The sequence below is a fragment of the Festucalex cinctus genome, chromosome 2, assembly GCF_051991245.1.
Source record: "Festucalex cinctus isolate MCC-2025b chromosome 2, RoL_Fcin_1.0, whole genome shotgun sequence".
In the NCBI taxonomy this organism is placed as follows: Eukaryota; Metazoa; Chordata; class Actinopteri; order Syngnathiformes; family Syngnathidae; genus Festucalex; species Festucalex cinctus.
The window spans coordinates 35,226,490-35,333,989 of NC_135412.1; the positions used below are offsets into that span (position 1 = coordinate 35,226,490).

At 39.4% G+C, this 107,500-nt stretch overlaps 4 protein-coding genes and 2 long non-coding RNA genes across 9 annotated transcripts in view; all 6 read right to left on the reverse strand.

Moving 5' to 3' along the window:
- Window positions 1-20,494: 20,494 nt before the first annotated feature.
- dalrd3 (DALR anticodon binding domain containing 3) lies at window positions 20,495-28,461 on the reverse strand. Its single transcript, XM_077514836.1, has 13 exons — window positions 27,758-28,461; window positions 25,422-25,729; window positions 24,833-25,146; window positions 24,327-24,385; window positions 24,135-24,236; window positions 24,002-24,066; window positions 23,739-23,797; window positions 23,568-23,650; window positions 22,456-22,582; window positions 22,067-22,125; window positions 21,858-21,974; window positions 21,720-21,788; window positions 20,495-21,462 (listed from the first exon to the last, which is right to left on the reverse strand). Exons 1-13 carry the CDS (start codon window positions 28,007-28,009, stop codon window positions 21,343-21,345), a joined length of 1,734 nt encoding a protein of 577 aa, XP_077370962.1. The 5' UTR covers window positions 28,010-28,461; the 3' UTR covers window positions 20,495-21,342.
- A 3,094-nt stretch (window positions 28,462-31,555) lies between these two features.
- On the reverse strand, window positions 31,556-32,160 carry LOC144014797 (uncharacterized). Its single transcript, XR_013282571.1, has 3 exons — window positions 32,087-32,160; window positions 31,734-31,885; window positions 31,556-31,657 (listed from the first exon to the last, which is right to left on the reverse strand). It is a non-coding gene; the product is annotated as an uncharacterized LOC144014797 (long non-coding RNA).
- A 2,362-nt stretch (window positions 32,161-34,522) lies between these two features.
- impdh2 (IMP (inosine 5'-monophosphate) dehydrogenase 2) lies at window positions 34,523-50,951 on the reverse strand. Of its 2 annotated transcripts, XM_077514838.1 has the most exons (16): window positions 50,803-50,951; window positions 50,323-50,539; window positions 50,108-50,235; window positions 48,567-48,615; window positions 42,081-42,182; window positions 41,790-41,864; window positions 41,487-41,693; window positions 41,227-41,314; window positions 40,596-40,795; window positions 39,251-39,341; window positions 38,901-38,996; window positions 38,201-38,344; window positions 36,638-36,782; window positions 35,761-35,904; window positions 35,033-35,116; window positions 34,523-34,843 (listed from the first exon to the last, which is right to left on the reverse strand). In XM_077514838.1, exons 3-16 carry the CDS (start codon window positions 50,206-50,208, stop codon window positions 34,822-34,824), a joined length of 1,548 nt encoding a protein of 515 aa, XP_077370964.1. In that variant the 5' UTR covers window positions 50,209-50,235; window positions 50,323-50,539; window positions 50,803-50,951; the 3' UTR covers window positions 34,523-34,821. The 2 variants fall into 2 exon arrangements, with proteins under 2 accessions (XP_077370964.1, XP_077370963.1); XM_077514837.1 differs by having other exon boundaries at window positions 50,108-50,539.
- Window positions 50,952-51,537: 586 nt separating this feature from the next.
- On the reverse strand, window positions 51,538-68,958 carry arih2 (ariadne homolog 2 (Drosophila)). 2 transcript variants are annotated; one of them, XM_077514839.1, is made up of 16 exons: window positions 68,805-68,930; window positions 64,831-64,855; window positions 63,914-64,447; window positions 63,028-63,095; window positions 62,075-62,147; window positions 61,608-61,749; window positions 60,430-60,551; window positions 59,795-59,904; window positions 59,393-59,510; window positions 59,247-59,297; window positions 59,085-59,106; window positions 57,916-58,067; window positions 55,329-55,472; window positions 54,196-54,261; window positions 53,778-53,903; window positions 51,538-53,265 (listed from the first exon to the last, which is right to left on the reverse strand). In XM_077514839.1, the coding sequence occupies exons 3-16, from the start codon at window positions 64,175-64,177 to the stop codon at window positions 53,194-53,196; spliced, it is 1,530 nt and encodes a 509-aa protein (XP_077370965.1). In that variant the 5' UTR covers window positions 64,178-64,447; window positions 64,831-64,855; window positions 68,805-68,930; the 3' UTR covers window positions 51,538-53,193. The 2 variants fall into 2 exon arrangements, with proteins under 2 accessions (XP_077370965.1, XP_077370966.1); XM_077514840.1 differs by lacking the exon at window positions 64,831-64,855 and having other exon boundaries at window positions 68,805-68,958.
- Window positions 68,959-69,662: 704 nt separating this feature from the next.
- xpc (xeroderma pigmentosum, complementation group C) lies at window positions 69,663-86,013 on the reverse strand. Of its 2 annotated transcripts, XM_077514842.1 has the most exons (15): window positions 84,232-86,013; window positions 83,809-84,077; window positions 78,620-78,896; window positions 78,456-78,546; window positions 76,756-76,840; window positions 76,510-76,667; window positions 75,653-75,773; window positions 75,481-75,570; window positions 74,425-75,264; window positions 74,183-74,343; window positions 72,607-72,688; window positions 71,994-72,125; window positions 71,639-71,808; window positions 70,442-70,535; window positions 69,663-70,358 (listed from the first exon to the last, which is right to left on the reverse strand). In XM_077514842.1, exons 3-15 carry the CDS (start codon window positions 78,639-78,641, stop codon window positions 70,017-70,019), a joined length of 2,388 nt encoding a protein of 795 aa, XP_077370968.1. In that variant the 5' UTR covers window positions 78,642-78,896; window positions 83,809-84,077; window positions 84,232-86,013; the 3' UTR covers window positions 69,663-70,016. The 2 variants fall into 2 exon arrangements, with proteins under 2 accessions (XP_077370968.1, XP_077370967.1); XM_077514841.1 differs by lacking the exons at window positions 83,809-84,077; window positions 84,232-86,013 and adding an exon at window positions 79,537-80,156 and having other exon boundaries at window positions 78,456-78,552; window positions 78,621-78,896.
- Window positions 86,014-92,559: 6,546 nt separating this feature from the next.
- Window positions 92,560-107,500, reverse strand: part of LOC144013165 (uncharacterized) — a 28,951-nt gene continuing 14,010 nt past the window's right edge. The window contains exon 3 of the long non-coding RNA XR_013282157.1: window positions 92,560-93,446. This is a non-coding gene — a long non-coding RNA (uncharacterized LOC144013165). The remainder of the gene's footprint in view (window positions 93,447-107,500) is intronic.

Here is a 107,500-nt window from a genome sequence, read left to right on the forward strand (position 1 = left end):
AAGTTCAGTATAATTTCTATGTCACCAGAATTCATTTAAAAGTTTAAAAAAAGAGGCTACTTTCATAGTGGAACAAAATCTGTATGTTCTAACTTCAACAATAATTTTCTATAGGAAATAACGAAACTGGAATTAATCTATTGTGGAGTCATAAAATAATATTTTAACATTCCGAATATATAAAGGAAGTTAACCACTGGAAAAATTACAACATTGACACTTGAATACCATTGGAATTAATAATTAGTTTCAACTGTACAAGAAAAGCACACAAACAGACTAACTTTGTCAATAAAGTGTCCAAACTGTTTTATAAAATATAAACAAATAATTACTCATCCTTCGAACGACTGAGGGAAACGTAATACTGCCATCTAGTGAAGCATTAAAAGTGTTGCTCCAACGCTAATGTAATTAATAATACAGGTGTGCCTTGGCCCTTGAGATGACATATGTACTTAATTGGTTTTGCAACCATGCTCGTATCTCACAACAATCGTGTAATTAAAGTCTTCCACCAACACCAACATTTGATTTTGCATGTTTTTCCCAAGAAAAAAACTGCACTAAAACAGTTGCTCTCCGCATGAGTGAGTTTGTGCTCATTAATTCACCTGAAACCTGTTAAAAATTCCATACCCTTCACCTTAACCGAATACTTCAGAGTCCCGCCAGAGTCGTGAAATTGTCAGGAGACCAGAGGAAGGATCAGAGAAAAGAAAGATGAAACAAAGTTAAATTCAGCACCGACCAGATACCATCTACTACCCACAGTTACAAACCAGAATCTTTCACCAACCCTAGAAACATCTACATTCCAACAAATTAGGGAGAAATCAAGAGACCAGAGGAAAGACTAAAGAAATGAATGATCCACAAATATTTTAAATACATACTAGACAAAACATCCAGAAGGTCTTTAAAAAATATCTTTAAAAAAACAAACAAACATAAGCATTATGTTTCATGGAAACAAATCTGCTCCACATTATATAAATTGAAAAGCTTAATTCAAATTTGCCCTTGAAAGTCTTGACCTTGATTGATTATGGTGAATAATGTTCCATCACCAGGACAACATTTCCTGCTATGAAACCATTTTACTGAAACTGTGGAATATAGAAGGTTAATTAAATAGATTATAAATAGATGAGATCTAATCTAAGATATATTTTTTAAATGTGGAAATGAGAGGGGAGTACACATTCTGCTTGAATAAGATACTAGAGGCCAATAAAAACCAATAAGAGACTATGATCATCTTAACCATGGAAATCTATTTGCTGTATCTACTGTATCTAAAAAGTTAAGCACAAATTAAATAAAAACATTACACTATGGATTGTAAATTGTTTGTGGCCACCCCCTACCAAATGCAAGTTTTAACTAACATGAATAAAATTTACTGACTTTTTGAATATGAGAAAGATCTCAAATTTGGCCTGAGAATAACTATGATGAAGCAATTTCAAGGTGGCCTAAATTTTGGACATTCTTCTTTTTCCCCTCGGAGAGTGAAATCATCTAAAAACGCTTCGCGAGAACAGCATCACTGTACTTCTATCATGACACACAAAATTGTTTATGGCACGTAGTAAATGTTTCACGTCCATATTCATTTCCGCTCTGAGAACCTGGTCAGGATAACAAGTAGGAGAGTCTAATAGGAGGTGCTGAGTGACAGCACTGAGACTATTTTGTGCCACTTAGAGCTATTTATAATGGATCAGAGCAACTCCATTGAGTACAAACACTAAACGAAAGTGACTGACTGACAGTCAGGAGAAGACCCCGAGGGGCAGTCGACATCAGAGAGGGACTCCTTAATTGTAGAAGAGGGCGGAGACAGAGAACAGAAAGTGAGACAAAAGTTAACTTAAAAATGTATGCTTAGTATTCTTTTAGGACTGTAGACAATCTGCTGATGAAAATGTTTTCTAGGTCTACTTTTTAATTTCAATAAAAGAATCAGATGATTGGTGTGGACGTCATAATCAGACTTGCATGGATCTCTGAAGAGAAAATCGTATTCTCAGTCTAGCCGAGGTTCTGTGGTGCAGCTTGATCCTGTCTGCCGCTGATCTGCTCAGCTGCAATCTGCATCACAATCCATTTATCGGTACACTTTTCAAAAGGAGAGATTATTGAACAGACTTGAAGCAGACGGGCTGAAGCTGCACTCGCAGAGGTAGTTACAAAACGTCCTGGTGACAGGGTCCCATGTTGAATGAGGTTCACACAGAAAATCTCAAGGCTCTCGATGATGTGTTGCTGTCATTGTTAACACGTCTGTCTCCTCTACGTTGCGTGGGAGTCAGAGACAGCAAGCATGAATGGCGTTTAAGCGGAACAGGCTCAATTCTGGCTCGGCGAGCTTAGCTCTTGACTTATGGATTTTTTTGTATGGGGTTCTTTATTTCTGTTAGTAGTGTCTCCTCATGCCTACGGTGTGTGTGTTTTATATGGGTGCACCATGTTTCCCTCGCAAGCATGTCGATTTAATGACTGGATGATCTGCTCCAATTATAGAGCAGTGATTCCCAAACACTGCGGTCTGGTACATTATTCCAATTTCACTTAATTGGTCCGAAAAACTACTGTTTACTCAGCACAAATAAGGTATCTTTGTCCGTCTACACTGCTCACAAAAAGATTTGGTGTAATGATGACATTTCGAAATAAATTTCAAAATTTGACTTTAGAGAACAGGAAGTTGCAAAAAGCACAAAAAAAAATAAAATAAAAAATAGAAAAGCTGGACATGTGCATTCACAAGGTCAACATTAAGTTCACCTGTACATTTTAGATTCAGCCTAAAATGTAGAGCGATTATCAAATTAGTCGACAACTATTTTAATAATCAAGTAATTGTTTGGTGTCTTTTAATTTAAAACGGTCCAAATCCTCTGATTTCAGCATATCAACAGTAATTTTTCACCGATTTCTGTAGTCCTCCATGGAGGAAGATTGATTATCTTCTGTGTTTAATCAAAATAAGACATTTGCAAACATCCGTTTTTACTTTGGAAAACAATGACCAAACCAGTAACAACCCCCTTTTTTAATCACTATACAAATACGAGGTTACGAAATAAACACCAATCACTGGTAAATAAATAGTAATATGGGGGGGGGGGGGGGCGGGGGGGGGGGGGGGTTGGGGGGGGGGGCAATTGTGTAAAACACATGTAAAATTAAAATGAATCCGATTAGTCGATTAACCAACTCTAAAAATATTGTGCTGAATGTGCAGAATAACGTTTTTAAGTGTTAAAAAAAAAAATGCAACTTAAATTGCTGACTTGCTACAGCCATCGTAGTTTGGAATCTTTTGAGACGTAGGTTGTGTAGTTTTTGTCACTTGATGTTTTTGTACTTTTAGCAAACTGGCAACGTGTATTGTAGTTTGTACATAAAATATGTTTCATAGTCCTCCTGCATCGGTTTTCATTTTGAATTCAACAATAAAGCTCATTTTTTTCGAGTCTTCTCAAATGTTTCTTTCAAAATTAAGCAATGGTGTTCCAACTGGCAAATTCTCTCACAGCCTGCAAAATCTGTTCAATTAAATCTAGACAATTTTCTGTCATGTAGACAACTATCATACATAATGGGTATCGCTGGAGCCAATATTTTGTTGTTTGATTATAATGTTGCCTTTTACACTAATTAAAAATGACAATTGTGTCACCTAGTGGGCAGTTCGTGTACAAGTCATAATGTGCATTCAGCCTCAGTTTGGTGAGGAAACTGTCATCCGCGCCTGCATATGGTTTTTGTTTGATTTATTGACAACAGTTTGTTTTGATATATAAAAAGTTTTCGTATGACGACCCTGTGCACATAAGCCGACACCTGAACGCAGAAGTCAGCAAAATGAACACAACGGAATGAGACGCGAAGACTTAAATCATCTAAAAATACAGAAATTCATGCAAATCGTTTGTGGGAGCGCGTTGGCATATTGTCCTCTGAAGTTTTAATGGGGCTCTATAGTTGGCCTTATTTTTTCTTGACTAGTAAACTAAGGCAACAATGTGCTGTGGTTGCCCATTTCAGCCATCAAAACAACATACCGATGTTACAATCAGCCGTCAAACAGCATGCTCGTGTTAAAACTAACTATACATATGCTTCTTTGGTAGCTCTAGTGTTTTTAATATGCATCTGTGTTTAGCCTAATTGCAGTGTATTATTATCATTTACGGGATCATCGTAACGTAGGAATGCTATTCTGACTACGTATGCTAGCCCGATAGAGGCAGCTGTCAGATCAGCATACGGGTATGCTGATCCGACAGAACACCGGGCGAACGTGTCGGCTGCGTGACGTCACTCCCGTGGCAATTTGAAAGCACGCACGGATTTTTTTTTTTCACTCACTCACTCACTCACTCACTCACTCACTCACTCACTCACTCACTCACTCACTCACTCACTCACTCACTCACTCACTCACAGAAGCTTACGTGTGTGAATGAGTGAGTGAAGAAAAAAAAATCCAGGCTGGGGGGGTGGGGGTTTAGGACGAAATCACCACCAAAGATTAACATAAACCCAGATGTGTAGACTGAGAGAAAGTTCAAGTGTGTACATCCTGTATTTAAAAAGTGCATTTTCCTGAGTGAATCGGCAGACTGTGCCTTTAATGTAAAATTATGTCCAATAAATGTCAAGGACAGGACTACTTTGTTAAAATTCACAATTGTCTCAGACCAAGTGGCTATGACCTGAGGGTGTCCCACAGAGGTCAATCCTGCATGGGGCCCCTGCAATAGAGGGATCACACCACACCAGAAATACAATGTGGTTTTCAACCTGGTCATGGACCACTGGACCTGCACCATACCTTTTCAAGGGTATTAAAGGCTTCACATGAGTTTTCCCTACTGGTCCACATTCGCTTCGCGGACTCGGAAAAGGCATTCAACCGGGTCAATCCTGGTATTCTGTGGGGGTTGTTCCGAGAGTATGGCTTCTGGCGTTCAGTGCTACCAGCTATTTGATCCCTGAACAATCAGAGTAAGATCTTGGCCTGCTGCTGGTTGACCTTGTCCTCAGTGGACATTGAACTCAGCTACGGCTGCCCTTAATCGTTATGTTAGTTCATTACTTTACTGGGCAGAATTTCTAAGAATTCTTATGTGCCCAATTTTTATGTGGTCTTGATGGCTTCACTAAGCTGTGGCCTTCAGCGTTTGCTAAGGATAAGGAATAGAATAAACAACAAAAAGGAATTGTGTCTAAAGCTGATTTAGAGAGACTAATCCATGTGTTCAGTGGCAAGAGGGTGAATTGCCCCTTTTGGGTTGGAAATGTAATTCTACCTCAGGTGGAGGCGTTCATGACAGGATTCATGCGTGAGGGAAGGACGGGTCGCTAATGTCCCACAACTTGGGCTGCTTTTGTCGGCCTTAGATGTCCCCACTCAAAAGCACTTGCGCTTGTGTAGCCGTGTGTTGCTATGGAGGTTTGATGGAATCGAACCTAAGGGCCCTTCAGTCACAGGCTGCTTTCATTCTCAGTCACTGTGGTCAAAAGGGATGCTGATTGACTGGAGAACAGAGAGCAAAGGACAGCAAGTGGATGTTTTCGCACTCACATGCACGTGTATGTGTATGTGTGTCTCCTCATATGGACTTTCTACACTCCGAAGATCAATAACTGGCTGACTCCTTATACAGGAAGTCTCCTTGTTGTCTTGAGCCTTGCAGGCATGGGCCTGTGTGCGTTCTGTCGGTGTCGGTTTCCATGGTAACAGAGAGGGAGCGCGAGTGTGTGTGTTTTAGGGTACACTGGCACTGGCGGATTATGGCCACTGCTGTGTGCATGTGTGAATGTGTGTTAAGGTTAGAAAGATAAAAGATGAGCACAAAGGTTGTGAGGGAGCTGACAGAGCAAAACGCACACCCCCACCCCCCACACACGCTTATGTCTTCATAGCGTGCCCCCTGTGTATGCAAATCGTAGCCCCCTCTAATTGCCCCTCTGTTGCTCCATCCCACAGGGTGGTGGGTGGGGTTTAGGGGGAGGGCCTGAGTGATGTGATGGAGGGGTGGGAGGGATGTGAAGGGACACGCTGCCACAGGCTGTCTGTAACCCTGATACCCCCCTCCTGACACCCACCACGAAAAGCCTGGGGAGATGGTGAGCGGCAGGCCAGCAGGTGGTCACTGGCTTGCTGCTCATCTGTCCGCTTTCAAAATGATGCATATTCAAACGCAGCGTATGTGTGTGCACACGTGTGTGCATCGCACAGCCCTCCCTTTCCATTCAGAGGAGCAGTCAATGACAGAAGAACCACTTGCTAGGAAAAGCCCCCGCGCACCCCCCCAACCTCGACCTCTCTCGCCATGCAACCGCGGAGTGTGAGGGCGACATATGGCGGCGTCAGCAGCAGGACGGCGCGTTCCGTGATAGTCTAAATTGGAAGCGAGTGAATAAAAAGCCTTTGCTTCATCTCGAAAGAATGATGGAGAGGAAAGAAGTGAGGTCAGAAAGTCTAACATTTCGAACCGAAGAAGTGTTCATTTGACCGATGGAGTCGATTCAGTATGTCAGTCAATCTCCTCTTCAATAATCCAGTAAGAATAGTTCCTTTTAGGTTATTGCATTAGTATGATAGAATGAAGTCTTGTTTGTGGGATTTAGAACGACTCTATGGACTCTAAACTGAATCCTTTCCAGAATACGTGTCAACCTTGTTTAAATTTCCAAACCATTTATTCCCGTTGGAAATAAGGAATACAAATGATCTGCACCAAGATTGTATCGCTAACAACAACACACATACACACACACACACACACCCACACGCACGCACACACACATTGAAATTAAACTCTCATGAGGTACTTTAAATCTTTGTGTACCACACCAATATTTGCTTTCTTGCCGAGTTCTTCTCATTTTTGTCTGTTTCAGCAAAAAGTTAGAAAAATCTATGTCAAGGGAGCATTGAGCCTGAAGTGATAGAACATGAACATGTTTTTGGTATATGTAATACTTTCCTCCCTTTTCCATCCCTCTAAAATATGTCTTTTCATCAACTGTTTTTTTTTAACAGTCACACTCTCTTTGTTCACCATCTCACTCTCTCCTCCCTCCCTCTCGCTCATTACTACTGGCGCCCAATTGGCTGACATTGTAACAGCTTCACCAGAAATGATGTCATTAATTATTTGGGAGATTTGAGATTATGTGATTAAACTTGCCCTGTAGAACATGTCAGTGTGTTTTTCCGTGCTCTTCCTTGTGGCCACTTGATTAGATTTTGATTGGAGAGCATGCCTGCAAAGAGAATTAAACGGACTCATGTCTTGCAAATATCCTTCCAGATACAAAAAGGAATGGGTTTTGATTTGTTTCTTTGTTAGTTAACACCAGGATTAGCCACCATATAAAATATTTCCACTCTTGATATTATTTCTTGCTTGTATCATCATTGCTAGGTATATTAGGATCATGCTGAATGTTTCACTGTATTATGCATGACTAACAAATGAGGACAATGTAAATAAAATCACTTTTCATGTTTATTGAAACTCACATAAATAAGTACGTATGCATGAATGACAGAACTAGCACATTAAAATGATCTATGAAAACATCTCTGGCCCCATCTTGTGCCGCTGATTTGAGAGACCTCCGTGCTCAACCAATCACAGACAGAAGGCGTGTCTATTAGGTGTCAATCATTTGCCACAAAATCACAGACACGGCTGCAGTCTTGATATCCCATTTCAGAGATGTAGCAGTAACTATTCATGTGTAGTTTGGGCAAATTTTACTGTTTAATTCAAAACAAAAGTTAAAACAAAAAAGATGGGGTTAAAAAAGGTTATCTGTAAAGTATTTTTATTATTGGGTGAAATGCTATACCAACATTGCAATTTTTCTTCACCTTATACAGAGATTAGAAACTTGTTTTCCCCCCACCAATCGTCTTCTGTAAAAGGAACAGTTGTTGAGTACTTAAACACGTGGTTGCCAGTATTTTCTGTGACTTATGACTTCAAATTAAATTTGTGAAAAATAAATGCAGGGGGGCAGCACGCTGGATGACTGGTGAGCACGTCCGCCTCCCAGTACTGAGGACTCGGGTTCGAGTCCAGGCTGGCAACCAGTTCAGGGTGTACCGTGCCTACTGCCCATAGCCAGCTGGGATAGGCTCCAGCACCCCCTGCGACACTTGTGAGGAGCAAGCGGTTCAGAAAATGGATGGATGGAAAATTGTGGAATACGTAAACTCCACTCAGAAAGGCCTCATCGGAACCGTATTTCTTTCTTTCTTTCTTTTTTTTCTTTTTTTTTATGTGAGGCAGCCGCAGATGTACGAAACACATGCCCCACCAGGCCACCCACACTCACTGTGGCTTAATCCAATTTACATATCCGCTGGAAGAAATTGTTTCAATAGTCAACCAGCCTCATGGAACCGATTTAACATTTTATGCTCCACTGTTGTACCTCCAAAAATTAATGAGTTAATATAGCTTTCAGTCATGGATATGCAAGTAAATAAATAAATATTAAAAAGTGGAAAACGCAGCAGTCATAAAGATAAGAGGAAGCAGGAGAATAAAGATGGCAGCGCTGGCGGAGACTGGTGGTTGTCGCCAAGCACAGACACACCGTGGTCCAAAGTAAACACACTCAGAATTGACTGCTTCAAATGAGGGGGAAGGGGAGGAGGACGGGGCGCTTTATAGGCCAGATGTGTGTCGTCTTTTACTCAGCCACTGACCTAAATCACTGAATAAAAAGAGCGAGAGGTTGAAAAAGCCTGAGTGTGAAAGAAAGTGGGATGATGGGGTGAGCAGATCAACTCCAGGGTAAGAATAAGAGCAGCCTGGGAGGGAGGGGCAACTTCGAAACTCGACTGAAGAAAGCATAACAAACGACGGCTGGCTATGGGCTGAATGTGCTGGATGATATTAGTGGAGCAGAAATTATGCAGCTATCGAGATATAAATATCGGTGCTTGTTAGCCTCTTTTACATTTTCACTGAAACTTCATCTACATAAACATTATTGTACTATTTCAAAGTATGGGTGGGAATTTCACAGTAGCTATTCAAGTTTGATAGTATGTATTGCAATATTTGATAAACAAGGATTGCACAATACTGTAATTATCCAGTAAGTGATAAATGTAATTAAAGAGAATAATTTATGAAAGTGATCTTGAATATTAAACCAACTAAGTTTTTGTTTCATATTTCTCTTAAAATGTCCATAATAGCAATCTTGAATTAAGGATTTTTTTTTTTTTTTAACCACAAATTATTAACTAAATAATACATTCACCATCAAGTAAAAATGATATACCAGCAGTGTAGCTCCATCCATAACTGTCATACAGTATAGCAGACCAACGCTTCTGAAGAGTGATCGAGAAGATGAGTTTCCTGCATTCCTCTCAGTTTACTTTGTAACAGCACAAAGCAATGATTATTGATTATCAGCTCAATTTCTCACTGTAGGATGAAAATGGTGAAAAACTAAAGTAATGTTTTCATTTCACTGCAAATGTTAAATAATTATTTATATATTTGTGTTTGGGATGGTAATGTATCATTATGGTGGAATAAAGCTACATTACAGCATTTTCGTCTGTTTCATTAATTAATAATGTTCTACCCTGCAAACTTAATTGCAATAAGTCTTATTTCAGTAATACAAAAATACAAGGGTGTTTAAAAGAAAAGAAAAGAAAAGAAAACACAGATCATGACGTTTTAGTGGTTACAGGAGGACGCATCTGATTTTCAAATCAAAACTTCTTTCACAGTCTGATGATCAATTAAATATTTATACATTTTTTTTGTTCCGTCTCTGTGCATCTTTATCAAACCATTCGTACAGACTGAAAAGGAGTTGAGACTGATTCAACAGCACCTCTGCTGGTTAAAGCCAAGTAGTGCACTAAAAGCTTTCAGTGGACCAAGTGATGACATTCTAGACTGGATCCAGTTGAGATGTCTCTCGATCTGGACTCGTGTCAAACTGCATTCATGTTCAAAAAGCACATCTTTGTTTGAAGGGAGCCTCGGCTGTCACACAGTCTGTCTGCTTGGCACCGAGTGAGTCTGATTTCACACTCACAGAAATTGGATCAATATTGAGGCCAGCAGGAGGAAAATGTGCTTCTTATTGCAGTTCAGTATTTCATTTTAAGCACATGAAATGCAATAATGTTCTCCCAAAAACTAATATATATTTTAATCGCTGTGTTCAAGGACAGAAAAAGAAGGGCCAATGTGTCTTTTAACTGTATGACTGTGTTGGATTATAACATCCTTGTCACAGTTAGGCCCCGTGACCTTCAGCTTCTTTCTTGGGAATGAAGCACACGCGATTAATGCAAACTTCAGCCTATTAAGGCACTTCAAGCAGTCAGTTAAAGTGCTGTACAATTCAAGGCAAAGCGCCGGCTTGACAGTGTAATTGGAGTTAATCCCAGTAGTCGCTCTGTGTCGTATGAGACCTCTGAACATAATCGCTAAAATAGTGAACACAGCCTTGAGACGTGCTGCTTAACATTAGGAACGTTTCCATCTTGTATTCTTTATGGATATCTGCAGACAACCACGCGTTGTGCCGCATTTACATTCCCGCATTTGCATTCCAGCCCGACACCACTTATCATAAGTGCAGTCAGCGGGATTGGTGAGTGTCCAAAAAAGATTATCATGTTATCGTAAAAAGCCTTTCAAGGAAGGTGATTATATACCTTGAATGCAGCGAGGAGGAGAAGCCTCAATTATAATCAATTTACCACCTTTCAACGACTAAAGACGTGCTATTTTCCCTCAACCATTTCTATTTGTCAGATAGGTTTATCTAAATTACTTGATACAAGACACTTTCTGCTTTAAATGTTTACTTTGACTTAAAAACACTTCTGCCAGTGGTTATCAGTAGGGTTGCCATTTGCCAACTCCCTGAAAAATAAATAAGGGACACCTCATCAACAAGGACGCCGACCTGATTAGCTTCAACCTTGTTGACGTGATTTTTTTTTTTCTTCGATTTTTTATTTTTATTTTTGCATATTTTTGAATGATATAAACACTTGGAAAAGTTATGATCCAGAAATTTACTTTAATACATCCATTCATCTATCCATTTTCTTGACCGCTTATTCCTCATAAAGGTCGCGGGGGGTGCTGGAGCCTATCTCAGCTGGCTTTGGGCAGTAGGAGGGGTACACCCTGGACTGGTTGCCAGCCAAATCGCAGGACACACAGAGAACATGCAAACTCCACCCAGGAAGGCCGGAGCCTGGACTCGAACCCGAGTTCTCAGTACTGGGAGGCGGACGTGCTAACCAGTCAACCACCGTGCCGCCTTGCTTTAATACAAGCTAACTATATTAAAGGTGTATTCAAGGATCTTTGGTCGCATCTTCCGGGTGGATCATCTTAACGTTTGGTTCTCGATCCCGTCAATCAATCTGCCGTAACGACGTCGTGCGTGCATGCGCACTTTGAGTGTTTGTAGCATGTAGCCGCTAAGCTTCGGATTCAGCCAATCATTGTTGTAGCTCCACCGACCACACTTTGAAAATGGCTGGAAGCCGCAAGAGGACATCCGTCTATGAAGTGAGCCGGCTGCAAAGACTGATGAAGAAGATGATGAAGATAAGCTTGCACTTTCGGCGCACCCCCCCCCCCCATCCTTGAATACACCTTTAACTTCCACCATGGTAACAGTCTTCTGACCATAGTGTGCAAAACTGGGGCTACCGCTAATACTAATGGTAACTGAACAATGTAAGAAGAGCAGGAAACACGGTTAATATGTCTAATAACCCTGAAATTGCGGGCACTCAATCTCATTTAGGCCAGCAGTATGGAAGCATTCAGCTACCCAGATGAGAATTGCCGAGCTCACAAAGCTCAAGACTATTTCCTGTAAGTGGGTGACGCGGTGGGTGACTGGTTAGCACGTCCGCCTCCCAGTTCTGAGGACTCGGGTTCAAGTCCAGCCTCCGACCTTCCTGTGTGGAGTTTACATGTTCTTCCCGTGCCTGCATGGGTACTCCGGTCTCCTCCCACATTCCAAAGACATGCGTGGCAGGTTAATTGGACGCTCCGAATTGTCCCGAGGTGTGATTTTGGTGTGAGTGGTTGTTTGTCTCTGTGTGCCCAGTAATTGGCTGGCAACCAGTTCAAGGTGTACCCCACCTACTGCCCAAAGCCAGCTGAGATAGGCTCCAGCACCCCCCGTGACCCTTGTGAGGAATAAGCGGTCAAGAGAATGCATGGATGGATTTCTTGTGTTAAAAAAAAAAAAAAAAAAATTCACGTCAGACACGTTAATGTACCTTAATATATCCATCCATAGTGTATCACTACAACCCTAATTCACACCTATGGACAATTTAGAGTCGTAATGAACCTAGCATGTTTTTGGAATGTGGAAGGAAGCCAGAATATCCGGAGACAACCCACACAAGCAAGATTTGGCAGTTCAGCTAGACAATTTCCGTGCATTCCCTGACTCATTTTCAGACATCTCCAAAAGTCCCCCAGCGTTGAAATAGTAGTCGTATCTCCTGTAACCCGCCTATAAATAACTGTCATGACAGCCATCCTGACGCCACCAAACTCCACAAACACATCAGACCTTCCTCACAAGCGCAATAAGCCAGCAGGTTGAAGACAACAATTTACTTCATCCCGCCAAAGCAAAACAAAAGAAATGTCATTTTTTAGGAAAGACATGCAACAGTGCACACAGAGGAGTGCTAAGGGGAAACTGTGGGAGAAATTGTTGGAGTATAAATGGTGATCGGGACAAAGACTAGAGTGAGGCTGGATGACAGATGCTGAATAAAATAGATTTTAGACTACAGGAAAGGCTCCGCACGCATATACACCCTTTTTGTAGTTTATTCTACTTCGACAAAAACAGATGCCAAGTTCGCCCACAACCCCAAACAAGATATATTTACTGTCTCCGCAGTGAATCTCTTCACTTCACTAGATTACTTGAACATGAAATCGAGACACCCATTCTCCGAACCACTTGGCCTCGCAAGGGTCTTGGGTGCACAATCCCAGAAGAGTCGACCCAAGCGCTGTGGTGCCCCCTGAACTAAACTGAGGGCCAGCCAATTGTCGGGCACATGTAGGAAAAGAAAAAGATTGGAGAAATCATGATCATTTGCTTCCCATAAATTAATAGCATACATTAATAATACAGCAGTACCAGTAAGATTATTAGAGAATTTAGCAAATGTATTATTTTCTGAAGTGCGTTTTAAACTGCATCAAAACTTCAGCGTTACGAAGGGTATCATGGCAGTGATGCAACCCCCCCACCTCTCCCTTACCCACTGAAGATTCCTGATCTGTCATGGAAGTCGCTATTAGGTCTGCTGTCATTGATTTCCTTCTCAGACCGATTGCAACTTATACGACTTGCGACACATGCTGACTTCAACCAGATTTGACTCATTTCCAAATATCCAGACTCACAGTGTAACACATTTTATGGGCTAAAATGGACGGATGAACCAAAACAGGGAGGAGCACCTGATCCTGTATTTGTTTGTGATCTCACAGCACTGATGCAGTCATGAGTGGTCTGTTTCATTTGGCTGATGAAGCGAGTGTGTGTACAGCAGAACATCTGCTGAAGATTAGGCCGGGGAGGGTTACAAAAACCAAACAGCCTGCCAGACTTCTGCAAGCTGCACTGCATTCGAATATTAGTCACCAAAATTGATTTCATTGAAAAAGAAAAATCTGCTCTTTCATCCTACAGGTCACATTTTATTTAAGTTTTAGTTGGTTTTTTTTTAAGCGAAATACACATGACTGGGTATTCATTGTGCTCATGATGTCTGTAAAACAACTAATAATTGTAGTGCAAATTCCTCCCAAGGGCAGAGAATAGCATCTGTGTCCAAAATGAGCAGTCTGGTCATGAACACGCCACAACATTGCATTGCAATTAGGAATACATGGACTCTTAATTTAAATGACTTCATTTAATTCAATTCTCAATTTATTCCATTAATGGAGAACGCAGGCTTTGCTTCAGCTGCCTAAACTCCCCCACATCACACGATCCTCGGCCCCTCGCCCTCATTTTTTTCTTGTCCCACACATCCTGTCAATCACTGCTGGCTCCGAAGGTAAATGAATCACATTTTAATAGTTGTGGATCATCAGGGCAAGCAGGGCCCTCTCTGCTGGTCCAAATATTATCAAAAGAACTGACGTACTGTACATTTATAAGCTGAATTCTAATAAGTGTTCCAAGAATTGTACTATTTTTTTTTCCACAAGTCTGTTCTCTTCATTTTAAAGCATTTTTCCCGGCTGCACACTTTGATATACACCTCTGACAAAACAAATAATTACATTTAATCCCAAAGCGCAGACGCAAATAAGGTTTTAACTCTTTATTTACACAACTTGACTAAACAAAAAACAAAGAGAATGCATCGAGAATCACAAGACGCCAAACCCCTTGGGCTGTGGAGCTGCACAGAGGAACAGTGGTAACAGAAGCAATAATCCGACGAAAACACACTTCTCAGTTTGGCTTAAATAGAGAGTGAATCGATCTCATTGGTTGTGGCTAGACATGTGGGTAACAGTACTGACATGGAAACATCTGGTTGGCTGTTGACCCAGTAAAGAGATTAAAGATTCTTGACATCACATATTTCCTGACATCACATAACATCACATAGCCTAAAACCAGTTGAAACTAGATGCTGGTTACATCAGTTCAAAACAGACACTTGTTACATCAGTACATAACAGACACTTGACCTCACGGTCATGACCCAAACATAACCCTGGCGTGACCCAGTCATGAGTCAAGACCCAAACATTACCCCTATATATATATATATATATATATATATACAGTGATACCTCGGCTCACGAACGCTTCAGCTCACGAACTTTTCGCCTCACGAACATTAAATTCGCGAGAATTTAGTCTCTGCTGACGAACTACTTTTCGGTGGACGAACCAAACCACGCGGTCGAACAGCACCACGGTGGCGGCCACGAGAAGCTGACGCACGCTCACGGCGTCCCAGTTCGTATGGGACCGAAAAAGACCCCACCACAGGCTAGTGTTAAGCCTAATCCTTACCAGCGAGGGACGGCGATTCGTCGGCGCGTTTGCATTGTAGTCAGTGGAGTTCGCGCCACTAAAAAAAGCGAAAGTGCCATCACGTACCTCAAAAAAGGAGAAAATCGTGCCACGGCAGTTTAGTCCCAGGAAAGAGGTGAAAGTAGTTGGCGGTGCTCACTTTTTGTTGACTGGCTAAAGTGCTCCACTTCCTTGTCACCAAGGGACACCGAAAGTGCGAATGAGCGACAACCGTTCCATAAACACTCTACGCGGTGAAACGCTCGCGAATGAAGTAAGTTTACCATTGCTACTATCCTTAAGAACTACCATCACAAAGTAAAATAAAACAACTTTATTATACAGTACAATTTATTTCTTTAATTACAATACAATAAAAAAAATAATAATAATAATAATAAATATAAGGTATATTTTTGTGTAGTTTTAAGGCTTATTTAGTAGAAAATTATGTTTTATAGGGACCTGGGAACGGATTATTCTCATTTTAATGGTTTCTTATGGGAAATAAATGTTCGGAAGAAGAACTTTTCGGTTTACACACACTCTCTGGGAACCAATTAAGTTCGAAAACCGAGGTATCACTGTATATATATATATATATATATATATATATATATATATATATCCATTTTCTTGACCGCTTATTCCTCACTAAGGTCGCGGGGGGTGCTGGCGCCTATCTCAGCTGGCTCTGGGCAGTAGGCGGGGGACACCCTGGACTGGTTGCCAGCCAATCGTAGGGCACACAGAGACAAACAACCATCCACACTCACACGCACACCTAGGGACAATTCGGAGCGCCCAATTAACCTGCCATGCATGTCTTTGGAATGTGGGAGGAGACCGGAGTACCCGGAGAAGACCCATGCGGCCACGGGGAGAACATGCAAACTCGATATATATATATATATATATATATATATATATATATATATATATATATATATATATATATATATATATATATATATATATATATATATATATATATATATATATATATATAGCGCGATACTACATCGCTCGATTCTCGAATCGATTCAAAAAAAAAAATCGATTTTTTTTTTTTTTTTTTTTTTTTTTAAGAGCTCAGAATTGTTCATTCGGTAGTCTTACCGATTCAACGTCTTATGATTGCCTTTTTTTTTTTTTTTTTTTTTGTGTGTGTGTGTGAATCGATTTTTAAACTTCCATTTTTAATGGAAAAATATTCAACAAAACGTCTGACTTCGGGTTAGGATTCACACCTTGAGCATGGAAGAATGTTATATGAACGGAACATTAAGCCTTAATATTTTATTTTAATGCTGTTCAAACATGAAACAGATTACAACCTCTATAAGACTGAAATTTCAGATAAATAAATAATACATTTTCATATAAATCTTACACTCTACAAGCTTACTGATTAGTATTTTCTAAATTTGAATGGAAAAAAATCGCAACAACCGACTTATAAATTCGTATCGGGATTAATCGGTATCGAATCGAATCGTGACCTGTGAATCGTGATACGAATCGAATCGTCAGGTACTAGGCAATTCACACCCCTATATATATATATATGTTTTATTCCAACAAAATCACAAAGTCCCACCACATGGTGAGATATTTTTAGAACAGGTCGGTGGGCTGCTTTTGTGGTCCTTGGGGGCTACCAGGCCCTACGGGCACCTGGTGACTCCTGATGTAGCACAATTATGTGTCACTTAGGTAATATACTGGTGGTGTCTATCATTGTTTCATGATGGTAGAGGTATTTTGGTAAGCCCCCACTCAAGACCCAAGTAACAAATGCCTGGTTCACCACTTCATTTAAAGCACTCAAGAATCAAGAAAAATTGATGGCTGTATTGTGATTAAATTCTTAGAGATGTTATTTCTTACTGAGAAAGAGGTCGGTCTAAAAAAAAACTTTTCTCAATAGTTAAAACATGAAAAGAGCTACAGGAGTGGGCCAGACAGAACATTAGAAGTTACCTCTCGGCATGATCGTTGTACATCAATATCTCAAAGCTAAACATTGTTACTCGTTCTCACACCTTCTGCCTACTCCTTTCTCCTTCACCACATCTTAACTTCTTTCCTCACCATTTTCCATTTTCATTTTTTCTACAACACCCCCCACCCCACCTTGCTTCTTCTATTCTCAAGGGTGGCCCTGACCTCATTCATTCATCTCTCTTCACGACACTAGATCGGCTATTACTCTACATGCTCCACTCTCTCTCTCTCCTCTTTGTCCCCCCCCCCCCACACACTTTTTATTTCAACCGCTTTCGCGGACCCCCGCCAGCACCACATCGCGCTCTTCATCCTCCTCGTTTTGTACTCCCCTTTCACTTGCTCCCCTCCCCCTTTGTCTCGCTCCAACCTATCGCCTGAGGGGAGTGATTGACAAGCAAGGGGCTTGTAAAAAAAAAAGAAAAAAAAAAAAAGAGGCTTTTTGATTGGTGTTTCAGGCAGTGAGTGATATATACACAATGTATTCTCACACACACACACACACACACACACACACACACACACACACACACATATATATATATATATATATATATATATATGTATATATATATATATATATATATATATATATATATATATATATATATATATATATATATATATATATATATATATATATATATATGTATATGTATATGTATATGTATATGTATATATATGTGGCGCACGTCCGCTTCCCAGTTCTGAGGTCTCCGGTTCGAGTCCAGGCTCGGACCTTCCTGGGTGGAGTTTGCATGTTCTCCCCGTGCCCGCGCGGGTCTTCTCCGGGTACTCCGGTCTCCTCCCACATTCCAAAGACATGCATGGCAGGTTAATTGGGCGCTCCGAATTGTCCCTAGGTGTGCTTGTGAGTGTGGATGGTTGTTCGTCTCTGTGCGCCCTGCAATTGGTTGGCAACCAGTCCAGGGTGTCCCCCGCCTACTGCCCAGAGCCAGCTGAGATAGGCGCCAGCAGCCCCCGCGACCCTTGTGAGGAATAAGCGGTCAAGAAAATGGATGGATGGATGGATATATATATATATACATACAGTCTACTATACATTTTCATTCAACATATGAGACTAGATACAGACATTATTAAGGTGTCCCAAACGTTACTATGTAAACTTCTTATTTTTGTAAGCATACCGTATCATTCCCTTGTCCGAGGATAACTTTTTGACAGTGGAGCAGCATTGCAAAATTGCAACCCGACAAGAGGTATCTCTGTCGCCTACCCGACTTCAGTTCAGCACCAATCTGAGAGGGTTTACGACGAAAAGTTTACAGCCATCACAAGGCTCCATCACGCACTATTTACACTTTCCATCACATTTTCTTGAACAGGATCTGTTCTTGACAAACCACACAGCACAAGGCCTGCTACAGAGGCAGTTAATAAAAAACAACAAACTCCCAGAGTAGGTGTTCACACAAAGCTTGGGAAATGTGGCGGGCAGCACTGGAACTCAGTACAGTATTTATTTTTTTTTAAAGCTTTATTCTTCGGCTGCTGCAGAGAGTGATAAAAGTATACTGCACTGACTTCAAGTTGTGGAGCATCATAATCTTCCGCTTGAAGCCTTTGAACTTTGGAAAGAAATGGTGTCATTTTCATGATTCAAATAAATATGACTTATGCTGTTTCATTCAAAAAGATTAGAAGTGAGACTCCAGCGCAGACAACATCCTTGAGTATACCTTCACGCATGATAATCTTTTGACAGATTACAGTTTTGTGTGTGATTGTTGTGTATGGTTTGGGTGCTGTAGTGAAATTTCAATGGAAGCCTGGAGAGATTTTTGAGAAGGGAGAGTATTCATACTTACCTTCTTTTGAATGTTTTTTTCACCATGCAGGTAATAGCCACCAAGCTGGTCTAACTTCCAAGGCTAGAAAAATTCATTCTTCCCACCATGCTTCACACAGCAGTCATCCAGAGTTCTGTCAAATCAAAAGGACATTCAATATTTGAATACATTTCCTCTGGTTTCTTCTGAAGTTATTGTCACATTCTTACTGACTTCTCCCGCTTCAGAATCTTCAGGATGCTCCCATCAAATCTGCCCAGTGCCGCCCCACCCTATGAGGGGTACCTATTCATCTCTTCCCTAATTCTTGTTTCTTGGTTGCATTTTTACTAGGAATCTTTGACTGTCTCACGATTACGATTTTTGGGTCTATGATTGGATTCAGAATCGATTTTCGATTCAAAATTATTTGATTGACAAATGATTTCTGCTTCAATTTACAGATATGCACAACATTGTCATGATCTACTCCAGTAGAGACATTAAAGTGTCTTTTTTTTATTTTATTTTTTTACATTTATTAATTTTGTATTGTAAGTGCCTTTTTTCCACAAAAACAGCATGTGGGCTAAAACTGCCTTTTACCCTTCTTCTTCATTTCTAATTTAAATAAAATCGATTTTTGGTTATTAAATATCGATTTGATTTGATTAACAAATCTCAATTCTTTTATGAATTGATTTTTTGCCACACCCCTAATTTTTACCCTTCCCCACCCCTAGTACCACTGATCTGTATATAAGTGAAGTGCACATTAAGTTTGCGCATGCGCGAGGGAAAAAACGAGGCTACCAACTACCCTATCAATTTGAATGGCGGAGATTAGAGTGGTGACAATTTTTGCCGAACTGTACACTTTAAAGCTTGCAAGTCAACTTCCCCGATGTCACTAAACCACATGTGCATGTTAATAAAAAAAAACAAAAAAAACAGCAACTTTCCAGCGGTTGAAACGCTTCTTTCAGAGCCAATTCCATTGGATCCAATTCATTTTCAATGACCGTTTGGTAGTTTCGCCTACCCACAATGCACCACACCGCTAACCATAATGCACCTTGAACTGGGCGCGTTTTTTTTTTGTAACTTTTTAAGGCAACTTAGACACAATAACAATGTGGAACACTAAGAACATAATGAAATTGTGGAACCACCACTGAAAAAAAACGCATCGTTACCTTTGTGACATATGCCAGCCATTAAATAATGTTTACAATATGAAATGTTGGACCAAAAAGGTAATAATTTAAATGACCAATACTGGGACATTCATCCATTTTCTATTTCATGTGTCCTGCCCAGGGTCATTCGGGGAGCTGGAAACGAACCCAGCCAGGAAAAGACGGACAACTGTCACCGAGTAACAGAATCCAAACGGGTAGTGCCATACGCTTGAATGAAAACTTGTCGCCCCCTTATGTTGAACCTGGTACACTACAGGACCTCAACAATTTTGTGACGAAAAAAAAAAAAAGAGGGAATGTTTATTAACACAAGAAAGAATCTGTTTTGAAACATTTGGGTGAACTGAAAATGAAACAGAAGCTTCCTCATTTCTCCTGTTTTTAATAATGAGCATAGTTATGGAGGGGAACAGTTACAGTGAATGAATCAGCATATTTTGGTCATTTCCCTCCCTGCCTGCCTCCATCCCCCACCGTCAAGTAAACAGGAAAAGGTCATTTTAAAAAGATGGAGTGAACAAGTAGGAACAATCAACATTTAGTTTCATGCAATGAGAAGTGACATTTAGTTTCAGTGTAGTTTGGACAACCAGCAATGGCACATTTGAGCCAAGGTGAAATGGCAACACAATCACTTGGTAATACTGACAGATCAATAATAAATCACGACATTCCCCTCCCAACATTTATAAATAATTATTTTGAAAAAGAAAAATCTTCACATACAATATGTTCATGCTATTTCGTGCATTATCTTAACGGCCTGACTCGACCAGTAGAAATCATATGATGATGGCTATTAAGATTCATACTCTTATGGTGAATAGTTATTCTGTTTTTTTATATTGTAATAAATATTCATATGGCATTCATAAATAAAAGGTAGATAAATCACATGAATTTGGGAATACGGCTCATTAAAAGCAGAGTTTGGTGTGGTGTTGAGACAATGAAGTATTGTTATACAATATACTTGGCACAGGGGAGATTTGAAAAACAATACATTTTTAGGCCAGAAATTTGGCATCACATTAATAAGAGACTTAAACAACTATAAGGTGTGTTGAGGCACACAACAAAGCGGCATCAGGCTTCAGGAGCCAACTAACTTTCATTTGATCATTAAAAAAGGGTGCAATATTTTGTCCTGGTGGAATATGAGGTGAATGGTGGGCGGGGGCAGGCGGGGCTGAGTGATTGGCACGACACGGAGGCTATAGTTGCCGAATGGGAGGAAGGTTAAGGGTTTCCAGGGCGCTGTGGTAGAGCTCCCGCAAGGCTCTCAAAAGACACAGGCGGCAGAACATCTGGTTGAAGAGATGAGGCAACGGCTCCTGGGAAGAAAGACAGAAAACGGAGTCACACATTACGTTAGAATAATACACACACAGTGGAACCCGCCTATGTCGAAGAACACTCATGTTGTACTAGTCACGTTTTTTTTCTGTGCAGCATAATTGAAGCTATGGCTGAGTAGCAAACATTACATTGGAAATATGAACAAATGAGGGAGTGGCGTGCGTTTGACCTCAGAAATAATTTCATTTAAAAAAAACAAAAAAACAAAAACAAACTACAAACATGACCTCACCCCCAGGACGTGGACTCTGTTGTAGTACGAGCTGAAGTCTTTACTGAGAGACACCAGAAACTTACAAATCTGAGTTGGGGAGAATTAAAAGAGCAGTTAAGTAATTCTTTGCAAAATGTCATCATTGTGTCACCTGACCTGCTCCGTTTTAAGATTGACTCTTGCGCCTCCCCCTTCACAGTCCAACACTTGTCCGGATTGGTCCAGCAGCTCAGAGAAGGGAATAAGGTAATTGAAGAGGAGGAGCCACTCACCCTGCAAATGCAAACACAGATGCAACGTTGCCAAGTCTTTTCATAACGTGAAAGCGGGAAAATTTGACTGAACTTCACTTAATAAAGGGGTACCTCTTCTTTGAGGGCAGAGAAGTCCAGTTCCGAGCCATCTGGGATTTCTGGGTACAGACCTACAAAAAGGAAAGAACATAAATACATTTGGAAGAACAATATTTTTTGCTGTACTTTCATTATAGTTTAGCAAAGGGGCTATACTATAGAAAATATACTTTTTAATGGGTTCGTCATGCTCTTCCTGTCATCATCAAACTCCAATCTCCAATCTTTTGCTTGTGTTTTCTAATGAGACAGAGTGCATTTCAAGTCTACAGCCCAGCTAGTCCAACATGGATAATTCCTCAGGCCCCTTATCTAAATTTGCATGTATTAGTGTTCATTTGGATTCTCTTGTCAGTCACTGGACGTAATCTTCCTGTCAGATTCAAAGTCTGGACTCTCACCTTTTTCTACTCCTCGGTCGTAACTGTCAAACAGCGTGTGCAGTCTGGCACAATTATACATCACAAACACACCGCCTCTCGGCCCTTTGGTGGACACGCCCCCTTCTCTCTGGACATCCAATGTCACCTGAACAGAACCATATGCTTCACTATAATGCAGTGGAATTATGAGATTTCACTGAAATAATCATACGAGTGAAAATCTGACACCGACCCAAAAAGGTTTGTAATTGCGAGTAGATGCCACAAAATGGCAGCAAGGCACTTTTTCCTTTTCTCTTGGATGAGACTATGGCCTGATGAAATGATGCTCCTCTTCTCACGTGTCCACTGTCCATGGACAGAGATGGCACCATTTGACAGTTTTGGCCGGAGCACAAACACAGTGAATAAATGTGTTTTATCCATCCATCTACAGCACTGATTATTATAGTTTCGTGATACGCAGGCTCCCTCTAGTGGTTTGAAAAATACTAAGTACGGTTTGTATTTAATGTTTAAATTCACTGTTCATTTATAAAAATGTATTACACGCCGCTTTATTTAACTTATGTGCAATATATCATGACTGAATCATTAAGTATAGCTTTTTCTTTTAAAAATAAATAAATAAATAATAATAATTATAATAATAATAATAATAATTAAGTCCAGTGTTAATGATGAACCCAGTATAATGTTACAGTGGTTTCCACCAATATTACATATTTTGGAATAAAAAGCCTCGTCTCATTTTTGATGAACACATGGGCCTACTATGCTACCATATTTTAATGTAAGTCTTGTTGGTGTCCCTTGGACAGCCAAGTATCTTTTTTTTAAGTAGTACTTAATGTAAAAAGTTTGAGAACCACTTATCGACTGTATCTATCAATCATACATTTTTTTCCTATCTATTAACCTGTCAATCTTTTACCCAACTACCTACCTAACTTCTTTTGTATAAAGAAGACATTTCATGTTTGATTGCGAGGAGCAGAGCAGATTGGAAGAACACATAAAACTCCTACTAATTATATGAAGTTTTTTTTTTTTTTTAAATAAATCTCATAAAAATAATTACAATCACAGTAGCTTTATGAAACTCTACGTCGTGTTGCAGTCAGACTAACCGGACTGGTGTGTACTGTCGAGAGAAGCTCAAATCTGATTGTAGCAGAGCTCATGACCCTGATGATGTCATCCCATGTTTGACCTACAAGAGGTGAAGGAAAAATGCTATTAATTTACTGCAATTATGTTTAATGATGACAGTTATTAGTCATACGCATGCGCACACTTACCTTCTACTTGATCTCCATACTTCATCTCCGAGGCCTCCTTCATTTGACCTCTTCTAAGCCTGTTGAAAGGACACAACAAGAAAAAAACCCCCCACAAACCTTAATATAGAAGAGTCGCTGAAATATCAGCAAGCATCCCGTAAAAGGAGTTTAACTAACAGCATATGCATATTACTGCAGAAAGAAAAAAATAAGGACAGAATGTGTGATGAGAGGGAGGATGAGCAGGAGAAACTCTGTTTGAAGATGACGGTGTTTCTTACTGCAGGTACTGTGCAGAAGAGAGTTGAGAAGAAGGAGTCTTGACAGGCCCACACACCAGATGTCTCTGCAAACACCCGTGAAGAGCAGGTAAAAATAGGAACACAAGCCAGCACACATGCACGTGTGTATTACCTGCGTGTGCGTTGCCCCACTGGCTCTCCACAGCATCGCTATCTGCTGCTGGCGGAACTCATCCTGGCAGGAAGTCACATGCAAGGCTGTTGCCATGGTGACCTGCAAAACGTTCAAATGGTGCATAGAAATCTATCTTTCATTACATTTAATACGACGCGTGTCTGTGTGATCACGTGTGCGGTGTCTTACGGTGCAGTCAGCTGTGGCGAGGTCCAGTTGTGCCAGATGGGAAATGCTGTCCCTGTGGACTGAACGCACATGCACCAACAATCTGTTAGTCGCAAAAGGACACACTGCTTAATTAATTTAACCAATCTGGAGTTGGGTCAGACACTTTCTTTTGTTCCATCGGATTCAGTACCTCATCATCAAGACATTTTGGACTAGTGTCCATTTCCATAGTATGTTCTCCCCCGTGCTTGCGGGTTTTTTCAGGGTACTCCTCAGGTTTCCGCCCACATTCCCAAAACATAAATTAGCTCCATGAAGATTTGAGATTGTCCATAGGTGTGAATGTGAGTGAGAATACTTGTATGTCCAGATGTGCCCTGTGATTGGCTGGCTACCCATAAAAAATGTATGCATGCACAGGGAGAACATGCAAACTCCATACAGGAGGGCATGTGCTGAGGGTCAAACTATATCATAGCAAGTGTGAGGTGGTTTCTTCTTGAAGTTACTTGGCCGTACCTTACCTGCGCAGGTTCCGAGGCTGGGGTCATATCCTTGCAGCCCCTCATCCTGGAACACTCGCTTTAAGTTTATCCTGATTGCTCCTTCATTCTCGCCCTTATCCGCCTTCTTTCTGCCTGGCCCTCCGTTCATCCTCCTGTCTCTCTCAATTTCCCTCTCTCTGTATGGCGACTTCTCCAGCGCTTCCTGGATCTTCTCCTCCCGCTCCTCATTGGTCCAGTTGGCCGCAAATGTCGGCCAGTCGATGCCCAGAGTGCGGAGGAAGGTAACGATGCTGCTGTCTTCGGGCAGCAGGGGGCACAGGGACACTGTAAATCTGAGACAGGCGGCAAGATGGACAGATTGTTTCCAAAGTCATAGCTACCAAATCTCAAGGAACAGCAATTATTACAATGTCAGGAAAGTGCCACACAGTTAATGTCATTTTGTTTATTTACAGTTGAAGGACTGGAAAAAACAAACAGGAGATACTATGCATTGGACAGTATTGTCAAATGAGAAGTGTTTCTTTAAACATCAAGTTGTAATGTACAAAAAAAAAATATTTCAATCAAAACGGGCTGATGTGAAGAATTGTAAAAAGGAGCTCACCCTTGCCCTCTCAACAGCGCCCCCATGTGGTCGGCCAACAGAATGGTCCTTAGTTGTCCCAGAGTGAGGCTATCAGGGGTCGGGGGTTCGGGTTTCAGGTGCAGGGCCGGACAGTTGAGTACCACGCAGCCCTGCCTCTGAGCAGCGGGTGTCAGGTACTCTGAGGCGCCGCCGTCTAGGACGGCCCTGAACGCGGCGGCTCGGTCCACCCTCACCCTCAGACCTTCATCCATCACCTCCCCGCCTGCCACGGGAAGAACGCCGCGGCCTCGGACAGACAGAATTCTGGACATCACCTCTCGAGGGACCTGAGTGGAAACAAAAACTATTAAAATATTGGATGGTAGTTGGTTTATAAACAAGCCTTGTTGTTGCAAAAGTCATTTAGTAGTTATTATCGACATCTTGGAAAGGTTTGCCTGGGGTACGTGCTTCCAAGCCTCAAATACGTCAGGGGTTCGTCTTGCCCCACCTGTACAACATGACATGAGCGGTGATATGGACCTGCTGAGTCCTGGCGTTTGATGGTTCATTTTATTATGTGAAATTAACATCTTAATTGACTCACGATCATGTTTACCTATATGATTTGACTAAAGGGGCATGTTTCCAATGGAAAGCACTTGTTTACTTATTGTTATTTTATTTTATTTTTTTTCCGCTTCATTTGCTTCTGTAAATTGTAGCTGCTGGGGGAAAACACTGTGAAAAAAGAACAACATTTCACATAGTTTTGCTATTAACAGAAATAAAACAAATCACAGAAGGGGTAAAATAAACAAAAGTGAAAAAATGAAATTGCAAATCTGATTTTTTTCTCCAGCCCTAACACACATCACTTGAGCAATCCCTGCAACAGCAGCACGCCTGTCTCATAGTGGAGAAGTTCTAGGTTTGAATCTCAGCTCAGGTCTTCCTGTGTGGATTTTGCATGTTTTCCCCATGCTCGTGTGGCTTTTCTCTGGATATTCTCATTTTCTCCTACATACAAAAAAACAAACAAAAAAAAAACATACTTACTGTACGTTACTGTAGGTTCATTAAAGACTCTGAATTGTCCATAAGTGTGAATGGTTGTTAGTGAGTCTCAAAATGTGCAACACAGGTTCTATTTAGTGGTGTGCAAGGAATCACTGGATTAAATGTTCGTTCACAATGTGGATACTGCTACAGTAGCTTGAACTTTTAAATGTTTTGTTTTGAGTGTTTTGTTACATATAGTTCAATTATATCCCATTTTTAAGTACATTTGCTTTTAAAACTATTTTCATACGTTTGTTTCATTATAGTATGAAAGTGCAGTGTTAATGTTCAACCTGCACATAATGTTACAGTGTCTTACAATAATAATAAATATACTTTTTAGAGATAAAACCAAAAACATCTCTGCAGCTTTCCCCCCCATGAAATTTTTGAGGCGAACTTGGTGCAAAGCATGTGTGAATGACCGGACTATCCTGTCTGTCAGTGACTCAGTGGTGTCCAAATATCGGTCCTCGAAGGCCAGAGTCCTGCAGGTTTTGGCTGTTTCTCTTCTCCAACACACCTGAAGCTCATCAGTATGCTCTGCATAAGCCTAATAACAATCCTGTTGATTGGAAACAGGTGCGTTGGAGTAGGGGAAAACCTGCAGGACTCTGGCCCTCAGCTGGGATAGGCTCTAACAAACATAACAGTACAGAAACAGTAGTTTGATTTTTGTACACATGCACATGCCCACATTTAAACACAGTTGCAGTTGTGCGTGACTGTCTCTGACCCATATTGTGATCTGCCGCTCATGGGTATGTTGACCGCCTCAAGCACAATGTCTGGTCGATCCTGATCGCCCTTCCTTTAAACATGACCTTGTGTAGCTTTTTTTTGTTTGTTTTGTTTTGTTTTAATATTGTTATTGTTCGCTTAAGTTCTGGCCCTCTGTTCTACTTTTGGAAACCCATATACAGTGTCTTATCTATGCTGTAAATACGTGATTTCACATTGTATTACACTTGAGGGAATTGACCTTTTTTTCAACAATTATCATTTTCTCTAAACAAATCCTCTAAATGACCATATTAGTGTTTTAGAATTTAGGAGTTTAGTTGACAGTAGTTTCTCGAACCAAAAAAAACAAACACAATTTTTTACTCACACATATTCCTTGCAAAGCAACTGGGAATTTTTTAGTCCACAAAAATCTTACTGTACTGAGTACTGTACAATATTATTCTCTACACGAATGGGACGCGGAGTGTTAGTATGAGTTCTTATCAACGTTGAGTCCACTTGTGGACGGTGTTTGGTGGTTAATATTGTGTCAAACAAGAATGTCGTGTAATGAGCCCGTTGCCAACCTGTCCATCCGCATAGAGCGTGTTGAGCATGGTACTCGGCGACAAGAAGTCTCGGGTTCGGAGGTTCTTGGCGCTGCTCTCCTTGAACCACAGCTTCTCCTTCTCCGGCTCCGGGAACATCCTCTCGCTGTCCCTTCGGCCAGAGTCGTGGGCATTACCACGCGTGGCCCGCAGTGCGGAGCTCAGCGCCCGGACCGTGGGAGCGATACGGAGGGGCGTAGACGACTCCTCGATATTCTCCATCGTTATCATAACACAAACAGGTGTGGCACCATCCGCTCTATGCTAATACATACGCGGCCGAGGAGAGTGGCAATCCGGGTCCATTCAAGCGTAGAAGCGACCGACAGCAAACAGGAACAGCCGACTACTAGTCGATGTCTGATATTGACTAAAGTGGAAAGGACGCTGTGCCTTTTTTTCCTCGTTAAACCGGAACATATATCTCCAGTTGGTGTTCCCCATCGGTTATGTTTCCGCGTTGGACTGATTTTGTTTTTTTTATCATAATCATCGACCCATCCATTTTCTTGACCGCCTATTCCTCACAAGGGTCGCCGGAGCCTATCTCAGCTGGCTTTGGGCAGTAAGCGGGGTACACCCTGGACTGGTCGCCAGTCAATCGCAGGGCACACAGAGACGAATAACCATCCACGCTCACACTCACACCTAGGGACAATGGGGAATATGCCACGGAAGAGGCGGGACTGTTTTTGCACATCAGTTTGGTTCCGGTTCGCTTTGCGACGTGTGGGCTGCGTCAAAATACTTGTGCTTCCGACTTTGTGCCCCTCGGTTGCGCGTTCGCAACCCGGACCGGAACCAAACTGATGTGCAAAATCACGTCCCGCCTCTTCCGTGGTATATACCCGGTTCAGTGTTATTAACCTGCCATGTATGTGTTTGGAGACTGGACTCGAACCCGAGTCCTCATAACTGGGAGGCGGACGTGCTAACCTGTCACCCACCGTACCACCCTTTATCATCCATCCATCCATTTTCTTGACCATTTATTCCTCACAAGGGTCGCGGGTGGTGCTGGAGCCTATCTCAGCTGGCTATGAGCAAGTAGGCAGGGGACATCCTGGACCGGTTACCAACCAATCAAGGGGCACACAGAGACGGAAAAACCATCCACACTCACAAACGCAAGCACACCAGCAAAAAAGGGACAATTTGGAGCGCCCAATTAGCCTGCCATGCATGTCTTTGGAATGTGGGAGGAGAGACCCACGCAGGCACGGGGAGAACATGCAAACTCCACCCAGGAAGGCCGGAGCCTGGACTCAAACCCGCGTCCTAAGAACTGGGAGGCGTGAGTGCTAACCAGTCACCCACCGTGCGGCCGCCCATTATCATAATCATTATTATTATTATTATTATTTACGGTGCTGTTTCAGACTTAAAAAAAAAAGTCTTACAATTACATTACATAAAAGTTTGTCAAGATTTGCACATAATGCATTTTTTTCTTGGTAATCACACAAAGTGACTAAAGGTAACAGAATGTGAATGAATGTAATACTCCATCCAACCATCCTCCAAACCGTAATTTTTCAGGAAACCAATTCACTGGCATGTTTGTTGACCCATTAACATTGTATTGTCATGACAGCAAGCTTTTTTGCTAAAAATGAAGCTTCATCGGGATCTACCAGTGACCAATAATACATTTCTGGAAAAAAAATATGCAATTTAAAAAAAAAAAAAAAAAAAAAAAAGAAAGAAAGAAAGAAATATGACCGCATTTGTATATAGGAAGTTTCCATCCAACAGTGACAAAATAAGACCGGGGTCAGGGTGTCAATTTACTTTTTGCTGTGACCCACTTTGTAGTGACAACTCCCCTCAGAGGGCCATTCTTACAGTGAAACCAAATACATTTATCTCATTATATTTGTACATATAGGCCTTCAACAAATTTAAATATATTATTACTAGTTTTGAAATCATAAGTCAAGGATAACAGTTTGTTAAATTAGTGTTCAAGTTACTGATTTTGGATAACAAAAATTCTTGCAAAAAAAAAAAAAAAAAAGAGAGTTTCTTGCTTTCGTGGGCCACATAAAATCATGCAGTGTGCCAGATCTGGCCCCTGGGCCTTGAGTTTGATACCAGTGATATAGCCAAACAAGCATTCACACGCACATTCAGTTTCACACTTCTGCCAACAGGAGGCCTGATGAAAACTACAGTCTTCAATGAATATAACATGCATATTTTTTTATTTTTAAATGTGGGAGGAAGCAGGACTACCAGGAGAATACACACACGAGCACGGTGATTAATAATAATAATAATAATAATAATACACAAAAGTATCATGGAGAGAATAACGTCACATTTATTTGTGATAATTTCTTGTTTATATAAACATCTACACTATAAAACATTTGTAACTTGGTAAATCTAATCTGCCAAAAAAAGAATGACATGATAAAAATATGGCACAGTTATATTACTGTTAACAATGGGACCAATTAATAAAAGTCTTTTTTTGGTGTCATTCTTGGTTGACACGAAATTCCCGGTTGTTTTATATTGGCTAAGCAAGCCGGGAGAAAGCGTGTCATTGAGGAAAAACACCAACCAGGTAGTCTTCTTTTCCAAATATACTTACTGTGCAACAACCCTTTAAAAACAAAAAACAAACAAAAAAACCCTTCATGTTGGTATATGCACTGTTATAAACCATTAAAGGTGTTCACGGTTTAGATGTCTTATGCTTGGTGGGATGGAAACGGAGCCCCTAACCAGCTGAAGGTCACAATCACAGCTGCATTATGGGTTCCGTTACAATCCCACGTGCCAAAAAAAAAAAGGCCTCAGTCCAGTTGGCATCTTGTCCTGACAGCACTCCTGAAAAATAGAAGAGATCCAGAGATTCTACGACTAAAACACGCAATCCATATTACAGTCATTGTAATGTACTGTAATTTGGATCTCCAGTTGATATGTACATACGTTGAAAGAAGACAGGGATGGCGCTACTAAGGGGTGCTTTAGCCCTGTCAGAAATCAATGAAGCCAAGTTAAGGCCATCCAGCATTTTATTTAATATTCTACTTGTGTTTATTCATATCCATCCAATCATTTCCTAGAATGGATGGTTTATTCTGTTCATGGCCACAGTGGAGCAGGAGCCTATCCAAGCTAACTTAAGGCAAATGGAAGGCAGACAACTATAGATTGGTTGCCAATCAGTCACGAGACGGACAAGTACATTCACACTCATGTTGACACTGAGTGACGCTGAGTGCGAATTGAACCCACACTGCAGAAAACTACACTGCTCGGGACATGAAAAGCATTATAATGATACTAAATATTATCCATATAGAGCTGTGCCACATTCACAAAAACACAAATTAAGTGTTTACAACTAAAATAGAAAGTAACACAAATAATATTCATAGCACCCTGATAAATAAAGATGATTTGGTTATAGCAGCAAATAGCATGGATTGCAATTGTTTGTCCCATTTTCAGCTGTGTCAAGGTCATTTTAGCACAGATTGTGCTTGTTTTGATTCTAAATGTAGAGATGTGACTCTGCTGTTACTCAGTGCAGGGGTTGACCTATTATAGTGGGATACAGGCCCACCCCGCAATCCTGAAAAATCTTTGACTTTTTGCTTAATTACCTAGCTATATATCCTAATAAAAATGGCCTACTGTACATAATTGCTTAGCATATATAGTTTAAGTGTGTTAAATAAATAAATCAACGGTGAAGCCTGTGGCCCTTTCATCATTCAAATCTTCTGTATGAGACCCTCGGAAGAAACAGTTTGGACACCTCTGTCTTACTTACCATCTTCAAGACGTTCATTTTTTGGCTCGGTGACTTCCTCTCTCCACAAAACGGCTTAAAACGTACCTGCCCAATCCAGCCAAAACCTGCACACATTACCAACCCACACATCCACACACTCAAGAATGATGAGCCTGAAGGAAGACAATGCTGTCCACTCACCTGTGTCTCTTTTGGGGACATACTAGGAGCGGCCTTGTCTTGACAAACCTGTTGACGCAGAAGGGAAAGTAAAACTCAAGGCGTTACAGGAGGTCCGCCGGATGAGACTTGAATGGAGACGAGCAGTTACAGGAGCTTCTCCTGACTTGAAGCTGGAAGGAGAAAGTCCAGAACACATGAGGGAATCACACATACAGTATTCGCCTTTCTGAGTCAGACGCTGATGAGTAGCAAATAATGATTCAGTCAGCATGAAGTTGGCTCAGACGTCAGAGGAGTCACACACAAATAACTAAGTGACACAGATACACACACACTGATAAGATAGTATTAAAGTTTGTATGTTATCTCACCAGCAGTTTAGTGTCACTCAGCTCTTCCTCGTCCTCCTTCTCACCTCCTCGTGCAGTGGCGTCTTGTCTGCCAACTTCCTCTTTATAAGCCCCGTGCATTCATTTCACTTTCACTTCTAACCACAAGACAAAACTCCTCCTTCCTGATTCAACTCCCAGCTGGAGAGGGACAACAATCAGTCTTTTTTTCTTCTTTTGAATATGCATTTTAAATATACAGCAAACACACAGGAGAAATTCAATTAAAGTACTTTTTGTACATTCTTGAACAATATATTTACAAAATGTATATATTTATGTTCAAATTGCTTTCACTTTTTGTTTGGTAAAGTACTGTGTTCCCCATGTGTTCACTTTGTATAGTTGTATTATTATTATTTCACTTTCAAGGCTTTTTAAAATTTTAGTTTGCAGAGTTTCTTAAATTTTGTATCCATTTAATGCAACAACATTTGTGCATTTTGACGCATTTGTACATACTGCTTTTCTTTAAATTTGTGTATACATAAAATTTACATTTTGTACAGACTATATCTTGCTTGAGCAATTGATTTTAGAAAAAAAAATACATTAGTTATGCTGCACAATTTAATAATGAAATAAACTAAATATGATTGGTAAATGTAGGTTGCATTGACAGATTAACAATCAGCCACAATATTAGGTAAATCAGCAAAATGAGCTCCAACAAGAGCTGTAATTTATTTTAATACGATAGATTGGTTCTGTGCAATTACACAAATTATTTATTTACAAATCAGTTATTACTGTGGTTATATAACAGCCAAGGCCAAAACCTATTCACAGTTACACATATTGCAGGTGTGTCAAGACAATTATAATTCTCTTAGATTCTGAAAAGTGAAAACCAATCAGACTTTTAGCAATGTAGACTTTTATTGAGAGAAAAAAAAGAAACCGCTTATCAAAACCTATAATATTGACTGTGTCAAATATGGTGAAATTGATGTACAGTACAAACGTTTGAACTGTATTTTTTAATAGTGTTTGTGCAGATAGGTTGTAGAATATCAAAGGTTGAAATTTCTAGCTAGATGAGACTGAGATATCGTTGATGGTATACAGGACTGTCTCAGAAAATTTGAATATTGTGATAAAAGTTCTGGATTCATTACAAATCAACTGATTGCAAGCCTTTTATTATCTTTAATATTGCTGATTATGGTTTACAGCTTAAGAAAACTCAAATATCCTATCTCAGAATATTTCCTCAGACCAGGTAAAATAAAATGTCATAATCAGCAATTAAAACAATAAAAGGCTTGCAATATTTCAGTTGATTTGTTATGAATCCTGAATGTATGGCATTTTTGCTTATTTAATTGTATTACAGAAAATAACGGACTATCACAATATTCTAATTTCTGAGACAATCCTGTACTGTAGTTGTAATACAATCCACATACTGTACTGGACTCACCTTCATGCCGTTTAACTGTGAATGTGTCAATGATGAGCAGAGACCAACAGAGTGTGACCACTACAATTCCCACAGGTCTGTCGCATGGCAGGCCTGGAAAGTCCGGTGAATGTGTCGGCGTTACCTGATCCTCCCAGGAAACGAGCTGCAGGTGAGCGGTCATGGCCTGGCCTTCCTTTGCCCGAGGAAAAACTCCATAACCAATGACGAGATGTGAACGTTATGTAATGTGTTTAATTATATATATTAAAGTGTTTATTACTAACAACTACTTGAACTATGAATCCATCCATTTTCTATTGCGCTTGTCCTCATTAGGTACATGAATGAAATGGAATCTACTCAAGCTCATATTTTAAAAGGCATAGTTTATGTAACTTTCATTTCAGATTGCAAAAAACAAAACAAAAAAAAACTTAGTGATATTTTGACCTCAAACCATCATTTTGAAGACAAACTAATATTATTCCTCCATTAATTCACAGAATATTAATTTCTTGGTAAATAATGTCATAACCTAGCTACAAAAAGCATCTTCCTTCATTTTGCATATTATCACCAGTCTAGCAAGTCCAAAAGTTTTCACGCTAGCCTAAGCTTTTGTTAAATCTTTTAGCTGTAAATGACAGATGTCAAAAATAATTTGAAATGTTGCTTTAAGGGACATCAATGTAAAATAATCTATATTTTTTATCTTTGTAAAATAGTTTATGTTCCTGATGTTTTGAAGCATTCCATAAAATCGTAGTTTTCTTTTCACTTATCAAAACATGACATTGAGTATGCATGTAATGGTAAAAATGTTATTTTGTCAAATGTAAAATAAAAGAAAAATAGCCCATACATATTTTACATTAATATCACATCTTTAAGTCTTTTGTCACTTTTCCAGCAAGAAGATACCCATTGAACAAATTAAAACACTTATTTATGAGGCCATTTTAGGCTTTTTTTTTCTTCTTTTTTTTTTAAACAAATGCAAGTGAGCCCTTCAGTGAAAAAAAGCTGAACTTTTATTCTCTGAAAATGAACAGAGCTGTATAGTGGACAAACAACATGGAAGGCATTAGAAGACAGTCAAATGTGCATTGACTGATAAGGCTTTAGTTGTCATTCACACATTATTCGAGGATGCATAGATGATGCTAAATAACTGGAAGACTTGATGAATAGAAATGCTCTGATGTCGTGCACGTGCGTGTTTGTGACAACATTAATAGATAATATGAAAGAAGCCCAAGAGAATTTTGGCATCAGTGTTTCGGAAGGACAGTCTCCAGATGAAGGATCTTCTTCAAAACAGACGTTTCTCATAACTGTCACGAAAAGAAAAGATACAAATCACAGGACTGACTGACCACGGCATTTCCTGTCAAGAAAGACGGCTCCGGTGTTTATTTAAAGAGGAAGCCTGAACAACCACTGAAATGAAGAACCTGTACTGTGCCCAGATGGCAGGACTTCTTGCGAAATCGCTTGAGGTGCGGTCCCGTGCAAGTGCGTACCTGTGCAGACTGTGGACGCCGCCCTCCATTTGAGCCGATGCTGTTCTCTTTTCAAATCTCAGGTCTCCACTGTACATCATGGCTCTGACACAAAAAGACAATTGGTCAGCACATAGTTGCACTGCAATGATATAAGGTGATACTTTGAAAAGATTAAATTGATGTCCACACTACAGTAGTAACGGGGGGAAAAAAAAATAAAAAATCTCTGTCGATTAGGAAGTGTATTTGTAGGTTGACAGATCTACCCTCTGATAACTGGAGAGGTCTGTGTGCTTTTTGTAGCACACCAGAAATATTTTTGGGCCCTGAATCATTCAGTATTTTCACATCAAGTCATCAAGACATCATAACTGAAGTGAAACCAGTAAGACTGTAACCCTGTGCTGCAAGCATACCACTTGTAACCTTAAAACGTCATATACTGTAAATCGCACAAACTTTCTGTACAAGAAGGAACGCTGTGCAGAAAGGAGTGGAGTAATAAGCGGAAGTATACGCTTCCCACACCACAAAGTGCTGTGAGAATGCACTATGCACTATGATGTCACCAGTGTTCATTTTAACAAGAAATTTTATTTACAGTCTTGACATAAATTAAAGTATTGGTCATAATTTAGTCACTTGATCGTATTTTAGTTTTAAAAAAGAAAAAAAAATGATGAAATTATCAGTGTGTCAGAGCACGCACTGTATCCCCCCCCCAAACCCACCCACCCTGTGTGTACCTGAGCTGAGTGAGACTCTTGGTGCCGATATCCTGACAGGAGTGTTGGGTGCCGGCCAGCAAGTAGGGGACAAACTTGTGGATTGAGCCTTTGTCTTGCACAGCTCCTGAAACACCCTGAGCTACTTTGATTTTGTCACTTTCACTGTGGATACAAACACAAACACATGACAGGTCAGTTTTCCTAATAAACAATGATATAATTAAAGGTGTAAGAGACCAAGGGTAAAGACGGGCATTCACCAATCCATAGTATTCATCTTTTCCCACATCATCAGTTATTGTGACATCTTATTAACAATTTAACATGTTGACTATGTTCAAATGTGTGTGTTCACCTGCGAACAAATCAACTCACTCTCTTGGACAATGAGAGGTGTCAAGTAGCTCTGCCACTTCCTCATTTTGCGGGAGACTTAACGCATTATGACGCCTCCAGATTTCAGTCTGGATTTTTTTTTTTTTTAAGTCCATATCCAGTCAAAACAGCGAGGTTACATAGATTTGAGTCTGCTTGCTTTGATAGAAATAATAGTGAAAATATTTTGTTGCAGAAGATAAATTGGCAGACAGATTTTTTTCTGTGGAACCTATCAAGTTATATGCTGAAAAATCAGGTTGAAAGGCCTGAGCTCTATAAACAAATATTTGTTCAAATAAAGTCTGTGTATTGCCTTGAATATTTTCATTAGTATGACAATTTCACCAAAAATCATTTTATTTTGACCTATTGTGACACCTTAGTATTTCTAATCGATCGTATGACTCACAGCAGTACACAGGCTAATTACTGCCATCTTGTGGTCAACTTAATGTGCTCTTCATACTGCACTCAACAACTCCAAGCACATACAAGGTTGAGGAGTATGTTTTCACACCTGAAGTATCTGGTCTGCGACCCCAGGTTTTTGTCCATGGCATCCAGAGAGCCCATTCCACGGTACTTCTTTAGCCTGATGCCATCTGAGAAGAAATATTCACCGGGAGCTTCGTTGGTGGCGGCGAGCAGAGAGCCCATCATCACTGCACAAAGATGCAAGGGACAATTGAATTGTGAGAGAAAAGTGGTTTGGAAACTAACATGCAGCACATAATCCTTTTTATTCAGTTTAGAGTGACAATACAGTAAACAGTTTATAAACGATGCAATAAAAAAAAAAAAACACACACACAATTACAGTAAACACTTTTCGCAAAAAGTTAAGACTGATTGTTGTATTTTATTTACAGTGCTTTTAACGGTTCTACTGTTTGCTATTTTAATATATTGTTTTTTGTTGTGTTTTATGTTGGGCCCATTGTAACACTTTGAGGTTTGATTTCAAAAGTAAAGTGCTTTACAAAGAAAATGTATTATTATTATTACTATTATTACTATTATTATTATTATTATTATGACATTGTGGCGTTTTGTGTGAAATGCCAGGCTGAACCGAAAATGCAGTACAACCATACGTTTGAGTGTTGTTTTCTTGTTCAAACATGACAGAGACAAACTTTTTTTTTTTTCTTTTTACACTTGTATGAAAGTTTGGAAAGTTAAAATATTGAATCATCATCAATCCATTCTTTTATTTTATACTCCTAATTAGGGATGTAACGATTTCCAAACATCACGATACGATATCACAATATAAAGGTCACAATATGATAATTATCACGATATTGCGGGGGCGTTGGCGCTATTTAAAAAAGATCATATTATTTAAAAAAAAAAGCTCATACTAAAAAAAAAAAAGCACAATATTGTACTTTTGTACATAACAGCAATGCATATAAACCACCTACAATCTCTAATAGCAACGGTAGCACACAAGCACACATTGATCGCTTCTCAAGCAAATTAGGTTCCCCTTCATCTTACAATGAGCACAGATATTAAACATAGAAGGACAAAACATCCCTAATGAAAATTAAATTGCACTAATAAAATAGCCACTAGAGGGTGATAGAACTGCACAAATGGAAATCAACCTGACTTTTTTTTTTTTAACAGATGTGTTCCTTTAGTGTTAAATGTTGTGAACATGACGACGACGATATTGTTTTAATATCACGATGTCACGATATTGCCCTTATCATGACATCCCTACTGCTAATACTGATTAGGGTCGCTGGTGAGCTGACGCTGATTTCCAGATGACTGAGCAAGAAATGTGGTACAACTTGGGCAATTTGAAGTCTTTAATGAACCTAAGATTCAGTTTTTTTGGAATGTGGGAAGAAGCCAGAGTACCTGTATAAATCCCACAAAGCACAGAGAGAACATGAAAACTGCAAACAGGAAGGCCAAAGCTCAGATTCAAACTCCGAACTTCAGAACAGTGAGGCCAATGTTCTAAACATTTTCAACTGTGCTGCCTGGACTCATTCAAATTCTAATATTTCATAAGGGAAGCATGGCTAAAACTGAACAATGTGGAGGTCTAGCAGACTTATACCTGTGGATGCGCCGAGCGCCAGGGCTTTGGCGATGTGTCCGACAGTCTGAATGCCGCCATCGGCAATTACGGGCACACCAAAGTATCTGGCGTACTCGGACACCTTATAGACTGCTGTGGCTTGAGGTCTGCCGCAGGCCAGGACTGTTCGGAAGATAAGAGGGGAGGAGCATTTAGCTACAGAGATGTGAACACGTTTACAGCCTTTGACATGTAAAATAACTTGCACAATAAAATGGTATTCATCTTTCAGAGATGAATCTTGAAATTGATATTAAATTACAGTAACGTGTAAAAATGTATTATTTGTAATCAATAAGGCATGGTAGATGTGCTGAAGAGTCATGTTGTGAATGAACTGACCTCTCTGGCAATGAGAAAGATTAAGCTCTTAGCAGACATACATACTGTAGACCCCAAAATTACTGCTTTCAAAAATGTATTGTTTAGATAGTGAGATGTGTGGCGATGTCAGTGTGACATTTGCTTTCAACACAAAGGCGAGTGGTTAGTAAGTCTCAGATATTGAACATTTGGTTTACACAAGGCCAGCATTCCGTCTGTCAGACTACGTGAAAGAGGGTCCACTCGCAGGCCCCCTACAAACCCCCCATCGATTTATTACACACAGGACTGAGAGCCAGTAAAAAGACTGAAAAATGTTGGCTTGATGGACAGTGTGTGGTTTACACAGTATTACCTTCTTGCGTGATGCAAATGGACCCGCTGCCCATGCCGACTCTAAGCCCGTCCACTCCTGCATCGATCAAGTTTTTAGCTTGAGCAGTGGTCACCACTAAACGACAAGACCAAGCAAAAAATGTTGGAAAAATACAGTCTGTGCAGTAAGTATATTCTAACATAATCATAATTACAGAAAATCTAAATTAATGTTCATTAAAGTATTTGGTTCATTGCAATAATAAAACCTATTTTGCTCACACAGCCAGAATTCTGTCTAAAAGCTCATTGTGGTATTTAACCTGAACACAAAGTTAATATCAAACAATATATATTTTTGGGGAAATCCTGAAAAATGTGTACGCTTACCATTGCCACCAATGACCTGCAGGTTTGGGTACTTCTCTTTGATATATTTGATCATGTTGATCTGGAAGATTGAGTTACCCTGAGAAGAATCCTGTAAATGGAGGATATAACATCATTCATTATTTTCATATAAATGATAAGAAAAATGACTAAGAAATCAGAAGCAAATTTGGATGCTTCCTTTCCACTGCACACTATCAGCTCAACTCTACGCCTTGGTTTGGGAGAGCTTTCAAATTACCAAAGCACAAAATTACACCACATTCAATCCATCACTCGGTACCAGACATTAGGGATGTAACAATATCCAAACATCATGATACGATGTCACGATATGAATGTCACAATACGATAATTATCACGATATTGTGGGGATGTTGGCGATACAAAAAAGATCACAATATTGTAAAAAAAAAAAAAAAAAAAAAAAATTAGCTCACACTTAAAAAAAAAACAACAAAAAAAAAAACAACAATATTGTGATTTTTGTATTGTATTTGTACATTACGCAGCAATGCACATTAACCTACAATCTCTAATGAGTCCTCCACATATTGACTCGGTTCACTAGCATATTACGTGCCCCTTCATCTGACCAATAGTATGGATTTTAAACAGACGGGCCAAAACATGCCGTATGAAAATTAGACTACACTAACAAAAAAAAACAAAAACAAAAAAACTAGCCACCAGAGGGTGCTAGAACTGCACAAATGGAAATCAACTTGACTTTTAAAAAAAGATGTGCTGCTTTTAATATTGTGACATAATGATGACGATATATTGTGTCAGTTTTAATATCGCGATATCACGATATTGCTGTTATTGTTACATCCCTACCAGACATGGCAACAAACAGTGGAGAATGACTGTCTCCTATATTTATTGTACTTATTAAAACGGGGCTGCTGGTATAGAGACACATTTTATCAATTAGGAGGCAGCAAGAAAATAAAAAACTGAAGCCATGTGGACACAGTGGAGCAAAATAATGCTACATCCTGCGCTAAAACACACCAATAGGGTAGGCTATGCTAACATTAGCATCTGCTGGGGATGGATTCAGCAACAACAGCGATTAAGTGAAATTAGAGGTTTTCCTATCCTACAAAATATTCAAAAGCAGAACTAACAACACGGTAGAACTTTATATACCGCCCATCTTAGAATCAACTCTGCATACTTGTAACCACTACTGAACAAGAACGCGAAATCGTACCAGTTTTTGCCAATAGAACAGCGTCAATAGCGAGTCGAACCATGTCAAGTTGAGTATCTGCCATTACCGTGGAAAAGGGCAGTCGGTCGCTTAACAAATGTGTGCTTAGAATGTCTTTGTCCTCACCAGTGCAATCACATCCACCCCACTCTGCACAAGCAGGTCCAGGCGGTATTTGTCATCTTCATGTGTGCCGATGGCGGCGCCACATAGCAGCTGCTTGCTGGAGTCTTTGGAGGCCAGAGGGAAGTCTCGGTTCTTCTTCAGGTCAGTTCGGGCAATGATGGACACCAGGCAGCCGTCTTCATTTACAATGGGAAGTTTGCCTGGGAGAGGAGCATGGATTAAAAGACGGTTGTTTTCATGTTTCCATGGAAATGGAGAACATAGGTTCAATTGAGACAACAATGGCTGAGCACAGAACTGTTTGTTTATAATGCTTCTCCGGCAAAGTGGATGTTAACTACATGGCTCCATTGGAGTTGAAAAAAAAAAAAAAAAGAAGAAAAAAAAAAGAAGAAGAAATATTGACACGTGTCAAACTCTTAACACGTGTGCAAAAGGTATTCAAGGATGGGACCCAGAGGACTTGTGCAGGTGAGTCATCTATACGAAGGACAACAACTGGTCAGGCATGCATGCAACAGCTCCATGTCAATTGTCAACACTGATTTTGTCTGTATGCCAAATTTAAGGTGAACAACAACCAACAAAACGACGCAATCACACCAGGAAGGAAACCCAAAATTGTCTTCACCTTTCTTACTCCGCTGTAGAATTTCATTGGCTTCTTTCAGCGTCACACCAGCAGGAGCAATTACCAGATCCTCTCGCTTTGTCATTACCTGTCGAAAAAAGGTCACACACAAATCAACGACTGAAACATTAGAAAATTCCAGTCTCAGTTTCAGTTATTTTAATAGAAGAGTATACCAACAATTTTGCATATGTGTAAACTTTTACCCAACCTCCATCATATAATCCATCTGCAGAATTGCAAAATGAAATGTCAGCCACCTCACTAAGAGGCAGGTTGTGTTCCTCCTCCTTGAGAAAATCGATGTCTCGCGAAGAGATGATGCCAACCAGCTTGCTCCCCATTTTGCCGTCGTCCGTGATGGGAATACCACAGAAGCCGTGGCGGGCCTTGGCCTGAAAGACGTCCCTCACGAGGTGCTGAGGGCTCATCACCACCGGGTCTGTGATGAAGCCTTGCTCGTACCTCTGCAGTGGGGAGGAAAAACGAGGATGGGAAAGCGTTAACAGGCTATATTTCGACTACAACTAGTGACTCCAAACATATCAGTCAACATTCCATACCTTGACTTTACGGACTTCGTTGGCCTGGAACTCTGGAGTACAGTTGTGGTGGATGAAGCCGATACCGCCTGTTAACTTGGAGAAGAGCATACAACTGGTTGGAGATGAGACAATGTGATTTCAAGTGGGCCAGACATATTGTTAAATAATTTATATGTCTCTGGTAGTGTCAACACAAACAGATCATTAATATGTTTCTTAATTATAAGTCTGATATAAGTGTTGAATCTCATGAGATCTTGTCAGACAATCTGAGTGAGTGAGTGTTGGGTGTCATGCTTGCTTGCTTACTGCCATCGCGATGGCCATGGTGGCCTCAGTGACTGTGTCCATGGGGGAAGATACAAAGGGAGTTTTCATTGTGATTTGTTTGGTAAGCGCCGAGGTCAGGTCCTGTTGACAGGAGGATAATTGACAAGTGCACGTACATCACATGTCCATTAGAGGGACAACAATTTATCATTCATCGACAACTAATTGATTGGTGAATCAATTAATGAATTAATCATAAACATTCGTGACAACAGATTAATCATGTTGAGCTCTTGTTTAACTTAAAATTGTCCAAATCCATAGAATTACGGCCTCTCAACAACAGTAGATATTCTCAAATTTTTGTAGTCCTCCATGAAAGATGATGGACTTCCAGTTTTTTCAAAATCAAACGTAAAAGCCGATGTTCACAAATGTCTAATTTAGGGCTGCCACAAACAACTATTTTGCTAGTCAACTAATCACCAACAGTAGTCGCGATTAGTCGAGTAATCGGATCGGATCGTCAGCATCCTTAAGTAATTGCCCAAAGTCTTTTTTAAGACATCGTTGCCACATTTATTATTTAGCCATAACATCGCTGTGTTACAGGCCAAACCTGGCCCTTTAAGTGCTGTAGTGCCGCACTTTGGCGCGGGAGGGCGGTGTTGTTTTGGAAAGAGAAGGAGACCGGAAGAGCTTGTGTGTGTGCACGGTCTCTGGTTTAGGAGTGCTAAAATAAAAGTTTGTGTGAAACAACAAAAACGTACGGAGCCCCTCTAGTGTCAGGGTCTGATTTTTTTTTTTTTTTTTTTTGCTAATCTGTGCCCACAGTTTAGCAATCTGTACCCACAGTTTATTAAACTGTACCCACAGTTTAACAATCTGTACCCACAGTTTGGTAAACTGTACCCACAGTTTAGCAATCTGTACTGTACCCACAGTTTAATATACCCACAGTTTAGCAATCTGTACGGTACCCACAGTTTACTATACCCACAGTTTATCAATCTGTACTGTACCCACAGTTTACTATACCCACAGTTTAGCAATCTGTACGGTACCCACAGTTTACTATACCCACAGTTTAGCAATTTGTACCGTACCCACAGTTTACTAATCTGTACCCACAGTTTACGAAACCATACCCACGGTTTAGCTCTTCTGTGGTGTTATGTAATACGGATGCGCATGCAACGTTGGAGTGGTTGCTTGACAGCAGTATTAGCAGCGAACAGCTGCTTCTTTTCATCTTAAACTGTAGACTTATGTATTCAGTTGATGTGTAATGTTGCGCTTGTGCCACTGTGACGCGCTCGAACACTTTTCTTCTTTCTTTCTTTTACTTCCGCGCCAAGTCTGAAAGCTGTTGAAATGCAGACGTGTTTTGTTGTGCTCCGCAATTAATACGCCATACTTGGCTAAAGAAATTTCATCTTTAAGATTAAAAATAAATAAATATATAAATAAATAAATAAATAAATAAAAAGCAGCCGCTGCTAATACTGCTGTCAAGCAACCACTCGAACGTTGCGTGCGCATGCGTATTACATGACGCCACAGAAGTGCTAAACCATGAGTACGGTTTACTAAACTGTGGGTACAGATTGTTAAACTGTGGGTACAGATTGTTAAACTGTGGGTACAGGTGACTAAACTGTGGGTACAGCTGACTAAACTGTGGGTACAGATTAGCAAAAAAATAAATAAAAATTCAGACTCTGACACCAGAGGGGCTCCGTAAAAACGAGAGTCTGCCTGCTCAGTCTTCATACCATCGGTTAGGAGGTCCCTGGCAGGAGAAGAGGACTTAACAGCTGTAACAACGTTGCACGTTTTATCACACAGTGTGTGCTAAATACTGAAAGCGCCTCCGTTAACGTCCATGTTAGTGATGAAGAAGGTCATTGGCTAATTGCAGTTTTGATGGTAGACAGTCAATTTCTAATTTTAGTCAACATTTATGGCTATAACTCTTCTGCTCGAAACAAACAAATGTTAGAAAGTGTTACTGCAGAGGTGATTGAGCTTAAAGCTCTTCATCCGACGGATTTGATTTTAATGGGAGGTGACTGGAATATGGTTCCTGATGAATGGGATGATCGATGGCCCTCCAGATTTGATAGTCATCATTTTAATCCACTTATGGAAGGCTTTATCAGAGATAATAGAATGATTGATATTTGGAGGAATCAAAATCCTGGGAAGAAACAATTCTCTTGGTACAAACCAAATGGTACTGCAAAATCAAGAATTGACTACTGGCTTGCTGCAGGAGCGCTTGAAGAATTTATTTCTGAAGTATCAATTTCAAAGGCTCCTTTGACTGATCACTGTGTTGTTGAATTGAAATTGAACTCAACTTACAGGGAAAAGGTAAACAAAAGTTATTGGAAATTTAACTCTACTCTATTAAAAAATGAAGAATATTGTTCCAAAATAAGAGACATTATAAAGGAAATTGAAAATGACATTAGCATAACTAGCTTTTGCAATAAGTGGGAATATGTTAAATACAAAGTCAGAGAATTTTCTATTATTACAAGCAAAAAATTGAACAGGGAAAAAAGCAGGGAAGAGAGAAATTTGTTTTGTGAGATTAGTCAGTGTTGTAGTAAAACGGATGTGACTAATGATGATAAGGAAAAATTATTGCTTCTGCAGTCCAAACTTGATGATATCTTTTTGAAGAGAGCGCAGGGTGCTTTTGTAAGATCGAGAGCAAAATGGATGGAAGAGGGGGAAAAAAACTCAACCTACTTCAGCAGGATGGAAAAAAGACGGCAAGAATATAAGGCTATAACGAGCTTGTTAATTGATGGAAAAGAATGTAAAGATAAGCAAAGTATTGAGAAGGAGGTTTTTGCATTTTATAGTAATCTCTATTCATCTGTTCACTCATCTTCTGATGTAACCATTTTTTTTGACCAAATTGCAAATCTCCAGCCAAACATTGATGTTACATTTAAAGATATATGTGATGCAGATTTAAAATTGGAAGAACTTGATGCGGTCAGTTTGAGATTGTCCATCAACAAAAGTCCTGGATCCGATGGGCTCACGGCCAATTTCTACCATTTTTTCTGGAGTGATGTCCGATGTTTATTGTTTAAAGCTATACAGGAATGTATCGAGAAACAAGAACTGATGCCGAGTATGAAGCAAGGACTGATAACACTAATTCCTAAGCACAACAAAGATAAAAGGTTATTGGACAATTTAAGACCTATCACACTTCTCAATACCGATTATAAATTGCTATCTGGATGTTTAGCAGCTAGATTGAAACAAGGTTTGTCAAATCTTATTGATGAAACACAATCTGGTTTTTTGAGTGGACGTTCTATTCATAACAATATACGTTTGGTGTTAGATCTGGTTGATTATAGTCATATATTGTCGAGGGAGGGATTCATTCTCTTCCTTGACTTTTATAAGGCATTCGATTCAGTCGAACACCCCTTCATATTGAATACTCTCAACTATTTTGGTTTTGGTCGGAAATTTATTAATCTGATTGGTATGTTATATAAGGACATTAATAGTTCTGTGGCTTTGGAACATGGTACCTGCCAAAGATTTCAAGTCAATAGGGGTATTAGACAGGGTTGTAACAGCTCGCCTTTGTTATTCATTCTAGTAGCAGAACTTTTAGCGATTAGGATAAAAAATAGTGGTATTGAAGGAATAAACATTTTCGAGAGAAAGATTTTAATTAGTCAATTTGCGGATGACACGACACTATTCTTAAAGAATGAAAGACAAATTCCTGAAGTTTTATCCTTGATTAATCAATTCTCCAGAGCATCAGGCCTAAAACTAAATATTGATAAATGTGTATTGTTTGCCCTTCATGACCAACCAGCACCCTCAATTTGTAACATTGCCGTTAAAACTAAAGTCACTTACTTAGGCATTGTTGTTACCAAAGACAGGGAATTAAGGGAAAAAGAAAATGTATGCAAAAATGTAGATAAATGTAAATCCATTCTAAATTCTTGGCTACAGAGGGACATTTCTATATTTGGTCGGGTCTTGCTTTCTAAAATGGAAAGTCTCTCAAGAATTATTTATCCCGCCTTTTCTCTCGAAATTTCTGAGAAATTGGCTAAACTCATCAATACTATAAACTTCCAATTTATTTGGAAAAAGAAATGTCAATATATAAGAAGAGCTGATGTGGTCAAAAGTATTGAAGAGGGAGGGTTGAATGCAATCGACTTTACAGTTATGAATGGTGCTTTAAAATTGAAATGGCTCAATTCATTTATTTTGCATAAAGATTCTTTTTGGTTTACCATTCCTAATGCGATTTTTCTAAAATTGGGTGGAATTGATTTTCTTTTGCGCTGTGATTATGATGTATGTAAACTGCCTGTGAAGCTGTCTGATTATCACCAACAAGCTCTTCGTTTCTGGAATCTGATATATAAGCATAATTTTACACCCCACAATTCACCCCTGTGGAATAATAACTATATTCTCGCCAATCGGAAGTCATTGTTTTTGGGACACTGGATGGATAAAGGGATTTGGGCTGTTTCACATCTTATGAACAAACATGGTGATTTTTTAAATCATACAGACTTTTGTGTTAAATACAACCTTCAATGTTCATTTAAGGAATTTAATAGAGTTATTAAAGCCATTCCAGCCCAATTTAAAGCAATGACTCAGCAATTGGTGATACATTCTAATGTATCTGAAATGTGTTCACTATATTTGGAAGGAGTTTTCTTTGGGAGCAAACAATTGCCTAATACACTTTTTAGGAGGGTATTAACTGAACGGTACTATCCGTTCTTACTTAAAAGAAAATATATTCTACGGGATTACAGTGATGCTGATGCAAAAAGGATAAGGAAACGTTTCATATCATATCCGATTCCTCATAAAGCGAAAGAAGTTAATTTTAAAATATTAAATGATATTTATCCTTCTTAACCACTTTTTGCATATAAGATTTAATTGGGACAATAATTTGTGTGTATTTTGTGAGAATGACATCGAAACAGTGGAACATATCTTCTTTGATTGTGAACACATTTCAGAATTTTGGTGCGCTGTACAAAGCTGGTTATTATCCAAAAACATTACACTGTGTCCTTTTAATTGGATGTCAGTTAAAGTTGGAATTTTGTTACAGGAAAAGAATTTGGACTTTTTGGTTAACAATTTAATTTCTCTTGCAAAACTTTTATTCATAGATGCAGATACCTCAAGGTGAAGCCCCACATCAATAGTTGGAAGAATGATCTCAAATTGTACAAAAAATCATTACATTTCATGACTAACAGAACTGCCCAGAGACTATTTTCTTTACTGGACCAGTACCTTCTTTTGGACTAAATTCCTCACTTTTTTTTTTTTTCCTCTGTTTTGTTTGTTTGTTTGTTGTTCAACTGCGAAGTGTATAGTTTGTGACAAAGTGTGCCTTAATTGTTTGTAATTTGAATGAATAATAAAAAAAAAAATAAATAAAAAAAATAAAAAAATAAAAAAAAAAAAAAAAAAAAAAAAAACGTCCATGTTAGCACTTAGCTACGCTAACCATCCAAATAACTTACAGTGGCTGAGATGAGCCACTGTCCCTCGCCGTCAAAAGGATTTGACAAAAGGTGCTTCCGTCTCAAATGCTCATGCATTGCCAGTGTGCTGCCGTGAAAGGCAAGGTCTGTCTTGCATATTCTACATTGAACATTATTTGCTTTAGCGTCTTTGTAGAAATGTTCCCAAACTTGCGAAGTCCGATGTCGTTAGCCATGATAGCATACTGTGTACAGCTGGTGCTAACGTCACGTCTGACCCGGATTAATGCTAGTGCGCATGTGCGTACATGATGGCAGTCAAACGAGCGGTTGAGGCAGTTTTGGAATTAAAAACAAATATAGGCCTGATATATATATATATATTAGGTAAAATTGACTAGTCGACTATTTAAATTAGCCGTCAACGCTTTTGGTCGTCGACTAGTTGACTAATCTTGGCAGCCCTAGTCTAATTTGCCAACAATGGCTTTTACAATGATGAACATTTTTTTTGACCAATTTTCTGACATGTTACAAACCAAACCAGGAACTGAAAATAATTTATTTATATTTTTGTGATTTCTGCACTGTCAATTTGACATATTTTTTTTAAATGAATGGATGGAAATTAAAACGTTTATTTCAATCAGATTTATCAATTAATCGATTATAAATAATTGTTTGTTGCAATCCCAATGTCCATACAATGACACATGTAAGACTTAATCATAAATTAAGATAGGCCTCTTGAGATCTGATAGGCACATTGACAATTTCAATTATTGGAAATAAACTGAACAGGATGGGTTATTATACTAAATTAGAAAGTAGTTTTGTGGGATGATACAATTCTCTGCTCTAGTTTATAATAAATAATTCATATTGAGCTTTAGTGAGGGCACATTTGTAATCCACAGTTTAATACCACTACATGTGCGTTAATCAGATTTGCCATGTTGGTCAACATGCGATGACCATCCAATCCATCTCGACTTACCACTTGATCTGCAGTGAAGTCAATGTAGCCCGGCAGAATGAGGAAGTCACTGAAAGTGAGAAGACAAGGTTTATTTAGCTCATCACCAGTCATCTATAGTTGAGCAACCAAATTGGAACCCCATCAAGCATCAAACAAATCTGATGTCACACCAGTTTTAAGTAAATCTCAGGCTTCAGGTCAGCTTGTTTTGCTCCATCTTTTGCATTTTTTATTTGACAGAAAACTTTTCCCAATTCCAGCAATCACTATAAAAAAAAAAACTTCCTGTACTATTGATCTTTAGAAGGTGAGTAGTGTTAGCTACTTCACTTTATTGTTTCATTTAATCTATCTGGCGTCCATTTTGTATAGAATTTAACCTCACTAGGGGTTGCAGGTGAACTGCAGACTAACACCAACCAATGCCGGAAATGGACAGGCCCGAAATTCCCTATGGCCACCACGCTCTTCAGAATGACATCTTTGAGTCTTCTTTCAAAGCATTTGGGCCCATGCGCAAGTAGCATGGATGCATGATGATGGCAAAACTAAAAAAAGAACTAACGATGCCCACAACAGTCTGTTGAAGCATGAGACTTAGAATGCTTTGAAGGTGTGATTCATTTTCATATACTGATCAACTCAGTGAGTTTACTTACTGTATACTAACCTAAGGTATCCAAAAAAGAAGAAACCCCTGCTATTATGCATTAATCATTAGCTTTAAATATGTCAAAGGTGTAAATGTAAACATTTGATTCGATTGCAACCATTGTGTACAAATACTTTGGGAGCGCTAAAGACAAAACGCCTTGCCGAGCCAATTGTACATTTAAGAGTTTGAGGGAACAGAGAGCCTGGTGCATGATATCATGCGAAATGTTGTGGATTATTTGGTGTTTGAAAATATTTTATTTGGATTCAACACAGATATATTTAGACTGCTTTCAAGGAGGTCTACAGAAAGCAGATAGTATTTATTGTGAAAAGGCTAAAATTCCAAGGATTAGGAGCATTTTAAATTAAACAAGGTCTCTCTTAATCAATTATCAAAAGTTGCATCGATTCATTTGACAATAGATTAGTTGTCGATTAATCATTGTACTATACTCGCCAGTGTTTTCATTTTGTATTCAACGTGTGTTTGACGGTCCATTTTAATAATCAGCTGAAAGAGCATCTGAGACTGAACCGGTCACCAGCCAATCACAAGCCACCAAGCCGCCATTCAAACGCACATTTCTTTTTACAGGTTGCGAAGTACAGCCGTAAACGCATCATTGTATGTTCATTATGACTCCACGTGTCTCACTACAACAAATTTCATGTTTCATTCCGGTTTACCCCAATTGTGTTTTTAAGTTGTTTAAGCTAGGGCTCGATCAAGGCGTGTTGTTCCGCACCAAATTCATCAAATCATGCCGATATGAACCTAGCTCTATGAAGTGGGGCAGCTCGGATCTTCCTCAACCTGTTTTTATTAGGTTAGGCATGATGAAAATGAAGATTTAGGGGCTAATCAGGGGTCTACTCACAAGAGCGCAAGGCTGTGAACTTACTTGTACGTGAGTCCATCTCCTCCGTTTACCAACTGTTGTCCGGTCAGTCCGTCCTCTGGGACGTTATCGCCGATCTGTCCACTAAAAAGGTTTCCTGCCATGAGATCCAATGACACCTTCACTGTTCTCTGAAGTAAGAAAATTACTAAGTAAATAATAAAATAAAAAGGCGAGGCTATGTCCAATGTGTACACATAGACCGCGCGGGGAAAGACCTAGATCAGAACTTTCTTCTTGCCCCCTTTTCCTTTGGGCACGGTCCTTAGAGCAAGTGTCAAGCGGTTCGGGGTGGCCGTGAAGAAGCGTGGCGAAGCCCTCTGACGTTCGGACTCGTTCCACCATGTGCTTCCTGTCTGACAGCTCGTAGTGACGTCATGTCCGCTCCGACCCCTGTTATTCGTGGGAGATATGGACCGGACAATTATTAGAGGCCTATTTTTAAAAAGGGAGGTCGCCATTTATTTTCAGTCAATAAAAAACAGGCGGAAACGTTGAGTAATATAACTAATATTATTGCGTGGATTATATATAGCGCTAATGTTACACAATCTTACGTTTGAAAAAACATGTTCTATATACGTAAACTATTTGATACAATAATTATCTAGTAATTGTTAAAACATGTTACTGTACTGTAGCCTACTATACTTCTCCTGTTTACCTACATGGTCATCCACGACCTCGCCCCTCCCTACCTGTCTGATCTCCCACAAGTGTCCATTATCCCCGCTCGCTCAGGTCCTCCTCCTCCATTTATCTCTCCGTTCCGCCAGCTCGCCTCAGCATTATGACTGCGGGCAGAGCCGCTCTGCCCCACAGCTCTGGAAACACTCTGCCACCCGACCTCAGAAACAGTGACTCTCTCTCTCTCTCTCTCTCTTTTTCAAATCAAAACACACCTGTTCCGGACTGCTTACTCCACTTAATGTTTCCTGCCAGTTTTTCCTTTCTACTGTATTGATTTTATGCCCTTTTATTTTTATTTTTTAATTGATGCTCAAAACAAATATTACAGTACTATTGATATGTTAGGTGGCCCGGATCAAGGAAAGGAATACGTCCTAAGATAAAACTTTGCCTGCTTCTGCAATGTTCTTTTCGTGCATCTAAAATTGTTTCAAGCATTCACACGCCAATACTTTGTGAACAAAAGTGCGATGCCCCATTGAGCTATGTTAATGCACGCTTTTCTTTCACATTCACTTTATTGTGGGCTACTGGGCTGAAAGTGGGTCGCACCAACAAAGTGACTGAACAGTTAATTCCGTCTTGGCACCGAAGTACATTAAGCTGTGTAGTAATTTTGGACCTCTGTATTATTAGGTGCCAGTGTGCAAATGTCAAAGGTGAAAAGGCTTCTGACACATTCATTCTGTTGTTTGGATTGTGCATGTGACATGTAGCATTGCAATGAACACACAAGACAAGGGTTCAGTTTTAAAAACTCTCTCAGTAACTCTATTTTCTGTATTAATGTACAACCGTTGAAAATTACAGCACTTTTTTTGGTAGCTTTTTCTTTATACTTTTTTTTTTTTTTTAAACCATCTATCAACAGCCATTTTTTTCCCAGAAGAAGAAATATGAACAATGTCAGCAAGGAAGAGAAGAGGAAAACCAAAGCTCAAAAATGATGAAACGGTGGAAATAAACACAATAGAGAGGGGAGTAAAAATGAGTGAGTAGTGGAGTAAATGCATAACGTGCGTTTGTGTTATGCGGGCTCTGTTGTCATGGACAAAAACTGTCTATGATCTGTCATGAATTGATTAAACTGCAGCAAACATAAAAACTTGCAAACACGGGTGGGGAACCTTTCTTGATTTCAGTGAGAAGTTGAGGTCCTCAGAGAGCCAAGCCATTCTTTTGTGTAGAACGGGCTCTACTGTATTACCGTTTGTTAAATATGTTATGATTGAGCCAATGAATTGTTTTATTCAGTTGAGAACTGAGGCAGGTGAGCTGACCACCAGTACACCATTCACGATACACTGAACATGTTCAACAGGATCAAAATAATGTTTGTAAATGTGCAGGCCAAGGATACCGTGAGTGTCACTCTGCAGAATACGCAAAATAGATTTTAGTGCATTTTGAAAAAGGACTCTTCATATATTTTGAGCATTTGTGGATTTATTTTTTGCGGCTTCTTATTACACTATATCTGAGATATTTTGTTTGCAGGCTTCTGGCAGGCCAGGTATGCGCTCGCTCAGGCAGCACATCGTCTGTTGGTTGCCCACCCGGTTTGAAGTAACATTAAGCAGGTTGTATCGAAGAGCCAATTAGGTTTTCTAAGATCATAACAACTAGCATGCAGCATTTTACTGGCAGTTGTGGTCAAAGCAAGTCAGGTTTGGAAGTAGCAAAAACCAAATCACATGGAAAGTGTTTATTGTGGAGAAAAAAAAAATCCTATACATTCATCTTCAGTATGATCTGTATGTGAACACGTATCATGCACATGGAAATGTTGCATTTTGTCCAAGTCATGTAGGAAGGATGCAGATGCTTTTCAGAACTGCACTTATAAATTAAATTAGCCAACTAAATGAAAACACAAATACATATAATATGTAAATGTGAGCAATGCAACTGCCACAAAGTGTCTACTAGGCTTTATGGTTTTAGCATTAGTAGCAAAATCTTTGTTGAGAAAACTAGAAATTGATTTGATCTTTTTTCTTTTTTCTTTTTTTTTTTAATGTGTCACCAGCATATTGCTGGACAGTAACAAGAGATATTTGAGACACACACATGATCCAAATGGTGTCCTCTGATCAAGCGATCTAACTCAGGTGACTGCGTTAAAGCCAACACACGGTGAAAGAGCATGAGGAAGAGGGGGGAGATACAATCGTGCCATTCCGTGACCCTGCAGCATTTTAGGGGTGAGATAAGGAAGAGAAAAGGATGGAAAGAGAAAAAAGCAAGTGAGCGTTGATAAGGAATTAGGGCACCAGGAGTGAACCCTGGGGATGGTCACTGAAGGAAGCAAGAGTGGGTTGGGGGCAAGTAAGAAAGAGAAGGCAGGAAAAAAAGGAAGGACGAAAGAGATGCTGGTGCTCTGCAGCTTCAGTGGCGTTTCATGTGTCGTGGAAATCCTTCAGCAGCGTGCGTCGCCTCTGCTCGGCAATGTGCATCTGATTCTCCAGCTCCTGTTGGCACAGACAAAAGGAATCTCAACATTTTCTCCAGGACGGGTTTACACAACATGCCTCAAGTGGTACCTCCTTAAAGCCCAGTGCTCAGGAAACTGTTCCAGCAAAAGCTGCTCTGAGCTGCTGATTACATTAGAACAATAAAAACGGGCTGTATTTTAATGCAAGCGGATCGCAGGTCTCCCTCTCGAAAAATACACGCAACAACACTTTGAGGCAGCTGCCAGTTCTATTTATTTATAATAAGCACAGTGATTCCGCCGCCTGTTCAAAGTTTGAAACGTACACTTTTCAGATTTTTAAGGGGATCCTATCATGTTATTCGAAGAAAAACCTGCCATCTCCATGTGTCAGAGGTTTTAAGGATAACACAAGATGAGTTTGACAAATTATGAATTTAGGCAGTTCTAAGCTTTTTGGAGGAGGCATCAATCAATTGCGTTGTTTTTTCCACCACTCGCAATAGAACTGGATCCCTATTACTGTATAAAACAAAGATCTTGTCTTACCCCTCTGTCGCTGGCACTGAGATCAACCTCGCCTCCCACCACTGCTCTCTCGTAGCTGTCCACCCGCTCCACTTTCCACGACAAGTTCTCGATCTCTGCCTCCAGCTGAGCCTGCTGGTACTCAAACTGCAGAAAAACGAAACCAAATCAACACACACTCAAGCCTTTGTCTCTCTTCTTCTCTTCATTTGTCCCCTCTCAAAACACATCTTGGCAGCTCTTATTCCAATCGCTATCTTGTGTTACTGCTTTTTGTTGTTTCTTTTTCTCTTCTCCACTTTGTTCTTCTCTTTTGTCTGTCTTATCTCAAACTAAGCACCATAAGGTGTTCCTATTACTTTGATATTTTTGTTGTCTCCTATCATCTGTCAAAGACACTCAAGTTAGTGGACCAGGCAACAAGAATACAGTTTCTCACCAGTTTTTTGCGTGGGCCGGCCATGTAGTAGGCATAGGGATACGTATACTGCAGTGTGTAGCGACACTGGAAGCAAAAAGACAACAGATAAGGGAAGTCAGTCAAACACTGGATTTTGGAGAGAAATTGGCAATTAAAAAAAAAAAAAAGGTGCCCTGTGACTTACTGGTATAAAAAGACTAACATCTGACTTGGTTGTACAAGCACTTTATACAACTTTAAATAGCAATGATAGCACAGACGCTAGCACTAAGACAACATGAAAGTGTTCTGGTTGGTTCATTAAAGGGGCTGTCTGCCGGATTCACTCAGGAAAATGCACTTTTTAAATACAGGATGTACACACTAACTTTCTCTCAGTCTACACATCTGTGTTTTTATTAATCTTTTGTGGTAATTTCGTCGTAAACCCCCACCTCCCCAGCCTGTATTTTGCCATTTTGTGTTTGTTTTGTAAACAGCGGGACGTTTCTGTGGAAAGACAGTATTTACAACCCTCCAGCCAATCGCAAAGCGGGGGGTGACGTGTCGCAAACGGGGCCGGGCGAACGTGTCAGCTGCGTGACGTCACTCCCGCGGCAATTTGAAAGCACGCACGGATTATTATTTATTCACTCACTCACTCACGTGTGTGAATGATTTGTTTACAAAACAAACACACAATGGCAAAATACAGGCTGGGGAGTTGGGGGGTTAGGACGAAATTACCACAAAAGATTAACAAAAACACAGATGTGTAGACTGAGAGAAAGTTAAAGTGTGTACATCCTGTATTTAAAAAGTGCATTTTCCTGAGTGAATCCGGCAGACAGCCCCTTTAATATTACGAAGGATGAGAAGCTGTCTTGCCATGAGATGCCATATACTCTTTATGATAATACACATCCAAATAATTTGAAGGCGTTAGTTTAAGGTTCTGCAATTGATGGATAAGCAAATTAAGACTATCAATTATTTTAAATACAATTTCGCAGTCAAGTTCACTGGGCTTCAAATTTTGACAGAATATTTAATTATACGTAAAACTTCAAACAATTAAATCTGCTGAATACTGCATTGAACATTAAAAAAAAAAACATACTCTTTGTCCAACTAAAACCAAACCATCTGAAACCTAAACAAACAAAAAATACCTTAGCTAAAAGCTTTGCAGCGTTGTGAAGGTACTGCCAGTCAATCCAGGTTCCCAGGTTGTTCATCACTCTCTCCTGGATCTTCTCCTGTATCCTCTGGTACGTCTGAGCCTCCAGCTGTAGAGACTTGTTATGGTTCTCCCACTGGTGCAGGAAACACATAAAAAAACAACAATTGTATTTGACCACAATGTATCCCACTGGACACCATCAGAATTTTCTCTGCATTCAAATATTGGTAAGTGTAGTTGTTGCACCCAGTGAGGAGGTTGGCAAATTATGGTTTGTAAATCCTTTGATAAAATGTAACAAATGTACTCAAATTAAAGAAGACACTTCCTGCGCTTTGTGAGATCAAGAAAATGTTTGACCAGTATCACTAAGTGCTCTGAGATAAATGTGATCATTTGAACAAACACTCAACTATGCATACTTTCCTGTGAATGTAACGTCATGACCAATACACAGTCTCATATAGAGATAGACCGATAATCGGTCGGGCCGATAATCGGGGCCGATATTTGACATATTGGTACATATCGGTATCGGTCTGTTTTATTAATCTGACGGCCAATATGAGCGATCCATTTAAAACTCCGTCTTTTCGCTTCGAATGCAGCCCAGAGCGTCTCTGTCTGTTATGGAGTCCAACTCCAGCAATGTAACGCCCATAGCAGCATTTGATTGGTTAGCCGTGCAAGAGCCAGAACCAATCAGTAGTGTATGCCTGTATCACAGTAGCCGGTCACACACGCACCCACGGACACAACGCGACAGACACATGCTTCGAAGGTAAGTTAAAAGAGAAGAGACTCCGCCGATCGTTTCACCATGATAAGCTAAACACATTGAATTTTGTTGTGTATTAAATGCACTATATGAATGGAGCTGCATTGCCTTGCATTGAATCCCCGCTAGCTAACAGTGGTGTGTTCAGCTTAGCATGTAGGCTAACACCCAGTAGCTAATTCGCTACTTGAACTACTCGGGGAGGGAATCACACACATTTTCACTTAATTAAGTAAATAATGTTTGTTAGAAAGGTTCCAAATATTAACAGTTGTCATTATTATATTGTCTAGTTCCATGTTAAGAGTAGAGTAATGTCATTATATTTACCTCTCGTGACGCACACATTGCATTCTGGGTCACGTCCACTACTTGTTGCATAGCGGTTATTATGCAGTGAGATGCCACAGTGACACTAAATAGCGTTTAGTTACTTTATATTGTGTTTATTTGTCGCACTGGTTTGCCATTGTGTGCCTTAAGCTTCGACGTCGATTTGATTGACAGCTCGTTGTGCACCTCGTTAAAGTCCGCTCCGTAACTAATTAAGTGTCTCAAACACCGTTTAACTACACGAACGTGTTCTCTTCCGTATGTTTGGCATTAGTAGAGAAGTGCACTAAAGTATAGTGTGCTTATTTGCTTGTTTTGTCTCTCTTTTCACGTCATGTCTGCTGTGAGTTGGGACATTATGCTCTCAATGGATGCCACTAATATGTAACATCTACGGCCGTAGTCGGCTGCAATTAATGTTCAGTGATGTAATTTCGTTACGTGCATCATACTTTGAATAATGAGCTCATGTTTGGTGTGTTGTATAACTTTCTCGTGTGTTAGTAACTATTCATGTGGACAGCTAAGACAGTGCTTGTTAATGTGAATTAGCAATGTTGCACTTATTTAGACAAGTACATCTGTGCCATTAAGTGATACAGTACAGTACAGTAGTGAGAGAATAGTGGGCCCATATACACACACGTGTCTATAAGTGTAAAACACATTAAACAGCAGAAAGTGGCAGCGGTCCACCGCAACAATGTCTGTTTAACCAAGTTATTCTTACTATTATTATAACCAAGTTATTTTACTCTACCTTTTTCTGCGTTGATTGGGGCATCCTAAGTGGCACTAAACTACATGATGAAGTGTCTTTTGACAGTTCTCTTGTAGAGAGGAGTAGCATGATATTGCTGTTCTCGATTTAAGATCCTCAGCTTATCAAAACTGTCTATATGGTAACAATAACAATAATTATAATAAGGTCTACAAGAACTGTATGGTGTTCAGGGATGAATAGTTTTTCTCATGGATTTTTTTTATTTTTTTTTGCTGTAGTAATAAGTAATGCCACAGCTGATGCACATTTTGAATGACAGGGTTCCTCCTATTACTTCAAAATATAAAAATATAACATTTATAGAATAAAACTACAAGTATCCCAAATGCTATAAAAGGTAATGTCACATTGGCCCCCACATTTAACTCCCCCCGCCACCAACGTCTTATTGCAGATAGAAGGATGTAAAATGAAAAGTGCAGTGTGAGAATCCATTGTAAAGAACGGTTAGGGTTTGCATTATTCCAAAATTTGGTGCCAACATTTTAACTTTTAAGGCAAAGGAATATCGGCTTCAAATATCGGTTATCTGCCTCCTTGACTACCGATAATCGGAATCGGTATCGGCCCTGAAAAAAGCATATCGGTCTATCTCTATACAGTACATATATGTCAAATAAATATCTGAAATTTAGCTTTACATTGTTTATATACTCAGTCACTCCTACTCTCAGTGCTCACCCTCTCAAAGTAGAAGAGGTATTTCTTGAGCGCCTCTCTGGCCTGAGCCTGCTGGCTCTGGTTGACTATATCGGGGTTTTCTTTGTAACGACTGCACTCGTAGTATTCACTGCCATGTGTCTTCCAGTCACCGAGACACATCCAGCAGAAGTCTGAAGATTTAAAAAAAAGAAAAAAAAAAAGAAAAAAGAAAAAAGGGTTATTTGGATTTCTTAAACAGGATGACAAATATTCATGCATGCTCAGGCTGGAGTTACATTGCAGGACCAGGTTTGAGAATCAGATTTAACGCCTATGGTATTTGACTTTTTGACTGTCTATTTTCATGTACCGGTACATAGCAAGTGATACATACAGATATGACAGGATTTTCACTGATGCAACATATTACTGCAAGTGCAGCTGAATTAACACCACAAGCATCGGCAATACAGAAATATACAATGAATACAGACATTAAAGGTAACACAGTTTAGTTGGCCATGTCAGACTGCTCCCCCCCAATGATTTAAATTAAGGTGAACTCAGCATTACTCTGCTGGCTGCCGCCCACACTCACTTTGCTTGCTGTAGATAGATACAAGTTACATTTTATTGATTTAGAGTGGGTGTTTATTTTGGCCTGTTTGTGTTATTTGGGCAGACACAACTGTGTACTGTATGCCACCAATCAATGTATTTCAATGACATCATGTTTGCATTGACAGGGTATATCCAAGCTATGCGTTTACACTGCACTTGCAGGTCATATCCGATTTTTACCCCCATGTGAAAGAAACTTGATTCTGTTTGGAGGATATCTGATGCCATGCTTTTTTTTCCCATTATGTTGCCCTAATACACCAAAAAAAAAAAAATAAATGAACACAAATACTGTCACTTGCACCATGCTGTATAAATTCAGATTAAATATAGCTCTTAGAAGATGTCATTGTTATTTAAATCCCAGTATAACCACATTCTTTCCTCATGTGATGAGTTCCCTGAATTACAAACTACATCCATCCTTCAGCATATAAATCACTGGGCACAAGCAACTTGACCAACTATTGTGGTAAAGTGAATATGAATAACACTTATTTCCTGCACAGTTCAAAGTCCTGCAGAAACATTTTAGTCTTATTTCTGCATACATGACATTCCATGTTATAAAGGAGTCAATCACTTACCATGTTTGCACTTGGAGCATTGCTGGAATAAACAAACAAGATACATTTGTTAAAGTAAACTATCAATAACAAATGAACCTGGATATACAAATGCTACACTTTAAAAAGAGAAGAGCTTCAGTGTAAAATTCAAGTGTTGTGGACATTTCGGCTGTGACTTACCATGTGATTGCATCCTCCATTCTTCTCAATGCAGATATTGCACTTAGGACACTGAAATGTGACAGACAGTTACTTCACATTTCAAACTATTTTTTTTTTTTTTTTAAAGTTACAAGTCAAAATAGAAACCACGTGGCAGCTCATACATCTTTAGTGTGTGCGCTGATATAGTTTGCCGTCTCCGAGTCGTCGGCACATTTCGTGAGCCATTTCCGGATGGTTGCGCAGTCTGTGGGTGCGTGGTACATCTGACGGCATTTAAAACTTACAACAAGAGACAAAACAAAAAAGTCAGCATTGAAACTCAATTGCATACAATTTATTGGCAGTTGAAGGCTTGAAGCATTGGAAATATTATTACGAACCTCTTTGATTAAACCACCTCTCATAAATATTTTTAAAAATGCACACAAAGAAAAATGCATAAGCCAATGCAGTTATTTTTTTATATACTTTTCCGATTAGGAATTCAATTTTTATTTTAAATTCCGTTGTTTCATTTGCATTCGCTCTATATGATTCTGTGTGTGAGCGTGTTGTGGACCTACCAAAAGACCTCACTGCAGCGACTACACTGCACCCTGCGCGCCCGTGGCTCCTGCACCTTAATGACGATAGGGCAGTCTGCACCCGGACACAGTTGCAATTGGAAGTGACTCTGCAGTTGGAGACATGAACATCAGGTAAAGCTGAGCAACACGCTTCAGGGCAACCCGATGTGTTTCAAACATTGATCTTCATGAGGATCAGCGGGCCCAAGCCAACAAGACCATAAAGTGATCTTACAAAATTCTTTCGACTGACATAGCGATATATAAAACAATGTTTTATAAAGTATTGTTTCATTTCTTCGAACACAAAGGGACATGCAAATGAACTCCTTTTAAGGCATTCTGCAGCTGCGATGCAATGAAACCGCTGAGCAGTCAATTGTCCCATGACTTTTGGTCCCTTATTTAAAATGTGGAAGGCACAGACAAACTGTTGTCATTTCTACACGTCACCTGAATTGGATGTAAATACCCTCAAATTAAAGTTGAACGTTTCCAGTTAAAGCAAATCTTGCTCAATTCATTTCAAATCAATTGCGGTGGTGTTTCAAGCCAAAATGAAGAGAATTGTGTTGCTGTCTGAATATTTCGGGATCTGATTGTAGATCAAGGAAGGATGAACAAACACACACCTCAACATAGTCTCTGAAGAGGTAGCGTCTGTACTTGTCCTTCAGCTCATCTCCTGGCAGGAGAGGCAGGACAAAATCTTCTGGCATTTGCAGGGAGCAATCCTGAGCCATACAGGAAATGCCTGGAAAGACAAAAGCGCACACACCCCACATTCAAATACATTAATTACTGGAAAATCTGATTTCCCATATCATCCATAATGTGTACTAGCAATTGCACTTAACAATAGAAATACTCTGTTGGATTTCCTTTTTTTCACCAGGAATAAAGTAAAGCAGCAACAGGTTTCAAGTTACTGTTATCTTGCGCTGCATTTATAAACAAGCCCAAACACTCACGTCTAAAAATGAGCACGCAATTGGTATACAGCGAAAACATTCTTTGCACATTCATATTGCACGAGAAGAAGAAAAACTTATCTGATCTAGTTGCACATTTGACAAATGACAAGTGGCAAATGCATTTCTCAATTAATTTTAAGGAACTAAATATTATTTATACAGCCACAAAGTACTTTACATAGTGGGCTACATAACACAAGCACAAAATTGTACATTTAAACATGCACTAACAAAATCGAAATTGAATTAAATAATTTGCCAAGCAGATGCTGCACTGTATTGCATCGCTGAAAGCGCACTTACCAATCTAGTATGAAAATGATGACTCATGTATCATCTAAGCTGGGTAGTTTTACTATGTTACCGTTTTATTAGACAATGCTTACCTTTACACTTGAATGATGGTTAAGAATGCAATTTAAAATAAAATATAGACTACAGAATTAATCGTTTTATAATGGTGTCATTTGGAGTCTGGAATGGCATCATTCACTTTACCGTACTGTGAACCAATGTCAAGAAACGAATTGTGTGATTTTCTACGTTCCACTGTATTACCTTACTTTGGTAAATGTAACACAAGTCAGCAATGCAAGAATACAATACAGTTTCAAAAATGAAAACCGAATACAGTATGCAGGACTGGGCCACTTGGGAGGTATTTCCGTATATCCACATGGCATCTATGTGTAATCATGTATGCAGTCTCTTCAAAAATGCATGTGACAGAGAAAAGAGATTTCTGCTTACATTTACTCCCGCTACCTTGATCATTTTTGTATACAATGACCAGACCTGTTAACACACACACGCACATGCACCCAATCTTGACTTACCCACTCCGATACCATCTTTGACCAGTACAGTACAGTGCTGCTCCCAGCAAGCTTTGCAGAAGGAGTGCTGGCAGGGCAGCGCCAGCAGAGAGTCTCTCCGTACGACCTGGAGACACACACCACACTGAGGGGACTGAGGGCCCTGAAAAACACAAATTCAATTTAAGTTCTAATTTCATTGTCCCAAAGTGAATAAATACATTTTACAAATATAAATTGTGAACTGCAGAAATGCACATTAAACTGGTCTGCTTGCAAGGAGTTCCATTTGCATTCATAACGTTTGTTTTATTTTATTTTATTTTTTTTAAAGCGATAGAAAAAGAAAAATATACATATGAATTTGCAGAAAAAATGCATACAACTACCATTGAAGAAAGTGTACAAGAAAGCACATTCATAAAACAAAGTTTATGAGCTTGCATTGGTCTCCAGCAGTATAACGATATCGTCCATTTGTTACTCACAATGACTGCTCTGCATGTACTGCTAGGTTGAACCAGAGCGTCAGACAACACTAGAGACGAACTGGACTTATTCCTGCATACAACAAGGGGAAAAATAGAGGCTGGAATGAGGACGGAAAAAGTAAAAAATTATTGTGGAGAGAAATTAAGAAACAACATATGAAAACAGGAGGTTCTTGCAACCTTTCCCAGGTCAGATTGCTTGTTATTAAGGTGACAGGGAGCTGGAGCCCATCTCTCCTGTCTTGAGAAAGAACCAGGGTAAATCCTGGACTGGATGAGTCACACTCGCATTCACCCCTAATGACAGTCTTGGTCTTCAATAAACTTAACATGTGCGTTTTGGTGATGTGTGATGAAGCCTGAGTAGCCGGTGAAAACCCAAAGCAGCACAGGGAGAATACCCACACACTCCACAGAAGAAGATTCTAACCTTCCAACTGTGAGGCAGACATGCTAAAAATATGATAAATGCTTGCCCTTATGAGGAACCCCCCTCCGCAAAAAACTTTTTTATTTTTTTTTATGTAATATATAAGTATTTGTGGGCTACATTAATTTCTTTTTAGAACAGCTTATTGGGGTTTTGTTTTCAGAATTGCATGGCAGGTTGGATCAAATGATCCCCACCTCTGCCACATATTTGTTGGCAAATAGCTATTTAATTTATGTTTACTCATGTGTTGCAGTAAATGAAGTGTTCTTCCTCATCCATCTGTAACTTGTATGTCTATTTCAAGGCAAGCAACCTATGCTAAATTTCAAGATTTATTTATTTTTAAAATTATTTTTTGTAACTTTCAAACACCATATTCAACTTCACTGATGAACTAACTGAAACCATTTTTCAGCATTTCAAGCATGCTTGACACTAGAACTATTACAGGAAAAGTTGGGGAAAACAAAGTCTGGACTCTGGAGTAACTGTAAAATTACAAAAATAGGGAAAATACCTGTCCAGTATTTGTGAAACCTGCCAGTGAAAATGCACGAGGATTAGCTTTGCAACAGCCGGTAAAACCTGAACAGAGAAAAGAGAGAGAGCAAGAGAGAGAAATGAAAACTTATTTAATCTTCCTGAATATGAGGTGAGTCAGAAGACACACTGCATGACCACACCATCTTGTATTACAGGCCAAACTAGTAACAGACCTATGATGATAATAATAATACATTGCTAATGTTTGTCCCAGGCATTTATTGACAGTTGATATGCTTCTGATAAAGCAGAAGTGTTGAAGTAAACGACATAGAATGGGTGCCAAATTCTTCATGTGTAGCTATTAGCTCAATATTTTCATCCACAACAAGGCTGTCACCTTTTCCGAACAAAGTGTGAAATTTCCTAATGTACCCTTTCTATTTACTAGAGCACATCTGTAATAGATAAACAACAATCCACACAATTCTTACCCGGTTGGCCACTTACTGTACACACAGACTACAATCACAGAGGAAATCTAAAAATGCACTTCTACTTGTGCTATAAGGCTAGTGTGACACATTTAGGAGGCTATGGAAATTTGAATACAAACGCAGCCTCCAAATGCTTGGTCATTACATCACAACATATCCAACAATGTCCCAGATGGCATTAAGTCGCTAGCTGTTAGCTGCTTGATCAGGAAAAACAAGAATGACAACTTTTGATAAATACGAGGGTTAAAAATGTCCATATTCATACTGTGCCTCTTTCGAGCCAGACTGTAGTGTAAACCTGAACCAAACCATACCATGACTCAAATCTCAGCTTTACTTACTTTTTGTGTAATAGACGTATTTTTATCATTGGTATAAAAAAAGCATGAGTTAAAAGAAAGCAGAGTAGAAGAGGCCCACCTTCAATGCAGCAGCCACAATGGTCACCTCCTCACTGAGAACCCTTTGGCTCTCCTTGTATGTCAGACAAGTGAACTGATACTCCTCTGGATCAAAGGAGTCAGCGCCCTGTTGCTCCACATCGCTGGCCACGCCATCGTAGTAGTTTTCAATGTCACCTTGATCCTCCTCTTCCCCTCCGTCGTCCTCATCCTCCTCTTCAGAGTTTACCCCAAAGTCTTCCTCGTTGCTGTCCGACGCCTGGCTGTTCATGTCCACAGACATCCAGTCGACGGAATAACCCACCCGGACAGGTAGACTGCACGCCTACCTGTCGGATCTCTGTGGTTCTGATTGGCTAGAATGGCTTGTATCGGCGCTGCCTCTCCGTCTTCCGGTTCGTGATCTTGTGTTGCTGTCCACAGACACCCTGGCGTCTGTTGTGTCTGAGCCGCGTGGAGTGCGTGCTCAGCAGCAGCGGAAGAAACAGAAGAAGTCACACTCCCCGTCACTCATTTGGAAGGCCAGTTTGACGATCATCCAAGGAAATAAAGACTGCAGAGAAAGCGAATTAAATATGTTATGTTGAAAAATACAATAAAGTATAGTGAACACCCGACTATTAACAAATATCACATCTTTACATTCACTCTCATTGTTTATGCTTTTTGTGGTCATTCTGCAAGATGGTGCCAAAGCCCTGGCTAAAAGCAAAGTAGTAGATGGCATTAAGAAAGTTTGCTTAAGGGTAACCACACTGCTACTCATTCCAGTTCCAACTATTATCTGATCGTTATCTTGGTGATGTACTAGATTGAAATTGTGTTGAGCTGAACAGACAAGATGAAGGACATGTGTTAAGCCTTAGTGTCTGGGGCCTTAGAGGATTAGTTGGAACATGCTTTAGCTTTAAATGAGATATAAAGGAAGAGACAGACCTGAGTACTCCTTCAGCAAAGATGGCTGGAAACAGAAATAGTAAAGTCTTAACACGAAATCACTCTTTGGTGCCCCTACTTTTGCTACACAGGGTTAGGCTTATGGCTATATGAGATCTGATACAAGAGCTGCATTACAAATGCTTCATATGCTGTAAATGCACATAATACTGTCCAGATTTTGAGATATCAAAACAAAACAAAAAATAGATTAAAGCAGCTCTGAGTAACAATTTGCCCAAATATATTCTTATAATAGCCTTTTTGTTTGACCATTTATGACCGAAACATCTTCTAATTAGGAGATTAACACATGAGCTGTTCACAATGGATACAGCTGTTTTGTTGCTTTCAGACTGGATAAAATATGATAAATTACCCTTATTTCCAAATAAATGAGTGTTTTGATAATAACTTGGGACAAATTGTGGTACACTGCAAAAGCAACGCAGATTAGAAAACAGATTGGGTATTGCTTGTTTGGGTATTGCTGACAGATTAATTGATTACATGACCACTGGTCCTAATTTATTTTCTAATTCTGCTTAAAAATCCATTCATCCATCCTTTTTCTTGACCGCTTATTCCTCACAACTCACAAGGGTCGCGGGGGTGCTGGAACCTATCTCTATCTGGCTATGGGCAGTAGGCGGGGTACACCCTGGACTGGTTGCCAGCCAATCGCAGGGCACACAAAGACGAACAACCATCCACACTCACAAGCACACTTAGGGACAATTCGGAGCGCCCAATTAACCTGCCGTGCATGTCTTTGGAACGTGGGAGGTGACCGGAGTACCCGGAGAAGACGCACACAGGCATGGGGAGAACATGCAAAATCCACCCAGGAAGGTCGGAGCCTGGACTCGATAAAAAACAACACTACAAAAAAATGTAAACTCATGTAAAACTGGATTTTGCTCACATGTACCTACACTGAGACATGCAGAACGTCATGTTGAATGTCAAGAATAGTTTGATCTGGCATGCAGATACCAAATAGTCCTTGGGCTTTCCATTTCACACTTAAAAACATTCCCTTTGAGAGTAATAGAAACAACGACATTCATAGCATGAACAATGCCAAATTAATGCTTGTCCCTGAAAATGTAAACAAAAAACTACATACAATAAGAACTTGCAGTTACATGCCAAGTAGGTTGTCTACTGTTTAGTTTTGATTTTTTTTTTTGCAAGAACACAATGCCAACCCTATGTTAAAAACCCTCTCAAATGGGGCACTCAGGAACAGAGGCATTTTTAGGCTATATTATTTAGCTGTTTGAAGTGTAATATTCCAACATACTAGGGGTGTGAATTGCCTTGTACCTGACGATTCGATTCGTATCACGATTCACAGGTCACGATTCGATTCGATACCGATTAATCCCGATACGAATGGTCACGATTCGATACCGATTAATCCCGATACGAATTTATAAGTCGATTGTTGCGATTTTTTTTCATTCATATTTAGAAAATACTAATCAGTAAGCTTGTAGAGTGTAAGATTTATATGAAAATGTATTATTTATTTATCTGAATTTTCAGTCTTATAGAGGTTGTAATCTGTTTCATGTTTGAACAGCATTAAAATAAAAATCTTAAGGCTTAATGTGCCGTTCATATAACATTCTTCCATGCTCAAGGTGTGAATCCTAAAAAAAAAAAAAAAAAACAAACAAAAAAAAAAAAAAAATCGATTCTGCCGATTATTGAATCGATTCGAGAATCGCGCGATGTAGTATCGCGATATATCGCCGAATCGATTTTTTTTTTTTAACACCCCTACAACATACTGTAATGTACTTCTGGATGGTCTTAGTGTGAAGTCACAGCACTCAGTGTAAGCAGTCGCGTAAAAAGCGATATACTCTGACTTGATGGTAATAAAACCTGGTGAAGTGTGCAATGCATTTAGATAAGCTATATTACAGATTGTATGCAGTTTATCAAAACATTGACATCATCAGCTCATGGCTAAATGTCTACTTTTGTGGCATATAAACTGACACACTGGTGATTGCCTAACGGCTCCTTGTAATAAGTAAATAAATGTGAAAACATTCAGCTCACGTTAAATGTTTCTTAGCGGGACTCGCTTTGGCTTCAACAGACTTTAACATACTTGGGAGCGGACAGCTTGTTTTCGAATTGTTTGATGCTGCAGAGATTTTTGGTAAAGCTCATTACTGTACTGTTTGCTGGAACCTAAATAAGGCCTTCAAAGAAGACACAGCCCCTAAGGTCAATCATGGTGGACATTCACTGATGTTTGCAGGTTGCTTTGCTGCTTCTGGTACCAGATGCCTTGACTGTGCGCATGGCATCATGAAATCTGAATACTACGGAGCGCGATGTAGGGTCCAGTGTCAGAAAGCTGGCACTCCATCAGACCTCATGGGTCTTACAGCAGGACATTGACCCGAAGCACACTTAAATAAGCACCCAACATGGCTAAAGACCAAGCGCTGGAAAGTTCTGAAGTGACCAGCAATGAGTCCAGATCCAATTGCCAAAGAACATGGTAAACAACACCTGTGGGGAGATCTGAAGACAGCAGTTGGGAAGAGGAACCCTACAAATATGGGAAACTTGGAAGAGTTGTCAAAAGACGAGTGAGCCAACATTCCAGCAGAGAAATGTAGAAATCTGTTGATGGCTGCAGGAAGTGCTTGTTGTTGTTGTTGTTGTTGTTGTTGTTGGTGTTGTTTAACAAAGAGTGTACTACCAGATATTAAGTTGAGGGTGGCTATAATTTTGTCTAATCCCCTTTTGGAGTTCTGTGTGGAATGATCAGATTTGGCTTTTTTTTCTCTCTCTCTCGGTGCGTTGTGCCAATGCAAGCACAAAGAATAAACATTTGAACATCTTAAAAAATGTCCTGTACTAATTGCTACTCATTTCTGGTAGAAGTGGTGCATTATTTGACATCACAAGGTGCCCATGTTTTTGGCCATGACTGTAAATGTGCCTTATTGTATACAGCATAAAAATGTATTCTTACCATCTGTAACCTACAAACGTTGTAATAAACTGAGGCCCCTGCAATCTCCGTGATCCACATTTGGGCCAGAGTCCTGACCTACCAGTTGAGAATCACTGATTCTCACAAGTGGCCATGAGCCCATTATATTCGTGCCCAGTGACACTAGCTAGACAGTAGACACTTTGATGACTCAGGGGCTCAAGAGTTAACTCAACTCAACTCAACTCAACTTTATTTATAAAGCGCTTTAAGTGCAGTACTGTACGTGAATTTCAAATGTTAAAATAAATAGATATTAATTACCTTTTAGAATAAATCAAATATCTAGCATCTACCCAGAAAAGGGAGAGACGAGCCAAGACGAACCTGCCAGGTGTTTCTGGTGCCAGCCAGGCAACAGCCAAAGGCTCCTGGTCCGGGCTAAAAATAGGCTCTTTAAACTGGGTGACACACATCTTGCTAAGCTAATGTATCACAACGACTCAGCACAGTTTCATAATAACGTGTTAGAGGGCCCGGGGGGTGTAATGTCGTGGACGAGGTGAAACAAATATGTCATACTTTGAATTTACAGAGGATCGACATATATACGTCCATTGTTTGGCAAATGTGCTTAGGAGCCACAGAGGTCCATCCAGTTATCGAATAGCCAATTTGAGTTAGCCGGATTAGCCCTGAAACATTTACATTGAGTCATACAGCGAGACAAACCTCAAACCAGTAGTTTAACTAGGTTAAAAGATCCTCTCGGGGGAAAAAAAAACAACGAAAAGTAAAACAGGTCAATTTTATACGAGTTGACGATATTAATGTTAACGCAGTTGCTAGCTCCCCATTAGCCTCCGATATCGTTATGATACGCCTCTTACCCACTCCAAACCCGTGGATTGGGATGTAAACAAGGCCGTCAGCAACTCGAGAGTCTACAAATAAAATTCACGAAATATATATCGATTGAGTCTACGTTGCGTCAAGACATATTTACCTCTCAGAGCGACACCGGTCCTGTCCACGGTGACATACAAAAGTGTGTTTTAGACTACAAAGCCGCTACGTGCGTTAGCTGGTAGGCGGACGATATGATGAGTTCTATGTACACCAACGGAGTCGGAATTTCCAATTTCCAAATCGAGGAAAAGGTAAAAAAAGAAAAGGGCGACTAAAACCTAACCTAGGCTCTACGCATTCATGTAACTATATAAGCTATATATAAAAGGTTTACTTTTAGCAAACTTTTAAACGAGTTTAAAACACACAAACACACAACACCTACGGGGGTGTTTAAAATTGTAAAATACGAGTGCTGTGTAACGCTGCACTTGTCAAATAGCTTACACCGAAGCGAACTTCTTTCCAAAAACGACACAATATAAATATGTAGGGTGACAGAAATATTTTGGCCAGGAAATTAACACGCCTTATCAATTTTTTTTTAATTTTTTTTTTATTTTTTTTTTTATAAATGCTGCATTTAATGTGTAGGGCTACCTCACCCCTACTTTAGTTGCGAAACTTGACTTAGGTAGTTGTATTATTGAATTTTACAATTACTATTCGAGAACGGCAGTGTCTGCAATGGACCGGCTAATTTAGTGACACATTTTAAGTTAGTTACATACGTCATGGCTTGTAGTTTAATTCATTCATACTAAAGCTAGTGTGCCTGGCTATATTTCATAAATGCAAAATGTAATTCTATTTTTAATGTAATTACTAAATTACATTATTATAATACAATTCTAATTACATTATTTTAAATATCTTCAGTTTGTAGCTCATTAGAAAAGTAGCTCTGGCACATTAAGAATTTGTGATGCTAGAAAAACATGACCACACATTGAAATAACGTTCAACATTTTTTATTTTAATTGTATTCCAATATTCACTTAGAAAAACAAGTGCCATCATCTGTAAACAAACATTATACACACAATATTGAGAAAAAGAGATGGAGGATAAGTGTGTGTTCCATAATGATAATTGTGTGGTTGTCAAACAATAATAATAATAAAAAAGTCACCTTTCAGCTTCTCTTCAGTCAAAACTCTCCATTTCAAATATATATTTATTAACCCGTTCATAAAACCACCCATGACTGACTGTCTGCATACGCACTAGTGTGTATGTGGAGCAGCATTAAGTGAACAGTGACTTGAAAAGTACAAAAGTGACACACGGGGGTAAAAGTCACGCAGTATCACGCTTTCTCAAAGGGGAATAAATGTTTCTCTTTGCCTCTCCTCTCCCGCTTTGTCTTTGGTGTGCTGAAACCCCCCTCTTTCTCCTCCTCTGCTTGCCTGTTTTGGGGCCAAGACATAGCCAGTGTCTCTAATGCAGTTTTAGGTCTGGAATCTTCCTCCTTCCCGACACCCCCCTCATCTGATGAAAGCCCATCACATTTGTCTCCGTCAGCAGCGGCGGCGGCAGCGAGGCTCCCGGCGGCCTGGCCCTTCTTGCCATAACGCTGCTTTAGACGTTCTCTGATGAGAAGGCCCTTCACAAGCAGAGTCCAATTGGAGATCACCCTCTTTTCTCTTTTCTGAAAAATGAAAGCCCAAAAGGTCATTTACCCAAACAATAACAGCTTTTCAATGACACTCCCACAAGTGAACTTCCACAGACCTCTTTCTCCTTCTTTTTTTGAAGCTCTTGTTCTTCTTCCCAGGCAGCTCTGAGGATCTCCTCATGCTCTTCACACACAATGTAGCCATCAGTTCTGTAGCACAAATTGGAACCAAGTTAATAATAAATATGCTATTCTCCTATACTAATGTTCAAGTCCAAGGGTTGTGGTGTCATTACTTGGGCACAGGGTTATTATAGTTTTGGAATTTCCATTTTTTTTTTTTTTTTTTTTTTTTTTTTTTTTTTTTTTTTTTTAAGTTAGTTAGTTGTAATTAGTTTTCAGTGTGGTTCTGTTAGTTTTTTTTTTTTTTTTATTCATTTTAGTTATTTAAAACACACTTAGTTTTAGTTAGTTTCAGTATTTTTTTTTTATGTGTATTTATTGTGTGCAATATTTAACAAACACCATGGTAAAATGAAAAAAGTAACAAAGTTCTTACCTAGCATTGTATTTTGGCTGAGTTAAATGAAAAAGCAGGCGAGCCAAGCCATTGGAGCGACGTCGTCTGAAGGTGCTTTTCTACTGGCTGCTGCCGTCTTTACTCCAGTTAAATATACTTCAAATTAAATTTTAAAACATCCCCAAAGGCTCATGCATGAAATTAATTATCAAAGACTAAAACAAAGGACATTTTCGCTATAATTTCAGTTAGTTTTAGTTAGTTTTGTAAACATAAAATGTAGTTTCAGTTAGTTTTTGTTTTTTAAAAAGCATTTTCATTTTTATTTTATTTTATTAATGAAATTGTTTTTTTAATTTTAGTTTTAGATCGTTTTTTTTGTTCGTTTTCTAAAATAACCTTGCTTAGGCACAAAAAACTCTGCTGTTAATCATCATTATTCACAGTGAATAATGAGTTAATTTTTGATAACATTAATATCCTGGCTTGCCCAAAAATAACACACTGAGAGTCCACTTGATTTTTTTTTTTTTAATACTTGTGTGTTCTCCGACATGTACTATTGTTGTATAGTAACCTATAAAATGCTAATAGTAATGGAGGTGTTTTTCTGTAAATATAGTATCCATTTATTCATGTACATTTTGAAATTCACATCTGAATATTGCAGTTGCTAAATATCTGCACACTGTTTCTCCTCAGCATTACTCCATAGTGGTGTAATCATGCACCTAAACAGTGTCAAAACATTAAATCTGAAGGTGAATTGAATACAAAAAAGAAATGGTCTTACACTGCATGTGAATATCCCCCATGAAAGTCAAAGCCGGTGACGGCGGGGGCAGCATCCATGTCCAACTTCTTGGCTACGCGGTGCAGGTTGGACAGCCTGAGGTGGACGCAACCCACTGGCAGCATACAGGTCTTAAACAAGTACACGTTGCCATAGTCGTTGCGAGGAACCTGAAGACAACAAATAAGCAGTAAATAACATACAAATACATTACACAATAATCAATTTGGGGTCATTTCAATGCATCTTTTGAAAGATATTTTGCAGGTTTTGGCTTTTCAACATTTCAAACCCAAATAGGTAACTTTTTCATGTCATACAAAATAAAGTTACCTATTCAATTAGCATTGAATACCTTTCCATTCACAGCTAAAGGAGGTTGATACGCCTCTGTCTGCCATTCTCCAAACAGAGCAAGGTCATTTTCATCCTTCTGCTCGGTCATCGTGCGAGCCTTACGGGAACGATTAGAGAAGCCCTTCACCATCTGATATGGACACAAAATGACATTAAACCGTTAGTCATTGAATTGAACACAGTCTGAAGCGGATAAACAATCCATGATGGAACTAATTTAAGGATTATTAGACCACCAGTCATAAAATCGAGGAAAGTCCATCCAGCATCAAGAAGCACTTTAATGCAGACTCAACTTTAGTGAGCTCTCAAGCACAGTGTTTTACCATTTTAAACTCAGGCTTCTCGGAGAAGTCAAAGCTGCTAAACTTTTTTTTTCTGCTGTTGAGCAATGCAAGTAAATATAATGTGACATCTTAATTATAAACATTAAGAGGATTGGCTATATGTTTTTTAACAGTCAAATTCATTATTAATTATTCCTTTCTTTTCTATAAATTAATTCTTAGAATGAATATATTCGGTTAAAGAGCATCTACATAGTTCAGAAATCAATTATCCGAGAAACTGTAAAAGAAACAAAGAAACTAAAAACGGTAAAAACCTCTCACTTTGTAGGGTAGTTCTCCTATTCTGACAGTCCGTGCTTCTTTCAGCCATGTGTCTTTGGAGTGTAGAGTGTGCACACAATCTCTAGCAGAAAGGAAAAATATCACATTTTATTAATATTTGCTTCAAAAATAGGAAACTGTCTTCATTGCCTAACTGAAATAGCAACACTAATACATTAAAAATGTTCTTATACACAATCATCAAAATTACAATCAAGAGACCGATATTGCTGCATTTGAGAACATTATACATACAAACAAACAAACAACGCACTGCACATTACATTAAAATACAAAACAAAATATTGATACAGTTCTGCTCTGCAAGACCTCCTTAGTCGTCAACATTTTCCCATTAACTAGAGCTGTCAAATGATTACATTTTTAAAACAGATTAAACATATCTTAGAATTTTGATTAAACGCTAAACTAAAAAGGTTTTTTATTAATCAACATTTTTTTTGCCCGTCAAATTTGAAAAGCACCTGCTATGTGTTAATTCTTAAATATTAAATGTTATGAGGACGTCGTCAACATTTTTTGATCCACTGTACGCGCTGATCATCCTCTGTTTATTACTTGCATAATTTAAAATGGAAAATAAAAATGTCCCCAATACTTTTAACATGAACAAATATTCTGAATGTCATACACAAACATTTATGAAATGCTTTACTTTAATGCATGTAGTTATGTTTATTGCTCAAACAACCTGTGCTACCATTAATGTAACCATCCGCTGTCAGCTAAATGATCATCTGAGGTCAAAATTAATAGTGTGATAAATCTGTTTTAATACATGATTGATTAGTATTTTCTAAATTTGAATGAAAAAAAATCGCAACAATCGACTTATAAATTCGTATCGGGATTAATCGGTATCGAATCGAATCGTGACCTGTGAATCGTGATACGAATCGAATCGTCAGGTACTAGGCAATTCACACCCCTAATTAATACGGTATTTTTGTGATTAATTAGTTAATGCTTTAACTTTGACAGCACTAATTATTACCTTAAAAAGTATCAGGACTCGCCCTTTAGAGAGCGTGTGAACTGGAAAGACTACCCAGTAATTATCTATGAAGAATGGGAAAAAGTTACAAGGGCCGATAGGGATTTACAGTAATTCAGGATTACCTCTCTACTTAACACACTTCACACAACTAAAGCACTCATATAAATTACTGAATTTCTTTCACTCATACACACGCCTGATATCCTCCTAAACATACTACTAAAATGCTATCATACAGAGACTACTGTACTGATTATTCATTTATTTGGAGATTTATTCTATTTGTGTATAAGAGCGTTTCAGTAGTATGTATGAGAGTGTTTCAGTATTGTGTATAAGGCACAAGTGGTGGCTATCTGTGGAATTGTGGGGGGAGGGAGTGGAATAAGCACTTCAAAGGACTAAAATCCACCATAACTAAATTCAGGGGGAAGAAGCTGAGGCTCGTGTGCATGGGAGAGCGTATCAAGCAGTGTTCTGAGAGCATTTAAATTATGTGTGAGAGGTAATCCTGAATGATGTCCGTGACGGTCCCTCACACCAAAGAGTTTGACTGACCTGGAGTACACCGCCTCTCCTCGGCAGTATCCGAGTACGGCGGCTGTGTCAGGATAGATGGCTTCATACTTGAGTAGGTGTCTCTTTAAAGCGTACAGCGGGTGGTTCTTGTACTCAGTGATGGAGATGGGCAAAGGCTTGTTTAGCAGCTTTTTCTGCATCTGAGTGGCCAGTAAAATAAATCTTGAGCATACAGTGATCCAATTTAGGAAGGCTTTTGAAAAAATGTGTTAATGGTTAACCTCCTTATCCTCTTTTACGTCCCGCTCATCTTCGGGTCTCAGAAACGGCTGCAGTGTCTCCTCCCACCACTCCTCTTCCACCCGCCTCTTCCTTGTCGACGTCATCCAGGTGGGGTCATACTTCCGACCCAGGTCTTTCACAAAGCCGTCTCCGTCCACGCCCACCACGTACGTGACTGGCCGCGTTGCATTTTGTGAGCAGAGGTGAGGTACGCCCACTCCGTGCTCCACATCCACACACACCCACGAGGAAGTCTTGTCCACAAATACTTCCAACCACTCATCAGCTCCGACACTATTGTTCTTGTTCGTGCTCCTTCGCTTTGCTTTACTCACGGCCAGTACTTTTTCTCCATCCTCGCGATTTTCCTCATCTTTCCCTCGACAGCTTCTTTCCTTCTGGGCCGTACTGTTTCTGTCATTTTTATCTTTGCCTTTGCTTCTCTCTTTACCCTTTACTACCTTAGCAGCTTTGGTCTCAATCTCCGAATCGTCGCTGTCCCCCTCACTGGACGCTTGAAAATCATCATCACTAAATTCCTCCTCACCCTCACTGTTGCTTTCTTCCTTGTAGCTGACCTTAGAAGCGATGCTGCGCCGTTTAGTGTTTTTTGGTCTTGGGCCACCTGGCGACATAATCTTCTCTGCCCCCTCTTCTTCCTCTCCCTTTAATGATTTTCTCTTTGCTTTTTTCCCTCCCCTGTCTCCGGCACTCTTTGCTCCACTAGCTGGCCTCTTAGAGCCTGGAGAGACTTTTTGTTCAGATGAGCTGGTCTTTGATGTTTCCTGGCTTTGTTTTGTCTTTACTGGTAAGATAGAGGAGGTTGTGGCCCCCTTGCCCTGTAGACAAGAAAGCGAATTAGAAAATTATGAATAAGTGGTGAACATATATCACACAGGAACACAACAACAGGCAAAGATGCAAAATGATACCACCATGTGTATTTTTGCAAATGCATTTAATATTATAGTACCGGTAATATTACTGTACCTGAAAGAGAAGAATCAGTATTGAATATGGATGGATGCTACATGCCTACAAAATGGTGATGTTACCTTGGCTGGTGGAGGTTTGAGAGGAATGGGCTGAAGAGAAAGAACCAACCGACAAAAGAGCTGCAGAGACCTCAAGACCAGCATGAACAACTACAGATAACACAAAAAGAGCATGATCACGTCAACAGCGTTTCAATCATTCCATTCCACTGGTGGAGGGTGAACTACCGACATGAGTCATCTCCTGGTGGTTCTTTGCTGACAGGCTTGCTAGACGTCTCTCCAGCAGAGTGCGAGGGTTTGGACGCTCTTCATATGGAAGATTGGGGTTGAAGGTAAACGTTGCTTGAAACCTGGAAGATGCAATGACATTTACACTTTACTTGATGCATGTAAACAGTTCAAACTCTGTTCCACTTTTTGTTTTACACACATTAAAGACAATATTAATTAGTGTGTCTTTTTTTTTTTTTTTTTTGGTCTAAAAAGCCCCACAAAAACCGTTCCGGCACATAGATGAATACATTCAAATTAATGATACATACTTAAAATAATACATTTTCCTCCTAAGCAATCTTCTTTCACAGTCGAACTGTCACCATCACAGAACATTTAATAAGAGCACAAGCAAAAGTCATGTGTAAAAAGTAGTTAAAAACTTGATTGTATTACAGCGTCAAAACCAAAAATAATCAACTTTAACAACGGATTACAAAGATGAAATGTGGTGAGTGGAATTGTGTCTTACTAACATTCAAAATAGCTATAAAAGTTTAATGACCATATAAAACATAAAAAATAAAAATAAAAAAAACCCTGAAGTTTCAGAGTAAGTGAACTTGAGGATTTGAATGTGAGTTACATAACTCAGGAGTATATTGTTCTCAACATGGCAGGACTATAAAGCACTTGGGGAAATTACAATGAATGTACAAATTTAGGGGTGTTTGACTTCAGAGGTTTTGCTGAATGCAGAATGAATGTTACTTAAGAAACATTTCACAACTTTTATTGAACAAAGGCTGCCCAGTCGAATCACTGATTTAAAGGGTGTGACAACTACTTATAACATTGTTAATGTACACGCACCATTTTAGCAGCCCAGAGAGGTAGTTCTGGTCTTTACGTTCCTTGGCGACCGCGCTAAAGTGAGCAGGCAGCATCGACAGCGTGATGGCCAGCAGGTCAGGTTCACTGCAAAGGCGGTTGCGGAACATCGCACTGGCTAAGAGACACATGAGGTGCACCTGATAGAGCATAAAAAGAATCTCATAATAACTCACAAAGGCAGCATGGAAGGATACAAACAACAAAATTGCAAGCAAGAGTGTTCACCTTGTGTGTGTCGATCAGCAGGTCCTTCTTGTAACGGTTCATCATCCGTCTCAGGTACATCTCAAACTCTGCCTTTTTCTTCTGTCTGGACAATCACAAATGATGATTACTCACAGCAACAGACAATGTTTGAGCATTATTAAACATAATTTGTTTGTCAGTAAGCAGATTCAAAGGCTAAAACTACTGCCAGTTGTCAAGAAATTAGGTCGGACTTGGGTCCAAACAGAATGAATGATTGGCAGTTTTTCACCTTTCTCAACATTTTCCTTAATTCCTCAAAGAATAAATTATTGAATACAATTAGAGTATATGAAAGAAGTGGGAAAGAGACTGTATGTATATGTGGTATTAATATACTATAGGGTGTTTCAAATATTTGAAATATGAATATCTTAGTTAACATGTACAAGGCACACAAAATTAAATAGCATTTGTTTTGTTTTTCGCATTAAAAAAAAAAGTCTTGGGCCACTGATTTCCCTCAATAAAGTGCAGACCTCTGTGAAGGCAAAGCTATCAACTGAAGTGCAAACAACTAATTACACATTCTTTTATTAAGGGCTGTTTGGCCATTTGTTTGTTCATTAGCAGGCTACCTTGGAGTTCATGGAGAATGACAAGTAGATGAGTGGTTCCATTGGGAAAGTGCTTCCCTAATGCCATTGTAATCAGGACTTCATCCAGTTTTTCACTTAGCGTTAGGGATAGACCGATAATCGGCCGGGCCGATTATCGGTGCCGATATTTGGCATTTTGACAAATATCGGCATCGGCCATTTTTTTTAATCTGAAGGCCGATAAAGCTCACTGAGCAGGGAATACTTGCGAACGTAGCGAATTTGGGGTTTTCATCAGGATTTGTAAGATGTTCGCAGTCAGTTTTTATTTGTCGTAAACACATTTGGAACATATTCACACAATTTTTCACCGCGAAAATCTTTTTGAAACGTTTTTCCGAACCCTAATAAAAACCCCAAATGAGCTACATTCGCATGAATTTGTTACTCTGTGAGAAATTATATATAGTTTAAAAGAATCCTCCCATTTTACTGCAAATGAATATCGGCTTGAAATATCGGTTATCGGCCTACTTGACTACAAATAATCTGTATCGGTATCGGCCTTGGAAAAACCACATCGGTCTATCAGTTAGCGTATCCATAATCATTGATTTGTCCATTAACTGATCGTTAAAAATTCGGAGGACTGTGTGGGACTATTGGTTAACTGTGCCTTCAAGCACTTGAGGCAAAATGGAGTGCACTACTGGAGCTCTAGGTTGAGGATCAACTAGTTTGCAGGCTCCAGAAGAAAAAAAAAAACATTGCTATTTGCTACAAAGAATTACATGTTTGAATTTGAATATGAGCAACTATAACAAATTTTACCTACACCTATGCACAAAACACTATACTATACTATACTATACTATACTATACTATACTATAATTTTCAGTAACAGTTTAGTGTCATAAATAAAGATAAGTTAATCTCTGCAAGTGTCATTTGAAATCCTTGAAAACAATAGAACAGAAGCATAGCATGAGAACAAATTCTTTGTGAAGTGATATTGCCACATATTGCCGTTTGATATGTATTGCTGCACACACAAGCAAACTAGTAGTTACAGAAGATGGCTTCCTCTAATGTAAATTCTTAAAAGAACAAAAAGAACAATGTTTAGCAAGTTCACTTACTTTTTCCTGATTTCTGGAGTCTCAATTTCTATCTCTACGGACTGCGAGGGCAGGACTGGTTCTGGTGTTTCTGCTGGACTCAGAGGCTCAGCCAGTTCTCACAAAACACAAACCCACGTTAATTAAAAAGCAAGTACCGGTACAATGTTATTCTTCTTTACTCACCTTCCACCTCCTCCCAATCATCCTCCTCTTCGTCACTCTCCTCCTCCTCTTCTTCTTCTTCTTTCTTTACATTGTCCGTAACTGGGGCTACTGAGCTCATCTTTTCATTGTTTTCATCATTGCTGTGCATGATCTCCATCTTTACCTGTGACCGGAAGTGTTTGCTGGTGATGATGCTATTCGCTTTCCCAACTCGGTGGTGGCCTGAGGAGGAACGTGGTTTTGGAATGACCATCCTCCTGAGAATCTCCTCTTCTTTTTTTGCACTGTCATCACCTTAGAGACAGCAGGAAACCATTCCCAACATTTAGTGTAGTAATGTTAAGTCATTTAGTTATTTTCCTATCTAAACCTTTTCTATTTTGTATGTTCTGGTCATATGTGGTTGATCGGTATGTCTTTTTACGTCGGAACAATACATTAGACTCCCTTTGTTTTGTTTATAAGTGAGACAGAAGGTTTTCCGAGGAGACAGACAGAGAGTAAAGAGCACAGCAAAACAGAGAACAATAACAGTGCAGTATTAGGGGAACTATAATTTATAACATAGGGGTTGCAAACTTGAGATTGTAAGGCTTGTAGCTGTATGTGTATTGTAGCAAACAGGACAGGACAGGGAAAGGACAGGACGCGGTAGTGAGACAGGCGATGTGTGTAGTCATCTTAAGAGGGAGTGTGCTAGATCGATAAGATATTGAGATGAAAATAAAAGATGAGAATTTGAGTCTAAACATGAGGTCAGTACAGGACGTTAACATAATCGTAAGGGCTATACATGTATAGCAATTAAGGTTTTGTAATATACTGAACTGTTAATTGTACTTTCTGTAGACATTATGTCTCCAAAACAGCACAATTACATAATTAAATACATGTTCCGTTCTCACGCAGTTCTCTGTTGTTTGCTAAATATTACCTGCTTCTTTTCTCTTCGCCCTCTCTTTTGCTCCTCCACCCTTCGCCTTCAGCACCTGCTTCAGCTTCTTTGTATCGACATCTGCCTTCTTACATCCATTCCGCTTTGCCATAATCGTTTTTTTTCGCTAAAATATTTATTCGTGCGTTTGTTTGTTGTTGTTGTTTTTTTAACACGTACGAACTTACACGAGTCTTACAATTCCCTGCGTGAAGTTATTCCTTGGTGGATGTCATAAAAAAGAAGTTACCCAACATTCAAACCCCTATTTGATAACACTAAAGCGAGACTGTTCATGAAGGAGGCGGGCTGTGGCATCACGTCCGGTTAGCTTCTTTTTCTTCTGGCCTTTGTGGCGTACTCGCAACTACTTTTGAGTACATATTGCCATCTAGTGTATAAACAGGCAAGTTGCAGGGTATAGTCAACCACCCACCACCCAGCTAAAACCTTTAAGTAGATCAATGGATTTCGAAGGGTAAAAAGTGGAGGACTTCAAAAGTCACTCGTCTGTTGAAAAGCAAAACAAAATAAAACAAAACAAAATTCCGAAACGGTTTTTCCATAATAAATGAATAAACAAACAAACGAACGAACGAACCATCCATCCATCCATCCATTTTCTTGACCGCTTATTCCTCACAAGGGTCGCGGGGGGTGCTGGCGCCTATCTCAGCTGGCTCTGGGCAGTAGGCGGGGGACACCCTGGACTGGTTGCCAGCCAATCGCAGGGCACGAACGAACCAAGGAATAAATAAATAAATAAATAAATAAATAAATAAATAAATAAATAAATAAATAATCAGTCGGGGAACCGAACCCAGTCTTCCGCATGATTGGCGGCCAATCTTCTGTTGTTCGTAAATTAAGAATAAATAAATAAATAAATAAATAAATAAATACATACATACATACATACATACATACATACATAAATATAAATAAATAAAAGACCATCAGAAACCTCTACTCTTCAATCTCAGATTTATTATTCGGTACATTTTGGACAATCGAAAAAAAAAAAATGAAATACTCGTCAGGCGAGATACTAATGATGATTATCTGCATTATTGTATTAGCAGTACAGAGCAAAAATGCAAGGTTTTTCCAGAGGGTAGCGCCAGAGGATAAGATGTCACTCAAGACTAAATGCCCATTAAAACCAACAATGCTGTAGCCTATATTTTTCCCCCTGTACTTTCATGTTGTATGGAGTCTGAACATATGGGTCGCTTAGTGGCAAAAGTTCATTGTCCAGTTTACATCAGAAAAAAAACAAAACGCTGGATTTGCACATTTTTTTCACGACTATTTTTGTTGACTTTATGTGACAATGTTTTTATTGTTTATACCTTAACATAAATATGAAAGGGAACCCAATATCATAGAAATAGTCCACTTCAACATTGACAGTGACAGCATTATTTTCTAATTTGGTAATCACTTTATTTATACTGACAATAATTCACTAGTTACACCATCAACATGAATATACACCTCGTTTCCCATTAGAAAAAATAAATAAATGGGTAACTTGTTGCTGTAATTACCTCAGTTTACAGATTACCTTAACTAGATTAACTAGTGGCTTGAGCCCATTTGACTCTGTTGTAAACCAAAACAGCAGCCCCTTGCAAGACATGTAAACAGTGTCTTGTATGAATTAAAGTGTGGGGTCTTATCACGTTGCAAACAATCCCTGCATTTGCGTATAGATCTTTTAGCATTTCAGACTCTGACATTGTTTGCGTCCATGTTAATGCTGAGGTAGCTAAAAGACTTTTCACCAACTCCAATTTTTATTTTCATATATTTTATATGAGTATATGTTCAATAAGGGGCGGCACGGGTGAGTGGGTGAGTGGTTCGCACGTCCGCCTCCCAATTCTGAGGACTCCGGTTCGAGTCCAGGCTCCGGTCTTCCTGGGTGGAGTTTGCATGTTCTCCCCGTGCCTGCGTGGGTCTTCTCCGGGTACTCGGGTCTCCTCCCACGTTCCAAAGACATGCATGGCAGGTTAATTGGGTGCTCCAAATTGTCCCAAGGGTGTGCTTGTGCGTGTGGATGGCTGTTCGTCTCTGTGTGCCCTGCGATTGGCTGGCAACCAGTTCAGGGTGCCCCCCGCCTACTGCCCAGAGGCAGCTGAGATAGGCTCCAGTACCCCCTGTGACCCTAGTGAGGAATAAGCGGTCAAGAAAATGGATGGATGGATATGTTCAATAAATCATATCAATCAACTTGTCCACATCACTACCCATAACACCCCATCCATTTTCCCCCCTAAGTTTAAACTCCAGTTTCCGTGAACATAAATTGTATTACAGTAAAAGCCTGACCCCATCTACAGTTGAATAAATAAACAATCTTGGCCACTATTTGACAAAATACTGTTGTTGTCGCAATTACTTGCCAAGTCTCTTCACACTACAGAAACCAAGAATTAGAACTAATAGTAGTCTACCTATATGATTCGTCATTGTGCTACTGTGGCGACAGGTCCCATGAAACGACTTCTGCTTCTCCGGTTCAAATTGATCTGATTCATCAGAGTCCACTTGTCCTCCTTGTTGAGATCAATATCAATTTTGTTCGGTGGCAGATATGTACGTTGACGAAGTGCTGCAGAGGTTCACAAATTCACCATAAATGTGACAGTGTGTCCATATCTCACTTTGTGTGACAACTCTTCTCCTGAATGCATGAATCCATACTCATATGCATACACAATATGGAATTGTATATGTATGTGTGTGTTCCAGTGTGTTGTGTGTGCTTCCAGCGCGGTGCATGGCTTCCATCCCTATATGAACCATCAGTAGAGTCAGATAGGAATAAAAAGCCATACAGCGCACTGGGCATTGGGAAGACTGGGCTGTATGGGCAAGTTGGTACACATTGAAGAGGACTATGAATTAAATGAATAAAAATAAGAAGGTGTGCACGAAGCTGATATGTTCTTTACAGTATTTGTACCGCCGTTGTACTTTGGATTTACTATTACTACAAGGTCGTCTACTTATCCTTTAAGTCTGATGCACTGTATTTCCTTGAGCTGTTGAAAATTATACAATTACACAATAAATCAATCAGTAAAATCAATCAAACTGCTCAGTGTTGCTTAATACACGTCCAAAATAAACCCCCTCAAAAAGCAAATAAAAGACAATTCATATTCTAATTTGAATGATATTGACTTACTACTGTTATAATTATTACACTGGTCAACACGTGAAGAAAGTTTCGACGGTTTAGGGCATCTTGATGTTGCTGAATCCAAAATTGGCATTAACCCCTATCAAACCAACACCCCCACTATCCCCACCACCCCTCCGGAAAATTGGCATGGTTTACATATATATAATTAACACTGAATATCTCCAGAGCCAATTAAAGAAAATAGATCAGTCATTTTCGGGCTCAGCAGTCCAAAATTACCCCAAACCATTAAAATATCACTGGCACTTGAAAAGATTAGAATATATTGGCTGTATTTTTTGTTGGTCATTTCAGAGTCAAACTATAAAATAGCTTTCTCTCAAGGCTAAAATAAAAACATGATGACTTAATGGGTCAGTGCCATAATAAATGTAAAATTTAAATTAAAACTAACAAAATTGTGCCATATTTGATCAAAGTGAGGACTGTCCTTTTTTTGAGTAGGAGGGGCCAGTTCTGTCGAATCAGTGGTTTCCACATGTTGCAAACAAACCAACAAAAGGCTCAATTAAAAGTAATTTAACAAAAAACTTGCATAAACAAGGATTTGATGTCTCCGCTCTGCCACTTGTGGCAACATTCTGACCAGAGGTGAAGGTGAACTTGGAGAAAATTGAGACACATTTGCTTTTCTGGTTAATGTTCTATAAGAACAGTTGCTGAATGCATGATGAAATCAATTTTAGATTCATAATGTCAAGCTATTGTGATTTTGCATTTACAATAATTATATTCATGTCGCCTTCATTGTCAAGAAGCATATCATCGCTGTCCTGTGAAAAAAGACGTCCATTTTTTTTAAATTATGCTTTTGGGATGTCTGCATTCAGTTTCACTGCTGAAAAGTAAAAATGTAAAGCGACAAAAATGGACATAAATAACAGGACAGTGACGATAGGCTATATGAAATGAATCAAACTTCTGTCAAATTATCATAGCTTCAAACCAAACTCAAAACAGACACAGTACTGTTTCTAAAAAAACAAAAAAAAACAAAAAAAATATATAAAATATGTACAGTATAAGCAAAAGTATCAATAAATATAACATGAAACTACCACTTCACCACTGGCTTCTGACTGATGTTTGTGGCACCAAAATGGAAAAAGAAGTGATGAGCGTCCATGCAGGGGAAGCCTGATGGTCCATCCTGGTTCTTGGTTCTGACAAGTCCGGGCGAGTCCACATGTCACTCCATGCTGCTGCATTGAGGGAGAACACTTGCCCTGCTGTCCTCTGGGCCGCTCCAAAGAAAGGGTGCTGCTGCTGCTGCTGCTGCTTCAGCCACCGGTGGATGTGTGGGGAGTTTGACCGCCCCTTTACGCAGCTAGAGCGAGAGAGAGAGAGAGAGAGAGAGAGAGAGAGAGAGAGAGAGAGAGAGAGAGAGAGAGAGAGAGAGAGGGGGGGGGGGGGGGGTTACAAAAGAGTAAGAGGGGGCCAACTAAAGGAGAGATGGGATCATACCTGTGCAGGAAACCTACCTCAATGTGTGTGCGTATGTATGTGAGCCAGACACAAGGGATGTGAGGCGGGGGAGGGGATAGGGAGGAGGGTGCGCTCATGTCGCCTCACCGTGTTAATAAAAGCTGGCTAGAGGGGCTGAATAGGGATCTTTTCTGTCTCATTCAAATAACACTAGAAAGCACTTTCATTCTGCTGATGACAGAGAATGTGTGTTTGGCCACGGTGTGTGCATTTGCATCTCCATGTGTTTGCCCTCCCTTGCCTCCGCCACTGTCTGTTTTAGCTGGCATTTACACTGCTTACAGACAAACAGGCGGCCTGGTTGGACAGCCTGACAGAGGGCCAATAAACCGCACAAAAGTCAAGCAAAAGGGCGCGCACGATAGCAAGGCAGAGTGTGGATGCCCAGAGAGGATGGAGGTGTGATGGGAAAGATAAAAAAGAGGTTAAAGAGAGAGCGAGAGCAGTCAGAGTATCGAGGTGAAACACTTGAGAAGCATGAAGTGGAAATAGTCGACAACCTCCTCCTCTCCCTCCTCCAAATGCTCTCAGGGGCTCCGCTGGAGTTGCATTCCAACGCGTCGCTCTCAATCCCCGTAACTCCCAGCAACAGTTCCTTGATGTGATCCCACGTCATGCCGGGTAGCAGAAGGAGGGGTGGGTGGGGAGCAGAGAGGGGAAGAGGGTGAGAAATGAGGGGAGAAAGGAGATGGAAACGGAAGGATAGACAAGAAAGTAAAGGTGGATGCAAAGAAGGAAGTGGAGCAAAATGTGAAATGAAGGAAGATGAGAGGAACCGACTCACCACCTGCCAGCCATCCTAACTCCTTCTGGTCCTCTTTCTAAACATTAAAGAAACTTATTGAGGCTTATTTTTGCTGGAGAATCAGATGATTTGCTCTGGTCAGTCTGCTTTATGTAATAAAGATGAAAGATTCAACATGAGTCACTGTTTTGATGGACTTTGGTGCAGGCAGCATGGTTCCAGTTCCCACTCAGTGACGGTTGTTTGAAAATTTGAATCGACTGGCGACCAGTCCAGGGTGTCTGCTGCCTGTGACACTCAACAACTTAAAGGTGGGTTCAATGATATTTTTGTCGCTGCGTCATCTTAACGATTGTTACTCGATCCTGTCAATCAATCTGCGTAACGACGTCGTGCGTACTCATTCCTAGCTTCGGATTCGGCCATTCATCGTTGTAGCTCCACCAAGCTGACCGCATACTTTGAAAATAGCCGAGAGCCGCAAGAGGACATCCGTATGAAGTGAGGTCGGCTGCAGAGACTGATGAAGATGACGATGATGATGAAGATGAGCTCGGACGTTAGCATCATTTGAGAGGCGTTTCCCCCAGACGAGCAGGAGATGTTTTAGGATGGTCTTCCTCATGCACAGTTTTTTAAACGTGACAAACAGATGTTTGGCTTCCACTTTTCGAGAACATCATTGAATCCACCTTTAAGTATGGAAAATCAATCACAAAGTCAATCACATGGAATACTGACAAAGACATGACATACTTTTATATGTTGCAAGAGAAATGATTTATGGACATGTGCTTCCAAGTACTGTACACTTGTAACTCTACATGAGAAATGACCCTGAAAAAAAATGGGGTTATGTGGGTGCTGGGTACGTCTTACTGTGTGACTCTTTGACAACGAACATGCTGTTTTATGATGTTAAATGAATGTTAAAAATTTATTTTGTCAATTTGTTAAAGATTATGTTTATCTTTTGCCAAAATCTTAATGTTTCTCATGAGAAATATTTGTTTTCTTATTTTCTGTAAACTAAAATATTTGCTACTTGCTAGAAAAAAACAACAAAACCCTTTCAAAGCAAATTTTGTATGAGAAAAAAATAAAGCAAATAACTGAAAATATTTAAAAAAAAACGGCACAGTTTAAAAAACTGTGATTTTATTTTAAAGCCATATCACTCCTTTCTAACACTACATCTATTGCTCTGTTTGAGGAAATACAATATGTGTCTTGCCAAATTCCCACTTAGTCAATTTGAAACGCAATAGACAATAGACTTTTGTACAATTTACTCTTAAATTCTTGTGGGACAATGTGGGGACATGATGTGGAACTCAAACTTTCCAATTGAGAAAACCAAAACTATTAAAGAGATATCACTTTGTTCAACTCCCAAAATATGAATAGGATTTATCTTCTCATGCAGTGTTTGAGTCTTTTGTAGCAAATCTGACACACACATACAAAGTTGTGTGGTCTCAGTCAGCAGCCCAGCATGTTTTCATCTTCACTGGCGCCGTGCTCACACCGGCAGGTTGATAACCATGGAGAAGCCAGTTGGGAAAAGGAGCAGGAGGTCCTGCACTTTTGACATTGGGACAGTTTAACTTGAAATATATTGAAGTTACAAGCCACATTGGCTGTCTGCTTCCTTATTAAAACGATTGGCCTCAAATGCTAGCTTCTTTAGCTTGACTAGTAGGAGCACAGCCTACTACTCTGGAAACACCAGAGCTACACAGGTGAATTATTCCTTCTGCCATCTAGTGGAAAAGCGACTAATTGTTCTACCTTTCACTATACGTTGCTGACACAGATAGATGAACAGAAACACATGATTTATAGTAATCACTTTCAAACCAATGAGGCTAGATTAGATACAGTAATTTCCTGCTGATGGTCTCACATAATGGTTGGGTATAACTGATGTAAGCATGCATGGGGCAAGAAAGGTGGTTGCTATGAATCGTCACCAAAATTCACAGACACATCTCTACTCATGTCAACGTCAGCCTCTGAAAATATCAAAACAATTGTCACAGTAGTTTGGATTTTATGGACAATAAGACCTTTTCTCACCATGCTGTGTGCTCATAAGTTTACATACCCCTGTCGAAAATGGTAAGACAGTTTGCGGACATTATTTTCTAATGTCAAACAGGAACGTAGTGTTGGCATTTCAGCAAGAGCTTTACAACACCACAAGCAGAACCTCAAACTGACCCATTCAAAACTGACCCAGCACACGTTCTGGTTCCTGAGCTACACATAAATAATTTAGGAGGATTTTGCACAAACCTGATAAGTAGAAAATGCTTCATTTTTAAAAATTCATGAATAACATGAATCTGCCTTTAACCCAAGTTGAAATTGACAATGCATGTTGGTGGTAAAATAGAGCATCTTCAGTGCAGCATTTTCATCCTGCTTGTGGAATGGCTCCATTGTAGTCTACTGTGTGCACTTGAGGTTTTTCAATGCATCATCAACCTGTTCTATCACATTTATCTGCATTAGGGTTACCGGTGAACTCAAGCCTATCCTAGGTGGAGTACACCCTGGACTGGTCTCAGCCAAAGGCAGGGCAAATAGAGACAACCACTCATACAGATTCAGTCCTATGGACATAAAGTCTGCAATGAACACAATATAACATCACATAAACATGAACACCTGTGGTGGAAGGCCGTCACCAAGTGACCACTTCAAAGACCTGTGATCGTCCTAGCCAACTTTACATCATCAGCCTGTGGAAGTCTGCAGTTTTTCAGTTTCTCATAAATGTACTTTGTGCACCTCCTGTACGGACTCCTGCAAATCAGTTTTTTTCTTTTGGCTTGTCAAAGACTGCACCACTTGCGTGACCATTTTAATCGAATGAGAGGAGCTGCTTTAACTGGTGGTGATTCAAGTCGACTGCGTTCAGGGTCACAATGGCACGAAACGCAAATTTTCAATTGCACCAGGTTGTATGTGTCTGTGAAAATGCTCAAATCCAGTCTAACCTGCCCCTGTGCAGTTCTCTATATAGTGTTCCATTTCTCCCCAACCCCTCTGCCCCCCCCCACCCCCCGCAGGAAAGTGCCGTCACCAGCGGGTCCTTTGGGAACCACAAATATATACACATTTTTCACTCAAAACACAATAATATATCATTCATCTCCTGGGAAACCTTGAATAGCCACCATTTGCAACACTGCCACCGCCAGCCATACATCAGCCATAAACAAAATCCACACTTACGCAAACCATCACTCTATTATGTTTTGAGCATAATATGAAACTATGAATGATTCTGTAGTTATATTTTTCAGTAGGCCTCATTCCCAACCCAGGCATTTGTCGATGTGAAACCTTGTTTAAATACATTCAATTCAATTTCAATGTCAATCATTTACTGCATTCATTTGTAAGACAAAGAAAAGACAAAATCAAACAATATTCTTCAATATTTAATAAAAACGAGCAAAAAGAAGGAAAAATACACAAAACATATTTCATAAATGTTATCAATTGTTTCCCAATTTAATAGGGACAAATTATATACAGCATGTGTATATATACATGTATCTAAATTCACTTCAGTTTCACTGTCAAGCTTGTGCATTCGTTTTGAAGAACAAGAAAACACGATTAAAATTGAAGGCGTTGACCTCTACTAATACATTTACATACCAGTGTTCCTTTGTGTGCTTACAAAATCATCCTGCACAGAAACAAGAGGCTTCAGTGCCATCAGCATTGGAGCATTTTGGAATAGCTCAAGGAGAAAAAGGGTTGACGTCCATGGCTGATTGTGATGTGATTATACACAAAATATAACAGGACTGAGAGAGGAGGTTGTCACAAATCGACAAGAAAAAATAAAACAGCATGTAATGAATGGTGCGAGACAAAATAGAACACGAGTGAGAAGTCTGTAATAAAAAATGTGCAATACAAACAAGGCCTTGGCAATATTCCCACTCTATCTGCCTGTCAGTGGGACTTCATTGATATTCAGGGAGAGTGCTCCTTCTAGCAGCACATATCAAAAGGCAGTGTTATGATCAATAAACATGCCATGGGAATTAAAGTGCCTTTTTTTTCTTTGATAGCATTGGTCAGCTGCCCAGAAACTGTTTAGAAATGGGATCCAGCTCACAACCCCATACGCTGTGAGTCGCTGAGTACGTTTACACCAGAGCAGAAAATCTGATTTTTAAATTTGTGGCTCTGCTGAGCCTCTGATCCTTTGCTTGCTTCCTCAACTATGATGAACGAGAAACTGAAAGGCCCCTCCGCATTTATACACCCTTGAAAGTGCTATAATAATAATAATAATAATAATAATAATAATAATAATAATAATAATAATAATAATAATAATAATAATAATAATAATAATAATAATAAGAAGAAGAAGAAGAAGAAGAAGAAGAAGAAGAAGAAGTTGGGACATATGTCAAAAAATGTCTAGAAATAACTTATATTCTTTCACTTTTTGACTGATAATACCACATTAAAAATAAATTGTGTGACATTTCTGAATGCAAGAGTGAGTGTGACACTGTTTATTATTTGAAGCTGCATGAAATGGGGGCATATCAAATCTGAGTGAAAATGAGCATCTGTGCTCTGGGAAGTTATGTGTGCACCAACCATTCAAAACCTACAAGCTACTCGGCTCCACAATTATTCACAGTATTTGATTTTGTTGATAAATTTTCTTTTCTCTGTGCCTCCACAGTTGATTAAAAAAAAATAAAAATGTGATTGAAGTGTAGACTTTTGTTAAATTGATGAGGTGCCACATAAACATGCTACTCACCATGTAGGAATGATATGTATGCATTGCAGAGTACCAATTTTTTTGAAGAGGTTGGGGGGGACATTAACTTCATTCGAGTCGTGGAAAAAAAGGAGGTTTCAGATACGTGGGAGTCCTTTATTTGCACCCGAATGCATTTTTTAAAATACTGTTAGTCAAGGGAAAGCAAAAGTACTCTCACACGCTGTAATAAAGTAGTACAGATATATGTAAAAAAAAAAAAAAAAAAAAAAAAAATTCTGGTCAAAGTGCTGATGCAACTCCCATACTTAAGCAAAAGTTAAAAAAAAACAAAAACAAAAAAAAAACAGTACAGACTCTGAAAAGTGTTTAAGTACAAAACAAAAAGTATAAAATTATTATTATTCTTTTTAATCACAATTAATTATGTACAATACCCATTTTGATCATTTGCTATAAAAAAAAATTCTATTCACATAAAATAGTTTCCCCCTCCCTTTGGAACGACGTTCCACTAAATATGAGGCAATCCCCCTCTTTATCCTCTTTTAAAACACATCTTAAAACACATCTGTTTTCTTTGGCTTTTGGCGCACCATGGGACTTGTTCTTGGTGTTTTGTGGCGTGTATGAGTTTGATGTTTAGTCTACTTATTTATGCATTTATTTATTTATTTATTTATTCACTTGCCTACTTCTTATTAATTTACTGATGTTAAATGTATTTACTTGTAAAAAAAAATGAAAAAAACAAAAAAACTTGTATACGCACTTCAAAATGTTTGCTTTGTTCTTGTTTTGTTACCTTATTATTTACTGCACAACCGATATTTATGTTTATGTACATCACTTTGTATACAGCAATGCCTGTTCTTAAAGCTCTTTATAAATAAAGTTGAGTTGAGTAGCGACAAAATGCACAGGGTAGCTGACGTTGTCTTTGCTCGTAAAACGGAACAATCATGGCAAATAATCAGTTGTAAAGGACAGAACATTGAATTGTGTATGCTACGTAATTGTATAGATTCTAAAACAACCCGCTAGTAGACGAGAACACCCTTATACGTGTTAATATTTCTTGCCATTCACAAATCCTGCGGTACACTCCGCTGTGTTGAAACTTGAAAAGTTCGCTCAGCTCAGAAAGTCGGCTATCAAAATAAATTCCCGGTTGTCCAGTGGAAAATACGACATGAGTGGGCGTTCATGGGCAATTTTCTACTCGACATGTGGTATTTGCCGTAATTGCTATACCACATGAAGGCAGCATAAACGCATGCATTTCGTCTGCATTCTATGCTATAGTGACATCTAGTGGTCACTTATCACACACACTGTGCCTTTAAATAAAACAAAAGAAAAAAACAAACAAAGAAAATGTCGATCAACTTACATAAATGAATGCATGAAAATTCAAGAGGAGAAAAAGGTGTCTAAATGTCCATATTTTTAACACACTTGAACATGCTTTTGTGGAACTTTTTATAGTCCCTTTCCAGGTGAATTATGAAATGAAACTAAAACATGCATTACTTTCCAACTGCACATCATTGCTGTATTAAAGATCTTTCAATGGCCAAATGCCCTCAGTGACCGCTGAAGGCTCATCACACTTCCATTTGCACTGGAGCCAAATGCTGTTGCAATTACTATCAGTCATGGCAAACACAAGTGGAACAATCAGCGTGATGAGAATCAGTCTCCGAATCCCTGACACACACACACATGCATGCGCACACCCACACATGCGTAGAAATAATCGTTATAACTTGGCTAAGCAGCACCACTCAGCCACCTGCTGCCAACTCCTTAACTTTGCCTCAGGCATGAGCATCACCGTTCCTGGGAGACTATAGACATTAATTCAGCTTAATTATCTTATTGTTTAATTGTCTGTGAGTAACCTAATGATCTTATCAAACTCAAGTGTGCTAAACACCTGGATGTGACAAACCTAAATAGTTCCTTAAGTGGACATGAAATGGGTCAGGGCTAGTCCTCTGCTGAGTCCACATGTCTCACCCACAGGTAACTTTTAATGGACTAAGGACAAAGCTGACCTGAATTTTCACGCAATGAATTATCAACGCACATTCAGCATTAAATAGAATAGGCTACATAGAGACATACATACAAATGAGACATTAACGGTCAGAGTAGATAATGAAAACGCTACATTTTGCAACTATGACTTGAGTGTTAACTATCGGGTTGGCGCTGATCCACTAAGTCCTGTACACGGCAGTAATGGATCATGTTTCAAACTGCTCGTGACTGTCAAACAAAGCAAGACGAAGAAGCCTCTGAATACTAATCTTATAGCCCATGAGCCCGATGTCACAAATTTGCTCAGCTGTGACAGTCATTTTGCAAAAAGAACTGGACTTTTGTGTGGACAAGCAAAATGTATAAAACACATTATTAAGGCAATACTATGTCTATATGTGCCTACATCTGTGTTTGAGTTTTTGAGTGTGAAGCCCACAAACAGCTTAATACTGTTTGTTACTATATGGTTTGTTGTTTAATGTCTCTAATTTATGTTTGAATATTTCACAAGTTTTCCTAGATGTGCTTTCACTCAGGTCAATATGATCAAAGCCTCTTTTAGCTGTATAAAATATCCGAGTTATCATTTTACACATCATTCATTTCACACACATTTGTTCTGGTTATTTTAAATAATAGTCGGATCACAATAAAATTTGTATTTTAAAATAATAATAATAATAATAATAATAATAATAATAATAATAATAATAATAATAATATGAATAAGCGGTCAAGAAAATGGATGGATGGATAATAATAATAATAATAATAATAATAATAATAATAATAATAATAATAATAATAATAATAATAATAATGCCCTAACCATAACTCGTAGTGTGAAAACTACTGAGAGTTTACACAGTTTACTTTTATTCTAAACCTCTCTCTGATCAGAAAATGATTGAACATGTTTTTGACCTTGGCAGAGGAAATAGTGACATTTTCACAGCGAGCATCCTTCAAAAATCTTAGTTTTCTACTCCTTCCTGTGTGTTTGTAAGAGCAAGCTCATTGGATGATGGGCCGTGTGGATGGAGTGCATGTGGCTAGGTAGGGATGGCATTTTCAGGGTTATTGGGTGGACAGCTGCCCACCCTTTGTGTTCCAAATCCGGGGGGAATCTGCCGGCCATTGTGGCTCCCTTGTTCTCCAGCCAGAGAGCTGAGAGTGGGGATTTCAGCTCCACAGAGCCGATGATTCCTAGTTTTTTTTTTTTTAATTGTACTCTCTCTTTATCCCGTGTGTCTGTGCTGTCTGTCTCTATATGCTTTGTCAGCCCCATCCAGCTATAGTGCAGTAACCAAGTTATAGCAGTGCAGGCTCTTGTGTCTGCTGTGGAGCATGTGCTGCAGCTCATTATAGCTGATGTGGGCACTTTACGTTTTCACCTTTTGTCTCGGTTAATGGGTGTAAAAAGCTAGGCTTTTTGTAGACAATGCTATTTTTGTTGAGTCTAAAATCCATACTTATCCTCGTTTTAACCACACAGCAGCTCCTTTCAAATCAACAGCGTGGAGAAGCCTCTGAAACAGCATGTCGACTGTCAGGCATTAGTCAAGTTCAGCTGAATCCTCCTCTAATGAGATTCCTTCAGGTGGGTTGACAGTGCCTGGGGGCAGAGGGATGCCTATTTCCGGTGTCTGGAAAAGTGCAGCAAAAATAGATTTAGCACGCAATGAGCTTTAAATTCTCTCCCTCCAGAAGCTCTATGAGATGACAGGTCCACAGATGATAGTGATATTGTTTTTATGAGTCAACATGGCTGAACACTACAACTAAAATATTTTAGAAGCCGTGCTTCCATCCCAAATAAAATTGCTCAGTGTGCATGGGACCATACTGAGCCTCCATTATTTGCAATGAATCAATCTTTGCACTCCTAATTGCCATACAATCAAACAAAGCCATATAAAGTTAATGAATGGATTATGAATGCCATGTTTTGAGCAGATGAGGACCATTACACAAGTACGGAACCAAATCAAACTGGTTGGCAAAATCAACCAGTAAATGATTTTAATTTATGGTGCAATATTTTTATGACCGTGAATATTGTGAAACCCATTTGTGAAATAAAGGCAAGGCAATGCAAGTTTATTTGATAGCACATTTCATACACAAGGCAACTCAATGTGCTTTACACAAGGAAAGACAATTAAGCACCAACAAAAAAAAGTAGTTAACAGCATTCACAAACATAGAAAACAAAGGTAGGTTACAAAATGTACTAAAAAAACAAAACAAAAAAAACCCCAACATAAATTGACAATGTTAAAACAATACACATCAAACTTTAAAAACATTTAACACAAGAAAGTAAAAAACAAACAAACATGATTTAAAAATGTTTAAAAGAACTATACTATAATGGTATGTGAAAAAGCATAGAACGCAGCAGTGGGAATACGCCGCTCCCACTAGGACTCATTTCATTACAAAAGACCCTCCACGGCGGCGTCCTCCATAACGCCAGCTATAGCAGCCACCAACTGACGTGCAGTGGGTGCGTGTCAAGACAACATGCTGCTATTTTTGTTTCATTAACGGAATAAAACGAAGCTCTGAGCATTGATGGCGGCCGGTTTCGTCAGGGAGGTGAAGTGCATCACACAGCAATCAAAGCGACACGTAAGTGGACGTTTGTGCCGTCATAAGCTAGCAGTTGGTATGACAAACGGTACCCTGGATAGCCAAGCACATCAACGCTAAAGTGGTGAGAAAATACAAGCTAGGAGAGGGTACGATCATTCGTACCACCGCCAGCCCTTATCATACAAAAGAAGTTAAACAACCGTCGTAAGCGACAGCGGCATTCGAGCAAGAATAACAAAATATGCTTGTCCCTAGTTCCGGCTGACGTAGCCCCATACAAAAAAAGAGATCGGCTCCCGGACACATCTTCTCAGAACCTTCTCGCGCAAACCAACACGAGGGCTCTGAGTGACAAGCAATGCTGGCGGTTGTTCAGGGCTCATAGGACCGTAGTTTACATACGTAACTTTCGTTCTATTTCGCCCCTCCCGACCGCCAGGTGGCGGTGCTGGAACCAGCACGGAATGCAGAATAGCAGCGATGTCACGAAGACCCTGCAAAGTGTACCTCACAACGGGGCCTCCGCAGGACCACGAACCACGTCCAGTGGAGTGACTGCGAACCGTCGGCGGAAGGGACCGACCAGAGACCCAGCATCTCCAATCCATTGAGATAGGCGTTGCTTGGAAACAGCGGCCCCCTTAGTTGGGCCATCGTAAGACACAAATAGCTGGGTGAATGTACGGCAGTGTGTCGTAGCATCCAACACGTGCATGTGTCACTCGAGTAATAATTCCAAAAAAGGGACATGTACGCTATAGTTCCGGATGACATCATCCCCATGTATAAAATGAGACGGGAACCGGAACACAGCCTCTCAGAACCTTCTCACGCAAAGCACACGAGGGCTCTGAGTGACAAGCAATGCTGGCGGTCGTTCAGGACTCATAGAACCGTAGTTACATTCATAACTTTCGTTCTATTTCGTCCCTCTCGACCGCCAGTAGGGGGTGCTTAAAAGCACGGGACGCCAGAACATGTCCTATATCAACTTGGATACTCAGAGTCATTTAATTAAAACATTTTAACATAGTACTGTACGTATTTATTTTCACATAAAATTTATTATGCATTTCTTTTCATGTGCAACAGTTCCCAGGTACCTTAATGAAAATAACGTCTAAAGGTACACTTGTAAAAATGCTTCAAGGATTAAAATAAATAAATAAATAAATAAATAAATAAATAAATACATCTAGACATTTTACAACAGATTTCTTTCCTTTGTGAAATTTATTAATTTTAGAGGCCGATCTGTCTCTGTCTGCCCTCATCCCTCCCACTTAATGTTAACTAGTGTTTGGCTATTTCCTCTTTTGACTTCAAGAAATCAAGCAATCACATTAAAATCGAGCACCCATAAAGATCTTATTACATTATCATATCTCCTGCGTTAGGCCGAGGCAATGTACCTCCAAATTAGTCACTTTTCAGAAGACCCCCAGCCTGTTTGTTCAACCATTAACATTACATCATCAAAGAGAGCAAGCCATTTTCAGCACTTCATGGTCAGTAATTTGTAAAAATAACACCCGCATGTGTGGATATAGGTTTCGGGCCAATGCCAGCGATATACAACATGTCATCACCAAAATCCACTTGCCAATTCATGTAGCAGTGTGGCGCATGACATTGCCATTCACAAATACACTCCAATTCCATATCAACAACTTGGCATAAAATATATTGCAGCATATTTCATTTTGTAATTATACAATGGATTTTATATATTGAAGGGATTTAAGCACAAGTTATGAATTCAATAAGCAGATTGCTGCCGTCAGGCTGAAACCTCATAAATCACAATTTGGTGAATTTAATATTTCTTCAAAAATCTATACTATTGGTCAGTCTACTTGTGACTTGTGTGGGTGTTATTTATTTATTTATTTATTTATTTATTTATTTATTTGTTTATTTATTTATTTATTATTTTACAAAATTATTTATAAACCTAAAGTGTTGAAAATGGCTTGCTCTCTTTGATGATGCAATATTGGGTTGAATAAATGTGCCATTTTTGGTTTGGACCTGATGCCAATGATATGCAATATGTCGAGGGTTAACTTTGAATAGATTATATTTCTACAGTAGTGATGTTTCTTTACCACTTCTTCTCAGACCAATATCAGTACGAGTATTCAACTCTTGAGTACTCACCCATACCAAAATCTGATACCGGTAGTACATAAAATTCTTCAGAAAAACAATGACATATAATTTAAAAGGAAAACCTATATATCCCAATAAAGCATTTTAATTTGAAAATGCATTAAATTAATGGCAATTTTATGTTCTTCTAATTTCTAGTTCCTGATCATAAAATGGCCTCTTGTACAAGTACCAATACATAAAAATAAGGCTGGAATCGACAATACCGATACCTGTTATCGGTACTCGCCCATCCCTTTTCTTCAGTAGCTAAATATTGAAGGCAAGGATCTGAATCTACCCAAAGAGTGAACATGTAATAACAGGGCAAATTGTTTGTAAAGTAGAGAAACATTTCTACATTTCTGGGTCAACAACCATAGTTAAGAACCACGAACACACACGCTGCATCGGCACTGACACATTAAAGCGCCAGGAAGCCCCATTTGTTTCCTGTCTCACGCTGGGCCGTGGTGTCTCTGTGCTCCATTTTCTGTCTCTTTGTGCCGTGGACTGTAGTTGGGAGGAGGGGATGTAGGTTGGAGAGGAGATGAGAGGAGAAGCATGCTCTTCTTTACATGGAAGGAGAGACATGAATCATAAATCAGTGGCTTATCACAAGCACAGCGTGGGGATAAATGACTCCACTAACCACAGTCAAAACAATTAAAACGCCGTTGGCTTTTACACGGATATCTCAACTTCACAAAAACCTGACGACTTGGTGGGTACATGATGAATCTTTCAATGCCTTTGGAAAAGCGATGATTAAGCATCTGCCTGTGAAGACGGTTTCGAGGCTGAGTTTCATGCTGAGATGCAAAATATTCAAGAACTGTGAAAAATTAATCAAACCAAATGCGGTAGTTGAAGCACAGAGGAGGCAAGGACAGATGTTGGGGGTTGGGAAGAAGACAGAGGAATAGCACATGAAGTGGAGCTGTCCAAAGTCAAATGCTTCTTAAGTCATACAATTGCAAGTTCACGTGAGAAGGTATTTTATCATGTGAGATTTCATTTCAGTGAGCTTAAGGATAAACTCAAAATGTATGTTTTGCTTTTTCTTTGTCTTATCTGCATATTTTGGAACTCGTTCATTAATGACCTTTAATGTCGCCCAAACGCCGTACTCTAAGCCCAATGTTATCGGATGAGAAGCTAGCATTAGCCACCATCTGGGAACCTGCCACCTTGACAGCAAACAGCAGCATGATGGAAGATCAATAACGGTGAATAAGGCAGGCCAAGCACTGGAGAAAGCAGGGTGGTAAACTTCTTAAGATGATGTAGAGAAAAGTCCGGGTCATTATTGGCAGCAGTGGAAGTTATTTCAGTATGAATAAAAAATGTTATTAAATGGCTAACAGGAAAGTATTGATTGGTATTTTTAGAGATCGCAACAGAATTCTCCTGCTTCTGGTGTAATTTTTTCCCCCCAAGTCAAATAATCTGCACACCATTTATTTTTAATGCTCATGTTTTAAGATAAATTTGAAATATTATATTACAGTGGTTTCAAAATATATACTGGTAGGCCTACTTAGTTATACAAGTAATAAAGGCAAATTGTGAAGGACAAACAATGTGAGGGAAGGAACCCAGTGTCAGGGGTTGAATAGCAAGAGTTAAATGTAATTGCTACTCACTGCATGTCTTCATGAAGCCTCCTCAGTTCAACCTCTGCCAACTATACATATTTCTGAGCACTTGTTTGTTATGGTTCTCATCCCAAAACAATCACCTGCTGCTATGTAATTGACCAGGTCAACATCATCAGCATCAAGTTTCCCTAACCTTTTCTCAAAACTTTTTAATAGATGGGAGATTCATCCTAAGCCCAACATCTTCACAAAGACTGTGTGGAATCATTTGGGGCCATATGTTTTCAATGTTGTGAAAATTCTGCTAAACAGTTGGTATACCTTTCTTTGGAACATGATTGACCACCACCCACACCAATTTATATTTCATACAAATAGTGAATGGTTATTGTGTTCTCAGATAGACAAGAAGAGACTCTGGATCTAGAGCAATCCCAATGTAATAACGTAATGATAATTGTTCTGCCCCACATTCAATCAACTCCTCATTTACAATCAGTCCAACAAGCAAACTTGACTTGGAGCCTAATCTTGCACAAAGACAAATGAAGAGTCACTCACACAAGTCAACTTGTCGATTCCACACATTTCTAATATTGTAGTAATTTTGTTAGCTCCTGACCTGTATAAAAGTCTTTAATAGATGTAAAAAGGTCAAACATGGAAGAAAAAAAAAAAAAGATGCGACCATCAACATGACAACCTGATGTTGCTACTGAGGAACTACTTTAAGAAATCCCCTTGAGGGGAATATTCTTTGACATGCTTGGTACGACAATCACATAATATTGCAGGCACGCAGACACAAACACGATCCACAGATACGCACGAGAGCGAAAAATGAATTACCGTTTTACAGTCGTGTTGTTAATTGTATTTAGTTACGTTAGGCTTAAAGCATCAGTCAAACAATATGTTTGACTGGCTGGGGTTACAGACTTTTGATGATAAAGTGTTGCTGAATCAAAACAAACAGCTACGTCTCCTCAACAGCAGGACAGCATCAGTGCTTAAAATTTAATTTAATTCGGCACCACATATAGAACAGCTTGCTAACTTTGCCAACAATTTAAAAACTAAAACAAAAAAATAGAAGGCCCGAGAACTAAATATCAGAAAGACTGCACTCCCATAAGAGTATTTTATTAGGCTAGTTACAAACAATGTTGTTGTAATGTACAACTAGCCCTTGTACCGGATTTAAAATGACTTTGCCACCCCTGGCTTGGAGTATATAAAAGGTGGGAATAAATAGATGGTGGGATGGGAGCCACCAAGCAGTAATGTGCACCCTGTAACGTGTGAGTGTGTGAGATCCCGCATGAGCCGTGTGGAGCGAGGGATGCATGGCTGAGCAATTCTTGTCCGGTTGGCTGCTTGTGTGAGTGTGTACGGTAGGGGGTCCCCGTGAGAGCTTTGATCATTACATAGTGTGACAGAGGAGTTCTGACAGAGAGGTAACACCCACCGCCCCGCCCTAATCTGAAACGCACACACGCACCAGCAACAATATTGTCATGACCACTCGTGTCACCGTTTTACAGATGCAGAAATATAGCAGGGGTTCACCTGAGGTTGTGTTTTTACCTGAAGGCTGTGACTAAAAAAAACAAAAACATTTCCACTGGCTATAATCAAAGCAAAAGTTTGTTTGTTCTGTTAATTCAATACTTTAAAGTGACTGAAAAATAGATCTCCATACAAGAAAATGTACAATCAGTAATTAGAATGAAGGAATCAATTTTTGGACTCTCCTGCTGAAAATGCTACACACTAAGACCAAAAATACAATCTCCTGTGGATCCTGTTAAGGATTGTTAGAGGGCGGAGCCTCCCAGCTCAAGTTACGGAGAGGCAGGACAGAAACTGGATTAATCACTTATTCATCATGACACTATCAGCTGGATCTGCCCTATTTGCCTCAATGTAAGCAGAATGTAACGGCAAATACGTGTCTTCCTAAAAACATTTAATTCAACGCTTTACTGCAATTGCGACCTAAATGAAGGCAAGTGCTCACAACAGAACAAACAATAAAAACTGTTACATTCAAAATGAAACTAGTTATTGATCAGATTATGGAAATGATACATGGTAACAATTGTCTTAAGTATTAGCGTCTTTGAGAGCACTGGTTCTCAACTATTGTCACGCAAGGACCCGCATTTTCATATTACTATGAATGAGTCACAATCCACTTTTTTAAAAGTCTAAATTACTGTACACCATATTTTAAATGAGAACCTTGTTCACTGTGAATGAATATAACTGCATGTACATAACATGAATGTCTTTTTACCTGGTCATTTAAGGTAATCAAAACATCTGCTTTTTATGAAATGAATGAAGCAGACCAAAGTATTATGAATTATTATGCTGCTTGAGATTGTGTTTACATAACGAAGTAATAGGCCTACTGTTTATGATGCATGCATGTCAAAGTAATTTCCAAAATTGTCATGTACTGGTGGTTGGATCCTAAAGCGCAGACGCAAATAAGGTTTTAACTCTTTATTTGCACAACTTGACTAAACGAAAAACAAGAGAATGCATCGAGAATCACGAGACGCCAAACCCCTTGGGCTGTGGAGCTGCACAGAGGAACAGTGGTAACAGAAGCAATAATCCGACACAAACACACACTTCTCAGTTTGGCTTAAATAAACAGTGAATAGATCTCATTGGTTGCGACTAGACATGTGGGTAACAGTACTGACATGGAAACATCTGGTTGGCTGTTGACCCAGTAAAGAGATTAAAGATTCTTGACATCACATATCTCCTGACATCACATAACATCACATAGCCTAAAACCAGTTGAAACTAGATGCTTGTTACATCAGTACATAACAGACACTTGACCTCACGGTCATGACCCAAACATAACCCTGACGTGACCCAGTCATGAGTCAAGACCTAAACATTACCACTGCATGACCCTAGTCATGAAAAAAATAGGCAGACAGGCAAGAGCAAAAGGAATTAAAAAAAACTGTTTATTCGCAAAAGAACTCAAAGGGAAACTAGGTACGGCAAATAATAATAATAATAATAATAATAATAATAATAATAATAATAATAATAATTATTATCATTATTATTATTATTATTATTATTATTATTATTATTATTCTTATTATTATTATAGTAACACACAAAAACTGGAAAGGAACTTATTACAAAAGCAGCCAAGACAGAACCCCAGGAAGACATGACTCACAGCGATAGGAAAAAAAGCAGCAAACACAAACAAGGAACCGACAAAAAGAGAAAGAAACCAGGAAACTAAATACAAACAATCTGGCGAGACAACAAGGAGGAACACCTGGACAAGAGACGAGTGGCTGAGGGAACTGACAGGAAGACAAAAGGGACCGGTCTGATGAGAACAAATGGACACAAAAACATAATGAGATAGACATAAAAAACAAAATCTAATCAAAACCAAATTAACAAAAACACAGATCATGACAACTACCTGTCTTTTATCCTCCAGCTGAGAGTCACTGTGTTAGAGTATTCCAGGAAGGTGCTGCAAAAAATATGAAAAGCTTTTTTTTTCTCAGTAACTTTGAGCAGTAAACAGCCACTTGAACGTGTTGAGTGGTTATTATAAAACCCGTTGAATACCATGCCTAATACTGTGTGTGGTGACGTTGCCATTCAAAAATCTGTAAATGAAAGTGAGCAACTGGATATCTCGTCATACAGATGCAGTGGATGCCAGCGAAATAGCGTACTTGACTGGACTCAAGAGGCTACTGGCCGGTATGCTATAGCAGGCCGGGCTTTTAGTCTCTCAGCGCACTAAGCTCTCATCTGGTGACGACGTTGGCTTTTGAGTCTAGGGTTGGTCGGACTGCACAGCAGACCACATTAAACTGATAAAGGTGCCTCTCACACCTCCTGATATAATGCATAATGATGACTGGAGTAGCTGAAGCCAGTAATAAATCTAAGTGCAGAGTGAAAAACAGTCCAGTGGTTTTAGTGTGGAGGAAAAGGCATGTCTATATACAAATGCATTGACAGATAAAAGACTGCTTCAAACAGCCATTTTTTCCACAGCAGGGTAAAATGAGTTCCTGAAGGCTATGATGTAGAAGCAATTATGGGTGCAACTTCCTGTAAATAGCAGTGAGCCATTTGTTGCAGCAGTTTTCGTTCCCGGAGTGGGTTATTTGAACAGTTTTTGCTTCCTTTCCTAAATGATCACAAGCTCCCCTGGCATATAACAATGTCTTGCACAGCTTGGGAACTTACTAACAACCAGAAGACATTCAATCTGTCACTACAAGAGCAATGTTTTGAAGAGGCGCCCTGGACAACGAGAGAGTTTTGTGATAAGGCACACTTTCTAGCGCCTACCTGTGTATGAGGAACACGAGGATTAACTGAAATTTGAAAAGACCAGCTAAATGTTGTATAAGTGTGCCTTTCATCTTCACACATTGCTAAGTCTGTAACTGCCATACAAAGCGGACTCATGCGAACAGTTACCATATAAGCTAAGCGGTGCTTGTTTTAAAGTGCTTGATAAATAAAAGAAGTTGAGTTGAGTTGTCTCATGACACTCGTCTGCCACATCACCTTGGTTGGGAATCACTGGGCTGAGCTCCTTGCAAATAGTTCAACACTTTTCTTGTTATACAACAGATAGAGGGTTATCAAGTGTGGTAGTGATTATAATCAAAATAAAACTATCCAAAATGATTCTACTACATTACATAGCATTTACATCTAATGAATAAATTCTTAGCCTCCAAATTCCTATTTCAAGAGCTAAAATTACAGTCCACACAAGCGTAGAGCCTAAATGAGCTTGTTGCAGGTTATAATTTGGTATTTTATTACCCAGATGTTAACCTCTGACACTGTTCAATATTCACTGCCCCTGGAAATGACAGACCCGTGACCCCCACAGGCAATCAAATCATCCATCTTTGAAAATTCCAGCACGCACACACTCTTGGCCCAATAATGGAACATTAATTTCCCAATTTATTTTGTTTCTGCTTGCCAGCCTGCCAGTCCTTCAGGTGTTTTCATTGTGGTTCGCTTCTCAGACAGCCTGTGAACTAGTAATTAGTTTCTCCTGGCTGTCTGTCTCATAGCCGCTGCGTGTGTGTGTGGGTCACATCCAGACAGAAATCAATTTCAGGCAGCGATCTATCAGCTTTTGTAGCAAGCGATCCAATCATCAAATAATGCATCTGATATCACGCTGCCAAGGTGGTCTGTTCAGGGAATGATTCACTCTTGCTCTGCCTCATTCACGTTCTCATGCACACACACCCTCATAGTATTACACGCACACACAATTGTGGTGATGGATCGCATTTGGAAAAACGACTAACTCAATGTCATCACAGGAGGGGGAAAAAAAATCTTTGCAGTTTTCTTCCTCGCTTCGATATCATCAATCTGAGATGTTCATGCTTTGTTTTCCTTTGATTCACTTTCTACATCTCCCGTAAACGATAGCTTCTACAGTTGGTAATTAACTTTTTGTCCGTGTTTCGCTGGGCCTGATGGATTTTGCAATCTTCCAGCCATTTAACACCTTTTACAAATGTGGACTTTTCGATTAACTGCATGCGAATGTAACACCATCGGTAACACCAAAGATGACTTGTCCTAGTTTGAACACAATGCTTTCCTGAACCATTGATGAACCAGATTTTTCCCATTGCAATACAAATAATCAGCGGCTGCGTTAAACTACTGCCATCCTAAATCCTCACGCGCATGCAATGTTTTGACCGTTTTAAAGAAATTCAATAAAAACGTTGATAAAGCAAGTCTTTCTGCTCTACAACAAGCATCGTCTTCCCAGAAAGTGTTGATAGGTTTACCACCCACTTCACTTGATATGTGTGTAACTTAGTGTGTTTGTGTGAGATGGTCATGTTTTGCCTCTTGAGACTTGGAGGGCTACACACCTGCCGTTCGCCATTGTGTCAGTATTTCCATGCAATTGCATGGTTCGTGTAACCAGGAGCAACTATGTGTTTGTGTGTTTACCAGCCGCATTCACAAAGAGTATGAGTATGTTGGCTGAATGCATACATGTGTGTGCGTGTGACATTGTCATAATATACAGAGACATATAGCCTCTCCCAGAGTGATGTTGTCATGTTTATCACATGAAGACAGGGCTCTGCAAATACTATAGTTCTATGTACGTCATTTCTACACACACACCCACCCCAATGTTTTTCTCAATTATCAGTGAGCCCGATATCAGGCATCAACATGCAATCAATAGACACGCTCATGCTCCAAGTCACCCACCTGCCGCTAACACAACACATCTTCGCATGCACCAACAGACTCATCTTTCTGTTCCAGTAAGTTGTCATTGACCCATTTCCACACACCGTTCCCTCTCTCGCTTCGTTTGCTGGCCGTCTCACTCTCTCCTTCAGGAGAAAGGTCAGCTCTCACCAGGAGACGAACCGGCCTGTTAGACACAGAATGGGCGGGAGTCGTATCCTAGTCCACACGCATTTACGCATTTTCAAACTCCCTTCACTTAAACTGAATCATGTACACTTCTAACCCTCCAATATTTTTCAACTGCATGAGAGCTATCACAGTTCACTGTCCAAAAAAAGGCTACTCCAGGGATCCATTTTTATACTCAATGGTACAATTTTTTTTGTGAAGTACCAACCGTACATGGTTCACAGTTGAACCTGTAGGTACAAATGTGTGCTGTTTATGGTTAGACAATATACATAAATGGTCCCAACTGGCAAAGGGACCACATAAGTAGCTTTTTAGGTACAGTTAAGGGTAGTGAGGCCGGGACTAGTTGTATCACTTTTTATACTTTTATATATATATATATATCTTGAAATCAATACATCATATATAAAAATATACACCAGAGGAAAGACCAAAGTCTTGGGTATATATTTTTTTGGATTCGTGTCATTTTCGTACTTTGTGTCAGTGCAGAGTTATAAGCCATCAAATAGAGGGAGTGAACGTGACATTTTGCCCCACCAATTTGTAAGTTGTCACACTACATGGGGTAAGATGTCACATTGGATTTTGCAACTAATAAAACGAGGACAAAATTATCCATGTTCTCCTGTTTTTTTGTTTGTTTGCTTTTCCAGCCAGAGAAATCGTTTGTCATTGATCTTGAGAATTTACTATAGTCGTTGATCAAACTTTAACAAAATATTATGAAACAGATTGAAGTCCTTAGGAACTGCTGGCATATAGGTCATAGCTCTCAGCCTCAAATGCCTGATTTGCTTCCCTTATGCTGGAAATTTGAGGTTAAATTGAATTATAAATAAATAAATAAATAAATAAATAAATAAATAAATAAAGCAATGGATGGATGGATGGTTCATCATGAAACAAACCAGTCCTTACAAGTGAGCATACTGTAGTTCCAACAACTAGAAAATCAATTTTTAAACAACGAAACAAAACCTAGCAAGCTAATTTCCTCACTCTTCAGACTCGACATCTGAAGGGCAATTCTGGCATATGTGAACCGAATTACCAGCGGTGCATTTTTCTTGTCCCATTCTTTGCATATGTGACAACAAACCCCAAAATGACTAAGACAAGTTGCCCCCCACTACCATGTTGGCTAATACTTGCTCTAGTTTAACAATAACTTAAAACAGATCAGTGACTGAGGCATGCCAAGATGCCTGAATCTCTCCTTTAACGAGTCCACATGATTTAGAATTTGTCAATGTACGACGCCTGTTTAAAAAAAAAATATATATATATATATATATATATATATGAAGTTGAAAATGTTTACTTTGGGTTGTGCAAAACAGATAACTGGCACTCATGTCAGCTCACAATGTGCTATTCTCTTCTCAGACAGTACACAACCCCTTACCATTTATATGAAGAGAACTAGTATTCCACTTTTTTTGTTGCGCCCTTTGGTGGAGAAGAAAATTGCAATGTGACAACTTACCCGTGATACAACTAGCCCCGGTCTCCCCTACAAGAAATTGCTTGGCTATGTGAATGAAACAGCACACTGTTGTATGGAAAGTAGTACAGATGATTGCCAATTTAATGCAGTTACAGTAATCCACTTCAAATTAATTGTCAGCGATTGATATGAAGAATTAAAATTACTGTTGTATGCGAACTTTTGTAATTTTTGGACACACAAAATGCACTGAAGCATGCAATGTTAATTTTTTTTGGGCTTAAGGTGGTTAATCCTTTAGGTACCAAGGACAGGGCCAACGGGGCCAACAATTTTTAGATAGTAATGTTTCCCTGGGGTTATGTTTGGTTGGGATTTAGCTGCTCCTTGGTTGCAATAGCAATAGTTTTTTTTTTTTTTTTTTTTTTTTTAATACTTGGTTCCACCAACATTCCCATGATCTTTTTTCTCAATTACATATATGGGTCTCGAACGTTACATGGTTTGGGGTTGTCAAATACAAGAATAATCAAAATTACTCAACTGGATGTTACCATTCACCCTGAGTGGGACTTGAACTCCATTCTCTCATATCTTAATTAGTGGTGTAGTGTTACCCGCTGATTTGGATACCCAACCAAATGTGCAAAATTACTAAATTGTGCTGGTCCGTTATTCGTCATTCATCAGCTCCATGGGCAGTGGGCACACTTCTATCATCGTTAGTCCGTCATTTTATTTTAACTATGCTTCTGTCATCATTTTGTCCATAAGCATTGATACCTTCCATCACAATTATCATAGACTTTTTCATAATTATTGCCCAAAATACAGCAATAGATTTATAAACTTTGTTAGATTTTGGGCTAGTTTTACATCAGTTGAAAAAAAGAAGATTTTTTTCACTTTGACATTTATTTCTCTCAACGGTGTTAGTGTTAATTAATGGAAAAAAATAAAACAATGAAACAACAGCTACATTTAAAATTGCAAGCATCCTTGACTGTCCTCTGCACAAAATAGAAGGGATTTTCCTTCTGATTGTTCTCTTTCTCTCACATGTCACCTTGGCCCCGTCTGCTGTGGCATCTCCTTATAAAAGGATGCCTTTGGGAAACGTCGTCAGACACCTAATGCAATTTTATGTCATGTAGAAATGCCATCCCCCGTCTAGTGATTATGACTGAGCAGACTATTTTGCTGGTGTTTTCAAAAATTTGTGTGGCTTTGTACACAACCCATTCAAAAGAACATCACATTGATGCCCAATGTCAGAGGAGAAAAGAGAAGTAGTTGAGTAAAAAGACCAATAAAAGATGAATTTGAAGGAGAATTTGATTCACTCTGACAACCCCAAGGAGACTGACACAGGTGGAATATGAATGAGGAGGAGAGTACTGTGTGCGTGCGTGTGTGTGCATGCGTGCCT

Bases quoted from the DNA above. Each gene is read 5' to 3' on its own strand.
- arih2 (XM_077514840.1), bottom strand. From the start codon at position 64,177: ATGTCTGTGGACATGAACAGCCAGGCGTCGGACAGCAACGAGGAAGAC. The intron at 61,750-62,074 runs GTGAGTAACAAA...TGTGTTTTTCAG, and splicing joins GTACATGCAGAGCAGTCATT to GGCCCTCAGTCCCCTCAGTG. The intron at 58,068-59,084 runs GTAAGTGATTGA...TTAAATCTTCAG, and splicing joins ATGCTCCAAGTGCAAACATG to ACTTCTGCTGGATGTGTCTC.
- impdh2 (XM_077514838.1), bottom strand. From the start codon at position 50,208: ATGGCAGGAAACCTTTTTAGTGGACAGATCGGCGATAACGTCCCAGAG. The intron at 41,315-41,486 runs GTGGCTGACATT...TTTTTTCGACAG, and splicing joins ACAACCTGCCTCTTAGTGAG to GTAATGACAAAGCGAGAGGA. The intron at 40,796-41,226 runs GTGAAGACAATT...CTCCTCTCCCAG, and splicing joins TCTACAGCGGAGTAAGAAAG to GCAAACTTCCCATTGTAAAT.
- xpc (XM_077514841.1), bottom strand. From the start codon at position 79,648: ATGGCAAAGCGGAATGGATGTAAGAAGGCAGATGTCGATACAAAGAAG. The intron at 76,841-78,455 runs GTAAGTGAACTT...GTGATTGTCCAG, and splicing joins ACTCCAGAAATCAGGAAAAA to ACAGAAGAAAAAGGCAGAGT. The intron at 75,571-75,652 runs GTCGGTAGTTCA...TGTTATCTGTAG, and splicing joins ACCACCAGGAGATGACTCAT to TTGTTCATGCTGGTCTTGAG.
- dalrd3 (XM_077514836.1), bottom strand. From the start codon at position 28,009: ATGATAACGATGGAGAATATCGAGGAGTCGTCTACGCCCCTCCGTATC. The intron at 22,583-23,567 runs GTTAGTCTGACT...GGTTCTGTTCAG, and splicing joins CGACAGTACACACCAGTCCG to GTGACATTGGATGTCCAGAG. The intron at 21,463-21,719 runs GTGAGGTCATGT...CTTTCTTCCCAG, and splicing joins ACAGAGTCCACGTCCTGGGG to GAGCCGTTGCCTCATCTCTT.